The sequence below is a fragment of the Bos taurus genome, chromosome 23, assembly GCF_002263795.3.
Source record: "Bos taurus isolate L1 Dominette 01449 registration number 42190680 breed Hereford chromosome 23, ARS-UCD2.0, whole genome shotgun sequence".
Lineage (NCBI taxonomy): Eukaryota > Metazoa > Chordata > Mammalia > Artiodactyla > Bovidae > Bos > Bos taurus.
In genome coordinates, this window is record NC_037350.1 from 25,373,124 (window position 1) to 25,517,302 (window position 144,179).

A 144,179-nucleotide genomic window follows, 5' to 3' on the forward strand; every position below is an offset into this window, starting at 1 on the left:
CCAACCTTTCTGCAACATCTTCCCTGTTGCCAGAACTCTGATTTTGTTCAAGGGTGGACCAGACCCCAGAGGGCTTAGTGAAGGCCTCCAAAGGTCTCTCAGCCTCAAGCGGAAACCCTTGAGAGCCAATCACTGCCTCTGTCTCCTTCTGTCCTCACTGGTGACTGGTTCAGGCATGGACAAGTACTGCAGCTCTAACCAATGGGGGTGGTCGGTTGAGAGACTTCTGAGAAACACATGTTGTCATGTCTGCATGCAATGCCACGGATGCCATGGCATCTTTTGAAGATGAGAAAGCTGAGCTGATGGGTGGAGTGGCTGTATAGATATTTAGACGAGTCATCTGGGTCCTTGGTGATGTAGCTGAGTTGCTTTATCAACCTCGGAACCCCGATACCTCTTGAATTCTTGGTATGCGAGGTAAAAACTTTTGTCTTATGGTATGAATCGGAGACCAAAAGTATCTTACTGTAGCTCATGCCTGCCCCCAGGAGAAGCAAGGAGGAAAGCCCCAGCTTTAGAGTCACGAGGACTTGGTTTCCACTCTCACTTCCTATAAGTTGTTACTGAGGAACAAATTATTTCAAAACTTAATGACTTAAAACACCAACCACGTATTATCTTTGGCAAATTTGCAAGTGGCTTGGATGGACAGCTCTGGTTTAGATTTCCTCCTCTTGTGAGACCACAAGACACATGGACAGGAGTTTTTATTGTGGTTTCCACAAGAAGGAACAGGCAGCTAAGGTAAGCAGGCTTACCTGTGACATGCCCTACAGACCAGTCCTGATTCAGGGTGAGAGAAGACTACACAAAAGTGTGAACACCCAAGAGGCAAGGATCATCTGGATCGTCCTGGAGGCTGGTTAGTCACCACATGTTTCAGAAGTAGATTAACCTCTGGGTCTCAGTTTCTTCAGCTGAAAAAGATGGTAATAACTGCATTAGTCACACTTCTTGGTTGTAAGTGTTAGAAGATGACTCTGCCTTACTTAGGCAAAAGGGGGAATTTATTGGGTGAATTTGGGGCAACTCACATAGTAGAAAGGAGGCTCACATACTGAGGCTCCTAAAATGTGCAGAAATCAAGAGAGGTCTGGGAACAAGCAGTATCAAGCAAAATTGAAGCCTCAGGATATGTTTGGTTGGGAAACTGGGGTTGACATCACCTCCATTGCACCCTGAGTGTTGCTATCAGAGCTGAATCCTCTGCACCACCCCTGCTGCTCTGGGCTTCCCAGGTGGTGCTAATGATAAAGAACCCTCCTGCCAATCAGGAGACATAAGAGATGCAGCTTGCATCCCTGGGTCAGGAAGAGCCCTCGGAGGAGAGCATGACACCTATATTCTTGCCTGGAGAATCCCCATGGACAGAGGAGCCTGGCGGGCTACAGTCCATGGGGTCATAGTGAGTCAGATGTGACTGAAGTGACTTAGCCTGCTGCTGCTCTGAGTAACTCTCAACTGCTTCTGTGTCCTGAAGGTCCCACAGTACAGGGACTTCCTGTACTGTCAACTTCCTTCCTGTCAACAAATGTCCACGACAAAGACCAGCCTCCTGGGATTCTCATTAAACAAGAGTATGCATCTTTGGGAAACTGAGAGTGATCAGTATTGTTGGTTATTTAACTGAAGGGGGAAAGCAGGCACAGAATGGGTTTAGAGATTTCAAGTTTAGAGTCATCTCATCTTAGACCCTGAAGCATCTTGGCAACATTTCCAGACACACTGATTGTTTCTAATCACACCCTCATCCCACCCCTGCTTTCATGTACATATGCAAATTTTAAATTGCCGAGCTTGATGGTGAAGGACAGAGAAGGCTGGCGTGCTGCAGTCCATGGAGTCGCAAAGAGTCAGACACGACTGAGCGACTAAACAACAGCAATGTGCATCCTATCTGCCCTCTGATCTGGTTGCCCTGTGACCATAGTTGGAGGCAAGAGAACAAACTGTGACCAACTGAGGAAAGTAAGGTGAAGGTTTCCCGTCCAAATTGCAGCTGGGCCCCGCGGGGCCTTGGCATGAACCACGATCAACCTCACTATCAAGTGGTGGTGCTTTCTCTTGTTATTATCTTTGCTTCTATCTCAGTTTGAGTTGTCGGGGCATGACAAGACACCTCTTCCCAGAGAGCTTTGTTAGTTGTTGGCATGGCTCTTACTGTTCAGACTCAATTCTTTTGTTCAGAGTGTTTCCTGCCTTGGGTCTGAAGTCACTGAAGTTATCATATTTAACTTGTCAGGGACTCTCAAGATCAGCACACCTGGGAATCACCAAGTGGCAGTGGTTTAGTCACTCAGTCATGTCTGACTCTTGTGACCCCATGGACCATAGGCCACCAGGCTCCTCTGTCCTGGGATTTCCCAGGCAAGACTACTGAAGTGGGTTGCCATTTCCTTCTCCAGGGGATCTTCTCAACCCAGGGATCATATCTGGGTCTCCTGCATTTCAGGTGGATTCTTTACTGGCTGAACCACCAGGGAATCATCAAGAGGGCTTGCTAAACATAGATTGCTGGGCCCCGTCCCCAGAGTCTCTGACTCAATAGGTCTGGGGTGGGGCCTAAGAATGTGCATTGTTAGTAAGAGGCCAAGTGGGGCTGATGCAACCCATCTGGGGCGCACTTTGAGAACGGCTGACTTGGGTGACTTGACGCTGGTGCTGGACTGCTTTGTAAGCTTCTTATACTCTCCCCAGTAATTAATTGCCTTTCATAAAGAAAGCCAACACAACACTCACAGAGCAAAATTCTATGAGACTCAGAGATAAATATTGAAACCTGATTTCAGTTAGAAAGACATTTGACTACATGGAACAGAAACTTGACCACAGAAGCTTAACCTGGTAACAGTTTCTTATTTTCTCACATTCTCCAGTAGGCCAGAAGCTGTCCAAAGCTGGTGAGATGATTCCACATGATCAGGGGCTCAGGCTCTTGCTAACTTTCTTCTCTGCCACCCTTGGTAAATGGCTATTGACCTCATGGTCACAAGATGGCTGCTGGAACTCCAGGTATTGCCTCTATACTCTAGGCAGGAAGAAGATGAAAGATAAAGAGGATATGCATGTGGGAGATATTCTGGCAGCCTCTCTATAGACTCTGTTCCCATCTCATTGGCTGGAACTGTGTCTATGGTCACACTTAACTTCAAAGGAGCTTGAGAAATCAAATAGTTTTAGTTCAATACTTGTTGACCCAATAAAATGAGGAAAAAATGGTAATCAGCAATCTGTTTCAGCATTCACTTGCTTGACTCCCAAAGGATCCCACACTGTGTATTCAGGCCAATTCCACATACTGAGTTAAACCAACTATGCAATAGCTGAAAGGCCAAAGGGGGGTATCCCTACATGAGAATTTCTCATTGCAGGTAAACAGGTGTGATATGAAAGGGTAAACTGCTTAGATATGAAAGGGTTAGAACTGGTTTCTTTTTACAACACTTTGTGAAGTTTTATTATGCTTATGCATATATTGATTTTCCAAGACAAGGCTAAATATGCTGGGCTTCCCAAGCTATTTGACAGCAGAAGCTTTAAACAATTTTCCTGGAGTATCTCCCTGAGCTAATTTCCATGGGTCTTTTGCCAGGAAACCGTGATCTATACAGTATCAATTGTAGGTTTATTTTTAGAGCCCCCCTATGCAGAAGAAAGTGAAGAGGAACTAAAAAGCCTCTTGATGAAAGTGAAAGAGGAGAGTGAAAAAGTTGGCTTAAAGCTCAACATTCAGAAAACTAAGATCAGGGCATCTGGTCCCATCACTTCATGGGAAATAGACAGGGAAACAGTGGAAACAGTGTCAGACTTTATATTTTTGGGCTCCCAAATCACTGCAGATGGTGATTGAGGCCATGAAATTAAAAGACGCTTACTCCTTGGAAGGAAAGTTATGACCAATCTAGATAGCATCTTCAAAAGCAGAGACATTACTTTGCCAACAAAAGTCCATCTAGTCAAGGCTATGGTTTTTCCAGTAGTCATGTATGGATGTGAGAGTTGGACTATAAAGAATGCTGATCACTGAAGAATTGATGCTTTTGAACTGTGGTGTTGGAGAAGAGTCTTGAGAGTCCCTTGGACTGCAAGGAGATCCACCCAGTCCATCCTAAAGGAGATCAGTTCTGGGTGTTCACTGGAAGGACTGATGCTGAAGCTGAAACTCCAATATTTTGGCCACCTGATGTGAAGAGCTGACTCATTGGAAAAGACCCTGATGCTGGGAAAGATTGAGGGCAGGAGGAGAAGGGGACGACAGAGGATGAGATGGTTGGATGGTATCACCGACTTGATGGACATGGCTTTGGGTGAACTCCAGGAGTTGGTGATGGACAGGGAGGCCTGGCGAGCTGCGATTCATGGGGTCGCAGAGTCAGACACGACTGAGCGACTGAACTGAACTGAATTGAACTGATGCAGAAGAAGCAAGTATGCTCTTCTCGAACCAGTGGAATAGTCTTATTTTTTCAAAGGGGAAGGAATTGAAAGTATGAGCAGTTGGTGAGTCAGGACGTGGGATGTGGTGTTGGTCTGGAAACTGCGTGAACTTGACAAGGGCTTGCCCTCACTGAAGTTCCCGCTCTTATGTGCAGAATGTGAACTGTAGGCTGTCACTAGGATGTATCCCAACAAACTAAAAATCTGCAACTTCACAGCTCTTAGAAACATTAGGGAGGGATGTCTAGATAAATCTTTGCTAATGGGAGATGGAGGCTTAAGAAAGAAAAAGGCTTAAGCCAGAAAAGTCTTTTAAAAATCAAGAATAGTTTTAAGAGAAAAAAATACCTTACTGAGTGTGAAGGATGGCAAATGTTTCCCATGGCTGCCTAAAAATCGCCAGAAACTTCAAGGCCTAAAAACAACAGCAAGGAACTCCCCTTGTGGTCCAGTGGCTAAGACTCTGCACTCCCAGTGCAGGGGGCCTAGGTTTCATCCCTGGTCAGGGAACGAGATCCCACATGCCTAGCTCAGCCAAATAAATTAAAAAATAATAACAAACTTAATTATCTTCTAGTCCTGGAGGTCAAAGCTCTGACATGGGTCTTACAGGACTCAGCAAAGTTGTCAGCAAGATCGTGTCCCTTTCTGGAGGCCCTGGAAGAGAATTCACTTTGTGCATTTTCCAGTTTCTAAAGGCTGCCCACACATTCCTTGGCTTGTGGCCCCCTTCCTCCATTTTCAAAACCAGCAACACTGCATCTCAGTGACTACGCTCTCTGTCACATCTTCCTCTCTGACCACAACTGGGAGAGGGTCTCCCCTTTTAAAGAACTGTGTGATCACTACGTGTGTCTAGGTTGGGCCCAGCTAGACACTCCAGGATTACTCCCCCTCTCAAGGTCCCTAACTTAACCACATCTGCTGAGTCCCCTTTGCCATGTAGGGTAATGCATTACAAGTTCCAGGGATGAGTGTGTGGACATTTTTGGGAGTGGGGGGTGGGCATTATTCTGCCTACCACATGGATGAAATCTATTGTTTAAAGAAGTGTATGGGTTGAGAAACTAAAGGAGGTCACACACAAAAAAATTGAAATTAGGCTTAATTTGTGGGGTACAAAGAGGTAGGGAGAGTTGATGTGAAAAAAAAAACCCAAGAAAGAAGATAAGTTACAACATTAATAAAAATAGGACAGTGCTAGTTAACAGTGTTAGAAGCATTGAGCAGAGGGGAAGCTTAGTGTAAGATTACTTTTCCTCTGTTGTGAATCACCCTTTCACAAAACGGAACTAAATATCTAAAACTCACACCATTTACAAAGCAAGCCTGTATTATTAATAGCATTAAGTTAGTCTTGCAGAGCCTTGCTTGGCTTTTAGGGGTGGAAGGTCACTGAGGAGGGTCTGAAGTCATCACAGAGTCCCAGACAGGATTTGAAAGGATTTTTAGGAAACCAGGGAGATGAGGGCAGCCTTGACTGTGTTTAGTGGCTTCAGGCTGTGGAATGGAAAGGTACATGGCATTTACTTCCAGGTTGAGAGTGGGCTTATGACTAAGGGTAGCTGACATGTCGGTCCATCAGGGATCAGTAAAATGGGAAGCACTGAACTCCAACAGAGGGATCCGAGTGCAGGGTGTACAAGGAGGCTAGCTCAGCCTTGGCACTGTCGGTATTTGGGACTGTGCTGTAGGAAGGTTGGCTGCATCCTTGCATTCTACCCATCTGATGCTAGCAGCACCCTTTCCTCAGGTTGTCGTAGCCAAAAATGTCCCCAGGCATTGCCAAATGTCCCTCAGGGGGGGCAACAATGCCCTAGTGGAGAACCACTGGCGTAGCCTGGGAAAGGGAGAAGTGGTAAGCCAGTAGGTGAAGCCCAAGAGCCTGCATATGTACAATGAAATATTGTTGCTGTTGTTTAGTCACTCAGTCATGTCCCACTCTCTGTGACCCCATGGACTGCGACCCACCAGGTTCCTCTGTCCTTGTAATTTTTCAGGCAAGAATACTGGAGTGGATTGCCTTGTCCTCCTCCAGGGGATCTTCCCAACCCAAGGATCAAATCCACATCCCCTGCATTAGCAGGCAGATTCTTTACCTCTGAGCCACCAGGGAAGCCTACAGTGAAATATTACTCAGCCGTAAAAAAAGAATAAAATAATGCTATTTGTAGCCACATGAATGGACCTAGAGATTATCATATGAACTGAAGGAAGCCAGACAGAGAAAGACAAATATCATATGACGTTACTTACTTGTAGAATCTAAAAGAAAGGGTACAAATGAACTTATCTACTAAACAGAAATAGATTTACAGATATAGAAAATAAACTTATGGTTACCAGAGGGTAATGGGGAGTAATAAATTGGAAGATTGGGATTGACATATATACATTACTATATATAAAAGTGGCTACCTAATAAGGACCTACTGTAGAGCCCAGGGAACTCTACTCAATACCTTGTAAAGGCCTATATGGGAAAATAATCTAAAAAGTGGATATCTACATATGCATAACTTATTCACGTTGCTGTACACCTGAAACTAACACAACATTGGAAATCAACTCTACCCTGAATAGAAGATTAAAAAAAAAAACAACGCGTTTAGAGAACTTGGGCTGCCAGTACACTCTGCGAGGGAGCCTTTCCCAGGACTTCTGGCTGGAGCTCGTGGGCTGGTAGGAGCCTCCAGGAGCGTCCAGCTGGTGTGCATATTGGTCTCTAAGTTGGCCTCCAGGTCAGGAGAGCTCAGGATCATTTGTTCAGGGGTGGCACTCTGGCTGTTGTTCATTTGTTATGGAAGCACAGGCTTCAAAAGGCAACTCACCTGGGCAGGTGACAGGCTTGTTTGCAGTATAAACAGCTTGGGAGCTATTATCTTATTTTACTTCATCTAGGCTAAATGCCAGCCCCTTCTGACCCAAGGTTTGTAGAGGAGGGAGAGAAGGACAGTGGAGGCTCTAGATGGAAGGCTCCAGATGGGCTGCCTCAAGCCAACACAGATGAGTTTGTCAAGATCAAAAAGAATGCATCCTTGGTGGGTGAATTAGAAAAGAGTGTCCCTCTGGGCTGGTCAGGAGCAGGGCTAGGAGACCAGCTGGTATATGATCTGCAGCCCTGACCCCTCTCAGTGGGGGGCCCAGCCAACAGCTGCCCCATCATGGGGAAGCCAAGCTCCACCTTCCACTCTGCATCCCACATGTCCCAGGAGACTGACCTTCACACGTGAAAACCTTGGGACTCAGATGTGACACTGGGGAGCCTCCAACTGGGAGAAATCTTCAACTGTATACCAGCAGAATTAGAATTTCAAACAACACATGGTCAGAAACTAAGGCAATGATTCTGTAGGAATGAGTGAAAGGTAGTTTAGAAATAAGGAAAGAGCTAGAAGAGGCTGTATATGAGCCTGTCCATTTATAACTTTAGGACCTAGGTGTTGAGGAGGCTGCAGAGGTGAGTGAAAGTGGTGCACTTTTAAAAAATTAATTTTTTTAAATTGAAGACGAATTATTTTACAATATGGTGGTGGTTTTTGCCATACATTGACATGAATCAGCCACGGGTGTACATGTGTCCCCCATCCCAATCCTCCCTTTCACCTCCCTCCCTATCCTATCCCTCTGGATTGTCCCAGTGCACTGGCTTTATTGCCCTGTTTCATGCATCAAACTTGGACTGGTCATCTATTTCACATGGTCATATACATGTTTCAATGCTATTCTCTGAAATCATCCCACCATCGCCTTCTCCCACAGAGTCCAAAAGTCTGTTCGTTATGTCTCTTTTGTTGTCTTGCATATAGGGTTGTCGTTACCATCTTTCTAAATTCCATATATATGCGTTAATATACTGTATTGGTGCTTTTCTTTCTGACTTACTACACTCTGTATAATACGCTGCACTTTTATAAGTGAGGGCAGACCACTGAAGGTGCTCCTGATTTTCACTTTCCGATGGTCCGAGTTTAAGAGATGCTGTTCCCCAAAGCTACCCATGGTCTGCTGTGTGCATTCTGTGAATTTCCTTCGATGAGCCTGGAAAACCAGGAGTGCTAATCCTCTTCTTGGATGAGTGAGGTATCATTCTGACAAAGGTCCTGAGAAAGACATTCTAAATCAAAAAACTCTAAGTGCAGAGGCTGCCCCGTGTTATAGATGGAGACTCAGCACAGTCAGGCCAGCTGCCAACACTTGTAGGGCCTGGGGTAAGAGAGGACAAAGGTCCTTATAAGACAAACAGAGGAGACAGAGGGAGGAGGTGGGAAGGCCAGAGGCTAGAGTGATGCAGCCACAAGCCAAGGAAAGCTGGCAGTCATCGGGAGCTGGTCAAGCAAGAAAGAATTCTCCCCTGGAGACATCAGAAGCAGCACTGCCCTGCCCATACCTGACTCCAGGCTTCTGGCCCCAGCACTGGGAGAGGATGCTTTCTAGTGTTTCAAGTCACCACATTTGTAGTAATTTGTCATGACAGCCCCAGGAAATCAGGGCTCGTTACAATAATTACTAATCATGTTGAGCATTTCTTTGGCCTGTTATGTGCCAGGCGCTCTGCTAAAGAGATATTTTTTTAAACCAGTATTATCTCATTTAAGCCTCATAAGATAAGTGCTTTTATTATCCCCATTTTACAGATGAGGAAAGTGAGGTTCAAACAGGCAAAGGAGCTTGCCAAAGGCTGCATGGCTTATAAGCTAGGTTTGGACCCAGTTCTGACTGACTCCTAAGTCGTCCTTTAAGAATTCAGGGAAGCCTCCTTGCCTGGTTCATCCAGCTGTCCTGGAGAAAAGGCCCTCGTCTGGTGGCTTCTGGTTGAGTGTCATATATTCTCCACCCCCCACACCCCGACTCCTTACTTCAAAAGAGGCCCAATTCTTCTAGCGCCCTCTCCCCAAACCCTAAACCTCTCCCAAAGCTCTTTGTCACCACCTCGAAGTGGGGTGTAAATTACAGCCAACTATTATGCTAAATCATGGGAACACCGTTTCCTGTTATAAACAAACATTTCAGGCACACACATAGCTCTTTGTACCTCTTTAACTTCTAGGTCATTGGGGTTTATTCGCAGATGTTGCCAAGATGAATCAGAGATCTGGAGGAACTAGCTGTCCTTGGAGAAGGACAGCCGTCAGGATGGTTTCTTGTTAGTTTCTTTTTGCTGATTTTGAATTCATGCGAAGACTATCTCTATGTCCCAGGAGACATAGTTAGAGAAGTTTATTTTCTTAAGACTTAAAATATATTCTTTGAGCTCGCTACGCTATCAGAACGTCAACACTGGACACTGCTGATGGCGTGATTTAGAAAGTATTTCTTTCCTTTTCTGCTTTTGCCCTATCTTTTGGGAATTAAATAGGGTTTTCCCCTCTATCAGCTGATGACCCCAATAACCGTGTGTATGAGTGTGTATAGGTGAGTGTATGCGTATAATATGCGTGTATGTGTAAGTATGTGTGAGTATGTGTCTTGAGTGTGTATGTATGAGTGTGTATATGTGGTGGTGGTGCTTGGGGGAAGGGGATCTGGATGAAATGGCCGTTTTTATTTTGTTGCCTTTTATTTCTTTTCTTTCACACAAAGCTACCCCATTGTACAGGTGGAAACATTGAATCCTGGTGAACCGAAAGAGTTTTCTCCCAGATGACACCTCCAGACAGACTTCATTACAAACGCTGTGCTTATCCTCACAGGAAGCCTTCCGTTTAGTGGCAATGAGAGCTGTTGTACAATGAGTTTCGAAGTTAATTTTAAAGCAAGTCATGTGCCCCTCCTGGTGCTCTGACCCAAATATGAGGCAGAGACTCTAAGCCGTGCACAGAGGAAAGTGCAATTGATCAGGAGGCCCCACAGGAGCAAGCAGTGCTTGATTACGGGAACGTGAGCCTTGATCGCAACCGCTGCAAGGCTCCATCCTTTGGGATTCCTGTGGTGTCCAGTTAGGGCCCTGCCTGGGGAACAGTTCAGAGGGGACCCCAGTCCAGAGCCAGGCCCAGAGACTGACCCTGGGTCATTTCTGTACCCAGATACCCAGAGCCATAAAGAAATGCTCGCCTAACCTTTTCTGTGCTCACCAACAATGTCTTCTTGATGCATTTGAGGGGCTGAGGGTGAAAGGGCAGGACAGAGCCAGGGCTGCCCACAATCTTTAAGCCGACCAAGAGATGAGATGCGTTAGAGCAGACAGAGGGCTCTGGTTTCGTAAAATGAAAGCTTACCCTTGATCCCACCTTTTTGAACCAATTTTTTTTTTCCCCCTATTTGAGGCTCTTGTACACAATCACCAGCCCAGGACCTTCCGTCCTCTTTTCTTTCTCTAAACCGAAGCCCGCTTCCAGGAAAGCATCTGATAAATTCACTTGCATCAAGCAGGATGTTTTTGTTCAGTTGCTAAGTCAAGTCTGACTGTGACCCCATGAACTGCAGCAGGCCAGGCTTCCCTGTCCTTCACTATCTCCTGGAGTTTGCTCAAACTCATGTCCATTGAGTCAGTGATGCCATCCAACCATCTTATCCTCTGTTGCCCCCTTCTCCTCTTGCCCTAAATCCTTCCCAGCATCAGGGTCAATTCCAATCATCTGGTTCTTCACAGCAGGTGGCCAATGTATTGGAGTTTCAGCTTCAGCATCAGTCTTTGCAATGAATATTCAGGGTTGATTTCCTTTAGGATTGACTGGTTTGATTTTCTTGCAGTCCAAGGGACTCTCAAGAGTCTTCTCCACCGCCACAATTCAAAAACATCAATTCTTCAGCCCTCAGCCATCTTTTATGGTCCAAATCTCACATGCATACATGACTACTGGAAAAACCATAGCTTTGACTTTGTTGGCAAAGTGGTGTCTCTGCTTTTATTTATTTATTTTTTTTTTCAGGTTTTGGGTTGTTGTGTTTTCATTTTCATTCGTTTCTATGCAAATTTTGATTTCTTTTTTGATTTCTTCTGTGATTTGTTGGTTATTCAGCAGCGTGTTGTTCAGCCTCCATATGTTGGAATTTTTAATAGTTTTTCTCCTGTAATTGAGATCTAATCTTACTGCATTGTGGTCAGAAAAGATGCTTGGAATGATTTCTATTTTTTTGAATTTACCAAGACTAGCTTTATGGCCCAGGATGTGATCTATCCTGGAGAAGGTTCCACGTGCGCTTGAGAAAAAGGTGAAATTCATTGTTTTGGGATGAAATGTCCTATAGATATCAATTAGGTCTAACTGGTCTATTGTATCATTTAAAGTTTGTGTTTCCTTGTTAATTTTCTGTTTAGTTGATCTATCCATAGGTGTGAGTGGGGTATTAAAGTCTCCCACTATTATTGTGTTATTGTTAATTTCTCCTTTCATACTTGTTAGCATTTGTCTTACATACTGCGGTGCTCCCATGTTGGGTGCATATATATTTATAATTGTTATATCTTCTTCTTGGATTGATCCTTTGATCATTATGTAGTGACCTTCTTTGTCTCTTTTCACAGCCTTTGTTTTAAAGTCTAATTTATCTGATACGAGTATTGTGACTCCTGCTTTCTTTTGGTCCCTATTTGCATGGAAAATCTTTTTCCAGCCCTTCACTTTCAGTCTGTATGTGTCCCCTGTTTTGAGGTGGGTCTCCTGTAGACAACATATGTAGGGGTCTTGTTTTTGTATCCATTCAGCCAGTCTTTGTCTTTTGGTTGGGACATTCAACCCATTTACGTTTAAGGTAATTACTGATAAGTATGATCCCGTTGCCATTTACTTTATTGTTTTGGGTTCGAGTTTATACACCATTTTTGTGTTTCCTGTCTAGAGAATATCCTTTAGTATTTGTTGGAGAGCTGGTTTGGTGGTGCAGAATTCTCTCAGCTTTTGCTTGTCTGAAAAGCTTTTGATTTCTCTTTCATACTTAAATGAGATCCTTGCTGGGTACAATAATCTGGGCTGTAGGTTATTTTCTTTCATCATTTTAAGTATGTCTTGCCATTCCCTCCTGGCTTGAAGAGTTTCTATTGAAAGATCAGCTGTTATCCTTATGGGAATTCCCTTGTGTGTTATTTGTTGTTTTTCCCTTGCTGCTTTTAATATTTGTTCTTTGTGTTTGATCTTTGTTAATTTGATTAATATGTGTCTTGGGGTGTTTCTCCTTGGGTTTATCCTGTTTGGGACTCTCTGGGTTTCTTGGACTTGGGTGATTATTTCCTTCCCCATTTTAGGGAAGTTTTCCACTATTATCTCCTCAAGTATTTTCTCATGGTCTTTCTTTTTGTCTTCTTCTTCTGGAACCCCTATGATTCGAATGTTGTAGCGTTTAATATTGTCCTGGAGGTCTCTGAGATTGTCCTCATTTCTTTTAATTCGTTTTTCTTTTATCCTCTCTGATTCATTTATTTCTACCATTCTATCTTCTAATTCACTAATCCTATCTTCTACCTCTGTTATTCTACTATTTGTTGCCTCCAGAGTGTTTTTAATTTCATTTATTGCATTATTCATTATATATTGACTCTTTTATTTCTTCTAGGTCCTTGTTAAACCTTTCTTGCATCTTCTCAATCCTTGTCTCCAGGCTATTTATCTGTGATTCCATTTTAATTTCAAGATTTTGGATCAATTTCACTATCATTATTTGGAATTCTTTATCAGGTAGATTCCCTATCTCTTCCTCTTTTGTTTGGTTTGGTGGGCATTTATCCTGTTCCTTTATCTGCTGGGTATTCCTCTGTCTCTTCATCTTGTTTAAATTGCTGAGTTTGGGAGTCCTTTCTGTATTCTGGCAGTTTGTGGAGTTCTCTTTATTGTGGCGTTTCCTCGCTGTGTGTGGGTTTGTACAGGTGGCTTGTCAAGGTTTCCTGGTTAGGGAAGCTTGTGTTGGTGTTCTGGTGGGTGGAGCTGTGTTTCTTCTCTTTGTTCAGTCGCGCTGTGGGGAGGGAGGGAGGGATGCTGCAAACAAATGACACTGGCGTGCGCCCGCAGTGCCTCAGCCACACTGGGTCTGCGCCCGCTCACGGCGTGTGTAGCCTCCCTGCCCACACTGCTCGGGCTCTAGGTTGTTCCGCCGGGAACAATCCGAGGCTGGCCCTGGGCTGCATGCACCTCCCAGGTCCAAGCCGCTCAGGTTCAGGCACTCAGGTAGTCCTCAGAGGCGCACTCAGTTGGGCCTGCGTTTTGTTTTCTTCCCAGGTCCGAGCAGCTCAGGTAATGAGGTGTTTGGCGAGCGCCAATGCTGCGACTTATCGCCTCCCCGCCACTCGGTTATCTGGGTGTAAAACCGGCGCGCCTTCTCAGGCAGATGTTGACCGTCCAGACCCCCAATAAATTTTAGTTAGCAAAGAAGCCAGTTTTATAGATAATGTCTCTCTGGGGCTGCGATTGCCCCCCTCTGGCTCTGGCTGCCTGTCACCGGAGGGGGAAGGTCCGCAGCCGGCTATCTCTGTTCAGTTCTTTGCTCCATGCGCGGGCTGGCGGTGTCCTAGGTTAGGGCCGGCTTTTCGCATGGTAGATATCCCACAGTCTGGTTTGCTACCCCAAATTATTTCGCTCAGATAGTGCTCAGGGTATTCAGGCCAGACTCCCACTCTCAGCAATGCAGCCCACGCCGCGCCTCCCTGCCCAGCCCCCGCTTGCTAATGGCGGATGCAGGCATCTGCGCTGCTTCTCCACTGGGGGAGTTACCGTAGGGCTCGCAATCTGCGAGTTTTAATTGTTTATTTATTTTTTCTCCCTGTTATGTTACCCTCTGTGCTTCCAAAGCTCCGCACGGATTCGGCAGTGAGAAGGTTTCCTGGTGTTTGGAAACTTCTCTCTTTTTAAGACTCCCTTCCCGGGACGGAACTCCGTCCCTCCCTCTTTTGTCTCTTTTATTGTCTTTAATATTTTTTCCTACCTCCTTTCAAAGAGTTGGGTTGCTTTTCTGGGTGCCTGATGTCCCCTGCCGGCATTCAGAAGTTGTTTTGTGGAATTTACTCGACGTTTAAACGCTCTTTTGATGAATTTGTGGGGGAGAAAGTGTTTTCCCCGTCCTACTCCTCCACCATCTTGGCGCCTCCCCTCGTGTCTCTGCTTTTAAATACACTGTCTAGGTTTGTAATAGCCTTTCTTCCAAGGAACAAGTGTCTTTAAATTTTATGGCTACAGTCACCATCTCCAGTAATTTTGGAGCCCAAGAAAATAACATCTGCCACTGTTTCCACTTTTTCCCCATCTATTTGCCATGAAATGATGGGACTAGATGCCATAATCTTAGTTTCTGAATGTTGAACTTTAAGCCAGCTTTTTCACTCTCCTCTTTCACCCTCATAAAGAAGCTCTTTAGTTTCTCTTTGTTTTCTGCCATGAGTGGTATTATCAACGTATCTGAGGTTACTGAAATTTCTCCCAGTAATCTTGATTCCAGCTTGTGATTCATCCAGCCATTTTGCATGATTTACCCTGCATATAAATTAAGTAAGCAGGGTGTCGATATACAGCTTTGACATACTCCTTTCCCAATTTTGCACTAGTCAATTGTTCCATGTAAGATTCTAACTGTTGCTTCCTGACCTGCATACAGGTTTCTCAAGAGGCAGGTAAGGTGGTCTGGTATTCCCATTTCTAAGAATTTTCCACAGTTTATTGTGATCCACACAAAGGATTTAGTGTAAACAATGACGCAGAAGTAGTTTTTTTTTTTTTTTAATTTCCTTGCTTTTTCCATGATCCAACTGATGTTGGCCATTTGATCTCTGATTCCTCTGCCTTTTCTAAATCCAACTTGTACATCTGTAGGTTTTTGGTTCATGTATTGTTGAAACCTAGCTTGAAGGATTTTCAGCATTATCTTGTTAGAAGGTGAAATGAACACAGTTGTATGGTAGTTTGAACATTCTTTGGCATTGATTTCCTTTGGGATTGGAATGAAAACTGACCTTTTCCAGTCCTGTGGCCACTGCTGAGTTTTCCAAATTTGCTGTCATAGAGTGCAGCACCTTAACAGTATCATCTTTAACGATTTGAAATAACTCACTTGGAATTCCATCACCTCTACTAGCGTTGTTCATTGTAATGCTTCCTAAGGCCCATTTGACTTCACCCTCCAGGATATTTGGCTCTAGGTGAGTGATCATACCATTATGATTATCCAGATCACTAAGACTTTTTTGTATAGTTCTTCTGTGTATTATTGCCACCCTCAAGCAGAATGAACAGCTGTTTTCTTCTGGAGAACATTTGCATTGGGAAGACTTCAAGCAAAAGGGATGGGTCTCTGTGCAACTTCAGAGAGAAGTTAGGTAAGAGGGAAGGGACTTGCCTGGGGGCAGCCAGGGCTGGGGGGGAGGAGGGAAGGTAGGCAGGAATGTGGGCAGGAAAGCAGGGCAGACGGAGAAAGCATACAGGTCAAGGGGAGATGGGGAAAGAATAAAGGCAGGAAATTTGACGGTGCCGGTGTCAAGTGATGGTGGCTTGACCAGTTTGCCTATCTGCGACCCTGAAGCTCAGTGTTGGCAAAGCAGTTCACTCCTTATTTGTTGAGATGGCCAAGAATCTCTCAGAAGAGATGTTCAGAACCAGGCTGGCTGAGAACTGATACTGCCAGATGGTGCAGCAGCCAAAATATTTACTGTGAGGCCCACGCTGTTTGGGAAGAGGCTGAATGTACATTCCTGCCGCAGACCTTGGTGGGTCCTGCCTCCTCTGCCATTGGCCTCCGTGACTCACCAGGTGACTCACCGCTTATCTCTGCAGGGATTTATCTCTCTGAACCAGCCTCCCCTCTGGCATTCCAGTGAGAGATTCCCTATGTCGAAAGAAGTCCTGACTGCGTTTCTGGGAGAACGGCCCTGTCTTACTTTCCATGTAATGTGAGGAGTTGAGACTCAAAAACAATCTTGTGAGGTGAACAGAAAAGCAAGCATGCTGTTTATACGTGGGGAAACTGCGAAGGACCGTCCTGTCCCAGGTTTTCAGGGGCCCAGCAGGAACCTGGACCTTGAACTCGGGTCTTTCTAACACAGTAGGGACTGTCAGTTCACCTGGAAATTATCTAATGACTCATGCAAGATCACATAGTTTCTTGCTGCCTCTAAAATCAAAATGTTTTTCTATAAAATCACAATTTAAACATCAAAAGAAGTATCCTCAAGGGGAAAGAGGATTTCTCACCCCTCCCCACCTTTTTTTGTTGTTGTTGTTGCAAAGCACTCATTTTAGTTAGATAATTTGAATCTCTGGGTGATAGACTGATTCTGTCAAAAAAATTTTAATGACTTTCTCATTTTACAAATAATGTTTATTGCAGAAACTCTGGAAATTTTAGAAAAACACCAAGGGGAAGATAAAAATCACCTGCAATTTCCCATTCAGGTATAATTGTTATATAATTGTTATAACAATGATAACAGTATAATTGCTGTTGACATTTTGATATCCCGTCTTTTTTTCAGGCACCTAGAACCTTCTTTTAAGAAACTGAAAAAAATGTGGTATAAACTGATTAATAATTTGCTTTTTCATTTATCATTTCCATGACCATTTTTCTCACATGATTCAGTTTTTTTCAAAGCATGTTTGATCCACTGCATACTATCCTATGAATGACGTACCTAATTCATTTAACCCATTGGAGGGATTTTTAGATTGTTACTTTTTTTTTTTAAACTTCCACAATGGACATCCTTGATTTTATAAAAATCTAGTGATGTTTTCACCCAGTGATTTGTGTGAGTGTTGGTTTGCAAAAAATTTAAAATGGGGGCAGATAGACAGGTATTAGGCATTAGCTTGATTTTTGTCAGTTGGCGAGGGAGAGAAGTGAGGCCTCTGGTTTCAAGTGTCTCCTCTGTAAAGGGCCCCTCCTTCCGATGTGCTCTCAGTTCTGCTCCTCTAACGTGGCCTTCACATTATTCATCATGTCAGACTCCTCTGGAGCCGCCGTTGCTTTCAGCTGTCATCCCCTGCTCCCCCTGGTCCCTGCCTTGTGGGGATGACTCTCATCACAGCCCTCCTGGTCTCGCCGGCTGCTGATGAATGTTTTCTGTGTCTCAACTCAGTGCTTGAAAAGTTATTTCTAAGAGCAGCACGTCCTTGAGGGATCCTTGTCACGGTATCTGAAGTCAGGTGCACAAAACTCTTCGGCAAATCACTATATGGTTGGTTTTCCTGTGGGTGCAGCCCCTGCCCTGCCCAACCCACTCTGGCAAGTGGCGGAAAGCCCAGGGGTAATTAACAACAGGTGACCTTGGGGTTTCCTCTCATTCCCTGGCTGGACCAGGCTAACATCTTCTTCTCATCGGGTACTATTAGTTGGTGAGTTCTAATAACAAGGAGAACAACTGGGTTGATCATTATTTCCAAGTTATAATTCAAGAAACAGATGAGGAGAGGTCATAAAATCAAATAAGGCCTAACTGAGCACCTTTTAAAATTAAAAAAAAAAAAAGAATCTCTTGGGTTGCAGGCTTCTAAAAATAGTTTCCAGCACCGTCCTTCACCTTCACAATTATTTTTGTCTTCGCTTCTAAATCCGAACAGCACAGAGCAGCAGAATTTATACATTAAGTTCATAAGACAACAGACAGCTCATTTATTCTTAACAGTGGTGGGATTTGACTGTTTACCACTTTTGATTCGGAAATACATTTGGGCCCACTTTGCTGAGATGACATAGATAGCTTATTGATAACCACAATGCTTTTTTTTTCCTGAACTTTTTTTTTTTTCATTTGTTTACCTCCCCATTTATTTACTTTTATTTATTTTAAAAATTTATTTTTTAATTGAAGGATAATTGCTTTACAGAATTTTGTGGTTTTCTGTCAAACATCAACAAGAATCAGCCATAGATACACCCAATGTCCCCTCCCTCCCAAATCTCCCTCTCGTCTCCCTCCCCATTCCACCCCTCTAGGTTGTCACAGAGCCCAGTTTGAGTTCCCTGAGTCATACAGCAATTCCCACTGGCTATCTGTTTTACATATGGTATTGTAAGTTTCCATGTTGCTTTCTCCAAACATCTCATCCTCTCCCTCCTCCCCTCCCACCGTGTCCATAGGTTGGTTCTCTATGTCTGTTTCTCCTTGCTGCCCTGCAAATAAATTCATCAGTGCCATCTTTCTAGATTCCATACATACGTGTTAGTGCCTTTTTAAAATTTTTTATTGAAATACAGTTGATTTACTGCCGGGGACCATCCCCGGCTGATCCAGGGAATTCGAAGCGGGGACGGCGTTGGCCAGGATCAGGAAACAACTGCTTAATTAAATGTTAATTAAGGATATAAAGAGTAATAGAATAAGGATAGCTCAGTGAGGAAATTCAGTGGAGAAAAGAGGCTGAATAATTCAGCCAGAAGGTAAGAGAAAGAACGACATGGTGAGACCAAGTTTCGGTGAACAAGGCCCGCACTTTATTTTCCAAAGTAGTTTTTATACCTTAAGTTATGCATAGAGGATAATGGGGGAAGGGGCGGAGTCTTGCAGCAAGCCAGGCTTTCTTCCTGCAAACTTATCATATGCAAAAGCTTAGGTGATTTGCATCATCTTCTGGCCCGGAGGCCTGTTAACATTTTAAGACCTTCTCTTCAGAAAACTTATTTTTCTCTAAAGGTGATTGGTCAGGAGCCACCCTCCAAAAGCATTAGATAAAGTTGCATTCCTACAGAGCAAAGGTATGGTGGGCTATAACAAGAAAAAGAATTAACTCAAGGGTCCCAGGTTACAAACATTAAAGCTACTATTTACACCAATTATATTAATCAATACACTGCCAGGGACACAGCAGGTAAGGGATATAGAGACTTAGCAGCAAACATTGGCCCAACAAGTGAAAATCCCTTCACCAATACAATTTCTAATCAATCTTTTAACTGCTCAAAGGAATCTGTATTTAGACAGTTTAGAACATCTCATGCCTCTCAGTTTGGAGGCTCTGAGCAATCACATGTGGCCGGAAAAACCTATTCAGGCAGGCTAGAGGACTTCCAAGGGAGTTTGTAGGTTGAAACACTGTCACACCCAGGAATTATTAACTGGAGCTGTAAGCTAACTCTTTTTTCAGAGAGAGGTAGTGGGGGACAGCCCCCCGTAAAGTCAGAGGTGTAGGTGAAAGCACAAAGCAGAAAGTAGGCAGACTCTGGTTTTGGGGGTAGATTGCTCGAGAATTTCCAGGGAGACTCCTGAGGCTTGATCCCGCCTTTGCGTATGCCAAGCCTCCTTCCTCATGACCTTTGCCAGGGGCGGAACTCGCTCCCCGCAATTTACAACGTCATGTTAGTTTCAGGTATATAGCATAGTGGTTCAGTTACACATATACATAAACATAGACGTTCTTCTTTTACATTCTCTTCCAGGACGGTGTCCTTCTTGTGAAGGACAAGATGACTGCAGCCCCCCACCCCACTCAGAGACGGTGTGAGCGACCTCCACGCTTATCATCTCCTGTCCATTCATTCACAAAGTCATTTATTCAAACCTCTGAGACTCTCCTATGTGCCAGGCAAGAAAAAAAGCCCTCAGTCTTCTAGGTGGGAGACAAATACATACATAACAATGAAACTCTTACAAGGGAAAATAAAGCCAACTTGAGACAGGCGTGTGTGAGGAGGGTCTGGGGGAGGTATTTTAGATCTGCTACTTAGGAAAGGGGACTTCCCTGGTGGCTTAGTGGTAAAGAATCTGCCTGCCAATGCAGGAGACCTGGGTTTGATCCCTGGGTTGGAAAGATTTTCTGGAGAAGACATGGCTACCTACTCCAGTATTCTTGCTGGGAAATCCCATGGACAGAGAAGCCTGGTGGGCTACAGTCCTTGAGGCCGAAAAAAGTCAGATACGACTGAGCAACTAAACAACGACTACTTAGAGAAGGCCTCCAAGTTTAGGCAAGTGGCATTTAAGGTGGCAAGATCAAGTCACAGAAATAGCTTATCTGGGGATGAAGAAGCAAGGAAGAGGCCTCAAGATGGTAAGGGCTCTGAGAGGGAACCGGTGAAGAGGAGTGTGGCTGAAGCTCTGAGCAAGAGTGTGGCGGGAGGCCTGAGGGAGTTTGGCAGGTCAGGGAGATCCTACAGGCCACTGGAAAGATCTAGATTTTTATTGTTGGCGAGCAATTGTTTGGAGGTGGCCCTGAGGCAGGGGGAGGCTGGTGACCCTGAGGGGACCTTGGTCAGCTCTACCATGCTGTATTCCAAATGCCATTCACTGCACACTCTGGGGTCCCTGGACCCAGTGGTGACCACCTTGAATCCCAACAAGCTGGGGGCATTTAGTGACTTTTTAAAAACTGACCTGTATAGTTGATTTACAATGTTGTTACTTTCTAGTGTACTGCAAAGTGATTCAGTTAAACATATATGTGTATCTATTCTTTTCCAGATTCTTTTCCATTATAGGTTATTACAAGGTATTAAATATAGTATCCTGTGCCATAAAGTCCTTCTTTTCTGTTTTATAGATAGTAATGTGTATCTGCTAATCCCAACCTCCTAATTTACCCTCCCCTACCTCTTTTCCTTCCTGATAAACAAGTATTTCTCACAGTTCTGGAAGCTGGAAGTCTGAGATCAGGTGCCATCATGGTCGGGTTCTGGTGAGACCTTCTTTGGGGCTGCAGACTACCAACTTCTCCTAGCATCCCCATATGATGGAAAGTAGAGAAACAAGCTCTCCTGTGATTCTTAGAAGGGCACTAATCCCATAAATGGGGATTCCACCCTCAGGACCTCATCTTATCTTCATTGCCTCCCAAAGCCCATCTCCTAAAACCATCACATGGGGTAGGAGGAATAGGGTTTCAACATATGCCTTTTTTGGGGTCACATATTCAGTCCATGACACATGATGTAATGTAAACTCAGATCTAATTGGCTTGAGAGCCTGTTTTTCTTACTGTACCTCATGTTGTCTAGTCCTTTCTGAGTCCTCCGTTCATTCATCAAAACACTGAACGTTTGTTGTGTCTGGTGCTATGCTCGGCACACACTAGGGATTAGACACGAGACAATTCCTGCCTTCAAGTGTCTTACAATCAAATGGGCTGTTCAGAAAACATATTGCATCCCCCAGAAAGGAATGAGATTGTAACATAGTCTCTACCACCCATACACGCACCCACACCATTTGAGATTTTCTGAAATGGAGATTTGTTTTATTCTCATTAAAGGATGCTGGCAGCTGCCAGGCAGGACGGGCCACGGCCAGGCATGAAAATCACCCATTGCCAATTCAGTTGGATATCACTTAAATTTGGATCCTTGTCACTTAAAAAAATCTTCCAAGAGCTCACCGTATGGTGCAGGGCTGAAGTATGGTGCAGGGCTGAAACGATAAGGTATCAGTGTGGAAGCCTGCCAGGCACGTGGAGAGCAGCAGGAACCCCGGGTGCTCAAGGAAGTGTCAGAGCCCAGCATGGGGCTCACTCACCCTCCGCTGAGGGCCACAGTTCAGGTGGAGGACAGCTCTATCAAGACCTTCCAGATGGCTTCTCAGAGAATGTGGGAAACTTCCAGTGATATCTTATTCAGCTCAAGAAAATAAGAACCACCGATTTAAACACATAGGCAGACACCCCAATATCCTTCCATATGCCTCAACACCATCTCAAGTATAATAGCACCCGAGATATTCTCAGCGTCAGTACCCCACTTGTGTCATTCAGAACAGTCATGATAATATGTAATTATTCGGTTTGCTTGTTTTCATCTTTCCTCCAAAATGAGGTTATCTTTTCATTGCTGTTTCCCCAGCAACTGGCAAAATGCCTGGAGCAGAGCTGGATCATCAGTAAGGGTGGGGGGAAGGGCATATTTCTGAGATAGCATTTACTTATTATCAGTGACCAAAGCGATTTGGAATGGTCTTCAGTGTCTGAGAAACTGACTCAAAAGTTCTACGGTAATGCTGATGAAATACGTGCTGTATTGATATCTAAGTAAATATATGCTATTGTCAGTTCTTTAAAAAACAGTAATAATGCAAAATGTGATTTTTTTTCTGACAAAAATTTTTATTAAAATTTATAGGTATGATTTGGTATTATCTTTTAGGACTTGGCAGTTTTCTTTACTCAATGGCATCACAGAAGGAAGAAATATACATAATAAGCATAAATCAGATAGTTTGATATTTGGGGATCTTTGTACAATTCTCCCAGAATCTCTAATCCATTAACTGAAACCTCTCACTAGACAATGTGTAGGTTCCGAATAATTTAAAGTCACACCCATGTAGCGTGGAGCTAAATGATCACCCTGGTTGGAAGGGAAGCAGCCAACATGGGAGTAACGTGGCTGTAATCCTGTGCTTTAGGAGCTGGTCTGAGGGGCTGCCTTCTGGTCAGCTCCTTGCAGGGTGAGTGCATCAGCTTGGAACAGGTGGGTCCATTAGAGCTCTGATGTCATGCTTACCTGGGCAGGTCACGGATGCTGGGTCTGAGCTTCCTCATTTGTAAAGTGGGGATGACAGACATCACTACCTGACATGAGGAGGAAAGCACGTGTGTCTCATGCTCAGTGGACGCAAGGTACAGGGCGCAAGTCTCAGCCGGTTGGTGCTGCTGTGACACCACCACAGACCAGCAGGGTTAGGACAGCAAACACTTCTTGCTGGCAGTTCTGTAGGTTGGAAAGGCTGAGACCAAGGTGCAGCCTGGCAGAAGGGATGCTCAAGCTCTCTGGGAAGCTTTTATAAAGCTTTTATAAAGCTTTCCTTTATAAAAGGCGCTCATCCCAATCACAAGGGGTCCACCCTCATGACCTCATTCCCTCCCAATCCCACCGCCTTAGGTTTCAACACAGGAACTTTACAGGGACACAGACATGCAGACCACAGCGGTGCTCCCCACCTGACTCCCTTCTAGAACTCCTGAACCAAGCTGTGTGCCTTCAGCGATTTGAAGCATCAGGGCTGCTCAGCTCAGATGGGAAGAGAAACTGCTGCATCTACAACCGTCCTCCCTTTCTGGTGCTTTTATTCCATCGGTGTGTCTTTTTCTTTTTAATCTGAACTTTGTATTTGCCTCTTCTGCCTCTGCATCTTCAGAAACCTCATCACTGATCCCACTGCAGGTCTTGGGACACAAGACACATGCACTTTGATCTTGGGTCAGTGTGGACACTTGGCAGGTACTTGAATCCTTGACCTCCTTTCATAAAGTGCCACATTTAAACCACTGCCCATCTATTCTTTTCTGTACTGAGATATATTTAAAACATACTGTAAGTTCTTTCTCAAATATATTCTTCAAACATCAGGCCCACAACCTAAGTTTTCAGACTCTAAAGCCCTGTCTTTGGTTTGGAGGAATTCTTCAGAAGGTCCGAGTCCTCTTTGAGTCTGCTCCCTCTTATGATTCCCTTCAGGTTTTTTTTTTTTTTTTAATATTTATTTGGCTGCACTGGATCTTAGTTGTATATATATATGTGTGTGTGTGTGTATATATATATATATATATACACATATATATATATATACACATATATATATATATATATTTTTTTTTTTTTTAAGTTGTGGCATGTGGGATCTAGCTCCCTGACCAGGGATTGAACCTGGGCCCCCTGCATTGAGAGCTCAGAGTCTTAGCCACTGGACACCGGGGAAGTTCCATGTATGACTCCCTTCATTTTATAACATGAGTGCCAATTCTTGTTGTAATCACCCTCTTGTTCCTCCTTAGCTCTGCTCGAAAGGGAGAAGAGGAGGTGGGCATCTGGACAGGAGGCATGGCTACCAATGGTTCTTTTACGGCTAATTACTAGGAAGGAAGGCAGGCGTAATTCCAGAGAAAGAACCCTGGGAACTCTGAGCGACATTCTACACATTTACCAATGGGAACACCCAAATTACACTCTCCTTCCACTTTACCTCTTATTTTAAAAAGAAGCTGTTTCTCCCACACATCCCATAGTTCTGTGAAATGTGTTGTGTCTCTCCATACTTGTTTCCTGAACTTGGAATGCTGTCTCCCTAGCAACCTTCAGCCACCATCTATCGAAATCCAGGTCATCTCTGAAGACTCAGATTGAACGCGCTCTTCTTAGTCACCTTGCTAGAAGGATTCTCTCTCCTGGGTCTCTTATGGTTCCTGTCAACGTCATGCTCCCACCACAAACCATCCTGTGCGGGAGTCATCTGTGTGTATGTCTGATCCCAGTCTAGAAACGGCTCCTCTGGGGACTGGCATTTCTCACACATCCCTGTTTGCCCAATACCCCTCAGTCCTCTGCACTAGGTGCTCTCCCAGCTAACCAGATTGTCAACACAAAACACACTCACGGGAGACACAGGGGATGGTGAGCACTAGGCAGAAGAGTTTGGATTATCTGAGAAAGTGGATGCCCACTGACCACCACGATTGGCTCTCTGTCACCACACCAGTCACGGGGTCCCACTCTGCTTGTTCCTACAACTTCCGTCCCGGAGCCCAGGATGTCTTCATAAGCTGGGTGCAACATCTCACACAAACTATGGCAAAAGTCAGCCTGGGAACTTTCTCGCTTTGAGTAAGTACCATAAATATGTTGGGAAAGAGAGAAAATGAAGCTCATAAAAATGTCAAGGATGACACAGGTAAGTTTTAAATCTATGCCTGGAATGAGAATTAGTGAGAGCAGAGAGCAAACTGAGGCAAGCACTATTCTGCTGCCATCTCCACGGAGGGCACTATTCTCCAAACTGATGCTGAAGAGGAGAAGCTATTAGTATTTGAAATCCTGGACTGACAAGGGGAGAGTGTGAGACATCTGTTTAAAATCAGTTCACGTGAAACATACCCATGTCTGTGGATGGATCACAGAACTACCAGCAGGGCACTGCAGGAATGATGCGACAGACCAGAGACCAATAAACCTGCCATTTTCCCAAGAGGGAATAAAGCAGATTCCAGAAATTCCAAAATAGTAGTGTAATGTAAAACTCGGACAAAATTTGAAATAATACAGTCGTACTCCCAACAATTGCTGGTTTCTTTTCAACTTCAATACGGTATACTAACGCATATATATGGAATTTAGAAAGATGGTAACAATAACCTTGTGTATGAGACAGCAAAAGAGACACTGATGTATAGATCAGTCTTATAGACTCTATGGGAGAGGGAGAGGGTGGGAAGATTTGGGAGAATGGCATTGAAACATGTAAAATATCATGTATGAAACGAGATGTCAGTCCAGGTTCGATGCACGATACTGGATGCTTGGGGCTAGTGTACTGGGACGACCCAGAGGGATGGTATGGGGAGGGAGGAGGGAGGAGGGTTCAGGATGGGGAACACATGTATACCTGTGGTGGATTCATTTTGATATTTGGCAAAACTAATACAATTATGTAAAGTTTAAAAATAAAATAAAATTTAAAAAAAATTGTTTTTATTTGGCTGCATCAGATCTTCATTGTGGGCATGCAGACCTCTTGGAATCTTCCTACAGCAGGGATTGAACCCATGTTCCCTGTGTTGTAAGGCAGATTCTTTACCACTGAGCCACCAGGGAAGTCCACTTTTCAACTCTTTCAATTCAACAAAGTATCCTACCCAAGAACTTCCTCTCCTTTGTGATAGGATTGTTAGAGCAACTAGTCAAGGAACTAACAGTAAAACAACAGCTGATCTTTAGAGAGACCAGTGGTACGGACTAAAGGTAATAGATAACAGAGTTCACGCTTTGCTGGATGTGGCTCCAAGAGCTTTGTATACTTTATTCATCTATTTAACCCTTGTAATGAGCCTGTAAGGTAGGTACTGACTTTATCCCAATTGGGTAGATGGGAACACTGAGGCCAAGATAAAACAATTTGCCTAAAGGTCATACAGATAGGATTCCAGCCAGGCAGTGTGGCCTCCAAGCTGTGCTTCCCTGTAAATGGCAAGGCTGCTCGGAAGGGTAACGGAATCTTCCCTTTTCCATACGGGTGTGTGAACTTGCCCTTCCACTTCCATACAGATCAGAGAAAAGGGTGGAAACCATCTGACCTACTCTGCCCTCTGACTCACTCACTTCTCTAAAGGGAAGAGGGCGACTTTCTGGTCGCCCAAGTTGGAGATACTATTGAGCATCGTAGGCATCAGGACACAACCTGACACAGAAAGGGAGCTTGTAGCTAAAGCTGGGTAAATGCCAGGGCTGATATTCAAAACATCTTAATCATCAGTTCATCACCACACCAACAGACTAGGGCAGCCACAACCATCAGCGAGCTGGAGCTGACCGTGGTATGTCAACAGGGTATTCGGAGAGCCCTATTGCTGTCTTTGTGTCACCAGCCAGCCTCCTCAGTGACAGATAAACTATGCTGATTTCCATCAGTCTGGTTTTGATGTCTTTTCAATTTGTTCTGGACTCAGAGGGGAAGGACAAGGATGTAAGTAATCATTATCACCAAAGCCCAACAGTCCTCTGCACTTTTCAAATGATATTCCCAATACTAAATTCAGTTTCTGATGACATTTTGAAGGTGATATTGACAAATCAGAACACACTCAAAGCCAGGGTCAAGCCTGCACTAGTAACTATGTGGTATGAAGTGGAGGAAGGGACGATAGGCTGTTCATTTCCTCACTTCTATGGGTATGGACGGACTCAGTAAGTCAGACTGGGGAAGGCGTGGGGGGTGGGGGGGGTGTGGCGTGGGGCAGGACCTGGGACGTGCAATGGTCTTTGGCAAAGAAACTGACAAGGTGGGCCCTTGTTACTCTAAACTGGGGGTCACAGAACTACAGCCACAGGTCTTCTGTTTTGCAAATAAAGTTCTACTGGAACATAGCTAGGGCCCACCATTTACATATTAACTGTGTAATTATCTGTGTATTAGGCTGCTTTTGAACTCTACAAAAAGTGGTTGAGCAGTGTGGTCTGCAAAGCCTAAGACAGGTAATAGCTGGCTCTTTCCAGAAAAAATGTGCAGACTTCTGGTCTAGATCTAGGAAAGTAATTGTAACAGCTTGGGGAAAGGAAGGGGGAGGGGAGGGGAGGGAAGAAAAAGGAGTGGGCTCAGAGCTGGGGCCTTTAGTATGGAAACCAGGGAAGGCTTAGAGGAAGGAACTGGGATGCAGCCACCATCATGCCTAACAATGTGGGGATCCCTCCTAATGTGAGCTGAGCCACAGTATAACCTTCCAAACTGAATTATTTACATCATTTTTTTGGGTGACTTCTAGATGGTGAAGAAAAGAAGACTTTTCTCCAGTCTTTCAGAATTAGCAGCATATTAACAATGTAAAACCAAGCACAGGTAATCAAAAACGTTTTAATGATTAATTTTAGACATTATTTAACATTGTGGGTATATCCAGATGAGCTTAAGCACACTTTGACAGCACACTATTGAATGTTATAGTTTCTGTGTTGAAATATGTAAAGACATTCTCAAACTAGTACCTAGGAAGACATACATTTACAAATATACACATTCTAGATTTGATAAGGTAAATGTAAACAGATGCCGTGACTCCTTCCAAACAGAAAACCCACAAGACTAATTAAGAGAACCCAACTGGCTCCCTGTAATATGAATGTGCAAAATTAAAGCATGATAAACTGATATTTACATAAATATCAAACCATTCATTTATACATTGTCAATGACCTTCTCAGATGTGTCACGAGTGGTTCAATGAATGTATTTTTCCTCCTGTGGAGAAGGTATTCAGAGGCTAAATTCCAACACTTTAAAATGACACACACACAAAACAGTCTATCTGTTTGACCCCTGCTTCTAGGGTATGAGACATGATTTTATGATAAGCAGTCTTATTTTTAAACAAGCGTTTCTAAACAAATCTTTAGAGTCGGAGCAGGGAAAAAAAAAACCTTACAGGTGCTATTAGATTCACATTAACCAAACCATCTCTACTCAGTTCTCCAGTTTTCTCATGCTGCAGCTATCTGTTTAATTTTACCTTGAATTTTTCTAAAGTCCTTCCCACCCCACCCTTCCCCATTCATTATGGTAAGCTAGGCACATTTTCAAAGGAAGTTTGTGTCAAAACAGATAGATAGCAGTAGAGAAATCAATCCGAATTTGGACCCTGGCAACTGGTCCCCGCACTGCTCATCTATGGGCCTCTGTCAAATGGTTAACTATTCAGTTATGTCTCTTGAAAAGTATATATCTTCTCTAAGTGGAAAGCAAAATGGGCTTTGTTTCCTGTATAAAAACACTTACACTTCTGACATTTAAAACAGCCTACTCATCCTACACACTTCCTGAAATCTTGAAGACAAAGAATATATATTTAAGTTTCATCAAGACTGCTTTAGCTCCTCCCTCCCTTTTTACATTATTAATAGTGGCACTCAAAATAAAAAAATAAGATCTGTTAAAAAGTTAAACTGACTGTTCCACTAGATCTGAACCTGCCTGATTTAAAGCCAACATTACAAAAACTGAAGGTGCCGATTTCACACAGACAAGTCACCTGAAGTTCTGTGTCACACGTTAGGTTTCATAAATCATGGTTGTTGATTTTTCTGAACGGAGCTATAAGAAATGAATAAAAACTTGAAACATACCCTAATTGAACTAATAAGCTTTGGGCCCTGCTTTTTCAATTTTAAGGCATGTGTGTTTCTCTACTGTAACAACATTATACAAATTTACAATCACATGCATGATCTATAGTTAAAAAAAAAAAGTTTGGATTACAGTGTTATTAAATTGTGAATCACAATTCAGCACCTATCATGTTATAACTAATAAGGCAACAGCAGTGTCGTGTACTACAATAACACGCCCTCCACAGTCTAGCGCAGGGGTCGGTGAGAGCCCAGAAATGTTAAAAAATCTTATGCCTACTTGGATAATCTGTCTACATTTTCTAGGGGTTTGGAATTGATGGAAGAGGTCCTACGTGAGTCACACTATTGTAGGCTGACTAGTTACAGCAGCTGTTAACGAGCATCGGGCACAACTCAGATGTGCTTACAATCAGACGATGTGGTTCAGAGGCTGCCAACCCTCGGACCTCAGTCCTTCCGCTGCTTCCTCGGCTTCACATTGTTCTCCAGGGAAGAAAAGCTGCTGATGTGGCCGTTCACGGCGGCCACGGAGCCGTTCTGGTGGTCCTTTTGGTGCTCTCTCCTCCGGGAGACCCCCTTCTTGTTGTAGGTCTGCAACACATAAGGGCAGATGGGAGCCACGGCGGGGGTGGGGGTGGGGCCCGGCCACATCCCTAATGCCAGGGCAAGAGCCTCTGGGGACCGGTGCTACCGTATTAAGAAGGAATGTCTGTGCCCAAGCGACCTGGAAAATGTTTTGGGTTTTTTTTTTTTTTGCCACTGGTTTCAATCATTCTTTCATTTTCTGAGGCTCAGCCTGGGTATGTTCACTGAATCACGGGCAGAGGTATGGATGTTGTTTGACGATTAGACTGAAAATACAATTCACACTTCACTCGGCTCTGCCCTGCTGTCTCCCGCTGTCACTCACATCCTCTGCCTTCAAACTGTCTCGTGGCTGTAGCAACTGTCTTGGCCCTTTACTTACAACAGCACTCTGCCATGAATGGCAGTCAAAACAGGTATGACTTCAGCTCTGTTGGGCCCCATCTTTTCTTTAATAACCTCCCTTGTATCTGTCCTTGCCCTGAAGTGCAGCATGAGCTACCAGCCAGGCAGGAGGAAGATGCAACCCAGAGCTGCCACCCCAGATATGTCTGGGAAAAGGTGTCTGTCTGGAAGGGGCGCAGGGAGGCCAAATGTGCTGGGCACCCCCCACCCTGGCATGGAGGGGGGCTGGTGCTGCTGCATGTGATCTGCCTTTCCTGCCTCTGCTCAGGGACTCTTATTTTGCTCCTGCCCAGCCCCTGTGCCTGCTCGGAGCCAGGCCCAGCTCACGGAGCAGGGACACACGAGACCCAGGGGTAATGGGAAGTAGGAGAGTCAACAGTGACCACACAGGTCAGGCTCCCCCAAAGCATCAGCCCTGAACAAACCCTTCTGTGGGCAGAAACCTACACCACATCATGCACTTGGGAACGATCTGCGCCCCCAAGCCTGAGCAGTGTGGGGAGGAAGTGTAAGAAAACTGGGAAAAAAGGCTGATTTCTTTCTGTAGCTGGGGACTGTAATGGAAAATTCTTCAGATATTTAATTTAGCCCTGGAGTTCAGGGCAGTGGGGCTGAGAGACTGAGATTGAGACTCATCTATGCCATGTCTGCAGCAGCCCCAGGGAAGCAGAACGGGACAGCTCTGCTTTCCCACAGGGACCTGGAACCTCTTGTGCCAAAGCCCCAGAACTCCAAGGTCTGGCCAGACTTCAGCACCTTCCACAGTGGCAGTGACCCCACCTCCACCCTGCTCCTGCCAAGGCAGGGGCTTCTCAATAAAGGAATGAATGAGGGCCTTGGCTGCAAAGACCCCAAATCCCAATCACCACAGAAGAGTGAGATTTACCTGAATGTAGAAGTTTGTGAAGAGGGTGATCAGAGAAATCATGTATCCAATCTGGAAATACAACCAACCGAGAGGGAAGGTACACGGCCAGATGACCCCACAGCTGGTCTGGATGATGGTCAGCACAAACTGAAGCTGGGTGGGGAGGAGACAGAGCTGAATATGCGGCCATGGCCCAAGGTCAAGGCGTCTGCCAAATGGGCGCTGTACCCTGCACCCCCGAGTCTGGGAATGAACACTTACTAACCTTTCTGTAGGTACAGAGGTCATTTCAAAATCATGAAGCATATGCTAAACATATCCCAAACCTCTTATGCATCTGTGTTTGTCTTATGTGTACACTCCTCCCTTTCCAACTGCTGCAGTCACCTTCTCTAAAGCTCGGGGAATAGCCAGCAACGCTTTCATTGTATATTTGGAAGTTCTGGGAGTAGATTTACAACATACACACATCAAAATCCTTATGTTGTACACTGTAAACTAATACAGTATTATATGTGAATTAGCTCTCAATGAAGCTGGAAGGAAGGAAAAAAGAGAAAACATTTTAAAAAACCCAACACACACACACACTTCAGAAATACAGTACAGGAGATGCAACTGTACTTTTTGCTAATTCTTCATAAAGGAAGGATGGGCATGGAGTGTATGTTTAGAGGGACCAGGAACCTCACTGCAGGATGTGCAATCCCATGGGACCCTTTCCCCCTCCTTATCCGTGGACCTTCTGATTTGGTGAAGGCTGGGGTTGGGAGACAGACTTACTTTCTTCCTAGGATATAGTGCTAATTCCATAGATTATTTCTGGCAGGTACATCTTGAGAAGCAGGGAAACGGCGAGAAGGGGTTAAGATAAGGGACAGCTGCTGGACGGGGACCTTTAAGGAGTGAGTGGAGGACGAGGCTCCGCCCACGGGATTTCGGGCCACCTCTCAGTGTTTCTATGTAGGGAACTGTTTTTTTTTTGTTGTTGCTGTTGTTGTTTCCTTTTTTTAAGGTAAGTTTTCTAGACTGAGAAGTAACTGTAAGTGGCGCATAGAATAAATACAGGGAAACTAGGTGCAATCGTCCACCTCAAAGGGCAGAGGCCAACAGGAGACCAGCTCTCCAGCCTGCTCTACATGTGGCTTCAGCAGAACCACACTACGTGCAGCAAGTCAAGCCTGGCATCACTTCTCATGTGTAATGAGGAGGCGGATGAACAGTGAGTCTTCCTCACAAGTGGGTGAGGGGACACAACAAGGATCGTCCGGCAGCCGGCAAAGAGGTGCTAATGAAACACCAAACACAGAAGCAGCTCAGAAGCTCTTCTCAAATTTTTTTTCCCCAGATGGTTATTTTGCAACGTTGAAGAATCACAACTGACACAGAGGGATCTGAATCAGCTTGGTTTCCTTAGAAAAGAATGTGTTAAGAAGGCAAGACCAGGGCTAAGAATTTAGTATCTAATGTCAACGAGTCAGCTAGCCCTAGGCTATCGCCTCCGCATCCTCCTCTATAAAGTGGGGATAACAACATAAAATCAGGCTACTGGAACAATCCCTGTAAAACTGCTCGCTTGACATGAGCACGTGGTAAGCTCAAGGAATGTCAGCATTCGAACAGTAGTGATAGTATTAGTAATCAGTTTATGAAAGAAATCACAAGGGGGGAAGAAAAGGCTATATAGTATACTGACAACCAAGGAAAGCTTTAACAAGGACGGTGGGAAATAACCATCAAGTGCAAACAGCTGCTGGGACGTGGGCCCAGGAAGGGGCTGTCACCTGGGGCACTGCAGTGCCATCCCCGCCACCACACGGGCTGAGCGGTCGCCTGGCACCTGCATCCTTGCTGCCTAGTAACCTACTGGCAAGCTGGGCTCGTCTGGCGGGCTACAGTCCATAGGGGCGCAAAGGGTCGGACATGACTGAAGCGACTTAGCACAGCCTGGACTCGCGCTCCTCCCAGCAAATCCTGGCACTCCTGGAAACATAGGCACACAGACGCACCTTGGATTTGGATTATAATTAGAAAACACGGACACACATGGATGTTCTGTGCACAAACTAAGAAGAAAGGGCTGAACTTAAGAGTCCAAGGATTCTGTTTAGTCTTTGTTCCCCGATTCAACTAGCTGCCTGCCCACTGGCGTGGTGTCTCCATTGACTGAAATGGATGGAATTCTCCGCTCTGCTCACTTCAAGGTGTTTAACTGGATCGAGAGAGAGGAAGGATGGGAAAGGCACCTCTCAGGAGCTAGTCAACAACACCGAAGCCAGGAGGGCAGCAAGGGCGGCCCAGGAAGAGCTCAGTGCCCCCCAGGCGGCAAGTGCTGGCAGAAAGAGGCTGCCTGACTCACCAGCTGGCCCTGCGTGATGTACTTCTTCCACCAGAGGTACGGCCGCATGGACGGGATGGACGACAGCCCGTAGTACGAGTACATGAGGACGTGGATGAAGCTGTTAAGTGTGGCGCCAAAGTAAGCTGTAGGAACAGAGGGAATTGGTGAGGAGGATGCATCAGTGTCCTGTATGTGACAGGTAACAAAACCCAAGATTCTTTTTAAATTCAAAAATGAAAAAAAAAAAAAAAAGTTTTTGAACAGGCAAACACTGCAGCAGCAAGCTGGCACTGCACGGGCGTGTGACCAGAAATCAATTTCCACACGGGCAGGCAGCCGTCAAGAGGCTTCAAGCCCAGGGTCAGCTATCAGGTGGGCATCCAACCAGGAGTCAGGAACCACCCACCTCGCTCTGGAAGCTAAAGGCTTTGCTGCCTGGCCGCCACCCACTCCCAGAGGATGCTGCCCAAGTGCCCCGATACTCCATTGAAGCCTTGGGGAAAGACAGCCGCAAAGAGTGGGAAGCTCAAAGCTGGCCGTCTCTACACATTTGCTGAGTCTGGGGAGGAGGGCTGTGGTGCAGAGGCCGTATATCCTGATCAGTAAGACAGAGTCTAGAGCCCAGTTCCTTAGAGATGAGAGATCCATTATTTACGTCACAATTTGTCATTTCCAGTAGAATCACCCGGTCTTTTCTCAGACTCTCGGTCCTCTGCCCCCATAGCCAGCAACCAAGCAAAGCAACCAGCTTTCCCCTCCCTCTGTGGTCAGGCTGGGCTATGACAGTAACTGGGGGTGTGACCTTGGACGAGTCATATCCATTCTCTGATTGTTTCTCATTTGTCATTCTGCGGGATCTGACATTTAAAGCCTTCTTCCATTGGGGCTTTCCAGGTAGCTCGGACGGTAAAAGAATCTGTCTGAAATGCAGGAGACCCGGGTTCAATCCCTGGGCCAGGAAGATCGCCCTGGGAAAGGGAATGGCTACCTGCTCCAATATTCTTGCCTGGGAAACTCCATGGACAGAGGAACCTGGCAGGCTACAGTCCTTGGGGTTACAAAGAGTTGGATAAAACTGGGTGACTAACACACTTTAAAATGTGGGCAGGTGCCGTTTCTATTAGAAAGTTAAGTCAGATAACCTACAGCCAGGGAGCGCGAGCTCTACCAATCCTTCTACTGTCTCAGGGTTCTCCCAAAGTGGAAGGAGCTGTACTTGGAAAGCTCTTGCTGGTTCTAGATTCCTCTAACTGTGTGCATCCTGGTGGGCCAAGTTAATCAAGGGCGGTGCTATCCTGGGGGAAAACACGTGAGCAGACTGAGAGGATCAAGTTTGTCGGTGATGGATATCAGGAACTCTGACCGGGACATATTAGCCCTCCTGGGCTGAACCCGACGGGGACAACCTCATCGTAGGGAACTACGGGACACTTCCAGACCACAAGCTTTCCATATCCTTCTTAGAGAATTTACTTCAAATGTTGGTGCTTGTCCCAGAAGCTGCCCAGCTAAACATGCTCCAGGAATGTGAGGGTCACTATGTCAGAGGATGTGCAGACGCCTTGAGGTACTGCAGCGAAAGCTTGTTCCCTGAAGCCCACTCCTTGGCACGTTTCCATCTTCCTGGTCTGTCCCTGCCAGTCAAACACCTTCCAAATGTGTATAGAAACAAGGATAAACAACCTGGAACAGAGAATTCTGCCCAGATTTGTTCAAGTGCCCCAGACTGGAATCTGGTCTTTCCCTCATCCTGCCGCATTAGCACAGGGTGTGCCCCAAACCAGAGAAAGGATCTGTCGGCTTGCTGAGTGCACAGGCCACGCAGACCGTCATTAAAGGCAATCTGGACACCACGGTCAAAGGCCTGACCCAGAAACCTGCAGAAACGGCACCTTTCCCCTCAGAGCCTTAGTTTCAACTCAGCCTCTCTGCTCACACCTGTCCCCAAAGACGTTCAGACTCACAGTGGCCGCAGGGGACCCAGTTCATCACGAACCACCAGATGTTGAGCATGCTGGCGTGGTGATACACATGCAGGACCGTGATCTGGTGGTTGTTCTTGCGGAGGATGAAGAAGAAGGTGTCCATGAACTCGATGAGCTTGGAGAAGTAGTACCACCACAGGACGCGGATGATCTAGGACGAAGGGGCTGTCAGCGTCTCCCGCAGGGTTGTGCGCCCACCCCGGGACCTCACCGCCCCACTAGCCCCGCTGAAGCTAGTCTCTCTGCAGGGCCTTTGACCAGAACACCTGGGGGTGGGTGGGGGGTTGTGAACGCAGGGCAAGCTCTACAAGGGCTTCACGCCCTTCACAACTCTTTAACAAATCCCTGTAGGCTGCCTGTTCCCTCTGGAGCCATCGGAGGAGGAAAACCACGAGAAAGGCACTTCCGATTTCAGGGGCTGGCGTGGAGCAGGTGACAGGACACATGGCAGAGCGAGAAAGAAACCTGGATGTCCAGTGCTGTGCTGTGCCTGGTGAAATGCCGTACAGGGGGCTCTTCATGGGGGCTCTGAGGAAATGACTGCCAGGCTGAGGGTAGACTGCAGCCTTTTATTTAAAACAAAACCCTGAAAAATACTCCAGTATGGAAGCTGGACTCTATAGATCACACCCAGAGGTGATGATTAAAGACATCACCTGATGAACCTGTTTATGTAAACAGAGAGCAAATACTGGTAAGCGCATGCACGCTGTCTTCCCTGGAAGATGTTAACAGGACTCACTTTTGCAGACAGGGAGATTTTAGTTCCCCTCCTATACGTTCCAGGCTGCTTAATTTCCCTTACCATGGGCACACACCGCTTTTAAAATTCTTTTTAAACAATGTCCACAGGGATTACCTGGATGGCCATCTTGTCTCTGGTACAATTTCTTTATTAAGAAAACAAAGAGCCAGTACCTTCATGTCCGCTTCTCCTCCACTGCGTGTGCCCTGACAGAAGAAGTTGTACTGGCCTTCCCATACTCCCGTCACTAACTGGGGAAAAAAGGAAAAGAGAGAAAAACCCAGTCACCAACAAAATCAGAATCAGGAAATGCCCTATTCAATTAGACTTCATAGTTTGAGAATCCGTGTAGACTGTGGGCTGTGCGGGGTCAAGGGTGCTCTGGGCAAGAAAACCATGATGACAGGGGAGGGTGAATTGGGGGAGTTCAAAAGCCTAGGGACTCAGTTTCCTGAAGGGTGGGCCCAGAGCCACTGCAGCCGCCTCTACAGGCCCTGCTTGGCCACGCTGCCTTTCTTCAGAACCCTCTGTCACAAGCACCTCCCCAATCCTGAGGCCCAAGGGATCCAAACATGTGTGGGCTCCTAATCTGATCCGATCAGGGTCCTGCCCTGCCACGGCCTTGGGGGAAACCACTGGCTTTCTCAAACCTGAATGCGTAGGCCCAGAATGAAGTTAAGGACACGTTGAAAGGCAGATGGATGGGCATCCAGCAGGTCTGGGGTGGGGCCCAAGAATTCCTATTTCTCGTAGGTTCCCAGGTGAACCTGAGGCTGGTCTAGAGCCCTCACTTAGAGAACCACTGCTGCCAGCTTCGGGCAACTGAGTCCAGCCTCAGCCTCTTCACTGTTTTCTGCATCACCTGCAGATCCATGGCTCAGATCTCTGAGAACTGAGCTGTGCCCACAATGCAGAATTCATCTGTGGCAGGGTGGGCACTGCAGTGCCACAGAGAGGACCCTGACGTGAGGGGCAGAGTGCAGGGTCGCCAGCTCCCCCTGGGGGCCTCAGCTGCCATACCAGGTCAACACCTGCTGGGGGGGACCTAAGGACCTGTTCCAGAGGGAAGGTGTAATCTGAGCCCCTGTGCATGTCCACTGTCTACCCACTGCATCCCAGCCAGCCAGACACCCATGAGATGGGCCTCTTTCTCCATGTAGACTGCAGCTCACCACCTCCTTCTGAAGCTTTGGCGTCCTCAAGTGTTCCTGGTGGCCCTCCCTCTGGTGGTCAACGGGGCAGGGGAGGAGAAATCAGAGGTGGTCTACTTCATGCCTGAGCTCATCGTGGATCCCAAATGAGGAACCGGCCCCCAGGCCTCAGTGTGTGGTTCTTGGCATGTTCCCCAGTCCAGATGCATGAGCATCACAAGGCAACTCAAGTGACATGCAAATGCCAGGGCCCCAGCTGGACTGTCAGAACCAAAACCCCAGAGAATCTAACACTGTGCTTTTTAACGTGTGGTTCCCACCCAACAGCAGCCTCTCCCAGGAGCACCCAGGAATTTGCTAGAAATACAGAATCTGGGGCCCAACCCTAGACCCACCAAATCAGACATTGCTGGGTGTGAAATTCCGTGGTGTAAGAACAGGCTGTTTAGGTGATTTTCGAGGCAACTGATGTTTCAGAACCACTGGCTTTAAACAGTGGTTCCCATCCCAGCTGTATGACAGGCTTACCGGGGGAACTTTTAAAAATGACGAATGGCTGGCCTCCTCCAGGCCACTGTGGGGCCTTTCACAACACACTCAGGCAAGTGGGATGTGCAACTAGGAGTGGGAGCCACTGGTTTCATGCTATCTGATTCCAGCAAGAAACAGTTCACCTACCAGTGTTGTGAGAAAGATGTAACTGACACACAACAGAACCTCAAGGTTCTCCCACAGAGCATGACTAGGGCCGGGGGCTGCATGCAGGGAACGTCAGCTGATCACAAGGGTCTGAAGACAAACAGGTCAACTTCCATCCAGTCTGACCTCAGAGATAGAAGCCAGCAGTGGGTGTAGCCACTGTGCTCACACTCAACACCCTGCTTCAATCTGACTTTCCTTCTACTAACTTCCCTTGTTATTTTTGCTTTGCATTGTCATCTTGTGCACCTGAAAAAAGCACGAGTTATGTGGCCAAAGACAAGCACAATGATTCAGAGCACATCATTTTCTAACGAAAATAATCCAGGAGTAGGGAGCAGAATTTACCAAGTCACCTAAATTCCCCTAGCCCTTGATCATGTTTTACTCTAAGAGGAGAAGGCTGGATTAAATTATTTCCAAAGGTTCTGTTTTAATTTTTTACAGTACTACATTAATCTTTTTTGAAGACAGGTCACATGTAAACTATACTATCTTCAAAAAACCAGACCCACAGAGAATTTATTGGAAGGTGTATTATCTTTCTGGTCTTTCCCTTTCTAAAGTCATGCCCGTTAAGCATACTGCATACAGACCTATTAGAAGTCCCAGCAATCAAGAAATAAAGCCTGAGTCTAAAGCAGAGACAGAGAGAGAGAAAGTGTGTGTGTGTAGGACTTGTGCTAGGGTGGAAACCTGAGGGGAGAGAGGTGTCATCTCAACTCAGTGTTCTTTGCTGCCCTTCCTTCTATCCTATGAGGAAACTGATAAATTATCTACTGCAGCTGGAGGGTACGGAAAAAGAACTTTTTGGAACTCTACTGGATTAAAGGATGGAGACAAAGAAGCCCAGATTACAGGTGTGATCCTCTCCCAGGTGGGATACACTCTCCAAGGGAAAAATCTGTTTCTTCTTCTATAAAGTGCACACCGCTCCCCTCCCCACTCTGCACCTTGAGCCCAGTGGGCTGTTTCCTGAATTGATGTTTCTGATCACAGGTGCAGCGAGTAGAGACAGCGTAGAAAGTTCAAAGCAAACTCAACACCACTTCTGGGCATCTGCTCTAAGTATGCGTACTTTTTCCCCTTGACAGTAAGAAGGGGCAAATGTTTTCAAATACACCAGAAGAGAATGTAAAGTCTTTGTTCACAGAGGCCTTCTCTTAAAAATAGAAACTTGAAGGACTTCCCTGGTGGTCTAGTGGTTAAGACTCCTCCTTCCAAAGCTGGGGACGTGGTTCAATCCCTGGTCCAGGAATTAAGATCCCGCATGCTGTGGGGCAACTAAGCCCCCAAGCCACAATGAAGAGCTCTCCCAGCCAAAGAAATTTAAAAAAACAACAATATTAAAGGTTAGTTAGTGCTTGTGCTCAGTAGTGTCCGACTCTCTGCAACCCCAAGGTCTGTAGCTTGCTAGGCTCCTCTGTCCAGGGAATTTTCCAGGCAAGAATACTGGAGTGGGTTGCCATTTCCTCCTCCAGGGGATCTTCCTGACCCATGGATCAAACTTGAGTCTCCTGAATTGGCAGATTCTTTCACTGCAGCACCTGGGAAGCCCCCAAAATAAAGGTAGACTTAAAAAAAAAAAAGAAACTTGTAGTTCTTTCATATCATATCACCAATGGCGGGGGTGGGGGGGGGAGGGGGAGGAGTGCACTTAAATACCATAAAACAGGAAACCAATAAAACTTTATTTACAAAAACAGACAGCAGCTCTTTAGATCTTAGTTTCCTCACTCCTCAAATAGGATAAAGACTGTCTCCTGTTCAGGTTGCCATGGGAAGTTAATGAGATGAAGTATGGAAGGCTTATCTCACCCAGCCTGGTAGAAAAGGTAAGCACAGTAACTGCTGGAAACAACCATTACTTTATCCTTTTCAACTGCAATGCTCTCAAAATTTTCTCTATCCTTCAAAGGTCAGCTAAAATTCTATTTCTTCATGACTGCTCTCTTGAGCACTCCAGGTCAAGCCTGGTCTCCTGCCTCTGGGCCAACCCTACCATGACTTACACCTATCTGCTCACGTGATCTTTAAGCCCTGTGTCACTGGCTCTGTCTTAAGCTCTGCTGTCTAAGTTCTTGGCGGCACTGGCTGCAGCTCCCTCATCCACAAAATCCAACAGAGGGAGGACTAATACACAAGAGATGCTGAACAAATATCTGCTCAACTAACCACAGAGTTCAAGGTGCTGCTTCTTGTCCCTTAAATCTAGACCTGCTGTTTTATTTGCAGGAAAAAAGTCTTCTGTTCACAAGATGAAAACCAGTCCTCATCAAATGTCCTACTGGGGACATGTTAAGTTTTAATTCTTGAATATCCTTGGCTTCAAAAGGGATAGGATAAAAAAAGGAGGTGGGGAGCAGGGGGCAGGATAATTTAACACATGAGGATTGAGCATTGGAGTTCAAGTTGATTTATCTAAGCCTCTCTGCACCTTTTGTAAAGGTGGCCGGTATCAGGACCCTGGTCTCTCTGTTCCCATCAGAAGAAAACAGTGTGTCTGAGTAACAGCCCAGAAGCTCTCAGAGCCAAGGCCTGGCCTCCCCTCCAGCCTGTGAGGAGTGCTTCAGAGGAGACAAAGCTCTCGACAGGCCTGGCTTCCTCCCAAGAGCAGCTCTGGTCCATCCCTGAACGTTCAGCACCCTGCAGCCTGGGGGAGGACCCAGGGGGCGGGGCCAGCGGCGAGGTACCGGAAGTGAGGGCAGCAGGGTTCAACCTTGACTTCTGAGCATCACCTCGAGAGGGCAGGACCGTGCTCCAGTGGAAAAGCAGGCATTGGCGAGCAGCTGGCCACCACCCTCCCCAGTCCTTGATCCCTCCAGCGACCGAGGCAGCACCAGGTACCCTACATCTGGCTTTTCCCAAGTAACCAAGACATAAACAGCACCACAGCAAAGCATTGCTCCCCTTCTTTGGAGTAAAGCAAACTTAGTTAGGCCAGGAGCATGTGCAGAGCTATAATTAAAGCCCAGCTAGAAGCTTTCTTCTCTCCTTATGAGACAAATTCAATAAGCAAAGGGGGTTTCATGCATCTTTTCAAAGAAGAAAACTGAGGAGAACATCACTGCTGGGTCTGGATGATGCAGTTCATGGAGAGAAGCATTTCAAGTTGATTTTCTGGGTAAGAGATGACTTTTCTCATCTAATACCACAATTTAACCACAAATAGGGCACATACCCTGTAGTACGATAACCACTTCCATGGCACTTACTGAAACGCTACTGCAGCATCTCAAGAAAACAAAGTCACCTGAAACACTAAGAAGACAAACGTCCTCCTGTGTGGCCCTTATCAGTCACTCACCCGACATCCCAAGATCTCAGAGCAACACGATGATCCCTTTTGAAAAGGGGCTAATGGTTTTAGTGATGAGAGTTTGATGAGCTGTGTGGTTATATCCATCTAAGCAGAAATGGAATGAAAGGTAACGAGAACAGACACGAGAACAGACACTAACCATGGTAAAATTCAACCATCTTAGGACCCGAGGGACTTTGCTAAAATGAGCAACCCCACCAACAGTGTGTGAGGCTGACGTCTTCACAGATTTGACTGTCCCTGTGGGTGTGTACAAGTGTGTACTTTTTTAGACCTGGATCAAGTTCATGTTTTTACTAAGGAAACGTGAGTAGCGACGTGTGTGGTCCAGAGTCACACAGCTTCTACATGGCACTGGTGGGACCAGCACCTGAGAAAATCTGACTCTGGGTTCAAATGTAATCTCCAACAGAACTTCCAAGCTCCTCTGACCTTCTTTGTCTGTTCTGAGTCCTTAATAAGAACACAACGGAGACACTCTAACCATGAAGAATTTTATGGAAAATCAGACCTTTCACTGGATCTTTACCTTCAGCAGATGTTTGGTTTAAAATGAACCATAAGACCTAGAGAAACCTATGCAGGTCAGGAAGCAACAGTTAGAACTGGACAGTTAGAACAGTCTGGAACAACAGACTGGTTCCAAATAGGAAAAGGAGTATGTCAAGGCTGTGTATTGTCACCCTGCTTATTTAACTTATATGCAGAGTACATCATGAGAAACACTGGGCTGGAAGAAGCACAAGCTGGAATCAAGATTGCCGGGAGAAACATCAGTAACCTCAGATATGCAGATGACACCACCCTCATGGCACAAAGTGAAGAGGAACTAAAAAGCCTCTTGATGAAAGTGAAAGAGGAGAGTGAAAAAGTTGGCTTAAAGCTCAACATTCAGAAAATGAAGATCATGGCATCTGGTCTCGTCACTTCATGGGAAATAGATGGGGAAACAGTGGAAACAGTGTCAGACTTTATTTTTTTGGGCTCCAAAATCACTGCAGATGGTGACTGCAGCCATGAAATTAAAAGATGTTTACTCCTTGGAAGGAAAGTTATGACCAACCTAGATAGCATATTCAAAAGCAGAGACATTGCTTTGCCAACAAAGGTCCATCTAGTCAAGGCTATGGTTTTTCCTGTGGTCATGTATGGATGTGAGAGTTGGACTGTGAAGAAGGCTGAGTGCCAAAGAATTGATGCTTTTGAACGGTGGTGTTGGAGAAGACTCTTCAGAGTCCCTTGGACTGCGAGGAGATCCAACCAGTCCATTGTGAAGATCAGCCCTGGGATTTCTTTGGAAGGAATGATGCTAAAGCTGAAACTCCAGTACTTTGGCCACCTCATGCGAAGAGTTGAAAAGACTCATTGGAAAAGACTCTGATGCTGGGAGGGATTGGGGGCAGGAGGAGAAGGGGACGACAGAGGATGAGATGGCTGGATGGCATCACCGACTCAATGAATGTAAGTCTGAGTGAACTCCGGGAGTTGGTGATGGACAGGGAGGCCTGGCATGCTGCGATTCATGGGGTCGCAAAGAGTCGGACACGGCTGAGTGACTGAACTGAACTGAACTGAAGACCTAGAGACTGTCATACTGAGTAAAGTCAGTCAGACAGAAGGAGAAATATCGTATGACATCCCTTACATGTGGAATCTAAAATGAAATGATACAAATCAACTTAGAATGCAGAAAGAGACTCACAGACTTAAAGAATGAACTTATGGTTGCCGGAGGAGGCAAGGATGAGGGGGAAAAGAGATAGTCAGGGAGTTTGGGATGGACATGTACACACCGCTATATTTAAAATGGATGACCACAAAGACCTCCTGTATAGCACATGGAACTCTGCTCAAAGTTATGTGGCAGCCCAGATGGAAGGGGAGTTCGGGGAAGAATGGATGCATGTATATGGATGGCTGAGCCCCTTCACTGTTCACCTGAAACTATCACAGCATTGTCAATCAACTATCAGATCAGATCAGTTGCTCAGTCGTGTCCGACTCTTTGCGACCCCATGAATCGCAGCTCTATAGCCCAAAACAAAAAGTCTAAAAAAATTTAAAAAATAAAATGAACCATGAATGCTCCCAAATGAAAAGTACCTTTTCTCTAGGGTTTAGCTGATCAATCTTAGCAGTGCTATTATGGAACAGGGTCAAGTCAAAGCATGTGGGTTTGAATTTCACATCTCTCCTGTCCAGAGCAGAAGGATGCCCATTAAGATAATTTCATACCCGTGACCTCCAAATGTGCTTTTTTCCACTTAGGACCAGGAACACCCCTGGGTTACAGCTGACTGCAATATTCTTGGTTACGTCATAAGGACAGGCTCTGTGCACTAGAGGAGGCTTCAGAACAAAGCAGAAACAAACAGCTTGTCCTCAGAGCAGCCTGACACAGGCATGTCTGGCATTCTCCCCCAGCCTCGGGCCCTATTCTCTTACGCTGCAGTTTGTTTCTCTCACTGTTCAGTGTCCTGAGTGGTGGTTTCCGGTAGGCTGCTTCCACACGTCCCACAAAGAACACTCATTTTGTATTTTATGGGGCTGCAGGTGGCTGGGAGAGAAAACCCAAGCTGAGATAGTGTTCTGAGAAGGTGATGCACAATGGCCTGAATCTCAGACTCGAATCCCAGGTCCAACCAGGACTTTGCCTCTGCAGGATGGAGTCAGTAACCATGTGACGAACACTGAGTGAGCGGGACCAGTACCAGGCACAGGCAGGTACTGTATATGTCTTTGCTGTGATTCCAGACAAGTGCCTGCTCTTCTTGCCCAAATACTTGAAGGCTCGTGACTAGGTCTGTCTTGCTGTATACAGAAGCCCCAGGAGAGCATTCTCTGAGATTTCCAGCTTACCTACTGACTCCTGCTTTGCAAACTGAGTCTGCTTTAGCTGAGCATTTGTAGACTGGTACCTTGTTATACCGGGCTTCCCTGGTGGGTCAGCAGTAAAGAATCTGCCTGCAATGCAGGAGATGAGGGTTCAATCCCTGGGTCAGGAATTGGAGAAGGAAATGACAACCCACTCCAGGATTCATGGAAATCCCATGGACAGAGGAGCCTGCCAGGCTACAGTTCATGGGGTCGCGGAGAGTTGGACAACCCAAATGACGACTGAACAACCCACCACCAGCTTGTTAACAGCCGCTGCAAGGCCAGGTTAACAAGGTCTGCAGGTCAGTTAAGAAGAGTCTAGCCTGGCTCTGGACCAACGTCAAAGCTTTGTCTCTACTGAAAGGCCTTCCCTCCCCGTCCCCTGTGTATGCAGCTCAGGCAGAAGCTGTCTGGGCTGCATCCTTCTCTCTGAGTGCCCACTGCAGGCATTCTCTAGGGCAGTGCCAGGTGAATGGATGGGCAAGTAACTGAGGCAATGCTTCCCCTCGAGAGAGGTTTCTTTCTGAGCAAGGAATTTCAGCTGTCAGGGAACTGTGAGTAAGAAGTGTCTGAGGCAACAGTCAGGTCTTTCTTGTAAGTATTAACCTCACCAACATTTTAGCCTCTCTACACCTCTGTTCAATAGGCAAAAGCAGAAGAGTACTAAATGTCTTTTTCAAAATATTTTTGTAAACAAAATCATTTTTAAATAAAATGCAATAATTACTTGCCAGGTCTTTCAAGTGTTTTTCCAAATCTGGTTTTTCCCACAATAACCTATCTATTTTAGGAAAGCCTGAAGGGAAAGAAAAACAAGGCTGTTTAGAATATAATGTTACCAGAGCAACTGCTCTGTAGCTCTATTGAGGACCTTCAAAGCCAGAGGCGGGGAGGCAGTGCTGCAGGTGCCTGGGGAGACGTGTCGACAGCACTGACTCCACAATTACAGAGAGGCTGGAAAATAAAACACCTGTCCCATCAAATGCTCGATGTCTTTCATCTTCCCTATAAAGAAGTCCCGGATGTTTTGATGAGAAGATTCAAATGAAAAAATGACTTCTGTTCTCGCAGTGCAGGCAACCGGACTAAGCACAACCATCACCCCCGCTGTTAGCACAGTGCACAGATGCTACAGGGACCAGCCAAAGGGCTCCAGCACCACTGATGCCTAACTGTGAGGCGAGTGTCGTGTTAACTGCTCAGTCGTGTCTGACTCTGCGACCCCATGGACTACAGCCCACCAGGCTCCTCTGTCCATGGAATTCTCCAGTCAAGAATACTGGAGTGAGTAGCCATTCTCTTCTCCAGGGGATCTTGCCAATTCAAGGATCGAACCTGCGTCTCCCACATTGCAGGCAGATTCTTTACCATCTGAGCCACCAGGGAAGCCCTGATATAAGGTGCTGCTTCCCTGAGAAAGAACTCAGAAAAGAGGAAGTGAGCTTATATTCAAGTCCTTAAAAAAAAAAATCTCTCTTCTTTAGTTCAGTTGCTCAGTCGTGTCCGACTCTTGAATCGCAGCACGCCAGGCCTCCCTGTCCATCACCAACTCCCGGAGTTCACCCAGACTCATGTCCATCGAGTCAGTGATGCCATCCAGCCATCTCATTCACGGTCGTCCCCTTCTCCTCCTGCCCCCAATCCCTCCCAGCATCAGAGTCTTTTCCAATGAGTCAACTCTTCGCATGAGGTGGCCAAAGTACTGGAGTTTCAGCTTTAGCATCATTCCTTCCAAAGAAATCCCAGGGCTGATCTCCTTCAGAATGGACTGGTTGGATCTCCTTGCAGTCCAAGGGACTCTCAAGAGTCTTCCCCAACACCACAGTTCAAAAGCAGCAATTCTTTGGCGCTCAGCCTTCTTCACAGTCCAACTCTCAGATCCATACATGACCACAGGAAAAACCATAGCCTTGACTAAACAAAACTTTGTTGGCAAAGCAATGTCTCTGCTTTTGAATATGCTATCTAGGTTGGTCATAACTTTCCTTCCAAGGAGTAAGCGTCTTTTAATTTCATGGCTGCAGTCACCATCTGCAATGATTTTGGAGCCCAAAAAAATAAAATCTGACACTGTTTCCACTGTTTCCCCATCTATTTCCCATGAAGTGATGGGACCGGATGCCATGATCTTCATTTTCTGAATGTTGAGCTTTAAGCAAACTTTTTCACTCTCCTCGTTCACTTTCATCAAGAGGCTTTTTAGTTCCTCTTCACTTTCTGCCGTAAGGGTGGTGTCATCTGCAAATCTGAGGTTATTGATATTTCTCCCAGCAATCTTGATTCCAGCTTGTGCTTCTTCCAGCCCAGCGTTTCTCATGATGTACTCTGCATGTAAGTTAAATAAGCAGGGTGACAATATACAGCCTTAACTTACTCCTGTTCCTATTTGGAACCAGTCTGCTGTTCCATGTCCAGTTCTAACTGTTGATTCCTGACCTGCATACAAATTTCTCAAGAGGCAGATCAGGTGGTGTGGTATTCACATCTCTTTCAGAATTTTCCACAGTTTATTGTGATCCACACAGTCAAAGGCTTTGGCATAGTCAATAAAGCAGAAATAGATGTTTTTCTGGAACTCTCTTGCTTTTTCGATGATCCAGATGTTCGCAATTTGATCTCTGGTTCCTCTGCCTTTTCTAAAACCAGCTTGAACATCAGGAAGTTCACGGTTCACGTATTGCTGAAGCCTGGCTTGGAGAATTTTGAGCATTTCTTTACTAGCGTGTGAGATGAGTGCAATTGTGCAGTAGTCTGAGCATTCTTTGGCATTGCCTTTCTTTGGGATTGGAATGAAAACTGACCTTTTCCAGTTCTGTGGCCACTGCTGAGTTTTCCAAATTTGCTGGCATATTGAGTGTAGCACTTTCACGGCATCATCTTTCAGGATTTGAAATAGTTCAACTGGAATTCCACCACCTCCACTAGCTTTGTTCGTAGTGATGCTTCCTAAGGCCCACTTGACTTCACATTCCAGGATGTCTGGCTCTAGGTCAGTGATCACACCATTGTGATTATCTGGGTCGTGAACATCTTTTTTGTACAGTTCTTCTGTGTATTCTTGCCACCTCTTCTTAATATCTTCTGCTTCTGTTAGGTCCATACCATTTCTGTCCTTTATCGAGCTCATTTTTGCATGAAATGTTCCCTTAGTATCTCTAATTTTCTTGAAGAGATCTCTAGTCTTTCCCATTCTGTTGTTTTCCTCTATTTCTTTGCATTGATTTTTGAAGAAGGCTTTCTTATCTCTTCTTGCTATTCTTTGGAACTCTGCATTCAGATGCTTGTATCTTTCCTTTTCTCCTTTGCTTTTTGCTTCTCTTCTTTTCACAGCTATTTGTAAGGCCTCCCCAGACAGCCATTTTGCTTTTTTGCATTTCTTTTCCATGGGGATGGTCTTGATCCCTGTCTCCTGTACAATGTCACGAACCTCCATCCATAGTTCATCAGGTACTCTATCTATCAGATCTAGACCCTTAAATCTATTTCTCACTTCCACTGTATAATCATAAGGGATTTGATTTAGGTCATACCTGAATGATCTAGTGGTTTTCCCTACTTTCTTCAATTTAAGTCTGAATTTGGCAATAAGGACTTCATGGTCTGAGGCACAGTCAGCTCCTGGTCTTGTTTTTGCTGACTGTATAGAGCTTCTCCATCTTTGGCTGCAAAGAATATAATCAATCTGATTTTGGTGTTGACCATCTGCTGATGTCCATGTATAGAGTCTTCTCTTGTGTTGTTGGAAGAGGGTGTTTGTTATGACCAGTGCATTTTCTTGGCAAAACTCTGTTAGACTTTGCCCTGCTTCATTCCGTATTCCAAGGCCAAATTTGCCTGTTACTCTAGGAGTTTCTTGACTTCCTACTTTTGCATTCCAGTCCCCTATAATGAAAAGGACATCTTTTTTGGGTGTTAGTTCTAAAAGTTCTTGTAGGTCTTCATAGAACCGCTCCACTTCAGCTTCTTCAGCGTTACTGGTTGGGACATAGACTTGGATTACTGTGATAGTGAATTGTTTGCCTTGGAAACGAACAAAGATCTTTCTGTCGTTTTTGAGATTGCATCCAAGTACTGCATTTCGTACTCTTTTGTTGACCATGATGGCTACTCCATTTCTTCTGAGGGATTCCTGCCCGCCGTAGTAGATATAATGGTCACCTGAATTAAATTCAGCCATTCCAGTCCATTTTAGTTCGCTGATTCCTAGAATGTCGACATTCACTCTTGCCATCTCTTGTTTGACCACTTCCAATTTGCCTTGATTCATGGACCTGACATTCCAGGTTCCTATGCAATATTGCTCTTTACAGCATCGAACCTTACTTCTATCACCAGTCACATCCACAGCTGGGTATTGTTTTTGCTTTAGCTCCACCCCTTCATTCTTTCTGGAGTTATTTCTCCACTGATCTCCAGTAGCATACTGGGCACCTACTGACCTGGGGAGTTCCTCTTTCAGTATCCTATCATTTTGTCTTTTCATACTGTTCATGGGGTTCTCAAGGCAAGAATACTGAAGTGGTTTGCCATTCCCTTCTCCAGTGGACCACATTCTGTCAGATGTCTCCACCATGACCTGCCCATCTTGGGTTGCCCCACGGGCATGGCTTAGTTTCATTGAGTTAGACAAGGCTGTGGTCCTAGTGTGATTAGATTGACTAGTTTTCTCTGAGCATGGTTTCAGTGTGTCTGCCCTCTGATGCCCTCTTGCAACACCTACCATCTTACTTGGGTTTCTCTTACCTTGGACGTGGGCTATCTCTTCACGGTTCTCCAGCAAAGTGCAGCCGCTGCTCCTTACCCTGGACGAGGGCTATCTCCTCACCGCCGCCCTTCCTGATCTTAAACGTGGGATAGCTCCTCTAGGCCCTCCTGTGCCCGTGCAGCCACGGCTCCTTTGACGTGGGGTTGGTTCTCCCTGCCGCAGCCCCTAGCCTCGGGTGTGGGGTTGGTCTTCCCCGCTGCAGCCTCTGGCTTCGGGCGTGGAGTAGCTCCTCCCGGCCGCCGCCCCTGGCCTCGGGCGTGGAGGCGTGGGGTAGCTCCTCCCGGCCGCCGCCTCTGGCCTCGGGCGTGGGGGCGTGGGGTAGCTCCTCCCGGCCGCCGCCCCTGGCCTCGAGCGTGGGGGCGTGGGGTAGCTCCTCCCGGCCGCCGCCCCTGGCCTCGGGCGTGGAGGCGTGGGGTAGCTCCTCCCGGCCGCTGCCCCTGGCCTCGAGCGTGGAGGCGTGGGGTAGCTCCTCTCGTTGCAGCCCCTGACCTCGGACGCGGGGTAGCTCCTCTCAGCCTTTCCTGCGCCGTCGCAGCCTGGCACTCTCGGCCGCTGCCCCTGACCTCGGACGTGGGGTAGCTCCTCTTGGCCGCCGCCCTTCGGGCATGGGGTACCTTCTCTTGGCCACGCTTCGCCTGCGCTTAGTGCGCCGGTCGCAGCCGCCACATTTACCTGAGATGACCCTACCGACACCAGCTTCAGATGCTTTACACAGGACACCCAACAAATCGTCCAGTTTTTGTTTTTAAAAAGAAGGTCAACATAGATATAACAATTATCCCAGAGGCATGACCTCACAGATACAGCTGAAAGAACACTTTTTAAAGACTATTTTAAAAAGCAGTACAGCAAATGGTTAAGTTTGAGACCCAGTCATCTCCAACCACGGATGAAAAAAAAAAATTTCAGGTTATGGAGTGGGAAAAAGAACAAGCAGTGAATTTTTGATACGTAGTAACTGAAGCTAGAAATGGATGAAATAGCAGATTAGAGCCAACTGAGAGTACAAGTGAATTAGAGGAATGCAGAAGAAAAAAAAGGTGCAAAAAACTCGAGAGAGAGTACGCAGGTGTGAGAATGTCCACCACACATATAACAGGAGTTCCAGACAGAACTGATGGAGGAGGAGGAAGTATGGAGAAGACAAAGCCTAAGGACTTTCCAAAATTAAGAAATACATGAATCCATGACTTGGATGCATACAATCCTGAGACAAGAGTGAACTACTATTTAGGTACATTTTGTTTTTATTCTTAAACACAAGTTTAGAAACATCTTTAAAGAAAAAGGTTACCTACAAAACAAACAAAAATGGGACTGCAGCAGACTTCTCTGGAATAAATCTGCAACGTGCTGGGGGAAAATAACTGCTAGTTTAGAATTCTATGCCCTGCTAAATTATGTTCAAGCATACACACACACAGATGATACTCAGGGACTAAGAGTTTAGCTTTCACTGAAAAGGAACTACTTCAGAAGAAAACTGAAGCTCAAAGCAAAGAATGGGTTTCACAGATGAACAGTGTACAAAAAAAAAACAAAAACAGTAAGCACGGACTGTAATGATGACTGTTTAGGGTCTCAGAAAGAGGCAGAATGAAGCACTGACAACAATATCATGGATGATGGGGGCCCAAAGCCCAAATCATCTATGATCCTTGCAATGTTCAGGAGTAGAAACAGCAATTCACTTTAGAGTTTATTAAGTCAAAGGTGCACGTTGAAAACTTACAAGTAGCTACTAAATAATAAGTAACTTTCCAATCAGCAAAATGAAAAAAAAGTTCAACAGAAAGCAGGAAAGAAAGCAAAAAAGTAAAGAAAACTTACACACAAAAGGTGATAGAAATCATTCTAAAATAATAATGAGCATACTAAGTGAAAATGGATTAAAATTTCCCCATTAAAAGTGTCAAGATTCAATCATTAACTCCTAACTGTATGCCTGGCAAAAATCACTCACTCACTCACATGGGCACAGGCGACACATCCAAGAACATTCAATGCAGCATTGTTTTTTGTTTTGGGGGAGGTTTCTGATCAGAGAGAAAAAAAGTACTTTTTAATTCCTTCTTAACTGCAAAAGCCCTTTATCTCAAATGCCAACATATACATTTATTTCTAGCTAGTAAAGCATATGAGAACCGCAGCCTAGGAGAATAAATAGGAAAATAACGAAACTGTGCTTATGTACTATATCAGAAAAATACAAAATGCAAAACAAGAATGAAGTTTCTGTGACAGAGAAAGATAGTGTTGGGAGATAATTCTTCAAGGATCTCCACACTGTTAAATTGGAAACAATGTACATGTCCACCCAAAGAAAAATGGACCAAATGACTGATCCAACAGTTAAGTAATAAAGAGAAGTTAAAACTAATGAATGAAATCCCTAAGATTCAAAGTATCTTCTCAAAACATAATGCTGACTGAAAAAAGCTACTTGAAAAAGAGTATATATAAGACATACACCACTCATGTAAGTTTAAAAAAAAAACAACTCTCCAAATAGCCTATAAGTTGTCACATATATACATACATATGTGGAAAATGTATAGAAACATAGCCAGGAAAGAAACATGCACTTCAGAAGAACATTACATCTGTGAAGGGGCTACACCTCTGATGCCTTTTTGTCATGTTTTCTTTTTAAACAAAAAACAAACCAGTAATGTCAATATTTGTTAGGTACCTAGAGAACTATTTGTGATTTTATTTTCCATATTCTGAAGTAGTTTCAAACTTACAATTCTAAGTAAAAATTGAAAAAGGAAAGAAAAAAGAATAAGTTCTGAATCTATGCCAATTCAGATCACCGATCCAGTTGGCAACCAATCATTTTCTAAAATTATATTTAAATGTTCTGAATCTTTGTTGCATGTTACTGAATTTTCTCACACTACTTTACCAACACACAGTTCTCACTGCAAGGGAATAAACAAACTAACACTCAAAAAACAATCGTGTTTTTAGTCTGTGATTTATCTTTGTTAAAGTATTGATAAAACATGGTTCCAACATTTGCTTTTTTCTGTCTCAATGCTGGAGCCATGCTAACAACAGGACAAAAAAGATGTGCAAGGAACACCGTAACCACAGCCAGTGAGGTGCCTGTGAGGGACAGGCTGGAGGGCACATCCCCAGGACACCGTGATGGGGGAGAAGGCATCAGGCTCCGTGGGACCATGAGGAGGCAGGAGAGGCTGGGATCACTGCTTCAGAGCCAAGCCCTCAAGAGGACACAGAGGAACTGACCTTGAGACAGGTCCTCAGAAATGAGACAGGGACTGTCAAACTGAGGCAGGTTTGGGTCTGAAGAAATCGGGAGTTTCTAGGGGGCAGAGACCCAAAGAAAGGAAGAACCTGGTCTTGGGGGTTTGAGTGGATGGGGTACAGGAAGGCAGCCAGCAGTTCTCTTCATTCAAGTTCAAGGTCTACGTGCTGACTGCTTCCTGCTGCTACTGCTGAGTCCTAGATTTCTGCACAGGATGCTCCCCTCTGGACTGTGACACAACAAGCAGTTAGATCCTCCTTGCTTTGGTGACAAGAGCCCAGAGGCCAGGAGAGCATGGCAGACACACCAGAAAAGTTCTAGGTCAGGACAGAGCAGCCACCTGAGTGTTTGAGATGTTAACTAAGGAGTTATTCTACTGGCTGAGAACAACAGGGGAAACCCAGTCCAGTGCAGCCCTGAATAAGGAGGGCAAAGTCACAACCTGGCATTGGTGGGTGGGGATTCTCTGATCTTGGGGATGAGGGAAGGGAAAGACATATGGATGATCTGAAAACACAGTAGGGCTTCCATTCAGATGAAACATGCCCTGCCCCTCGGGGGCAGGGTTGGCAGAAAGGCTTGCAAGATTTTTATGTCTACTGTAAGCACACAGTTTTACAAAGCTGAGTAAGTAATACAAAATTAGTTGTTTCTCTTTTATAACTTGACACTTTATTTTCAAGCCTTTACCACTGACTGTGATCTCAGACAACACCTAATCCCAATCTAAAACATACTGTTGTTCAAACATACAAAACTTCTAATTCAGAGATCTGTGACCTTTTCCCTGGAAATAAACATCAAGTTCCTGAGGTAATTAGAAGTAAAGCCATAGGTATACCTATGGCTGATTCATGTTGATGCTTGGCAGAAACAAACAAAATTATCCTTCAATTAAAAATAAATAAATTTAATTATTAAAAAAAGTTAAGCCATGTCTCTCCTTTTGATTTCCTTTCTACCAAGTGCATAAGCTATACCTTAAACTGAATTTCACAGTTTTAAGATAGTCATTTGGTTATTTTCCTTCTTCAGGTCATTTTAAAGCTTCAGTGACTCCCCTTTCATTTTCATCTCCCTCTTTCAAATAAGATTTCTCTTGTCTACTTGCAACAGTTAATTTTATTTATATTAATCCAGAACTTATGGGGAGGGAGGCGGGAGTGGGGTTCAGGATGAGGAACACATATACACCAGTGGGGGATTCATGTCATTGTATGGCAAAACCAATACAATATTGTAAAGTAATTAGCCTCCAATTAAAATAAGTAAATTTATATTAAAAAAAAAACCAGAACTTTGCCAAACAGGTATGAATTCATACCACAGGATTAAACAAACAAAAATATCAATGGTTACATATTTATTTTTAAAATTCTTTACAGACCCAAATACACAGATAAGCAGAATAAATAAAGACTAATGGTCATGACCACACCAATGGTGTGACCACAGGCAATGGATCCAACTCTTGGCATACTTCCCTGAAGTGAGGGGCCCAGCTGGGCTCCAGGATCCCTTTAATTTGTTCCGTTATAAAACCCCATAATTGTCCTATGTTTTAGTATTCACTGGACTATAAATGCTAAGAAAAGAAAAAAGGGAAAAACCAGTAGCTACAATGAAATTTAAAAGTTGACAAAAGATAGGTTATCAGGATATTCCTGAAGGGTTTATGTAAGTACAGGAAAAAAAAAAAAGTCAGACAAAATCCAAAGTAAATATCATCTAATGTGGATACTAGGGTTAATTTTCAACTCAAGAATATCTGCTCTGGCTCTATTTTTATAAACTTGATTTAAGGATTATTGTCTCCATATCCATTACTTCTCTACGTATTCTAAGTTGTGAGTTAAACATATTTAACCTCCTTTGTATATTTCCTCCATCTCTATATTCAGGGCTTAGATACTGCTCAACGTTTTCTAATGTTCCCACCAAGCTGTCTTGGAGGAAAAATTGGTACTTCCTATTACAACGCTCTTATTAATAGATCCCCCAAATCCAGTCACATGCACTTGGCAGCGATTTACCCAGCACTTTCTTCCCCTCTTTACCAGTGAATTAGCTGTTTGAGAGGTTCAATTATGAAGTTGTGATTATATCTCTACGGCTTGAGAAATATATTCGGCAGATAACTTAAGTTCTATAAGATTTAACAGTCTTAAATATTTTTTCTCTAGAATATTGCTATGTGTAATAATTAACTCTATAAGAGCCTTCATAAGGAAATGGCTCTCTTATCTATCAAGTATGGGAAAGTATGCGGTTCACTCTGAGACCTGACAGCTCACTGCGGCTTTGTCCCTGGAACACAGAGATGAGCACAGGGCTGGGCCCAGGCCTGTCACTGCCCCTGCCTCCAGGCCTGCAATCTCCATCTTGGAGGCTAATTAAACTGCTTTCGCTCTAGAACAGGACAGAAAAGAAGCAAAAAAAGGAGTTGTAAGCATTTCACAGACTGTTGGCATAAAAGCAATGAGAATAGCATCTATAAATTCTTAATCATAAAACCTTTACCTCGCTTTATGAAATTTACGTTGGGGAACCTAACCCAGGCCTCCCTCTGCAGCAGTGTCTCTGACCATCAGACACAGTGGTTCCCACCAGCTCCTGCATCACAGACCCCCGCACATACCCACACAGTCAGGCAGACCCCCATCACAGCTCGAGGCTGGTGGGGAAATCACTGTAAGATTCATATTAGTTTCTCTCCTTTTCCTCTCCTTGGAGAATCAAAGTCACAATGAAAGGTTAAAAATCTAAGCAGGAGTACTTGAAAGTGTTTGTTTTATGTATGGCGTCATTCTCCGCCCCAGAGATTTAGGAGTCGTTTTGTGCTGTAAACCTGAACAGTGTAGTTCTGCTCCTAAAATGCATATAAATCGTGCTTATCCCAGAGAGAGCTTTCCTCTCCTTCTACTTTAAAGCCTGACTGTACTGTCTAAACAGGAGGCTTAAGTGCTGATCTGATGTTATCGTTCACTCTTACTTAAGCCTTTCAGATCATCAAATTTGGTTTTCAACATCTTTGTTTTATAGAATAAACAATCTGGCCTGAACTTACACAGACCATTCAAACCCTAAACACCAACCTCACTATCTACTCTTCTCAGCTTTTTATTAAAAATAACTTGTCCAATCTCCAAGCTGTTGACAGTGATCAGATCAAGGTGGAGAGAGGCTGGCTGACCACAAACACACCAGACCCAGACTCTGCCCACTTCCTCCCCCCACCGCCTCCCAGTAAGAATCAGGCATTTATTAAACACTTCCTAATAAGATGCTCACAGATCTGTTTTTTTGCGTTTTGTTCAATTTCTACTCTGTACTTTGCTTGCATGAGCACGTTTCTGAAAATGTTTAATTCTGAGCGTAACACAAAACATACATAACAAAAGAATAGCAAAGGCTTCTATTTTAGATATTCCAGAAGGCACATTTGTACAAATAACTCCAGTGTTTTGAAAAATCGATTTTAGAACATCCTCAAAATGCATTCCTGTACCTGTCCTCCCCTCCCCCACCCCACCACTGGCCTTTTCCACTTAGGCCTGGGATCCAGGACAGTGACACAAGTACCCTGAAGCAAGGGGAAGCGTGTCAGCCTCTGACTTACCTCACAGAACATATAGAGAGACAGCAGAGTGAGTCCGAGGTTGTACACCACTAAAATCCCCCGGCAGGAGAACGGTTGCCTAGTCTTCATATATTTTGGTCCCAGCCACACGATTAGCAAGTACAGGATGGAACAGACCAAAGTGGGGACGTAATTGTCCAGAAGAAACCATCCTTCTACTCGAGTATCTGGAAAATTGTAAAAGAAAAAACATTCAGTGATAATAAAGTAGATATAAAAATAATACCAATGTGCTTCGAACATGAAAAAATTTTCTCTAACCACAATGTTCCCAAGCCAAAAAAGCAACTCAAAGAGGAACTGTGAGTCTTCAATACATAGGCTCAAGGTGAGGCTCTCATTCATGTTCTAAACAGTAATGTGCATATTACCAGGGGCTTTGCTAAATGACTTTTATAAAATCTGTTCTTAAGAATCTTAAAGAAAACAAGGAGAAAGCTCAATTTTTCACTAACTGGATTGATTAACCAGGCTTGCTGAATTATGCATGGGTCAAGGAAACCCTAGAGGTGGCAATCTTTGAGCGCCGAAGCTCTCCATGTCAGCCCAGTGTCAGCCAGTTTGTCTGGCACGCAGACTCAGAAAACATGCCGCTTGGCCAGCTCAGAGATCATCTCTGATTCAACAGGCCTCGTCTGCGGAGTGCCATGGTTAACAGAAGCAGGGGCGATAACTTTTTAAAAAGTGAGAGTGAAGCAGCAAACGACCGGATAAGAGAAGAGCAGAAGCATGAGAGAGAAGACCTACATTATCGATTCAAGGACATTGCTGATGCAGGAAGGACCTCCTGCCTCCCCTTCCCTCCCCTCGGCAGGAAGGAGGAGGAAAAGGACAGTGGACCAGCCCCTTCTTTGACTTCCTGGCTCAGCCATCTTGCTACTCTCTCTCCAGGGCTCTCTCCCTTGACCTTGCAGGACAAGCACAGCTTTAGTAGAACACACGTTCACTTGGGGAACCACTGTCAGTCTCCTTTCTTGCAGACACACCCTAAATTCTCCCAGCGTCTCTTTTTCTTGGCTTCAGAAGGAGACTCCATCCACCCTCTGCCCATTGATGCTAGGGTGGTGGTGATGGTGGTTTCACTGATCTGTGCTTCTCAGAAGCCCTTTAGGGAAGTGGCTGCCCCAGCAAACTTATTAGTAACAAGAGGATTCTTAACACCTTTTGTTCTCAGCGGTGGGCCTGAGTCAATTCTGAGAACCCAAGTTCCTACTTAGCAAGTAACATCAGACCTTTATGTATGTTTATGTGTTGGTGATGGACAGGGAGGCCTGGCATGCTGCAATTCACGGGGTCACAAAGAGTAGGACACGACTGAGTGACTGAACTGAACTGATGTGTACATAACAACACAAACACAATGAATGCCCCTATGAAAACCTCCCATTTCCTTTTATTTAAAGCTGTTTTGCATCTTGCAAACTTATTTTAATTAAATTAAATTTTCTAACAGATCTTCACTTTCCTACATCACCAAGTAACCAAGTATTTCCTGGGTGGCTGGCCCTAACCCCAGGTGGTAAATCCTTAGGGAGCTAGTCAATCATGAAGCCCTAACGCACCCCCAGGAAACTGGTTCAGATAAGAGCATGTGGAGCAACTGCAGCCACTGAGCTCTGAGGAGACGACAGTCTGTAAAGTGCTCTGGGGAAGAGTTTTCTGGTTCTTAAAACCATGCAAAAGATCAGACTTTTTTCTCCTCCTCTGGAGGTGCAGCCTGGAGCTTCAGCAGCCAATCTGCAACCACAAAAGCTGGCGGGGGGCCTGACCTGAGCACAGAGCTGCTGACACACTCAGGAGCCAAGGTAGGAAATGACAAGCACAGGGTCCTTGGGCAACATCACAGAGCCCCTAGAATAACTCAGATCTCACAATGTTCCCATTGCTGTTGTTCGGTTGCTAAGTTGTGTCTGACTCTCTGCGACCCCATGGACTGCAGTGTGCCAGGCTTCCCTGTCCTTACAACAGCTCAAACTCATGTCCACTGAGTCAGTGATGTCATCCAACCATCTCATCTTGTCATCCCCTTCTCCTCCTGCCCTCAATCATTCTCAGCATCAGGGTCTTTTCCAATGAGTTGACTCTGCATCAGGTGGTCCAAGTATTGGAGCTTCAGTCCTTCCAATGAAAGCTAATAATTTTTATTACTGTTTCAGCCATTTAAAATTAGAATTTTGATCCTACAACACTGAAAGAAGGCATCATCCCAACATGAGCACAGACAGATGGATCTGGCTTGTTCTTTTCCAGGGGCCACACAGTAATTTAGCTTGTTCCCCATGGAACAAGTCTTGACAAGCAGTACCACTAAGCAGCCTCCTTATACACATCTCTGCTGAGTCAAAGGGCACATGCATTTTAATTTCAACAGAAAACACAACTGCCCTCCAGAGAGGTTACCCCGGTAGACTTTCTCCACTTCCTCACTATTATCACAGATGGCATAAGCCTTACTGCATCCCTGCCTTACTAACAGATGAAGTTCCTTTTATTGCTTTCTTTATATTTTAAAAACCATGAGTCAAATGGAGATTCTATCTGTTTAAAAGCCTCTGGGAGCTTTCCTATGAATTGTTCTGTGAACCTCCCAAGTTCCCTCTTTACAGGTGACATGTTAGAGATGAGATTAGAAGAAGGTATACTATCTGGAGCTGACTTACTTGTCCTGAAGGACAATGAAAGATGAGGGTAAGAAGTGAGCTCAGGCACATATACTTATCCAGTGATGTGACACATCACAAAAAAGGGCTTTAGAAAGCCCTTAAAACTGTAAAACCGGAAGGGTTTTAAACCCCTATTGCAGCAGTGTATTTTGAAAATCGGATTCAGCTGGAGACTCACAAGAACTGAGCAACCCATGCCACCAACAGTGGTGAAATCTGTGGCACGCTCAGGCTGTAAGCTTGCAACATAATCCCATCTCCACTGAAGTCAGCAGAGGTTCCCAGCACCTGTGTCTCTGCCCCAGCAGTCAGGGGACCTTGCGCCTGTTCATGACTTCAGGACTCCAAGCCCCTGGTATCTAATCACTGGAAAATGAGCATGGTTTCTAGACTGTCTTCATGCAATATTCACAAGTTGCCTATAACAAGGAGTGGGAGGAAGGATGGGAGAGCAAGACTCAAAACCACCTTACCTCGGGGGCCAAGCCATGCCCGGAAATAGGTGCTAAGCGATGCATCAAAGTGCTCCATTTTAAAACCTATTAAGAAAAAGAGACATTGATTAATCTCTACTCAAAATGCTTTCTGTAGTTTTTTTTTTTTTTTTCCATAAAACAAGAACAAATTCTTTTCAGAGAAGACACTCTGGACAAGGTTAAGTTCCTCATGTTCAAACAACTTCTTTTTTAAACTCACAAAAGTAACTTACGTGCTAAGTTCTCATTTGAAAAGCAAAAGGAAAGACACAATCCCGTGAATTCACTTTATAAATAAGTGAAGCGCCAGTTTTCTGTGCTTTTCTCAGCTCCATAAAAATTCTCTCTGTGAAGCTGAAATCTCAGAGGGGAGAAGGACAGAACCGGATAGAAAGTGGGCAGAAGGGGGAAAGTCCATCAGGGCAAACAGGACTGCCATGGGGAGAAAATGGTTCCTCTGCTGGGTGTTTTTATTAATTACTGTCCTAACATACTTCACGTCCAAAGCAAAAAATTCAAACATTTAAAATGAAAAGAGGCAGTAAGAAAAATCTCATCATTCTGATCCAACACAATCCCTCAGACCCACTGTCAGAAGGAGCTTACTGGTACCATTTCTTGGGTACACTTCTGGAGGGTTCTCTCCTCTAAGCACAAAAGATGACACATGCTGAATGAGAGTTTCTGTAACTGTTGATCGCAACCCATTAATACTGATACATGATCAAGTCAACTTCGCATTAAATAGAACAAACTAATCACCATAATCAGAGTGCTGTGTCCTTAGGTAGAATGAATAAATACTGCCATGAACCTTCAATGTTTGTACCATTATTTATGAGTGCGATGTAAACTACATTCTTACTGAGGTAAGCACAAAAGAATAAAGTTGGGAAAACACGTACACTGAGTACTGTATGTATTATGACATCTTGGAGATTGTCTCATAACAGTGGTTAGAGACCCACCTCCATCTTCAAAGATTTTACAACTCCCTACTTTCCCCCCATTTGAAATTTACAAGTTAGCGAAGCATCTTTTCATCTGTGCATTTATTTACTATATGTTCTATATGAAAGTCAGGAGGCACATTTTTAACTGTCGTGGTCGTTACTATTATAGAAATAACCACAAGTATTTTTCCTTCCAAGGGCAAAGGAAAAATTGGTTTCATCAACTAGCAGTTTAATGCAATGGCTCTCCCTTAGCTGGCCACGCGGAAGCCTACGTCTTATCCTTTGTCTAATTTCATGGATAACTACCTTAAAGTAGTTTGGAATTCCCTAATGGATTCTAGTAGTTAAAACAACTGAGTCAACCCAGCCTGGCTGTGGGAGGCACAGGCGTAGCCATCAATGACATCTTGAAAGCCACAGCTACTAGGGTTCTGTCCCAACATCTGTCCCTCCCTGGGGATGACTCAGGAGGTCACCTGGCGGACTCCTTTCAGCCAAGAAGCCACCAGCTCCCCACACACCCAAATGCCAACAATGAGACACACCACCTTTGCCCCTCAGCAGTTACCCAACCAGAGAAGCACAACAGGCTGGCAGGGGGTTAAGTGGTTCCATGTGGGCTCTTTCTCAGACAATCTGGGTTTGAAACCCATTTTCTCCGCTTACTAGTAATATGACCTTGGACCATAGGAGTTATTTAACCTCCTACCTGCTGTTGTTGCTGTTTAGTTGCTCAGTTGTGTCTAACTTGCTTGCAACCCCACAGACTGTAGCCCTCCAGGCTTCTCTGTCCATGGAATTCTCCAGGCAAGAATACTGGAGTGGGTTGCCATTTCCTTCTCCAGGGGATCTTCGTGACCCAAAGACTGAACTTGCATCTCCTACACTGGCAGGAGGATTCTTTACTGCTGGGCCACCACAGAAGTGCCTCCCATGTTCCTACCCGCAACATGTGGAAAATAATTGCCCCTTGGGGGCAAAAATTCCAGCTGGGGAAGGAACACACACGCGTAAAATATGTAAAGTAAATGTTGGCATGAAAAATAAAGCACGGTAAAGGGGATGGGATCGTGGAGCAAAAATTTTCTTTGGAAAATGAAGTTGCCACTCGCAGAAGGTAACCACAGAGCAAAGAGAAAGGGCACTCCAGTTCAAGGGCCGGCTGGGGGCAGTGGCCCGGAGACATCTGTGCCCCACCTCCCCGCCCACCAGGGTTCACAGAAATCAACCCCAAGGCGTGGGGAGCATGTGGCCACAGGCTGGCAGGAGAGGCGGCACCTTAGCTGTGCTCACAGCCTGTCCCCACATCCCCTTCACAGCTAGCTCCCCAGCTGCCCAGCCACTGCAGAACAGGACAAAAGGTCCCAGCGAGTGAACTCCTCCCGCCGGGTGGCCCGCCCCGCTGGGTGAACTGGGCACTCACTGAGCGGCCTGTGGGCTGAGCTGTACTCTTTTGTACTGTTCTAAAAGAACAGGAGAGGCACGGGGCCCTGCCAAGCCCTTGACACTCTGCCTGGTGATCGGGGATCACGGGAACAGCATGACCCACTTTGCACAACATCCAAGTGCTCGGCCAGGTCTGCGGCCTGACCACCCATGGCAGATTCCCATCTTCTGAGCCACCCGTGGGCCGGGAACGTCACTTCACCACCAGAGTCATCCTACTGGCGGCTCCAGGCGAGCTGGGCCACGCAGGCACACAGCTGCTCTGGACAATTGTACTGGCAGGGACCAAGCCCAGGCACTGGGCCCATGCTAGAGGAGCTCTGGTCCTGAGCTCAGCAAAGAATAAGCCATTCTTTGATGTGACTGGTTCCCCACACTGAGACGGGAAAAGGGGATGTCAGTCCTCCCAGGAGGCTGACCATGCTGACACCAAGCCAAGCATCACCTCCCTACCCTCTTTACCCAGGAGTCTCCGGCACCCACCCAACCTACGGGGGCTTCCAGAACCACAGGTCATGACAGGGAGGGGTCGGATCCATTAAAGAAAAAAAAAAATCTAACCACGACAGTATCCAAAAGTTCTTCATCAGGTCAAGGGCCACACACACAAAATGATGATAAGGAAAACATGCTAAGGGTCAAAAACAGAGGCAGGTACATTAGAACAGATTTTGAAGAATCCCTCTTTTATGCACATTTTCCAAAAAGACACTATCTGTTGAACATTACTTCCCACTATCAAATTCTAGAGTGTTTCTGGTAACCACGTGGCTGTATTACAATTGTGTCTCTGGGGACGACAGAGGATGAGATGGCTGGATGGCATCACCAACCCTATGGACGTGAGTTTGAGTGAACTCCGGGAGATGGTGGTGGACAGGGAGGCCTGGCATGCTGCAATTCATGGGGTTGCAAGGAGTCGGACACGACTGAGCGACTGAACTGAACTGTACTAAGAAAACAAATTACTAACTGGGGCTAGGAATTACTCTGTATTAAAAACAGGATGCAACACAGTTCAGTGTACCTTCACCTAAATCAAAGGAGAAAAGGAAAGATAAAAACATCTGAATGCAGAGTTCCAAAGAATAGCAAGGAGAGATAAGAAAGCCTTCTTCAGCGATCAATGCAAAGAAGTAGAGAAAAACAACAGAATGGGAAAGACTAGAGATCTCTTCAAGAAAATTAGAGATACCAAGGGAACATTTCATGCAAAGATGGGCTCGATAAAGGACAGAAATGGTATGGACCTAACAGAAGCAGAAGATATTAAGAAGAGGTGGCAAGAATACACAGAAGAACTGTACAAAAAATATGTTCACGACCCAGATAATCACGATGGTGTGATCACTCACCTAGACCCAGACATCCTGGAATGTGAAGTCAAGTGAGCCTTAGGAAGTGTCACTATGAACAAAGCCAGTGGAGGTCATGGAATTCCAGTTGAGCTATTTCAAATCCTGAAGGATGATGCTGTGAAAGTGCTACACTCAATATGCCAGCAAATTTGGAAAACTCAGCAGTGGCCACAGGACTGGAAAAGGTCAGTTTTCATTCCAATCCCAAAGAAAGGCAATGCCAAAGAATGCTCAAACTACCGCACAACTGCACTCATCTCACACGCTAGTAAAGTAATGCTCAAAATTCTCCAAGCCAGGCTTCAACAATACGTGAACCGTGAACTCCCTGATGTTCAAGCTGGTTTTAGAAAAGGCAGAGGAACCAGAGATCAAATTGCCAACATCTGCTGCATCATGGAAAAAGCAAGAGAGTTCCAGAAAAACATCTATTTCTGCTTTATTGACTATGCCAAAGCCTTTGACTGTGTGGATCACAATAAACTGTGGAAAATTCTGAAAGAGATGTGAATACCACACCACCTGATCTGCCTCTTGAGAAATCTGTATGCAGGTCAGGAAGCAACAGTTAGAACTGGACATGGAACAACAGACTGGTTCCAAATAGGAAAAGGAGTACGTCAAGGCTGTATATTGTCACCCTGCTTATTTAACTTATATGCAGAGTACATCATGAGAAACACTGGGCTGGAAGAAGCACAAGCTGGAATCAATATTGCCGGGAGAAATATCAATAACCTCAGATATGCAGATGACACCACCCTTATGGCAGAAAGTGAAGAGGAACTAAAAGCCTCTTGATGAAAGTGAAAGAGGAGAGTGAAAAAGTTGGCTTAAAGCTCAACATTCAGAAAACGAAGATCATGGCATCCGGTCCCATCACTTCATGGGAAATAGATGGGGAAACAGTGGAAACAGTGTCAGACTTTATTTTTTGGGGCTCCAAAATCACTGCAGATGGTGACTGCAGCCATGAAATTAAAAGACGTTTACTCCTTGGAAGGAAAGTTATGACCAACCTAGATAGCATATTCAAAAGCAGAGACATTCCTTTGCCAACAAAGGTTCGTCTAGTCAAGGCTGTGGTTTTTCCTGTGGTCATGTATGGATCTGAGAGTTGCACTGTGAAGAAGGCTGAGTGCCGAAGAATTGATGCTTTTGAACTGTGGTGTTGGGGAAGACTCTTGAGAGTCCCTTGGACTGCAAGGAGATCCAACCAGTCCATTCTGAAGGAGATCAGCCCTGGGATTTCTTTGGAAGGAATGATGCTAAAGCTGAAACTCCAGTACTTTGGCCACCTCATGCGAAGAATTGACTCATTGGAAAAGACTCTGATGCTGGGAGGGATTGGGGGCAGGAGGAGAAGGGGACGACAGAGGATGAGATGGCTGGATGGCATCACTGACTCGATGGACGTGAGTCTGGGTGAACTCCGGGAGTTGGTGATGGACAGGGAGGCCTGGCGTGCTGCGATTCATGGGGTTGCAAAGAGTCGGACTGAGGGACTGAACTGAACTGACTCACCTAAATCAAGGATTAGTCCTGTGACCCCGGCCAAGTTCCTGGCACACCTGCTAAGTATTTCAGGATTGAGGTTAGCCTCAGGCCTAACTTCAAGAGAAGTGTTGAAACTGCCAGAGCTCAGAATATAAAAAACCTGGAAACAGACAGCAGAGTACAAAAGGCCAAAATCCGAACCGCCTAAGAGAGCCGGGCTCCTGTGGACGATCCATCTGTCCAGGAGTCAGCTCTGCCCAGGAGAAGTGCCAGGTGAGTCACCTGCGTGAGGCTGAACAAGCATTCTTTTTTCACTATGATCCAGAATCACACAGAATTGGTGGAGGCTTGAAATAAGATACTACAACAAGTTTCCCAGCAAACCAGTCCCCCCTCTCGCTTTCCACTTGGCCCTGGAGAGGGACAACAAGCTGTGAGCAAACAAGGCGGAGGGGGTGGCCACAGGGGAAGGTGGCTGGGACTAAAGAGAGCTGCTCCCGTCACAGTTCTTGAGATGCAGTTATGAGTCTCAGTTAGAGTGCAAATACTAATCATGTTGGCCATTTACACCTGGAGCAGGAGAAAGCGAGAAAGCTGCTGAGCACATGAAAAGTACCAGGATCTTAAGGCAAATCTGCTTTAAAAGATAACCGAGATTTTTAAAAATTACTATAATAAAGGAGGTTAATTTTCATAAACCCACAACTAGGCTTCTTGGTGACTCTAAAGCTTAGCAGTGAAGACTTGTTTTCAGGGTCAAGCCTTGGTTTCTCTTGCTGCCAAGGCAGTTGTAGCAGGGAGCAGCTAGTCTGCTTTGAAAGCCCCCTTTCCTGTAAAAATCAGTCAAGTCACACTGCTCCTGGTTTAAAAATGTGTTTACAGCAGACACTTAACTACTGTTAACTTCCTCAACATGCCCTGTTCTACTTGTTTATTCATTTAGAATCTCACGGTCCGGCTAAAAATGAGTCAGCTAAGCCAAGCTTCCAGCTCCCAGGGGTCAGGAGGAGGTCTCCCTCAGCTTTCTGTTCTCCGACCCATTTACCCCCTTAAGAGTCCACTCCTGTTAAGCAGGCAGGGGAATCCTGTTCAGGTCGCTGCCAACAACACAAAACATTAAATGGTGCTTTAATTTGGTCATCACAACACTGTTTCTTGAATTGACAAAGGTTTTTCTCAGCTGGAGAAAATCAGCTCAGGAGTGAGAGGAGGAAGCCAACCCCACCTGCTCAGAAATGTTCAAATATAAAACGATCCTAAAGACCCTCAGGGGGAAAAACATCCAAGTACTTCCAGACAGGAAAGCAAATTGATGAGAGAATCCCTTCAGAAAGCCGGCACTTAAATAGATGTTAACTCCAGATTACATCTTGGCTTGGAAGAAATTATCTGCCACATCGACAGTAGGCTCCTCACTCTGACAACTCAGGAATCTATGCCTTTTCTCCTTCCCCCACAGGCTTCTCATACTTTCTTACCCTCGTTCTAAGGGCATGTCCAACTCCTGTTAATGTTCTGATGGAGTCATTTTCTCTGGCTGTGCACTGAGAAAGGACATGGCTCTGTCTGGGCTTCAGACAAGTCACTGCAAAGCTGGGGCACTGCCAATTCGGGCTGCCGCACCGTGGTTGAAGGCTGAGGCCGTTGTTCTGGTGCAACGGACAATCGAGGGGAAGCTAAGTGCTGCCACACTCAAGTATTCTGCCTTCCAATGCCAGGGCCACGGGTTCGAGTCCTGGTCAGGGAACTAAAATCCCACATGCCATGGGGCAGCTAGAGAAGTCTGCACGCCACAAAGAAAAATCCCGACTGCGGCAACTAAGACCCATCTAAATCAGATAAGTAACTATAAAAACTTTTTTTTTAATTAAAAAAAAAATTAGGTTAAAAGGGAAGCCCCCTCCATTGTCTCCAGCTCCTTGACTGCCCCCCAGTTAACTGAAAAGCACTATTCTAACCATTGCCAGAGAAGGACATTCCATTCTTTTAAAGCGGTGGAGGATCACGAAGGGGCTCTGTTCTTAAATGAATCATCTGTGGTCCTTCCTCTCCATTCTGACTTTATGCTCTTTCCAAGGCCCAGGTAGATGTCAAATGACTCCCCCTTGGCCTCTGGTAGCTTCTAGGGGTATTCTTATTCACAACTAAAGAATACAACATATCATCAAAGTTCTTCTCCTACTAGAGACCCCACACACCAACCCGCTTACCCCACAAGCATCTGGAGAAGGGTTCACTGTAGAAAATTACTCTTGGATGACTTAATTTTTATTTGAAATCAGGAGAATAAGACAGGTGACATTTGGCTTGGGTTGAAGCACACTGTCATTTAGAAGAAGACAAAGCAAATCTAGACACAGGAAACCCCTTGCCAGATACAGACTGGACTGCTGCGGACGGATGGAGAGCTCTGCTCCCCCAAAGAGCTTAGATAACAGAAATTCATCAATCCGCACAAGGCTTTGGGAAGACAGGCAAAAGGTCAAGTGTCGGGATCAGGTCGTCTGGTGACTGGTTTTATTTCCGTGTTCCCAGTGATGCTGAGAACGACTGCCCTTCATGCCACCAGTCCCTGGAAAGGCAGCTGACTCGCTAAGTTAACAAATACTTAACAAGCACTTACTGTGTGCTAAGCAGTGTATGCTTGCTAGGAAAACGGCAGAGATGGACATCCGTCTGCCCTCCTGAAACAGAGTGGTAAGCAGAGTCTTCACCCATGATGCTTGGATAAGAGAGCCTAGAAATTTCTGGTGGCTCAGACGATAAAGAATCTGCCGCCAATGCAAGAGACCTGGGTTTGATCCCTAGGCTGGGAAGATACCCCGGAGAAGGGACTAGCAACCCACTCCAGTATTCTTGCCTGGAGAATTCCATGGACAGAGGAGCCTAGAGGGCTAGTCCATGGGGTTGCAAAGAGTGAGACACAACTGAGCGACTAAGATACAAGACCTATTTGGGAAGTCAGTGGGAAAATGGTGGCAATTCACCTTGGCCTCATTTTCAAATGCCCATCGTTACTTTCACTATCTTAATCAGTGATAAAATTACAGGTTTATGTTTAAAGTGCTGTGACTGTCAGTCATGCTGTAATTATGTGCTCATTTGTTCACAATCCCCATTAAACTCCAAGCTCTTCAAGGGCAGAACCTCTGGCCTTCTCATTTTTATCTTCAAATGAGAAGCTATGCCTGACAGACTGCTAATTCCTGGCTGAAAACATGAATGAATAAACCCACATCTCAGAATCACCTAGAAGCTTTAAAAAACAAATTTTTAGAGGACCCACTTCTAGAAAATGATTTAGTAGTCAAGGGACTGAGAAATTTTTTTTTTTTTTAAAGTTCCTTAGGTAATTTTGATGAGTAACCTTCTTTGGGAACCACTTCTGTGTATATAAACTGGGCTTTTGGACACTAATGAAATCTGCGGCAGACAGTATCCACATTATGTATTACAATGACAGTCTAGACTAGGATAGTAGTCAAGGACAAAATGCTTTTGATTACTACAAATTAAGTTACAACTCCCTGTTTGTTCTAGCTCTACCAGCAGAAGCAGGGGATGGGGTGGGGAGGTCATCTCTAAGCCCATTAAGTTAGAGATCAGTTATATTTTTAAAACACAGTATCACACAGTATACATACCATGTAGTCAGCACGTATTAAGTAGTGTAAAATCCTTGTCCACTCTGGAATGCTGTTATAAAGAATACTCCCCAGCAGTAGCTGGTGGTTGTGGTTGTTCAGTGGCTAAGTCACCTCCGACTCTCTGCGACCCCATGGACTGTAGCCCATCAGGCTCCTCTGTCCATGGGATTTCCCAGGCAAGAACACTGGAGTGGGTTGTCATTTCGTCCTTCAGGGGATCGTCCTGATCCAGGGACTGAACCCAACTCTCCTGAACTGGCAGGCGGATTCTTTACCACTGAGCCTCCAGGGAAGCCCTTAACCAGCACTTCCCAGGCTGACAGCTGTCAATGGTGGCTAGGTCTGCAAGGCTCAGCCAGGGAGCATCTGCCTTGCTGCCTGTGACCCCCAGCAGCTGTTCTTGGCACAGGATGGATTCAGTAACCATATGCCTAGTCACACTGATTTCGGTAATACAGAGGTGCCACGGAGTGGCTGCTAATGCCAGAACTCACAGCACATACCTGCCCACAGCCAACTAGACATACTGCCCGGAAGGACGCAAGATGGACAATGGGAAGAATCTGGACCCTGGCCAAGTAGTGGGCTCAGGCTTCGTTATTGTCAGTCCTATACTCAGACACTTCCGATTGGTTTCATTTCCTGGATTAGAGGACTGAGGTGTCTTCACATGAACTTGGCATCTTCGGAAGGCAGCCCCTAAGATGGTCCCCAGCGATCCTCTCCTGCACTGGACCGGGGCCGTGGGTGTGACCAGTCAAAACACAGCAAAAGGGATGGCGTGTTACTTCTGGGATGAGGTTATAAGAGCCACTGTGACTGGCATCGTGGTCAGTGTGCTTCTCAGATGACTAGCTGCTCCGGGGGGCACCAGCTGCTCTGTTGTGAGCCATTCTACTCGGTGGGGGGGCATGCACAAAGTAACCCAGGCCTCTGCCAATGACTGCCCCGTGAGTAAGGAAGTGGACCCTCTGGCCTGGGCCTGCTGGTGACTGCGGCGCCACAGCCAACTCATCACAGAGCCTGAGCCAGAAGCACCCAGTTCAGCCTCTCTGGGCCTCCTGACCCTCAGAGACTGTGTGGGATAATAAATGTCTGCTGTTTTAAGCTGCTGAATTCTGCAGTAACCTGTTACTTAGCAATAGAGTAAACTGACAGGTCAGTGGGGGTTAGAGGGGGTGTTTCAAAGCCAACTCCCCTTTCCCTCGCTGATTTTCCTTCTGGTTACCACACTCAACTGAGGCACCAATTAGAAACATGGCCCTAAAACACACACACACACCCCTTGATTTAACTAGAACTGGGAAGGAAATGAAAAGGCCTGTATACTCTAAAGCATAGAATTTGGTTATGAAAAGAGTATATAAAACTTTCATTGTTAGTCTGAAGCTTGACAGACAAGGGATCTAACATTTATTATCTATTACACACCCAGATTACAAAGACTCAGTGGAGATTTATCCCCATTTTCTACATGAGGAAATTAAAGTTCAGAAACTTTGAGTAACCTGGCCAAACAACAAACAGATCCATTTAGTTATCTGCAGGTTTATATGACTTAAAGCAGCCAAGTGTCCCGGTTTATTGGAACTTGGTTTCCTGGGAGTCAATATGAGGGGGAAAAAAAAGGCACATTAGGATAAGAGTCAGTTACTCTACTATGCATGAATCTTGTGCTCTCTGCAAACCACCACACAGATGATTTTTTTTAAAAGTACTTCTTAAAAGCTATCATTTTGACAGCTTGTGATCTGCAATGAATTTTGAAATGTCACCAGTGAAAAAGAAAACCACAAGCCTTTCTTTCTAGCCTTTAATCTCACAGGATCCAAGAAAGACTTTTTTCCTGCAAAAAAGTAAAACAATTGCTGTTATGATAAAATCCAGCAAGGAAAATTTTCAGCCTGAGTTTCTGCAATTGGGTCCACAGAGGATGAGTAGGCAACTGCTTGCCTCATCCAGACTCCTGGGCCCTTGCAGATATGCACCCAAGTCAGGTGCTCTGGCATGAGGTGTAGGCAGGGCCACAGTCTCCTCTTCCTCTACACAAGCCCAGAGAGAGCCTGCTGACACCACTGGCAAGTCCTGTGTTAGCAGTGCCCAAGGGATCTCCCTACGTGGTAGGTCAGGAGGCCACCTATCAGCAAGGTAGTACCATCCCAATAGCTCTGGCCCTTTCACTTTTGAAAAGATCCACGTAACACCCACCAGAATGCTGTAATCATAAAGACAATTGTCGATGAGGACATGGAGAAACTGGAACACTCATACATCATTTGGGACTGTCAAATCATACATGTGCTGTGGAAAATAGCTTATGCTATGCTATGCTAAGTCGCTTCAGTAGTGTCCGACTCTGTGTGACCCCATAGACGGCAGCCCACCAGGCTCCGCCATCCCTGGGATTCTCTAGGCAAGAACAGTGGAGTGGGTTGCCATTTCCTTCTCCAATGCATGAAAGAGAAGAGTGAAAGTGAAGTCGCTCAGTCGTGTCTGACTCTTAGCGACCCCATGGACTGCAGCCTACCAGGCTCCTCTGTCTGTGGATTTTCCAGGCAAGAGTACTGGAGTGCGGTGCCATTAACAGCTTGGTAGGCCCTAAAAAAGTGAAACACATGGCTACCATAGGACCCAGTAATTCTACTCCTAGGTATAAGCGCAGAAGAAATGAAGACAGATGTTCACATAAAAACCTGCACACAAATATTCACAGCAGCGATATTTATCATAGCCTCCCCAAAAAGGTGAAACCCCAATTTCTACCAACTGATGAATAAATAAAAGGCAGTACTGTATGTTTTTCAGCCGTAAAAAGGAATGAAGTACTGATACATGCTGCAACACAGATGAACCTTGAAAACATTATGCTAAATTACACAAGTTGGACACAAAAGGTCACATATTATATGATTCCGTTTTGTAGGCAATGTCCAGAATAGGCAAATCCATACAGACACAAAGTACATTAGTGGTTGCCAGGGCCTGGGGAGGGGAGGATGGGAAATAATTGCCATGTGTATGGGGTTTTTGAGGTAATGACTATGCTCTGGAATTAAATGCACTTAAAATTAAAAATAAACATTAAAAAAACCAGAAATACTTAAAAAAAAAAAAGCCTTAAAATTCTGCATTCTCAAGCTCACTTGTAGAAATCCTTATGCTAATAAAATAAAAGCAGAAGTGCATTAGGATTTACTTATACGATTGTCATCAGTGATATTAGCAGCAGAAAAATGGGGGGGATCTTTAAATATCCTTACTTATACGATTGTCATCAGTGATATTAGCAGCAGAAAAATGGGGGGGGGGACTTTTAAATATCAATCTAAAAGAAATTTGCTAAATTATGGGACAGGCACACAATTAAACAGTATGTTGTTATTAAAATGAAGCTCCCGGGCATTTATCCCAGAGAAAAGACTGATGCTCCCACAAAAGCCTGTGCATGAATGCTCAGAGCAGCTTTATCTGTAACAGCACCAAATCAGAAACACCCAAGGTGGTCCTCAAAAGGTAATTAAACAAACCCTGGGTACATCCACATCACTGAATACTTCTCAGCAACAAAAAGAACACATTTCTGATACATGTAACAACCCAGATGAATCCCCAGAGAGTTAATGTGAGTGGAAGAAAGCAAACCCCCTTATATAACATTTTGAAATGACAAAATTACAGAGATGGAAAAGAGATAAGTGGTTGCCAGGGGTTAGAGATGGAGTGAAGGCAGGAAAGAAGCGGATGTGGCTATAAAAGGGCAACATGTGCGGATGAAAACATTCTTCTACTTTTCTCTAACAATGTCAGCAACCGGTTGTGGTACCAAACTACAGTTCTGCACCATGCTACCAGGGAGGAGGAATTAAGTAAAGGGTACTTGGGATCTAGAATCTCTGTGTTATTTCTTACAACTGCTTATCAACCTGAAATTACCTAAAAATAACAAATTACATTTTTTTAAAAGATCCACAAAAGTGAGCAAAAACAACCACCAACACCCAATAAACAACAGTAAGCAACCGACCGGTTTAAAAAATTCAAACACCTCCCTCGCACCTCCCACTGACACAGAGCTGTGACCTTCTGGCATCCTAAAAGAGTTTCTGCCAGAAGGGAACACTGTGAACTATGACCTCATTCATGAAAACTTAACCTTTCACCTAAATGTTGGAGTTCCCACTATTTTAATTTTCATATCTGTCTAATTTAGCTTTCCAATATGATTTACCGAGACTACGCAGGTGATGGGAGTACTATTTGAGCAGTTTAATGTTTTAATTTTTTTTGGCAGTGCCTCTAGGCGTATGGGATCTTAGTTCCCTGACCAGGGACTGAACCTATGCCCCCTGCCGTGGAAGCATGGAGTCTTAACTACCGGACTGCCAGGGAAGTCCCCAGTCTAATGTTTTGACTAACTTCAAGGGACCATACCTCTCACACAGGCTTGTTTTCAGAGAGTAAGAAAATCATTAAGCATACCAAATAAAATCTTCCCAAATAAAATCAAAGCTTTGATGATTCGGGGGCATTCTGTGATCCTGAAGGGTTCCAGAGTCAGAATTCTGAACGCCCCATCCCATCTAACAGAACCATGGATGAGCAGGCACAGATAACTGGGATACATCTGTAAATCTATTATGCTTGTCTGGTTTAAATAAGAACTTCATGTCCTCCGTTATTTCTGTGCCATTTTCTATTCTCCTACACAGAACATAGAAAACTTCAGGTATCAATATAGTTTCGAGTTGTCACATTCTAGATGTTTTTTGATTAAAATATCAAGAAAAGCTTATTCCATTATGAAAAATAAAAACTGCTTTCTTCCATCTCTGGGGCCATTTTCTTGTCAATCCAATGAAAAGCACAAAGCGGTGAAGAAGCACTTTTATCAAGCGAAGGAGTCCTACCGTTCTGGGATCCCAGTTTCCTGGGTGTGTGCGGTGTAGGTGGCAAGTCCTGTCCTGCAGGGGGCCCTGGTGCCCCTGGATGGGAAGGAGGCTTCTACACCCACAGCTGCCCAGAGCACAGACACTGGCCAGCAAGGGCTGTGGGGACTTCTGTAACCCTCTCTGGAAATTCTCCAGCAAGATTAGATCTCTTCCGAGCAAAGCTTTTCTCCTTTTCACCAAGTGTTACTTTCAATGACTGTGCCACTGTGTTTAAACCCCCTTGATGACCATTAAAGGTGAAATACAGAGAATGAGGCCCTAAGGTGATTCCATTTTAGTGGAACTCCAAGTATTTCAGCAAGTCACACGAGTGTAACTGAATATTCTGACTGGCCAAGAACGAGATTTTCCCTTTATTTCAATTCTCCCCAAGTAACAGCACTCAACTCCAAGCTGTCATAAAAGCCATTTTGCTGTAACAAAAGATTCAGAAGCCAGTGATTGAATTAGCATCAAGTCAATTAGGTGCCCACCTATAGCCAGAACATGGAAAGAGAGGCACTAACAGGTCTGAAAGTGAAAATGAAGGACACAGTTAAGGAGGAGAAAAACTATTTATGTATAGAATTTGCAAGACATCTTTCCAGGAGAGCTCAATCAGGGAATTTCAAGAAAAGAATTTAGGCGGTAAAATGGCACACATTACTATTTAGCAACAGGCCTTTCATGGGCATCAAATGTGTTTAAGGAATCATGGTAAAGGCAGAGATAGGCAATGTGGTCCGTTGATCAGAAATCGAGCTACTGTCTAGCTGGAACTCAACATTCTTAGCTCATTTAAAAACACAAATGTTCCAAGACAAGACATTTAACTGGGGGGCGGGGGAAGGGACAGATAGAATACATGATATCCTACTTTGATCTGGGAAAATTATCACATGTTCCTAGAAAGAACCAAATAAATGCACTTGAAGAAAATTAATAGGACTACAGAAGCAGTGACATGTTGAAAATGTATTATGGCTTTCTCCAATGATGATCTTCATATACATGAAGAATTTAATATATACCCTCAGGTTGGAGAAGGGAAGGGAGCGTGTCTTGATCAGCTCAGACTGCTATAACAAAAATACTATCGACAGATGGTTTGAACAACAGACCTTTAATTCTCACAGTTTGAGGGGCTGGCAAGACCAAGGTCAAAGTTCACTGAAACCTTTCCCAAAGGCCTCACCTCCAAATATCATCACACTGAGAGTTAGGGTTTCAACATATGAACCATGGAAGGGAGGGCGGGGGTGGAACGGAGGCACACAAACATTCTGTCTATAATAACAAAGAGGTGGTTTTAAGAGATAAAGGGAATAACTGTTTACAGAGTCTAAAGAAAATTGCTACTTTTAAAAAACCTAGCCTCTAAAGCGAATCATTTTCATTCATTCACTCCCTCAAGTTACCAAAACACATAATCTCTACTTTACAAAAGGGCTGCGTTCCAGAGAGCTTATGTTCTTCCGTGCATCCTCAGTCGTGTCCAACTCTCTGAGACCCCATGGACTGTAGCCTGCCAGGCTCCACTGTTCATGGAACTTTCCAGGCAAGAAAACTGAAGTGGGTTGCCATTTCCTTCTCCAGGGGATCTTCCCAGTCCAGGGCTCAGTCTGTCTTTTTTACGTCCTCTGAATAGGCAGGCGGATTCCTTACCACTGTGCCACGATGGGAAGCCCTGTGTTCCAGATGTTAATTTATAAACTAGTCATCTGGAAAATTCTATTTCCTGTATTCTATTTTCCATAGAAATTGTGATATTTGTAGCTCAAGACCTTTTGGGGATTTCACCCCAATTGTAAAAATACGATTAAAGCAAAAGTTAAAAAAAAAAAAGAAAAAGGTGACCTCCTCTCTATCCCCAGATGACAGAGAGTTTGGGTAAAACTGACAGAGTCTCCCACATACTAGGAACCCTCAATTCCCAAATTAGGAACCCTAGCTGTAAATGGCTAACAGGTCTCCAGATGAGCCCTAAACTAATGCTGAGCTCATAATGAAGTGCCCAACTAGCCCTACAAGAAAATAATCTCGCGTAACATGTGTGCCATGTGAGTTACTACCTTCCGGGTTCTGACACTTTCACACTATAGTACAATCTTTGGTACGCTGTACAGACTTAAGTTTCTTGATCCATAAACATGTGTAATAATGCCTTCATCCCACAGGATTCTTGTGAGATTATATGAGCCATATGGGGACAATGCATGGGCACCTCAATTCAACTCCAAGTTGTCAAGACACACGTGGCAGCTGTTTTTTATGATCATCAAACATACACTCACGGCATTGTGGGAGGCACTGGGACACGGACCATAGGACAGTACAGCCGCCTCCAGAGAAGTCAGAGTCTCACGGGAGAGAGGAGAGGTTAACTAACAAGCTGAAGGAGATGCCCTGACATAGGATGTGCAGATTCTACACAGGGACCAGTGGGTTGCGGGGGCACGAGAGGCTTGCCAGTGGGACATGGGATGGGAGGAGGAGAGAGGAAAGTGAAAACCTATGTTGGAGAAGCAGGTAAGAGCGCTAGTGTTTGCTTTTAAACTGGGGGCGGGTGGAAGGCTGGAAAGAGGGTGATTATCAAGGCTGTCAGAAGACTGCCACATAGTTCATGCAGGAGATGGAGGCACTGTGAGGCCACAGCAGGGGAGGGAATCAGGCAGGGGCCACAGGAGAGATGGCAGGAAGGCGAGGTGAGGGAGAGGAGGAACCCACGGGTTCTGACTCTGCACCCGACAGACAGGATAGTCAATGAGTCAGGGAGCACAGAGTCATAGAGGAGGGGGAAGGGAAATAGGGAAAGTTCTGAGGATCTTAGAAATGTGCTGCCAGCTACTAATTTTATTCATCACAGACCCATCGTGCCTGCTGAGTCAGGAGGCAGGCCTTGCACTGAGAGGTACCGAGGGCAAACTAGTGAACGTTCTCTGTAATGACATGTTCTCTTATAAGAAAAATCTGCAAGATGAACTGGGCACTGAGTCTGTCATGTTAAGTATAAGAAGTTCAAGGCTAAATAAGCTAGGACCTAAGCCACACATGTGTTTAGGGATTTGTGCTCTTGCTAAGAAAACACTAAGCCAGCTACGCTCTAACCTGAATTACACACTTCAGGGAGGTTTAATTATTTAGCAAATTGCTATTTCGCTCCACTAAATGGTGTGCTAATGACTGCTACGAAAAAGTTTTCCAAAGTTACCCCCCCATCCCATCTCTCCAGAAGAATCTGAAAGCCACTTAGGATAGCCCAGCCCACCTTTTCAAACGATTTTTCTTATTTTCAAGTCCTTTTCTCTGAAGAGCAGCATGATGATACTAATGGCAACTAACAGTCCTTACTATGTGCCAGTCGTTCTGCTATAATTGTACAAGGATGGCCTCACTTGACCCCCACCAGCCCTTTCCACATCCCCTTCTCACAGGGGAGTACACTGAGGCAGAGGGCAGTTAAGTCCTTTATCCAAGGTCACGTCCATAGCAGGCAGACTGACTCCAGAGGCTGCTCTTTTAACCATCACTCTAGTTCCTATGTTATAGTAAAAATAAAAAAGGGATGCTTATTGCAGAAACTTGAAAAAATCGAAGAGTGCTTTTTTGGGGGGGAAGGGGTTCATTTTAAAGTAGAAACAAAAAGCCTCTGAGAGTGTGGCAAAATCTACGTCCCTCTTTCTGCCATTTACAAACAGAGTGACCTTGGGCAAGTCAACCTCTGAAAGCTTCAATCGCCTCACCTGAAGTATTCCCTTCAAATGGAAGTACAAATAATACCTAATTGGAGGAAACGGTTAGTGTATAGCATTTGGCACAGAGCTATGGTGTTGGAGAAGACTCTTGAGAGTCCCTTGGACTACAAGGGGATCAAACCAGTTGATCCTAAAGGAAATCAGTCCTGAATATTCATTGGAAGGACTGATGCTGAAGCTGAAACTCCAATACTTTGGCCTCCTGATGCGAAGAACTGACTCATTTCAAAAGACCCTGATGCTGGGAAAGACTGAAGGAGGGATGAGAAGGGGATGACAGAGGATAAGATGGTTGGATGGCATCACTGACTTGATGGACGTGAGTTTGAGTAAGCTCTGGGAGTTGGTGATGGCCAGGGAAGCCTGACGTGCTGCGATCCATGGGGTCACAAAGAGTCTGACATGACTGAGCAACTGAACTAACACTATATAGTAAATATAGAAATGAAATATAAATATATTTCACTTTTTTCTGGGCCTTAACAAAGCATATATCTGTATAATCTTGCATTTCAACACTGCAGCAATTACTTTCTTCATAAATCTAATCTGAGCTTTGGAGTAATATTTATATAAATGCTTTCATTATTCCATTATTAATCATTTAGTCTGTTTCCAAATCTTTAGCATTCTTAAATAACATTGTGATGAACATCTTTGCACATAAAACTTTAATTGTGTATTATTTTCTTGAATGAGATTCCCAGAAGTTGGCCAATTATGTCAGAGTCTTCATATAATATATCTTACAAAATTTCTTTCCAAAACACTTTCACCTGTTAATGTTCCCACCTGCAGGAAATTTGTGAGTAGTCTATAAAACTGCATCCTGGCCAGGACGGGATAATGTTATGAAGGAAAAAGAGGTGTTTTTTTTAGTCTGATACAACATGTTCTATGTTATTAAAAATATTAATCATACAGAAAGCCCAATAGCTGAATAAACATCAAATATATGTATGTAGTCATTTCTGGCTAATGGTTGTAAAAGAAAAATGAATAATAAATTCTATATATCATCTATTTCCTGAAAGATTGATTTGTGAATGTAAGCTGGTATTTAATTGGTCGCTTAAGTTTTTCTGGGCTTCCCTGGTAGCTCAGCTGGTAAAGAATCTGCCTGCAGTGCAAGGGACCCAGGTTCGATCCCTGGGTCAGGAAGATTCCCTGGAGAAGGAAATGGCAACCCACTCCAGTATTCTTGCCTGGAAAATCCCATGGACAGAGGAGCCTCGTCGGCTGCAATCCATGGGGTTGCTAAGAGTTGCACATGACTGAGTGACTCACACAGGTTATTAGTAAATGGAACTGTCTGCATTCCACAAAGATCCCCCCTTAAGGCCAGGAATTTAGTCTAGCTAATAATTTTTAAACCAGGGAAGCATGCATCTTACACACACAATAGTGATCTTGCATTTAACAAAGTACACATCAAGTGTTTAATTATCTATTTTGCCCAGGGACATGGGCTGTTTCTTAAAAAACAATCTACAAACCCAGTCACAAAGGAGCCCCACAGAACACCAGTAAACCCAGTAACAGAGGCTCACAAAACTAGCTTTTAAAAAGCCAAATGTTTTCTGTGTTTAAGAACTTTTAAGTAAGATGATGCTTCCAGGTGGTTTTAACTGTGTACATAACATTCTGGAGAGGACAGGCCATTGTCTGCTCATTAGTAGCCAAGCCAGCCAATTCCGTTTATGTCATTAGTATTATTGTCAGTAAAAAGCATCATAATACAGCTTTTCTTTTTTCAAACCCCATGTGGAGGCACTGAGTCAGCAGTCAGAAAAACAGCTTGACTTGCTCACAGAAAACGTCCCCATGCATTTCACAGGATACAAATGAGAAGCCCCAAGGAGTCCTTCCTCTCACCCACACCCAGAACAAAAAAGTTGAAACCAAAGCTTCAACTGAGAATCAACCAACTGCTACTTGCATCATAAAAATCCTCCTGACGATAAGTGCCACCCGTGGGGAGAAGGAAGCCCCAGGGAAAGAAAACTTCGATCCACAAAATGTCAGGCGGGCATTGGGATAAGCCACCCCAGGTCTAATAGGATGAAACAGCATTAACTCTGGCCTGATTTGTTCCAGGATCAAACAAACCTTGGATCGTCACAGACTGTAATGCCTCACTAATGAGTTAAGAGGATTTTGTTACAAAAATCATAATACTCTTCCTTTAGAGAATCCGCGCCATCAGGGTGGTAAGATCATTAAAAATAAAAAACACAATGATGATCATGAGAATAGTAACTAACACTGAACACTCAGTGTGTTTAAGTGTCACTCCAGGCACCCTGACATGCACCACTTATTTCAAATCTTTGTAACCTTGGAAAGGGTCTTTTGCCCATTTTACAGAGGAGGAAACGGAGGTCACACACTGGAAGGTTCTATACATGATGACAGAGCCTGTCCTTGCTTCAGAGGATACATACTAAGTTCTTAACTACTTCTCAAACTAAAATCAGACTAAGTTTAACTTTGCAAGGAAAATACAAAAGTGCATCCAAAAGCCACCTGCAAATACGTATAACACACTGCTGGGTTCTAAGCAACAAACTAAGGTTTTGTAAGGAATGACTTATGCCCAGGGCATCCTAACCACCAAGACAGAGGTGTGCAAAGCAGAATGTCACTGGGCCCATGGTTACCACACACCTGATTTTGTTTTCCTTCCCTATTCAAATGAACCAGAAAGAAGTCTGGTGTCCTGCACACAGCATCAGTGTGGCCCTATCAAATCTCATGTAGCAAGCCTGCTTAGAAATGATAGAAAAGCAAATAAAGGTGATAAAGTAATTTCAGTGAGGCTATGACTGAAAAAAACCTCACATGGAAACTTCTGGTTTGAGTGCCCTGAGGGATAACATAATATGGAATGAGAAATGTGTCTACCATGTGCAGCCCTGGTCAGTTTCTAGAGCCAAGATGAGTAATAAATCCTCAAATTTCTTTAAAATATTTTTCCAGTAGTCATGTACATATGTGAGCTGGACCATAAAGAAGGCTGAGCAACGAAGAATTGATGCTTTTGAATTGTGGTGTTGGAGAAGACTCTTGAGAGTCCCTTGGACTGCAAGGAGATCCAACCAGTCCATCCTAAAGGACATCAGTCCTGAATATTCATTGGAAGGACTGATGCTGAAGCTCCCTTACTTTGCCACCTGATGTGAAGAGCTGACTCAATGGAAAAGACCCTGATGCTGCGAAAGGTTGAGGGCAGGAGGAGAAGGGGACGACACTGGATGAGATGGCTGGATGGCATCACCGACTCAATGGACATGAATTTGAGCAAACTCCGGGAGACAGTGAAGGACAGGGAAGCCTGGCACGCTGCAGTTCATGGGGTTGCAAAGAATTGGACACAAACTTAGTGACTGTGTGTGCTTAGTCGCTCAGTCATGTCTGACTCTTGGGACCCCACAGACTGTAACTGCCAGGCTCCTGTGTCCATGGGATTTTCCAGACAAGAATACTGGAGTGAGTTTCCATTTCCTTCTCCAGGGGATCTCCCTGACTCAGGAATCGAACCCAGGTCTCCTGCATTGCAGGCATATTCTATACTGACTGAGCTACAAGGGAAGCCCGACTTAGTGACTGGAGAACAACAACAACAACGGCACATATAATCAGTTATGGATCTATCTCTAGATATTACATCAACTGATGCAATTAAAAATATACATTTTTTTTAGAATCCACAACTATCCAGTCTATTAAAACAAGGATATACAGGTAGAAGATATAAAAAATAAAGACACCTACAGCAATGAGTTTGGGATAATGATCTAGTCTTACACCAAGAGAAAAAGTTGAGGAATGCTCTATTATCAGATTAGCATGTTTCCACCTACGAAGAGGATCAAGAAACAGTAGAAATAGCTTGAGGTGTAACACAGAACTTTCAGAGATGTGCAAACAGCAGAGATGGCCTGTGGGATATTGCATAAATAAGCACTCTCCCTCAAAGGCTGGGAGTACAGATTAACCTGAGGCCAAGGACTATGTTTTGGACACCAACAACCCCACTCCCTTGAAAAAGGCAGAAAGGCACTATGCTAAAGGTTGCCAGGTCTCCTGACTGTTCTGCCCCCAGGCCCAGATTCCAAGGGAAAGATCCCAGCGGGGGGTTGATTTCTGTCAGGAAGGTTGGTGCCCAGCTGGTCCTTCAGGATGCCATGTGTGTCACACTCTACTCCTGACCAACCTCTCAGGGGTTTAGGGTCCTGTCTAAGAACAAAACCATGCATGGAGAAAAACTACAGCACTGAAGAATCATTCGGGTATTACTCTTCAGAACAAATTCTAGATTAAGACAGCCAATACTGAGTCACAAACCAGGCACATGATACTTACATCCAAGTGTCAAACCTTATCTATTCCAGTGCCCACATCTATCACAGGAATTGAGGATAGGAGCCCCCTGTGGATTGCATAAGCGTCCCAACCATTTACATACACTCTTCTTGATGGAGTGGACTGGGAGAAACCCACAACTGTCCAGTCTATCTGGAATCACATACATGTAGAAAATTAAGACCACAAGGAACCTGGTAAAAGAGAAGCAGCACCAAAGGGACGAGCACAGAGGGGAGGAGGGAGAGATCTGGGCTGGGGCATCCAGGGAGACCTCCCCAGGGGAGTGGAGCTGGGATCCATCCTTAAAAGAGCAGTGGGAGTGGTTAGGCCAAGGGATTTAGGAAAAGGGCTTCCCTGGTAGCTCAGATGGTAATCTGCCTGCAATGCAGGAGACCCGGGTTTGATCCCTGAGTCAGGAAGATCCCCGGGAAAAGGGATATGGCAACCCACTCTAGTATTCTTGCCTGGAAAATTCCACAGACAGACCATGGGGTCGCAAAGAGTCAGACACAACTGAGTGACTAATGCTTCACCTCACTTCATGCCAAAGGAAAGACACGATCCAAGAGCAGAAGGGAAAGGAGGGCTGCCATGGACTGAGAAGGATGAAGCGGTCACATGGGCTATGATTCTGCCTTCACCTGAAAGCTGACAGCAATGATTTAAAGCATACTGAAACATGTGAACGCTCTGTAAATGTTAAAGGAATTGATTTCGGCAGAATCAGGGCAGACTTCATACAAGTGGCAAGGGGCCAGGTTACTAAGGGCTAACAAGTCAAAGACCTAGGAGGCCAAATGTGGATGGCTGTTTCAAGCTGAAGCACAGCATGCAAGGAGGTGTGGAAGGATACAGGGGTGAGCAGCGGTGCGCCTGGGCACCACCACCATCTCCGCGTGCGCTGATGCTTCCCCCTGCGCCTCACACACACCCGCCTCTCCCAGCCGCACCACCACCCCAGGCCGTGTTCTTCCATTGGCTCTCCCAGATGGCCAGTCTCAGCTATCCACCCTGTTCCCGCTGCCCCCTGCCCCCCATCTCCGCAGTGCACTAGAGCCACCAAAACCCACAGGCCCACTACTGCCTGAAGCCTTTCGGCGACTGTGCGCCTTGTTCTCTGCAGACAACCCACAACCCCTCATTTGCTTAGGGCCCCTGCATCACTGGCTCACCCCGGCTTCCAGCCCAAGGCTGCCCTCCCTGCCCTGCCCAGCCCATGGCCCGACCACACCCACCTCCCACCACCTTCTCCTTTCTGCAGGCAAGCCCTGTGCAGGGAAATTTCCCTCTGCCTCCTGCCCCTCGTCCCCCTACCCTCACCTCTGCATAAAGGTCCTCACTCAGAGAAATCCCCCCTGACTCCTCTCCCCCAAAGCCCCAGGCTTGGTGAAGTTTCTCTGTTTACACTTGAATCACAGCCCAGATACTATCAGCCCTCGAGGGCAAGGTTCACATGGACACAGCTTGGCGCTGAGCCCATCACAGGTGGGATGGATGAGTGGTGCATGGTTGCTGGGCTGGAGAGCAGACTGGGGACAAGATGGGAAGATTTGAAAGTCCTCTGACCTTTATGTCATTGGGCAAAGACAGCCTGGTCCTGCGTGGCCTCGCTGGCAACACCGCGGTCTCCATCACTGCTCCCAGCACCAACCAGGGCAGCTGACTCAGCTTTAAGACCTTCATCAAAGGGCAGCAGCAAAAAAGGCTGGATCTGCTTTCCAATCCCCTGCTTTGGGGTGTGTGAGAAGCCCCCAAGCCAGCAGAACTGCTTCGTCACCCAGCTCGGCAGGGTGACATGGCTTCCACCTCACCGGCTCAGAAGCACGGTCTGTCCACTGGTTCACGAAGCAGGCGGGACGGTGCCCCTGGTCTGTATGTGAAAGACCGTCCCCTGCTACAGATGGGCTCTGACTCAGGGCCCCAAATTTATCCCAGTTAGAAACAGGACACTCCTGCCCCTCTTAAGGGAGGTTCCTCCCCACCCACTCTTCCCCCTGTACCCCCCTGGCAGCCAATTTGCTGGTGGCGATTACCATCACCAGATCCAGAACTTAGATGCCTGCCCCCTCCATCCCAGCGCTGCCTCCTGGGGTGTGTCTTCAGTCAGCCGTCCCACAGATACTCTTGCCGCCACATCTGCCCCTGTGGAGCCTTAATCCTGGACAATCTAACTAGCTGAACTGACATGTTCTGCTGAGATTCAGGCTTGTCAGTATGAATTCCCTGAAACTCTCTCTCTCCTTCAAATGTCAAGGTGCTTGCTACCTGCTACAGGAAGATGAAACTCCAAACATTATGCCAAGTGAAAGAAAACAGACATCAAAGGCTACATATTGTATGATTCGCTTTATATGAAATATGCAGACTTTGTTGTTCAGTTGCACAACTGTGTCCAACTCTTTGCAACCCCATGGACTGTAGCACGCCAGGCTTCCCTGTCCTTACATCAGCTCAAACTCATGTCCATCGAGTCAGTGATGCCATCCAACCAACTCATCCTCTGTTGCCCTCTTCTCCTCCTGCCTTCAATCTGTCCCAGTATCAGGGTCTAAAGAAAGATCAGTGTTGCCCAAAGGCTGGGGGTGGGGAAGGGCAGGCTGAGAATGGCTGATGGGCACAGGGTCTCCTCTGGGGGGTGAAAATGATTTGGGATTAGACAGAGGTGGCTGGGGTACCACAGTCTGGGTGAACTACATGCCACTGAATTGTCCACTTTAAAATGGTTAATTTCAGGGGCTTTCCTGGCTGTCCAGTAGTTAAGACTGTGCGCTTCCACTGCAGGGGGCACAATGCAGGCTTGATCCCTGATCGGGAACTGGAACTAAGATCCCACATGCCATGCATGTCAAAAATTTTTTTCAAAAAAGTTAACGTCCTATTATATGACTTTTGCTTCAAAAAAAAAAATTCAAATACTTAAAAAAAAAAAAAGCTACTCTTTCCCTCCCAATCCATAAAAGGAGGCTCAGCATCTCCTACTTGCCTGCCTCCTTCAAGAACTGACTGCTCAACTCTGCTTCCCCCTTTATCTTCAATTTTTTAGTAGTTGATAAGCCTGTTCAAGTCTCCCCAACCTAAAATTCTTCTCTTAACTCTATTCTACCCTTGAACGTCACCTAGAACCGTCTCAAGATTTCATAAAAAGCAACAAAACACTTCTAAAAGTGACAGGTAAGATATACACAAAACTCCTATAAAAATGAATGGGCCAACTTGCAAGAAACTCTTGAGATCAAGATGGAGGCAGGCATGAGTCAGTGAAAAGGAAGCTCTCAGATTCCCTGGGAGTTGTACCCTCTGGAGAGACGGGAGCCACACAGGGCTATTTAAAGGTAAATTAAAAGTAAGTGGAAAACCTCTGTTGCATTAGCCATATTTCAAGTGCTGTAGTTACTACCTGTGACTGGTGACTACTATACCGGACAATGCAAAACATACCCCATAGAAACACCTGAGCACGTGGAAGCGAGCAGCTCACTGTGCAGTGGCACCTGAATCAAGACATCACAGAAACCGAGGGTATAAACAGCCTCAAAGAAGTCCCCAGGGTAAAGGACAGGGCAGGCGGATGTGTGTCCACAGCTCCCCAAAGCAGAACGCTGCATGGTCAGACATACAAAAAGGCCAGAAGGACCTTCTGGTAACACAAGAAAACGATAAAGGTTAAATGGTTAAAAAGAACAAGGTGGAGATGTGAGGATGTGATGCTTGGCCTCCCTGATGGCTCAGAGGGTAAGCAAAATCGTTGTCAAAATCAATAGTATTAAAAAAAAAAAAGTTAAGAAGTATCTATTAAACAGACATGAACAGAAAAGAAACTAGCTATTTTTAAAACTATTCCAAAAGACAGCCAATCTGAAGGTCCAAAAACAATAATGTACAGATGGGAAAGAGAATGAGATTTAAAAAATAAATAAAGTGAACATCGAAAAAGGTATTTACACCACACTGAGACCTTAAGTTACTCCTTTCTGCTCTGGATTTTTATTTTAAAAACTGACAGTCCTCCAGTACGGCATCTATGCAAGCAACCAGCATTGTCAGAGGATATAAATTTACTTTGAAATATTACCCTACCTAAGGATGGTACTTACAGACCTTCAATTGACCAAAAACAGTATACTCGATGAAGTTCACATATGAAGGTGACCTTCAGAGATCCAAAGTGATTTTAAAATCGATGTCTAATAGGATGAATGTCAACAGGTAAAACCCATATAAACAAAAGCTCTCTGAGTTTCTCAACTTTTAAAAGTACAAGTCCTAAGAACAAGAAGTCTGAGAGCTGCTGTATTAAAAACCGCATACAGAATTTCTCTTCCTCTGTAAAGTTTCATCTCTAAACTGGCATTAAAATTTGGCTTCTCAACTTAAAAGCAAAATTCCTAAATATACCTCAAAAAGCACAAGCTAGCAATAACGAATAAAACGTACAATACATATGATTTAAAGCACTCTGTGAAGTAAGTTCTTACCAATTTCCCAGTAAATCAGACTGTATATAGCAGGCTGGGCTGATTTTCATATTATCATGTGGGTGAAAAACACTGAATGTTTCTTTAGCACAATACTAACTTTCCTTTCAAAAGAAGATACTCTTCATGGAAACTCATTCACCCAAACCTAAAATTTTAAGTAATAAATAAGACCTAAGCATTCTGTGGTGAAAAGTCACATTAGGTAGTACTGCAAATAGAATGTATTAACTCGTCAGCCAGTATACAGATGCTAAAGTGCTTAAGTACTTACATATGTATCATATATATATGAGAGAAAGAGAGAGCTCAGAATCAGCATTTTTCTGCCACAACAAAATACCTTTTAAAAAACCACACTTGCCATTTGCCTATCACCTCAGGTGTCCAGTTGTCACTGGGTCTTCAGTTCTCTGATTCATGATGCTAATGGGCTCAAGGGAGCTTCATGCAGGAGGTTTCCCAGCCTACTCAAGGGAGCCTGTCTTTCCTGTCTGTGGTTCACTTTCTTCTTCCTCTAAACGGTGTGTCAGTGGCAGGTACGCCCCTGACATCACCTGGGGAATGTAATTACCAACAGGAAAGCAAGGTCCCCACTGAATGGAGAAAAGCAAGTCAGCAGAGACAGACAGAATGAATATGAGTAAGAGGGAGAAATTTACAGGACGCGCCCTTCTCTCCAAAATAAGACTCTAAGGGTGACATTTCAGAGCTCCAAGCATGACTGCCATTGTTATTCCTTTGACAGAGAGCAGTGCTAACAAGAGAACGAAATCCATGTGCCGCTGAACACCCAGTTGCTATAAAGGTGCATCACGCCCTCCCATCTGTCTATGAAGAAACCCAGGGCTTTCAGACTAAAGCTCAGGGCATTCACCTCAGGTCATGGCCACAGAACAGCTATTTGCAGGTTTCTCTATAAAATGTTTTTTCTGTTTGCTTTCTGAGATTGGAATACATCAGAGAAAATGACTGCACGCCAAGCTGACCGTCTCATTAAGGGAAACAATTTGATTTCAAGAGAAAAGAAACATCATGACTGTTTTGAGGGGACAGTAGCTGAAATGTCAAGAAGGGGCACTGGGGTTGGGACCAACACGTCCTCTCCCACCTCCTGATCAACGTGGCTTAACTCTGCTGTACTTGGTTACACTTCCCGGATACTGTGGGGACTCTGTCTTAGAGGCGTACCAACTGATGTGAAAGACAATGCACGAGATAGCACCCACGAGTCTTATTTAACCAAATCAACGGGCAAAGGGAAGAAAGAAGAGAAAGTTTAGTTGGTTAACTTAGAATGAATGGGATCTTCATTCTAAGAATAAGAAGGAAATGATCTTATTTCCTTTTCTGGAGAATGAAATGGAACTCCTGGAAATTAAACTGACTTTCTTCACATGTGGTATATGGACATTGTGCATGGTAACTCACTTCAGTCGTGTCTGACTCTCTGTGACCCCGTGAACTGTAGCCCGCCGGGCTCCTCTGTCCATGGGATTCTCCAGGCAAGAATACTGGAGTAGGTTGCCATGCCCTTCTCCAGGGCATCTTCCCGACCCAGGGATCGGAGCCAGGGATCAAACCTGCGTCTCTTATGTCTCCTGCACTGGCAGGCGGATTCTTTACCACTAGCACCACCGTTATTGGTCAATTCATCTTATAGGCTAAGTTAAATTTAGCACCATCTTGACTGAAAACTTGTAAATGCAAATTACATGGTGCAACTCCCACCAAGTAGAAGGTCAGTGATCAGAGAGGGAAGACGGCAGCAATTGACAGGTAAGAAGGCAATGAGTGTGGTGCTACAGGAAGACACCTCTAACGTCAATACACCTGTAACTTCAATCACTATAACCAAGTTCATTATAAAGAACAAAGGAATTCAGAAATCAAGGACTTTCAGGACGTAACCAAGTCTAAAACAAGTGTATATATAGTTCATTGGCAAATTGATATTAAAAAAGGAAAAGATGTGGAAATGTTCTAGCAAGTACCATCCATTTTCCTTGTGCTAGGACAAGCCAAGTTTCGTTTAGGCTCCATCCTCCCCAGCTCAGTAGGTGAGATCTGACAGGGTCAGGACCCGGGGTATGTGCGTGGGGGCGGGGGAAGTAACCCCGTGACCACTAATGACAGACCAACAGGAGCCACAGAGGCTTCTGGGAAAGAGACATGTGACACAAGGTGAACGATGCAAGGGTGGTAAGATTATGTTATTTCTAGTTTTTTAAAACAATAATTTAGTATTAACTTATTTTTATCTACTAAAATTTTTTAAAGGTTCATAGAATTCAGGTGGCAGAAAAAAAAATGTAGGCAAAAAACACTAGGAAAAACTTGTTAACGTTAAGGAATGTGACCTATTAAATCCTTCAAAAGAGCTGCTGAGTTTCTTCCCCATAAAAAACTTTAGAGAAAGGGAACAGATAAGTCATGACCAATGACACCAGTCCTGGATCCCCAACTCCACACTCAAGCGCTGTTTCCACGTGCTCGTGCCACCGACATATACATGGTACGTCTGCACCTCAGTCCCAACAAGCCAAGCCTCCCTGCCTCCTGACTCCATCCAGGTGATTCTGCTCTTGCCGTCACCTTCCAGGAACCCAGTCCTGAAAGCACGCTCCCCGCTGCATGGATCCCAGGCCAGCCCTGTGACTCCAGTCACCCTACCCCCACCCTGTCCTGTCCTATCACCTCTTTGCCAGAACCATCTCCTATGAACTCCTTGGCCTCCAGAACCTCCCCGCATCCAATCCATCCAATACATACAGCTTTCACACTGATCTCTTAAAGCACAACTCATTCACTCAGCACACACTTACTGACTGCTGTGTCAGGTAACCAACCACCACAAACTTAGTGGCTTATTGTTGTATTAGTCGCTCAGTCATGTCCAATTGTGTGACACCATGGACTGCAGCCCACCAGGCTCCTCTGTCCATGGAATTCTTCCAGGCAAGAATACTGCAGCAGGTTGCCATTCCTTTCTCCAGGGGATCTTCATGACCCAAGGATCGAACCTGGGTCTCCCGCACTGCAGGCAGATTCTTTACCGTCTGAGCCACCAAGGAAGCCCTAGAAGTTCTTTTAATAACACAAGTGTATCTTATAAGTCAGAAGTCCAAAACGGGTCTCGCTAGACTAAAATCCAGGCATGCGCATGGCTACTTTTGGAGGCTTTATGGGAGGACCCTTCTCCTGGCCTTTCCCAGCTTCTACAGGCTGCCTTCTGTCGGTCCATTCACAGTTACCTCCTCCGTCTTGAAGGCCAGCAACACTGGGCCCAGTCTCCTCACACCCCACCCTTCTCATTCTTTCCCACGTGCCTCTTCCACATTAAGGACCCTTGAGAAGTGAAAGTCGCTCAGTCATGTCCTACTCTTTGCGACCCCATGGACTATACAGTCCATGGAATTCTCTAGGCCAGAATACCAGAGTGGGTAACCTTTCTCTTCTCCAGGGGATCTTTCCAACCCAGGGATCGAACCCAGGTCTCCTGCCTTGCAGGTGGATTCTTTACCAGCTGAGCCAGGAGGGAAGCCCCTTAAGGACCCTTGGGGGTTGGTTACACTGAGCCCATGTGGATAACCTAGGACACTCTACTTCAGCTGACTGGCAGCCTTAATTCCATCTGTAGCCTTAATTCTCCACATAGTCACAAGTGATGGGAAACTGGGGCACATCTTTGAGGGACTTTATTCTGCTGACCACAAGCACCTTATACGAGGCCCTGGGCATGGCCAACATTAAACACAGGCTGCCGTCAAGCTCAAGTCAGTCCTTCAATACCAAATGTTAATTGGCTCCCAGTGCTTAAAGAGTTAAGCCTAAACCACTTAATCTTACAGGGAAGCCTTCCTTGATTTCGAAACACTCCTGAGCGACTTACTTTACCTGACCTCCCTGAAGTCCCCTAGCACTGATCTCAACCTGCAGAACTGGGAGCACCCAGCTCACCCACTTCTGCTCCACACCCACTCCAGTGCCACTCTCAGTGCCTGCACCATGTTCGCCCCATCAGACACTTCCCACGCTCCAGCTCACACTCCACCTACCCTCTCCGACGCCCAACAAAGCCCTGTGGCCCCAGCTGGCCATTCGGCAGGGATGCAAAGAGTTCAGGCAGACGGGTGACCCAGCACTACCATCAGCTGACTGTGCGGCCCGGGCCCGCCATCTGACCTCTCCGCCTTGCTTTCATCAGCTGTCAGGTGAAGAGCAGCCCAAACTATTTCTAAATCTGCGCCCAGTTCTAGGAAATCCTCGATCCCGAAACCCACTATCTAATCAAGGTCAGCATCATGTCAGCTGAGCTATTGCACTCCCTTCTGATGGAGGGTCCCTGCCTCTGGTCTTAGCGTTGCTTCCCACTTCCCAAAAAACATCTTTCTAGATTACTCCTCTCAAAACCAGTTAAAGGCTCTTAGGACAATGCTCAGATCCCTCAATGCGGCCTCAATTCCTCCTTTGCTTCTCCTTACAATCAGTTCCTCATGTGCTACCTGCCTCCTCCCTCACAGCCTCTGCCTGAATGCCTGCTTCCTCTCTCCAGCAGGCAGATGTCTGCTCAGTCTCCAGGCACCCTTCCCCGGACCCCTGGGTCTAATTTAGGGGGTCCCTTCCTGTCTGCGCACAGCACCCCACACTGTGCTCTCGGTGCTCATCACTATGGTATCAGTATCTGTTCCCTGGCAGTCTCTTCCACAGACTCCAACTTCCACATGGGCAGCACAGTCACTCTCATCCACCCTAGTACAGGCCGGGGGGCGGTCACCAGGATTCCGCCCAGGTCAGCAGGACTCTGAGCTGCCCACAGCCACTCAGAATCAAGATGAGATTTCTCAGTCTGTCTGCAGATTCGTGTGGCTGTATGTTTAAAGTCCTGGCTAAGGGAGACATAAGCGACACTGAAGGGGGTTGGTTTCTGGGAACGTGCCTTAAGAGAAAACAGAACTGAATCCTCGGCCCCGTCTACTCTGTCTCCTTCTCCATCCTGCTGCCTCCGAGCCCGACACACAGTGAGCTAGGAGCCTGCAGCTGGTCACCCCGTACCCTTTCCCCAGCCCTTTTGTGCAAAATACAAGTAACACCTTGTTTTGAGATGCCATTAGTGGCACCATGATTATTCTGGGATCTCTGTCACCTGCACTCAAACCTAATGCCCTACCCACAGCACCAACAGCGATCTACTGCATCAAGTTCACACCTCACCTCTCGAGCTGGGTTACAATCTGTCTGTAGGTGTACTGTCATATGTCCCTGCAGGATCCACGCACTGGAGCAGAGGGCAGCAGAGAACACAATGGGGAGTAAGTGGGTATGGTCAGTGAATCAATGACCACGTGGCAACTGAAGCAGACAGGCTCCGTCCAACCTACATGGGCTGCCTTAACCTTGGCTCAGTGTTGCTGCTGCTGCTGCTAAGTCCCTTCAGTCGTGCCCCACTCTGTGCGACCCCATAGACGGCATCCCATCAGGCTCTTCCGTCCACGGGATTCTCCAGGCAAGAATACTGGAGTGGATTGCCATTTCCTTCTCCGTGGCTCAGTGTTGAGGCCAACCAAAATTAGGTTAAAAAGAGAGTGTCAGTTTCGACCATTATTTGACCAGGAAATAGATGAGTGCATAGTCACCAGCGTGCGTTCTCTTCCTTCCTTGGGCACAGTGCCACAATAAATCCCTGGCTTATTCCACCTAAAAGCTCTACAAGGTAACATGCAAATAAGCAAGGCCCTTTAACACAGCACACTGAAACAGCATCCTCTGCTCCTGGCAGACGGCGGGGGGACGTTTTGCAATTTGCTCTACTCCCTCAGCCTGGGTGGGGGAACAGCAACCCTAAGCAGGGAATCCAGCCCCCTAAGGCTGCTATCTCTAGAGCTGGCTTCCCCGCGAGGGCTCATCTGTGCAGTGTTACAAACTCTCAAGCTTCTCAGGCTATTGAGGCATACTCACCTTCACAAAGCCATAAGCACAGATTACAGAACTGATTATACCCAAAAGGTACAGAGAGAGAAACATTCATGCAAATAATTGCCAGATACCTACCACATGCCAGACAGCACACAGGTACCAAGGATACACAGGGAACCTGGAGCAGACAGGGGAGGAAAGCCCTAGTTGTCCTCCTGATGAGAAGGAGGCTGACGCACACAGAGGTCAGCTGGCTATAACCAAGGTTACAAGAGCCGGAAGGGGTAGGAACAGCTAATTGAGTAAATAGCATCAGAGGTTCCAGGGTGTGTGAGTCTGACTTACAAGAAACAGGGCCTTTTCTGTTTAGTTGGGTTTGCTTTCGTGTGTTTTTGTCAGTGGGAAGCAATCGAGGAAGCGTCCGGACACAGATGGTGCAGAGCAGAGATGGAGCTGACGGGGCATGGGTGGGGAGATGTGGGGTGTTCAGAGTGAGAGGTGCAGGAAGGAAGTCAAGCGGGATCAAGGATGGCCCTAAGTGAAAGTAAACGAAGCTTTTCGTATGAAGTGCATGGATCCCACTGACGGGTCAGAAGATCTCCGCAGGAAGGAGCCGGGGGAAACCAGGCACCCTGCAAGGGCTGGCGTGCTATGAAAGGAGGGCGGCAGCAGACACAGCAGAACCCGAATGGACGACACTTGGCGACTGACGGATGGAGGGAAGGAGGAAGGATGTGGTTGACGGGAGAAGGACCCTGGCACTGATGGCCTGGGCAAACTGGTGACGGGGATGCGCCAGGTCATGCTGGCAGACAGGAGACAGGTTTGGAGGGCGACCAAGTGAATCAGCTGATGAGAAGTTGGAGCTTCTGATGAATCTGGAGCTCACAAGACAGAAGTGGATAAGAAACAAATGTCTGAGATGGACAGCAGGTGGGCAGGTGGATACGTGAATCCGTGGGCAAGGCAATCACCCACTGAGATTGGGTTTCCAACAGTACTTTGCAACGATTCATCTATATTTTGAATTTTGGAAGTCCTTTATAACATGCCAGTCCCATTTGCAAAACGATGGTACACTCAAGCATGGAGCTCCGTACCAGGGCCCGATGTAGGGCACCTACCATCACTCTGCATTCAGAGCCACCTTCCTCTGGGGTTCCTGCTGCTGCTGCTAAGTCGCTTCAGTCATGTCTGACTCTGTGCGACCCCACAGACGGCAGCCCACCAGGCCCCACCGTCCCTGGGATTCTCCAGGCAAGAACACTGGAGTGGGTTCCTGAGCTTCTTCCAAACCTACTATGTCTTGCGAAGCAAACAGAAAGGAGCTGCCATAACAAGCACAGTACATAAAGCATTCTCCGGGACGTGAAGTCCTGAAACACTGTACTTAAGGGGCTATTTGGAGAAGCTCTGACCTGTTTTAAGGCAACCACCTTCTTGGATGAAGCAGACTTGCAGACAATCAACGGCTGCACTGATGAGGACAGGCGATTCTCTGCAAGTCTCTAACTGGTCCCTTGAAGCCCGGCTTCAGGAGAGTGAGCTCTACTGCAACCCCATTTCTAATATACAAATCAGACTGCAATTGCAAGTGGCCGGGAGACAAACATTTAAGAGGCTTTTAAGCAACATCAGCTGCTGTGAGCAGCTGCTTGTAATTCTAAATCTGACTGCAGTCTCTTAACTGATGTGATTACTTGAATATTCAAAATAAATTATCAGGATCTCCAAGATAATTCATACAAAATATACAAACGCAGTGTTACAGCCTCAGCTGAAATGAAGAGAGAATGGAGGAACATAATTAACAAAGATAAGTTATGCACCCCCTCGAGAGAAAAGGTCTTAGATTTTAATTCAAACAGTGTAACATAAATATAGATATGACAGGAAAACACATTTCTTTTTTATATTAAAAAAATTCAATCTAAACCCCCACATTTTATAATTGTTTGGGTGTGGGGTGCGAGGGGGATGAAAAGAATAACAGGCAGAGTTAAAATGTATTTAAAAAAGAAAAAAGCCTACAATGTGGCATATTTAAAAGCAAACACAACCCAGTAATTATCTATCATCTCCTCTACAGCCAACGGTTATTTCACCACCTGGTTACATTCCATGCTAATACATAAACCACTCTGAATTTTGTGATCCTCATATTTTAGGGATTATGGTACTTAGAGCCATCATAATATTGTCAGGCCTAGTGACCCACACCCAGAAAGAAAACTAAGAAGTCCTAAAAGAGAAAGAATCCCAAGAGAACTAAAGGGGTGGGGAAGGTGTTAGTCTCAACAACCTGAACAAGCAGCCTTTAATCAGGCCTGTGTCAGAATGACCTACATGTTTCAAAACACACACGATGTACATCTCTACCCAAGGGGAAGCAGACAATCTGGAGGTTCCCTAGAGGATGAGGGTGCCCTTCCCTCCCAGCCCACAGCCCTCAGGTTTTACATATCTTGTAGATCAAACCCAGGTGGGCCTGGGGCCAAACAAGGAAACTGATGCTGGACGCCTTCGACCAGGCTGGATGCGAACCCTGCCTCTGCCACCTGCTAGCTGGGAAGCCTTGAACAAGTCACCTAACCTTTCTGTGCCTTAGTTTCCTCATCTGTAAAACTGGGGGTACCGATTTCATGGGGGAGCCTTGGTGGTGAAGCACCTTAGAAAAGTACCTAACATGTAGTATATGTAGCACCCACAGAGAGGCCTCATCCTCTTCATAAGTCCCGAAGTATTACACTGCCCAACTGCAGCATCATTTATTCTTCTGAAGAACATTACTCAGCTGACTCAATCTTCTATTATAAACAATGCTTCAGTGAACATTCTAGTCAATAGAGAGATTTTTTTTTTAATGATGCTCATCAAATTCAGTCAGTCCCCTACTTAACTTTTAGGTATAATACTGATAGTCTCAACAGCCCCTCCACCCCAAACTAGGCACAGAAGTCTCAAAGAGGTGGAGTGATTGGCCCACCAATGCCTGTCCAGCTCTCAGGGCAGAGCTGGACCCCTGGTTCCCTGCAGCTGCTAACCTGAAAGGCCTCTTCTCCAGTCCCCTTCCTACTGGTTTGCTAACTTTTAAAAGCATGTAGTAGATACTTTTTGGAGAAGGCAATGGCAACCCACTCCAGTACTCTTGCCTGGAAGATCCCATGGATGGAGGAGCCTGGTAGGCTGCAGACCATGGGGTCGCTAAGAGTCGGACATGACTGAGCGACTTCACTTTCACTTTTCACTTTCATGCATTGGAGAAGGAAATGGCAACCCACTCCAGTGTTCTGCCTGGAGCTGCCGTCTATGGGGTTGCACAGAGTCGAACATGACTGAAGCGACTTAGCAGCAGCAGCAGCAGCAGTAGATACTTTTAATAAATGCACTTTAGATCCATAGTAAACATTTGGAAGTTTTGTAACAGGTAAACTCAAACTTTCACAGAGGTACATATCAGCTCAAAAACAGGGTAGATACAAGTGTCAACAGCCCCTATAAATATTCAGGTAATGTACTTTTTCTGCCAAAGCCTGAAGCAGAGGTACCCTAAATACTATCCCCAAGGGACATCAGCACATGGCGAAACTTCCCATCGAAGCAAATGAATAATTATTGAATTCGGTGTCATGAGAACTATTCTTTGGGGAAGGAGAAATTGACAACAATTACTTTGTAGGAGCATGTGCTGTGCCAAGACAAAAGGAACGGGTACTTCAGGGTTCAGGATAACTCAGATAAGATAAGAACCGGAGTGGCCAACTCTGCAGTGTGGCTCCAATTAGGTCTGTTTAGTATGCACGCCGGAGAAGGCAATGGCAACCCATTCCAGTACTCTTGCCTGGAAAATCCCTTGGACGGAGGGGCCTGGTAGGCTGCAGTCCATGGGGTCGCTAGGAGTCAGATACGACTGAGCGACTTCACTTTCACTTTTCACTTTCATGCATTGGAGAAGGAAATGGCAACCCACTCCAGTGTTCTTGCCTGGAGAATCCCAGGGACGGGGAGCCTGATGGGCTGCCATCTATGGGGTTGCACAGAGTCAGATACGACTGAAGCGACTTAGCAGCAGCAGCAGTATGCACGTATCAGAGGTTAGCTCTGACAGGGTGAAACTGTTGACAACGGGGGAAGAACTGTAACATAGAGATGGAACCTGTAACCAGCATGTGCTCACAAGAGGGCGTGAATTAGTATCAGGATTGTCATTTGAAGCTGCAGTTGTTTCAAGAAAATGGTTATTCTAATCAGAGAAAGCATGCGAGTCCCAGCACTAGAAATCTTAAGTGAAAAACTATTCTCTAAACCCCAGTCATTAAGAAGACATCAAACAAAAGGTACTGAAGTCTAACAAGATACAAGGAACACTGGGATTATCACACATCACTGTGCTCAACTGGGACCAGAAGGGGAGCAGGCAGGGAGGACAGGATTCAGTCTTCCTAAAAGCTCAGCAAGTACGACTATTTTCAATCCAGGGGCCACACAATTTTAAAAGCAAATGTATTTGAGTCAAATAAAAGTATCCTCATGGAGGAAACATGTCAGAAGGAACCAAGCGGCTTGGTAATGGTAACGTTTATGGGTTGAAATCAGGGTGGGGTGGGAAGGCGATTCTATGACACAAACCCCAATATGAGGAGGGTCTACCTTTCTGAACAACTAACTCTGCTAGGCCGGAGTAATTCCAGCGGTTATGTTTAACTTCTTAAAGAGAAAACTGTAATTTCCATCCCTGATTTCTGACATCTACCTTTCAAAGACCTAAAGGATTTCAACTTTGATTCTCTATCCCTGATCAAACAGAAGCAAAGGATTTGCTCTCTGCAAAAGCGAACATAAAAAATTTTCGTTCTGAAAGGATCCTGAAATTCACCTTGGTATAACTGTTTAGTTTTAAAGGACCAACGCCCAGAGTTGATTTAAGGTTGAAGGCAGGTTTAGGATAACAAACCAGGGCAGCCGGGTTCCATACAAGGACAAGGCACCCTACCCAAACCACTGTACCTTCCAAACCTCTCAGATTACTTCCGTTTCAATAAACAAAGGAATATGCATGTGCTTTACTATAATCCCGTATTACAAGGCAATGTTTATTTTATGTGAGTTTAGGTAATTCAGTGGATGAGAGGACCCAGAGGCCTTGGTTCTTACTCTGCCAGCAACTGACTCCACGAGCTCACCAGTACTGAGACTTTCCTTTTCTCATCCACAAGCACCCTGATTTCAGTAATATTAAAACAGGAAAGAGGGCTCGTGTGATTTTACCATGCCACTGATTACAAGATGCATCACTACCCAGGTATGTTAAAATGTGAAAAACTGCCTGAAAATGGATGAAATGTGGTGGAAACACATCTTTCTAATGTGGCAAACAAACACTGGCTGCAAAGAGGAATGGGGACCAGAGCGGGAGAAAGAGCCTGTCTGGATGGATCATGGGCCCTTGAGATGTTTCCAATGGAGAACAAAGCCTCCTCTCCCTCCCTCTATGACGCTGCAGTTCTTCTAACCCCCACGCCCGAGAGCACCCTTCCTCTTGCTGGCCCTCAATCCGGCTGGTCTTCAAGTTGCGTAGATCTCCTAGAGACATTCTCAAATGATTAGCTCGCTCCAGTGTGTGCTCGTGGCCATGGCTCCAGGTGAGGCCTCACCACTGCCTGGCCTACTCCAACAGCCTCCCAGTCCACCCTCATATCCCCCATGTCCATCCTCACCAATCCACCCCACGCACTCTGACAATACTCATGTCCTTGGAGCACAACATTCAGGATACACTCCTTCCAGTCCAAAAGCCTCAGTGGTCTTGTGACAACATCTCAGGAAAGACAATAGGCTAGGAGGTCAAGACCACCCAGGCTAGAATGCTTTGTGACCTTGGGCAAGCGTCTAAACTTCTGAGCCTCCATTTCCTCACTTGTAAAGTGGGAATGCTTAGAGTACCAACTAATAGTACTTGAGAAAAATCCATGTAAGAGCTCAATGCAGAGTCTGACACGTAGTAATAGTTTAATAAAAGTTAGCCCTTATTATCAACAACTTGTCTTACTAACCTTTCTTCCCACTTCTGCCTGTCAGCTTCATGCATCTGGGCTACTTGCTTTAATGCCCAATGATGCACTTGTCGGCTCTCTAAACTTTCTCTCCAAGAATGCCTGTTCTCTGTGCACCTGTAAGATTCCTCTATGATGGGTAAGGTGAAATTCAAATGTGGATTCCGTTCTGTTTCATTTAATTCAATCCTCTCTTTGATGGGGCCTGACGTCCTTGGTGGCCCTTATAGCCAATACTGGCACACCCCTATATCCACAGAGACTTACCCTGAAGGTGTAGTTTAGCAGCCAGGTAGGTGTGGTGAAACTTAAATGCACTTCCTCAGTTTGGGATAGGTCCCAGGATATCAGATTTCCACTCTTCTAGTTATTACTTCAAGTAACCAAGGCCTAAATCAAGGCCAAGGACCCTCTCTGGAAGGTGGCCGCAGTTCCCGTATGTGAATATGGTAATAGGGGGTCTAGACTGGAACTGGCAGTCATCTTGCAAGATCAGCCTATGGACCTAACAAACATCTGGGAAGACTTCAGAGAAACAGAACATAAGTTCTGCCTTTGGGACTTTTCAGGTCAGGTGGTCATTTAAGTCCATCTGGCACTGGGTTCTCTGTCTCTTGCACAGAAAGCATCCTAACCAGCTGGGCAATGTGAGGCGCTGATGACCTGGCAAGCTCTGCCATAAAGCTTTCCCAGATACAGTGAGAAAAGCCCCCTCTCAGAAATCTGCTTCTGATCCCCTTCTAGTATAAGGTGCAGATTAAGTACAGGTGTAAAAGGATTAAAGTATAAGCTACTTCAGAAACTGTGTTGTTCAGCTTTGTATACAACCCCAAGACACACACACAGCACACACTCAGTAGCTGACAAGCCAATAAACTGATAGAAAGAGTGAATCAAATGTGGGCTAAAAGGAAGGAACAGACTTTACAGATGTGAAAGATGGCGAACTGTTAATCTTGGATGGCTTGAAGATAGACCTTTATTCAGAGGTTAGATTTTTAAGTTACAGAGTAACAGAGTTACATAAAGGGCAGAGCCCACTGAACAAATCCGAGCAGCACAAGGACAGAGGACGGGGCAGGTAAGTTGCAGGAGACAGATCTACATGATTTGGACAAGTCACCTGGCATCTCTAGGCCTCAGTTCTCAATTCTTTATAAAAGAGGTAGGGGATATAACTTCCCACAGGGTGGATGTAAGAATTATCTATGGAAAGCAACTATTAACAGGAAGGTGCCCACATCAGTAATACCTGAAACTGAATGTATGCAAAGACAAACCCACTGGGTAACTAATGGAAACAGTAACTGTTCCCATCAGTAACAGAAGAGTTGGTAGGCACAGAGGAGGGCTTAAAAATAATTAGAAGTTTTCTTAGGGGAGAGGGACAGGATGTGGCCGAGTAAGGGGCTGAGTAAAAAGTAAAACCATCATTCATACTCTCTACTATCTACTTAGGCATCAAAGTCACCCTAAAAGATGGTAAACAGCTTTGCCGTGATTTCTGTAATTCAAGTTGGAAATAAGACACCCAAGGACTGATACTCACTTCTACAAACAGGAGGACAATCAACAGTTATGCTGAGAGAAAACGAGGAGGTAGTGGCAAAGAGATCCTTGCAAACACCCCCAAATTAAGAATTCTGACACCACTCCCCCCAAAGAAAAAGCTCAGTAGATCCCAGGCAAAGAGATAACTCACCTCATTTTCAAAAACAGCTTTGTTGGAATACTGGAATTAGTGTCTGTGAAAACCTAATTTTAAATATTTTCCCAGTTATTTGAGATTCTCCAGCTTTATTCCTGGCCACATCCCCTAAACCTCACTTCCCTTCCCCAAGAAGAAAAATAAGTGAAGAAGAAACATTTATCAAACCACTATTTGGCAAGCCCCCATGCTGGGCACTTTCAGCTGTATCATCTCATGGAATCCCTAGCAATTCTGGAACATGAAACCCTGAACAGAAATGATTTCGAAATTGAGTCAAGAAGCTGAGGACAGAGTCTGAAGTAATGTACTTCTCTTGAAAAAAAATCTGACCGTCAAAATTTTAATACACTTTCTACTTTCACTTTCAGCTAAGTTCTATTCTATATTCTGTAAAACTAGCCATCAGTAACCATCAATAACATTTCTCCTTTTGTCTGCAGTTAGAAACAAAAAAGAAATGCGAAAAAGAGAATCTGTCCAGAAAAACTTCCTGTCAATGAGAAGTTATAATCTAGGGTAAGAATGCAAAAGGGACATGAATGACTTTTCTCTTCCAAGTACTGAGCTTTCCCTGGAGAATCCCAGGCAGCATCCAAGCGGACTGAAACAGTGATGCGCTTGTCCCCTCACCGCGGATGCAAAGTTCAACTGTTCATCCACAGCCACCGAACGCCAAACCGGTTGTGTCCGTATCTCTAGATTCTGCCCCAGTGTTGTTGGCTGAGAGGTGCAAGCAAAACAAGCGCACCCAACAGGTTATCTACTGAGTGGTTAGGGAAACAAGTTACAAAACCTAACAAGGAACACGAGCTCTTCCGTGCCACCCTATAAAGAAAGCACTTCCTGCCACCGGTCCCGCTATTAAAGAATTAAGGCTCCCCACCACTCTCCCGTCGCAACCCTAGGTTCCGCAGCCCAGTTCGTAGGTCATGCACTGGATTCTTCCATTCGGGACTCCCCACCCCCACCCCAAAGTGGGCCAAGTGCATTATCCACATTTGCAATCAAGAAGCCAAGAGCTGAGCTCAACTACAGTCGTGAGCAGGGGAAACCATCACCCTAAAAGTGCAAGGGCACGGAACGGTTGGTGGCAAGACACAGTTCTGAAGAACAAGTCTTGCTCCAGGCACGACTCCCACCACCCCGAGGCGGGCTTGCGAACGCTGGGGTAGGGTGGGGGGCGAGTCTTATCTGCGTTTAAACTGTAAAAGAGGACTTTTCCTTGCTACTCACAGCAGACACGACCCGGCTGCGAGCCGCTCCAGCCCGCGACCCCACCGCCCTTGCGCCCCGATTCCCTCAAGAGTAGCCCAGGTGGTTCCCGAGTCTCCGCCCCCGCGCTTCCCCACCGGCCTCATCCTCTCCGAGGACCCCTGGCTACAGTTATCTGGTTTTAATAAAAACCGAAGTGTTCCCAGGCTAGCGGGCTCGCCTCCGGGGCGGGGGCAGAGGCGGGAGGGCAAGAGAAAAAACGAAAGGCCCGAGGGGACCGACCCGCGCTGCGACCTCCTGGCCCCGCCGTGGTCCTCCCGGCTCACGCGGGTTTTGTTCTCCGAGGAAGCGCGATCGCTCTCGGGCTCTTCCCTGAATCTCCGGCCGCGCGTTCATCTAACCCGGGCGGGTGAACTCGAGCTCAGAGCCCACCCGCCCTGCCTCCCGTAGGCGAGCCGGGTGCGTTCCCGCCGCGCCAGTCAGTGGGCACACTGTCTACCGGCGGCTTCCACCGCTAAACAGGTGAGACAGCATCTCGCAGAAACGGCCGGGGCGCCTGCCGTCGCGCCCTGAGACCCGGGTCCGGCGGGCTCCTTCGCCACGCGGGCGCAGCGCGGGCCGGGCCGGCAGTCGCTCGTGCGCTCCGGGTTAAGAACCCAACAGCGGGGTCGCATCCCTGGGTCCCGGCTGCGCGCCGGCGCGGGTGTCATGGCCGAGCGGCGGCCAGCCAAAGTTTTCCGGAGCCGCCCGCTTACCTCTTAGGCCGAGCGCAGCGGCGGCTCGGAGAAGCGGCTAGGCGGAGGTGGCGGCGGAGCCCCGGGACCAGCCGAGCCAGGAGGAGGCTGGAGGGAGGTACCGGCCAGCAGGAGCAGCCGCGATGAGAAGAGGAAGGCGGCGGGTATCTACAATCAGAACGTGGGCTGACCGTGACGTCACAATGGCGCGGCCAGCCAATCGCCGTCCGGAGGCCGAATCTAGCGCTATGATGTCATGCGACCCGGGAGCCAATCGTGAAACAATAGAACTTTCGTGATTGTAAATTCCAGAATCCGATGCAGTGGAGAGCAGTGGTCCGGGTTGGTCCCCTCTGGTTCACGTGTCTCTGGACAATTTTATCCGCTTTCTTCCTAATAAGCCTGCGTGGAACGCAGAGCCTGCGCAATAGCACCGGTGAAGTTCCCGATGCCCTGAACTCTGTTTCTCTCAGTGCCAGGCCTGGCAGGGTTGTGTGGCTGCGTTTGGACGGCAGACGCCCACTGTGGTGCTGTCTCCTCGCGGGCTCTGGAAGGGAGCCAGTTCTTGGTTTTAGATGAAAGGGTTAAATGCCTACGGACGTACTAGAGCTAACGAAATAGGGCAGCAACAACAACAAAAAAAGCGCTGGAAACTGGTGCTGCAGCTTAACTCCCTGTTGGTAGATTTACCGTGATTTTTCTTAGGGATTCTGATTTTCCCTTAGTGATCACTGCCAACTCCATTTCTCCTCAAGACTTTTTGTAGGAAATAAGGTGAGGGAGTAAGTGACATCTTTTCAACTAGACAAATACAAGCACATAAGACAAAGTGCTTTGTGTTTGGGGCATGAGTAGATCCTTGCTGTTTTTAATTGATATTTGGATAATTTAAGGCCTTCATCATCCTAGTATCCTATACTTTCTTCATGTCAGGTCTCAGAAATTAAACCTTTCTCCCAGTGCACTCTAATTGTATTTCTGTTACCCAAAGCCCATGGATCCGACATAGCCAACTATTTAATGCAGGCAAATTTATCTTACATACTTTTTATCACGTGCCAGGTGTGTTCCAGGCACTGAGCCATTGCCCATTGCCTTAAGAATTAAGATGTTGAAACTATACACAAATTAGATAATGTAAACATACACAAATAACTAAGATTTTTTAATATCTGATTGCCATCCTACTCCACAAACACTGACTGCAGTTTGCAATATTATGCTTGGTGTAAAAAACTGCAAGAATTCCCTCCCCAAGTAAAATGATACAGTCAGGAGACAGCTACTGTACAGAACGGTAAACTGCTTTGACAGAAGCCAAGATACATAAATTGATGAATCACTTTCTGTCAAGGGGCATGTGAAAAAGCATCTGTCAGAGGCATAGAAGAGTTGAGCAAAGATGAATCCCTTACTCTTCATTCTTCTGCTGGAAGTTCAAGGCCAGAGCTGGTTCAACTCTCTGTCACCCTATCCAAATCTATCTTTCCAGGTTTTAAAATTTTCAAATGTAACTTGCTATTCCAAAAATCCAAGTTTTATACCACACAGAATTGTTTTTATTGTGTTTACCTATCAATAAAATGTTTTAAACCCATACTATCAAAATATCTGTTGTTGATTAGTCGTTCAGTGTCCAACTCTTTGAGACCTCATGAACTGTAGCCTGCGCAGCTCCTCTGTCCATGGAATTCTCCAGGCAAGAATACTGGAGTGGGTTGCCATTTCCTTCTCCAGGGGATCTTCCTGACCTAGGAATCGAACCCAGGACTCCTGTATTGCAGGCAGACACTTTATTATCTGAGCCACCAAATCTGTATTTATTTTTAATTATGGACTTATATGGGCTTCCCAGGTGGTGCTAGTGGTAAAGAATCCACCTGCCAATGCAGGAGACATAAGAGGCCTGAGTTTGATCTGTGAGTTGGAAAGATTCCCTTGGAGGAGGGCATGGCAACCCATTCCAGTATTATTGCCTGGAGAATCCCATGGACAGAGGAGCCTGATGTGCTTACAGTCCATAGGGTCACACCGAGTCAGACACGGCTGGAGAGACTTAGCACGCATGCACATGAACTTATATAACCATTGTCATACATTAAATATTAAATATTTTTTCTCATTTTAAGACAAAAGTAAATATAAAGTTTATTTTATTCCTATCTCCCAAAGGATGTCTTTTCACATGCTCTTGACAGACATGCCTTAGTTACTATCTGTGTATCTTGGTTTCCATTAGGGCATTTTTCACTCTGCATTGTAGCTTCCTGATTGTCACATCTTGTTCAGTCTGTGGGGTGCTTGTTCCTCCACTTTCAAGACCCCTACTTTAGACTGTAAAGTCTATTGGAAGGGAGTTTCCTATGTGTTGAATTTTGATCATTATTTATTCTTAGATATTACTACAGTCCTGATATATAATAAGAGCTTAGTAAATATGTTTTTAATAAGTATGTGAGCTCTTATCCCTGCCTCACCATCATCACACTGGTACTTACTTCCATTTCCTGCTCCTGAACTCCAAAACTCTGTCAGACAGATATGTCCCAAGACTGTTGACTCCTCTCAAACTTAAGCTAGTAAGGTCGTGTTCTCATTCTCTCCCCATCCAAAGACTTAGGGCTCCCAATACATATATAATTCAGGGAGGAACTTCTGCCCTCACCTAACTCATCTTATGCCGTGCAGTGTAAACTGGCTACCATGACTTCAGTATGAGTTACTCCCTCTGGTTGCACCATCACATTCATGGATAAAGTTGTAAGAAATGGCTCTCCAACTTAACTGTGGCTATATTTTTTTTCCCCCAAAATCACAAGAATGGCTAGGACTCCATGCCAGGGTTCAAGAAAAGTATGTTAGTGAGTGTCAGAATCAACTTCCTGGCCAGGTTGGGTCCTACACCCTTTGGTGAAGTCATTCCAAACTTGACAACCAACCCTTCAAAAATGAACCTAAGTAGGTGCCATACAAAGCCCTGTAACTCTTGCTTGGTTCCATAAAGCATCCATGGAGTACCCCCAAAAGGGATTGTTGAATTACCTTCATGTAATAGTTGACTATTTTACTCCTTCTCCTCTTCCTCCTCCTGCTTTTCTCTATTTTTAAAATTCTGGCAACATTTTTCCTTCAGTGATCCCAGACCTCCTCCAACCATACACTTCCATTTGTATCAGAAGGTTGCTTCAGTATTGAGAAATATTGGAAATTTTTTTCTATTATTATAACATCTGAAGTTGAATTAAGAAATATGATTGAAAGTTTCATCAGCATACCATTCTAAGGAGTGTTGTTTGATTTAAAGATGAAATACTATATATGCTGAGAAGGTATTTGCACAACTCAGTGAAACCTGTCCTTTGTAATAAAATATAAGCCCCTGTTTGCCTCTAGACATTTGAATTCTGGTTAAAATATAGGCCACTAAGCTAGTTAACCGGTAGCTCATATGGTAAAGAATCTGCCTGTAATGCAGGAGACCTGGGTTCGATTCCTGGGTTGGGAAGATCCCCCGAAGGAGGACATGGAAACCAACTCCAGTATTCTTGCCTGAAGAATTTCATAAACAGAGGAACTTGGCAGGGACAATCCATGGCATCCCAAACAGTCAGACATGACTGAGTGACTAATATTTTCACTTTCATAAGCTAGTTTATAGCTAAGGTTGACGCTATTCAATCTCTGCCTTTTGTTTTTCTTCCCTGTGATCCTACTTTTTTCTTCTTTTCTAATTTGTGTTTTCTGTTATCTTGTTTGTGGGGTTCCCATTGGCCTGCTTTGTCTTTGCTGGAGAGAGAGATTAAAAGGCAGTTTCCTTTCCTTCTCAGACCTTGGAATTAGTTCCGTGCTTCCACTGTTACTTTGCTGCCACTCCTCTTTATTGCTAGTCAACATGTACCCAGATTTATCTCTATTCCTGTCATCTTGATGGATGTGAGCTACTGGAAGGCACTGCCCATGCCTGGCTACCATGTTGCTACCCAACAACTAGCAGAACCTCTGGCAAATAGCAGATGCTCATAAATATCTGCCGAATGTAAACAATTTGAACCATTTCTGGATTCTCTGGTCTTGTCTTCTCCACTTCATTTTAGAGTATTTAGTACTCTATCTAGGAGCAACTGGATAATGAAAGAAAGGATCTGTGTCCTCATCTCTATCTTTACTTCCCAGGTGATGTTATCACTCACTCCCCCTTTAATGGCTTTGCTGCTACTAACTCTAAAATGTATTTTCTCCAGCCTGGACCTTTCCCCTGAATTCCAGACTTATATTCTTAACTGCCTATTAGTGACTCCTTCTCTTGGTGTCTGTCTAAAAGTTATCTCAAACGGAGAATAATAAAAAAAATGAGCTCTTGATTTTTCCCCAGACTTGCTCCCTCTGGGGTGTTTTCAAAACAAACACCTTAGAATTATGTTTAACTCCTCTCTCTCTTTCACATCTTATCTCCATGCATCAGCAAAATCCTGCCCAGAATAATCTAACCCAGAAATCTCCAAGGCTTGCACCCTGGCTTCACTCTGATCTCTTTAAATGTCCTCTTTTTAGAGAGTTCTCCTTGATCACTCTCTAAATTTGTAACATCTCCCTCTTTGCCTCTCCCGTTCTGGAAGCTTTTACTCTGTTTTTTTTTTTTTTTTTTTTTTCTCCCTAGCACTTATTATCAGACATAGCATAGGTTCACTTTTAATATTTATTTATCCTCATCCCCCCATTAACTTACTGAGAGCACAGACTGTTCTCTTCACCACTGCTTGAAACCTCAGCACTTGGAACACTGCTGGGCACCTGCTAGGACCTCAGGCAACACTTACACTTATTCAGTGAATAAATTGAGAAACAAATGAATAGAAAACTGAAACGCAGATCAGTAAGATATGTTTGTACTAGGTTACCACTTGGCCAAAAATGAAGTCTAAGAGAAAAAAAAATACCAAGTACAATAATTTTTAAAATGACTATTGATGGGTATTATTTTTCTGTTCCCCATTATGAAATTTTTTCCTGCCACCTTTATGAAATGTTAAAAGCTGAAAAGTTAGGGATTTCCCTGGTGGTCCAGTGGTTAAGAATCTGCTTGCCAATGCAGGGGACATGGGTTCAATCCCTGGTCCTGGAAGGTCCCACATGCCGTGGAGCAACTAAGCCTGTGCATGCACCCCAACTATTTAGCCTGTGCTCTAGAGCCCATGAGCCGCAGCTACTGAGGCCCACATGTCAACAGCCAGTGCTCCACAGTAAGAGAAGCCACCGTAATGAGAAGCCTGAGCACCACACCTAGAGAGTAGCCCCTGGGGCTCGCCACGACTAGAGAAAGCGTGCACTCACCAATGAAAACCCAGCGCAGCCATAAATAAGCAAATAAATAAAATTTTTAAAAATCTGAAAAGTTAACACATTCTATGAGAATACCTAACCTTTTAAAAGAGGACAAAGACTATAACTCTGGTTATGATGAAAAAGGCATACCATTGTCTTAAATTGGTATGAATTTGAGATGTCTTAACTGTGGTGTTGGAGATTCTTGAGAGTCCCTTGGACTGCAAGGAGATCAAACCAGTCAATCCTAAAGGTAATCAGTCCTGAATATTCGTTGGAAGGACTGATGCTGAAGCTGAAGCTCTAATACTTTGTCCACCTGATGCGAAGAACTGACTCATTGGAAAAGAGCCTGATGCTAGGAAAGATTGAAGCCAGGAGAAGAAGGAGACAGTAGAGGATGAGATGGTTGGATGGCATCACTGACTCAATGGACATGAGTTTGAGCAAGCTCTGGGAGTTGGTGATGGACAGGGAAGTCTGGCATGCTGCAGTCCATGGGGTCACAGAGTCAGACATGACTGAGTGACTAAACTGACTGATTGACTGATTCTTCTATAAATGTATCAGTTATCTTGAATATCAAGTATTTTCTCTTGAAATAGAGACTGTTATGATAATCATTTAGCTGATAAGTCAAATTTGGTACCAGTTCTTTTTCTTTTTACTACTCATAAATTTCTAAAACCTTTTCCATTTACACTCTCCTTTTACTCTTTTTTTAAAATATTTTATTTTATTTTTAAACTTTACAATATTGTATTAGTTTTGCCAAACATCGAAACGAATCCTCCACAGGTATATCCGTGCTCCCCATCCTGAGCCCTCCTCCCTCCTCCCTCCCCATACCATCCCTCTGGGTCATCCCAGTGCACCAGCCCCAAGCATCCAGTATCGTGCATCGAACCTGGACTGGCGACTCGTTTCATACATGATATTATACATGTTTCAATGCCATTCTCCCAAATCTCCCCACCCTCTCCCTCTCCCACAGAGTCCATAAGACTGATCTATACATCAGTGTCTCTTTTGCTGTCTCGTACACAGGGTTATTGTTACCATCTTTCTAAATTCCATATATATGTGTTAGTATACTGTATTGGTGTTTTTCTTTCTGGCTTACTTCACTCTGTATAATAGGCTCCAGTTTCATCCACCTCATTAGAACTGATTCAAATGTATTCTTTTTAATGGCTGAGTAATACTCCATTGTGTATATGTACTAGGGATGCAAGGATTCTTCAATATCCGCAAATCAATCAATGTAATACACCACATTAACAAATTGAAAAATAAAAGCCATATTATTATCTCAATAGATGCAGAGAAAGCCTTTGACAAAATTTAACATCCATTTATGATAAAAACTCTCCAGAAAGCAGGAAAAGAAGGAACATACCTCAACATAATAAAAGCTATATATGACAAACCCATGGCAAACATTATCCTCAATGGTGAAAAATTGAAAGCATTTCCTCTAAAGTCAGGAACAAGACAAGGGTGCCCACATTCACCATTACTATTCAACATAGTTTTGTAAGTTTTGGCCACAGCAATCAGAGCAGAAAAAGAAATAAAAGGAATCCAAATTGGAAAAGAAGAAGTAAAACTCTCACTATTTGCAGATGACATGATCCTCTACATAGAAAGCCCTGAAGACTCCTTTTACCCTTTCAGCACCATAATGAGATGAGAAAATTGGGCCACAGAAGAGTTAAGTGACATACCCAAGATTGCAAAGTCAGTTAGTGCAGAATTAAGATTGAATTCAGGTCTCAGTCCTCAACATCTTTACAAGCTGAGCTATGCTAAAGACACGATCTTGTATCAGGAAAGCTTCTCAAAAGCTTCTCTTTTACTTTTCTGGTTATCGAAAGAGAAATTTCTTAATTGATATATTTCATTCTACAACATATGAAAGAGCTAAAGAATTCTAGAAAGTAGACAAAAGCAGATGATAACCACACTTCTAGCTAAAAACCATGTGCAACTGGCAAAGAGCAGTGATGTGGTTTTGTTGTTAAGAGCGTGTTTGTGTGGACTATGTCCTACTTGAGCAGTGGGTTCTAGAAGTGTTTTAGATGGCTTGGGTGCTGGTGATATAGTATAGTATATGCTTCGGTCTAATTCTGACATTTATAAAACAAGTTTCCCAAACATTAGCTATAATTGGTTTAATTGTTCTAGGTTATGCAATGTATTAGTTTTATGCATAACATGTCATAAAATTTATTCCTTTGTGTACCTGCAGAGCTAGATGTGTTCTTAACATGTCAAAAACTGGCAATGCCATTTCATTTCACAATCTCGAATTTTCTTGAGAGTGAATGTGGCATCTTAAGTATATGTTGCTGTGCAGTTATGTCTGCAAACTATTGCTTGGCATCTGGTGTTGAAGCATATTTTTTAAAAAAATTTCATATATTCCTTAATGTCAGATTTACTCAGTCAATTCTCTTTCAGGTTTAATGGTTTTGTAGTATTGTCTTCTGATCTGAATGTTTAAAAGATCCATTGACTTGCATCAGATGTATTTCAGTAGAATGAATACATTCTATTGTCAGATTGATACCCTATAGACTTAAAGTTATTTAAAGTCTAGAAAATTAGAAGTGCAATAATATTTTGTTATTTATGTATTTTGCTGATCAGTAAGATTAATTTCTACATAGTCTTAATCTGTATCTAATCTTTTCATTTTTCTCTGCACCTTCCTGCACCCTTTTTACTTTCTGATGTGACCTAGAACAAAATGTTTCTTTCCTATTCTCCCTGTAATCAGAACATTCTGTACAGGCCTTTGTTTTATCACTTATAATGTTAATATTGTAATCATTTGCTTATACTTCTCTTCCTTAACTTAAGGCCATAAGATGTGTCATTTATCTTTGTTCCTCTAGCATTATGCTATGCCAGATACATAGTAGATATTCAATGTTTACTGAACAAGATTTCCAAAGACTGTTTACTTTCTTCATGATAAAGACGTCAAATAAAACATAGTAGGCTGTTTCAGGCTATGCATGAGAGACTTTGGGAGGCCCAAGTTTATTTCAGCAGTTTAATATTCTGTCATAATGTAGTAGGCAGCTTCTGAAAGTGCCTCCAGTAATCTCTGGCACCTGCTATTCATGTCTATGGGCTAGATCTAGTAACTTGCTCCTAACAGAAAGACCTAGTAACTTGCTCTTAACAGAAAGAACATGGCAAAAATGATGGAATGACATTTCCAAGATTAGATAGGAAAAAAGTGACCTCTGGGATTTCCACAGCTGTCTGGTGGCTAAGACTCCAAGCTCCCAGTGCAGGGGGTCAGGGTTTGATCCCTGGTCAGGGAACTAAATCCCACATGCCACAACTAAGACCTTGCATGCCAAAACCAAATGATTCCATATGCTGCAAGGAAGATCGAAGCTCCTGTGGGCCGAAACTTTGATCCAGCACGGCCAAATAAATAAATATAACTTCCTGACTTGCAGGCTTTGTTGAAACAAGTACCATGCTGGAAATGCTCACATAACAAGAAACTAAGGGTCGCCTCTAGCCAACAGACAACTAGGAACTCAAATCCTCGATGTGACAGTCTACAAGGAACAGAATCCTGACACCAACCACTTGGGTGAGCTTGAAAGTGGATCCTTACCCACTGAAGCCTTGAGATGATTACAGGCCCTGAGGGCATCTTTTATCCTGATTGTGGGCATCTTGGGTATAGTCTGTGAAAAGCCCTGGAGCACAGAACCCACCTAAGTAAGCAACACACTGATTTCTTAAAAATGTTAAAATGTGAGACCACTGGCAGTCCAGTGGTTGGGACTTGGCACTTTCACTGCCATATTGTTGTTTTTATTCAAATGCTAAGTCATGTCCAACTCTTTGTGACCCCATGAACTGCAGTACGCCAGGCTTCCCTGTCCTTCTCTATTGTCCAGAGTTTGCTCAAACTTATATCCACTGAATGGGTGATGCTATCCAGCAATTGCATCCTCTGTCACCCCCTTTTCCTCTTTTCCTCACTGCTCTGGTCTGGGTTCAATCCCTGGTTGGGGAACTAAGATCCCTCAAGCCAAGTGGCTTGACAGAAAAGAAAAAAGAAAAAAGAAAAAAAAAACTGTTGTTTCAAACCACTGTTTTGAGATAATTGTTACAAAGCAGTAGGTATGCAGCCTATGGTGGTGCTAGTTGTAAAGAGTCTGCCTGCCAATGCAGCAGACATGAGACGCAGGTAGGGAAGATCCCCTGGAGGAGGGTATGGCAACCCACCCCACTATTCATGCCTGGAGAATCCCCATGGAGAGAGAAGTCTGGTGGGCTACAGTCCATGGGCTTGCAAAAGAGTCAGACACGACTGAAGCAACTGAGCACGTACATGTGAAGATAACATCAGTAGTTTGCTTTTAAAAACAGAAATCAGAGACAGAAGAATTGAAATAAAATCTATTTACTTTACTTGTCAGAACAATCTAGGTATGCCTAGTATTTTAATAACTAGGTCAATATTCCAGCTGCAAAAGCTTGCCTTTCCCATTATGGTTTTCTGTTATTACACAAAACAATTTTACACATATGGGGAGAGGCTGCCACATTTGAAAAGGAGGAGATAGTGATCAAGACAGGTCATCCTGGAACCAAATTAAACTGCTACTGCATTGAACGAGGGCTTACTGGAAAGAGACCCTCATTTTCATTCTGACATCAATAAACATTTTTTCAAATCAGGGGGTTAGTCAAGTGCCTCCAATTTTTATTTATTACTTTGAATTAGTTTTTATTCCAATACCAAAGAAAGGCAATGCCAAGGAATGTTCAAACTACAGTGCAATTGCACTCATTTCACATGCTAGCAAGATAATGTTCAAAATCCATCAAGTTAGGGTTCAACTGTACCTGAACTGAGAACTTCTAGATGTACTAGTTGGATTTACAAAAGGCAGAGGAACAAGAGGTCAAATTGCCAACATCTGTTGGATCATAGAAAAAGCAAGGGAATTCCCAAAAAACCCCAACTACTTCTGCCTCATTGACTCCGCTAAAGCCTTTGACTGTGTGGATCACAACAAATCATGGAAAATTCTTATGGGATGGGAATACTAGACCACCATACAAGATCAAGAAGCAACAGTTAGAACCAGACATGGAACAAGGGACTGGTTCAAAATTGGGAAAGGAATATGTCAAGGCTGTATATTGTCACCCTGCTTATTTAACTTATATGCAGAGTACATCATGTGACATGCTGGGCTGGATGACTCACAAGATGGAATCAAGATTGCTGGGAGAAATAGCAACAACCTCAGATATGCAGAGGATACCACTCTAATGACAGAAAGCAAAGAGAAACAAAAGAATCTATTGATGAAAGTGAAACAGGAGAGTGAAAAAGCTGGCTTAAAACTCAGCATTAAAAAAACTAAGATCATGGCATCCAGTCCCATCACTTCGTGGCAAATAGTTGGGGAAAATGTGGAAATATTGACAGGTTTTATTTTCTTGAGCTCCAAAATCACTGCAGATGGGGACTGCAGCCATGAAATTAAAAGACACTTGCTCCTTGGAAGAAAAACTATGAGAAACCTAGACAGCGTATTAAAAAGCAGAGACATCATCTTGCTGACAAAGGTCCTTATAGTCAAAGCTATGGTTTTTCCAGCAGTCATGCACAGATGTGAGAGCTGGACCATAAAGAAAGCTGAGTGCCAAAGAATTGGTGCATTCAAATTGTGGTGCTGGAGAAGACTCTTGAGAGTCCCTTGGACAGCAAGGATATCAAACCAGTCAATCCTAAAGGAATCAATCCTGAATATCCACTGGAAGGACTGATGCTGAAGCTGAAATTCCAATACTTTGGCCACCAGATGCGAAGAGTCAACTCACTGGGAAAGACCTTGATGCTGGGAAAGACTGAGGACAAGAGGAGAAGGGATCGGCAGAGGAGGAGATGCTTGGATGGCATCACCGACTCAGTGGACATGAGTTTGAGCAAATTCCAGGAGACAGTGAAGGATAGGGAAGCCTGGTGTGGTGCAGTTCATGGGGTTGCAGAGTCAGATATGACTTGGCCATTGAGCAACAAAAACTTTGAATTGAGGCATTACAGGTTACTATTAAAACACAAAAACAAACACAAACATTATATGGTAAGAATAATGCATTGAAGTCATGTGTATGGGGTAATGGAGCAGCTGACAACATGGGATTCTGTCAGTGTGTTTCTGAAGAGTCGGCAGTGCACAGCAGACCAGTATCCAACAAAACCAGCTACACAAGGGCTTGACGAGCGGCAGCCGCGGGTTTGATGGTGTATGATCTCAAGTTTTCAATCTGAGACCTCCCCCCCCCCAAAAAAAGAATAATGCATTGTACTTTCATTCACTAATGAGTGTACCCATTTAGTTTACTGGATAAGTCAATTAAGAAGTAACTAAGCTCTGAAAGCTGAAAGCCTGGAAAGTTGGGTTGTGGTTAAATAAATCAGGAAAAATTCCCATAGACTAGGGATTAGGGGGTGCTATAATGAATGTATAGCACAAGTAGGAAAGAACAAAATGAATATTCAAGGTACATTCATGAATAGCCTGTTCACTTTTTAAATTAACTGGGGCATTTATCAGGGTATCTGAAAGTCAGTGGATACTAAGTTGATATTTACTGATTGTTTTTAGGGGACATGGTGTGTGCCAAAAATTGAGATAATAAAACTACAATACTTGGTTAAAAATAAAAGGTGATGTACCTTAAGAAGTGCATAAAAAGGTGCCACAGAAATTCAGATTTGGAGAGAATGAGAAAAGGGTCTTGAGGCAGCAGAGCCTTTGCAAAGGCTGTAGTTAAGAGACTGCCCATCTCCCCTTTCCCCGTCTCAACTTATAAGTCCCTTTTTCAGATAGATCTCTCCTATTACCCCGGCTAAAATCAGTCCCGCCTCAGGAGTCGCTGTTCCCTCGGCCACTAGTTTACACTCAGTTCACAGCACTTCACACAACCTGCGATTGTTTTGCTTGCTAATTTTATCCCTACCTTCCCAATTAGCCTTTAAACCTCGGGATGGCAGAAACAAGTCCGCCTTGTTCACTGGGGTGTGCCGGGCATAAAGTATGTGCTCATTAGACACTTGCTGGATGACCCAGTGTAAAATGTGAAGTCAAAACAGGGTGCTGGTGGAGGGATGGAAAAACGCTGCGTGTCAGGACGTGGACTCCTAACGTAGCTCTTACTCCGAAGAGCTCCGTCCGAGCCATCTTTACACAACGTGCTCCGAGCCTCCAGGAGGGATCCTCGGGGGTGGACAGGCGCTGTGTAGCCAAAGAGGGCGGGCGCGGCTTTTCCTCCGCTACTCCAATATCCCGCCCCCCAGTCTGGACCGCACCCCCTCCCGATCCTCCATCACTTCCGGGCCCCCACACCCTCTCCGGGCCCGGGGACCAGAGCACGTCCCGGACCCCTCCTCCACTCGCAGGGCGTGGGGACTGTTAACTGCCCGCAACGGCGCAGGGCGGTGCCGCCCCCGCCCGGCGCCCTCCGCCCTCCGCATCCCCCGCCCAGCTCCGCCGCCACGGTCACCCCATTCATCCAGCGGCCGTGCCCGCCAATCACCGCGCACCCATGGCGCCACATCTGGCGATGGGGCGGGGCCGCGCCCAGCGCGCGCTCTCGTCCTCTCCCTGCCGGGGCTAGTGCAGGCCGGGGTCATTCCCCGGCAGTGACCAGCCTCCGCCCCTCGGTGACCCTGCGGGGACTTGGGTGGGGGTGAGGAGGCGGAGAGCTGCGCTGCTTGGAAGGCGGGGTCTTGGGTTCTGAGGGTAGTTAGGGCCTCGGAGGAAGAATGGAAAGTGGTCCTGATCTCGCAGCAGCCAGCCCCTCAAGAGAAACCCTAGATCCCTTCTTAGGAGTTGAACATGGACATCCTGGATGAAAGCCAGGAATCCTAGCCTGTGGACCGCCAGGGCTGGAGGCTAGAAACAGTGGTTCTGGCTCTCTCCTGGCCTCCTCGTCCCCCCACCCGCACCCCCCACAAAGCAAAAAATGTTTCAAAGAGGCAAACACTGTAGACACAGGTACAAAGTTTATTATTAGGGACACAGTGCAACATATGGGAGAGCACACAGACAAGCAGTTTATTTATTTAAGTCAGAAGCAAGACAGAAATACATACTCCGAGAAAAAGGGAATGGGCATCCTCTCTGGTGAGGAGGAGCATAGTAAAGAGATGATTTTCTTTCTTTTTTTTTTTTTTTTAAAGGATTTCATTTTCCCAGTTAGACATTGGAAATTTTTTTTTTTTTTTAATGAGACACATGGTTTGCAAGATCTTAGTCCCTGTCCAGGGATGGAACACATGCCCCGTGCAGTGGGAGCTCAGAGTCTTAACTAGTGGATCTTTAGGGTAGTCCCATAAAGAGGTCGGAGAAGGCAATGGCACCCCACTCCAGTACTCTTGCCTGGAAGATCCCATGGATGGAGGAGCCTGGTGGGCTGCAGTCCATGGGGTCGCTAAGATTCAGATACGACTGAGCGTCTTCACTTTCACTTTTCACTTTCATGCATTGGAGAAGGAAATGGCAACCCACTCCAGTGTTCTTGCCTGGAGAATCCCAGGGATGGAGGAGCCTGGTGGGCTGCCACCTATGGGGTCACACAGAGTCGGACATGACTGAAGCGACTTAGCAGCAGCAGCAGCAGCAGCAGCAGCTTAAAGAGGTGGTTTAAATTCCTTATATAGTATAATCCTTCTGGGTCTTAGTTTATCTTTGACCAATTATTTCTTTTTCACACATGACCAGTCCTAGGACACTTGCCAACATGAGTGTGAATCTTTTTGCTAAGATGGATCCCACTACAGAAGCCTGGGAAGGTATGTCCACCATTATTATGGGGTGGTGTCCTCTCCCATTTTGATCCCCAAGGAGCTTTCCTGTGGATGTATGCATAAGCAAGTTTTCCTTGACCTCAGGAGTGGTAATCTTATCTCTTTACTTCAGCAGAGCTCGGCTTCTGCCACTCTCTTTGTTCTTGGAGTATCTGGGTGAGAACAAAGTTTGTTTTACTCCACTTGACTGAATACCAGCTGTCCGACCCAGGATCCCATTTGTTTCCTACTTCAGTCCTGACTGCAGTGGTCCCATGCCCCTTGGACACAGAGAACCCTGAGGAGCATCCAGACTAGCACAGAGGATGCTCCCAGTCCTGAGACGGGCCATTGGGTGGAATTGCGTGGAGCGGAAGAAAACGGGAAGATGAATGAACAATAAAACGTGTTTTTGGGCAGCTCATCCCAAGTGTGATGCTAGGGAAGGGGTGGAGGAGAAGCCTGAAGTTCTTAGGCATCTTTCACAGTCATCTTTTATAACCCAGGAATTAGCCTGCATCGTAGACTTTGCTAATGCTTGTCCAGGCTGCTGAAAGTGGGGGTAAAACAAAAGGCTGCTTCTGTTCAGGTAAAGTTACATTTATTTTTGTATCTTCAAAAACTGATGATGTTGACAATATCTCTCCTAGTATGTTTCATAAATGGGCTTTTGTTTTTCTTCTGAACTATCTACCGTAATGTCTTATTCACCATTAGGTGAAGAATTAGGAAGAAACGCAGTGGCTTTTCTGTTGGTGGCAAAGTCACTCTCTCCTCCCTCCCCCTCTCTCCTCCCTCTCACCCAAAACCTTAAGGCACAGAAAGCAGTTTGACCACGAATGCCACTAGATATTTTCACTTCTCACCTAATGCCCCTAACCAGTCTGTTGTGATAGATATTATCACCTATTTAGACATCAGAACAGGCTCAGATATTAATCTGGCTAAAGTCAGTTTGTACGTCACAAAGTCTGGCCCTTTTCCACTCTTCTTCACCCCCAGATGATGGAATCCATAATAAATGGAGGGTAGAAAGGAATCTAATGCTTTTGGCATTCTTAGCTAAGGTTGGCACATCTAGCCCAGTGCCAGCGCTTCTTAGAGTTGGGTTTTCATTGCTTGCAAACTCTGTGAAGTACAGTTTCTGTGTCAGAACTTTGAAAGGTAGAAGGAGAGTTCCTTGAAGCTCTGAAATACTAGGTCACATGTGAGCTGATGCCTTTTATGATCCTAGCCTGACGTGAAACAAAATCCCTTTTCGTAATTAGGTATTGCCAGGCTGGATATGGGAGGACTGCCCAGACCTTGCTCAGGAACTTCAGTCTTTGTGGCAACCAGAGTACAGAAAAGTTGGATCAAAGAGTTAATTAGGTCACAGAATGCTTTTTGGAGAAAGTAGCAAACTATGATTCGATTTTAACTTAACACACACACAAAGTATATTTAGAACAATGTGGGTATGTGAATCTTACTTTTTCAGCTATAAATTTTATGAAATCTAAACAGAGATCAATTTTTTGTTGAAAATTTTGTCTTCTGAATTGGGAAGTACGATAAATACCCTGGATTTTGAAAACCCCCACACACAAAAATACTGTAAAGTATCTCCTTTTTTCCTATTGATTACATTTTGAAATTGTAACATTTTGGATATAGTAGGTTAAGTAAAATATATTTTAAAAATTGGTTTCACTAATTCTAGAATATGCCTAAAGAATTGAAAATGGGACCCAGACAGATACTTGTATATCAATGTTCCTAGCAGCATTATTCATAATAACCAAAAGATGGTCACACCCAAATTTCCATCAACAGATGACTCAATAACCAAAATATGATGTATGTAATGAAGTATTGTTCAGCCTCAAAGAGGCATAACGTTCTGACACGTGGTACTATAGAGATGAACCTTGAAAACATGCTAAGTGAAACAAGCCAGCCACAAAGGGAAAAATATTATATGATTTCATTCACATAAGTAGTCAAATTTATAGAGACATAAAGTAGAATAGAGATTATAGGGGTCTAGGGAAGAGGGAGATGGGAGTTAGTATTTAATGAGTACAGAATTTCTGTTTGGGATGATGAAAATGTTCTGGAAATGGATAGCGATGATGGTTGCACAACATTGTGTACTTTAATGCCACTGAACTGTACATTTAAAAGTGGTCAAAATGTGAATTTTGTGTATACTTTACCACAATGCAGTTTGAAAAATTGATTTTACTTTTTCCTTTGAAAAAATGTGGCTTCCAAAACAATTATCTGCCAATTACAATTTAATTTGAAAACACACACACGCACAGAATATGACTTCTAGAAAATTTAAAATTATATAAGTGGCTTTCTCCTTATGTTCTATTAGATGGCAGTAGGTGAAACAATTGGGAACCCTGGAGGAGGATGAGTAAATTTCTGCGATGAGGGGTTCACTAATGTCCATGACACCAGGAAGTCTGTTTTACAAGGAGGGCGGGAGGGTAGCAGATAGTGATGAACCCAAGAAATTAGAATTTGGTGGAATATGCTATGTATAAAAAGGCATATGAGGAAAAGCCTGGGTCGAAGGAGAGCATGCACAGTAAGATTTAATGTAGGTGGGGCTTCCTCTGTGGCTGCAGTGAGAACCTTCTACAGATAGTATTTCCTTTACTGTAACAGGATAAGTTGACAGTAAGCCCAGTGTAATGTTCCTTAATTGTTATGGGATCAAATGAGTACCTAGGGTGAAAGAGCTTTCTAATCTGAGGCAAGAGGCTCAAGTGAGGTGAGAGGTATAGGTGAGGCACAATTAATGTTAATCACAAGCATGAGCTTCTTTTTCACTGTGATCATAGCGATGCTTTCTATCTGTTCTGGCTTCTGAAGAGAAGCTTAAGCTTTGGGGCTATTTATACCAGTGCCACATGTTTGATCTTTTATACAAAACTGAGAAGGTTCACTTGTTATGACTCCTTGGTACTTCAACTATAGAAACCCACTTTTCCAAACTTCTCTGGTGGTCCAGTGGTTCAGCCTACATGATTCCCCTGCAGGAGTCACAGATTCGATCCCTGGTTGGTGAATTAACATCAAGCTTTCTGAGTGGCATGGTCAAAATAAAAAGAGAAAAGAAACCCACTCTTCAAAACATTGCACTGTTTTAAGTTTAAGAATGTTCTTGGAGAATGACTGTCTTCATGTGTCCAACATTGTCCTATTTGTGAGGTTTTCAACCACCCAGAAGCTGGGCAAGTAAGGACCCAAACACAGAATGTGCACTAGGCCTGAGGACAAATGGTATGGGAGAAGATGGAAAGACACCAGTTAAGACAAATTCCACTGTTGGGCATTGCTGACACTCGGAAGCCAGTGTGAGAGCCAAGACCCAGAACTGATGCGGGGCTGATCTTGTGGGTTCTCAGGGATTTAAGCCTGACCCCAGCACGTGCTTTTGAACTGTGGTGTTGGATAGGGCTCCCGAAAGTCCCTTGGACTGCAAGGAGATCCAACCAGTCCATCCTGAAGGAAATCAGTCCTGATATTCACTGGAAGGACTGATGCTGAAGGTGAAGCTCCAATATTTTGCCACCTGATTCGAAGAGCCAACTCATTGGAAAAGACCCTGATGCTGGGAAAGATTGAAGGCAGGAGGAGAAGGGGATGACAGAGGATGTGATGGTTGGATGGCATCACTGACTCATTGGACATGAGTTTGAGCAAGCTTTGGGAGATGGTGAAGAACAGGGAAGCCTGGTGTTCTGTAGTCCATGGGGTCGCAGACAGTCGGACAGGACTGAGCGACTGAACAACAACAACCAGCACATCCTTACAGCCTTCCACACACTTTAGGAAACAGTCCAAGTCTTTGAGCTTGCCCCAGATTAAGGATGGCCATCACTTGGGCTGGACACCAAGTCCAGCCTGTGCAGAATGATGTAGGCATCTACAGAAGTAAAATTTCATCTGAGTTGGGCTGAAACTGACTCTAACCCTGGGAATATAGGGGGGAAAACCCAAGTTCACAGAAGAAAAATCTCTACATCTAGAATATGAATTCAATACTCTACAAAAAAAATGCAGGGATATTCTCTGTGCAAATGAAATCAGATGCATAGTATATGCTAAACTGTACCAAATAAGTTTTTATCCTCTCAATTTATATTTATTGCTGTTTTTATTTTTTAATATAAATTTATTTAATTGGAGGCTAATTACTTTACAATATTGTATTGGTTTTGCCATACATTAACGTGAATCCGCCACTATTGCTGTTTTTAGATTAGTGTAGCTTAGTTCTTTTTAAAGATCTCTGTACGGTCTAAGATTTTATCCTTACCTGACTATTTTAGTAATTATCAAAATTCAGTACCTGGACCAACATTTACAGCGTTGTTTTGTTGCTGGTATGGAGGGGGTGGGTAAGGAGTATATTTTTAATACTACCCAAATTCTCACATCCTAATCTCAATGAAAATCGTGTCTTTGATGGGACTTTACCCTTAACTTCTATTGTAATGGCCAGATCATGGCTAGGACTTTGCATTATGTTTTTAGATATCACAAGTCCTTGAGTTACTAATGTGAATTATTCCTGTTTGTTAGTTTTGAAAAGAAAGCTATTTCTGTCCATTATTTAAGACATTCCATGGCTGGTGACTCAGACGGTAAAGAATCTGCTTGCAACGCAGGAGACGGGGTTTCAATCCCTGGGTGAGGAAGATCCCCTGGAGAAGGGAGTGGCTACCCACTCCACTATTCTTGCCTGGACAGAGGATTCCGTGGACAGAGGAGCCTGGTGAGCTGCAGTCCATGGGATCAGAAAGAGTCAAACACACTGAGCGACTAACCCTTTTACTTCCATGGCTATGTTTGCTCTTGACCATGTGGGAATTAGAGGTAGTTATCTGAAAATAGAGAAGCGTCAACTTTGGCTGGAGTCTCTTAAGTAACAATTGGTTTAATTTAACTTGATAATGATTCTAGCATCCATCACCTCCCACTTCAATGGAAGATGTGAGCATTACAGGGAAACGATGAGGCATGGGGAACAAGCATTCCTATTAAATGCTTCTATTGTCTGAGATTAACTTTACAGATATGGCGCCAAACAGGAGACTATGAAAAATCACTATTATATAAATCAGCAAGTTTCTTGACTCATTTCTTCTTATCTGTAATGCCAGAGAAGACATTTCAACAAGAGATGCTAAGGGACTATGGAATAATCTAAACCTTTTATTCTAGTAATAACTACGTCATATAAATGTCAAGGTTCCTTAGCTTTTTAAGTGGCTCTGGGAAAGCTCTAGTGATATTATATGTAATGTGATTACAGTGTCTTCACACTAAACTGTCCTGGTGTGAACATTTCTGGGTTCTAAACTTGTGGTAGTAGTTACTGTAGTGATTGATTTTTATGAGCAAAATTAATGGTTATAGTTTTGTATTGTTTCTTGTGTCTTTGTCTCTTGATAAGAAGCCATCTTCCTAAAATCATGTGAATATTTACATAACAGTGTTAATTAGAACTTTAATAGGAAGGGCAGAAACCATTGTTTGTGGCTGTTTCTGTTTCCTAAAGTGTTCATAAATTCCCAAATCCACATCTGTTTTAATGAATACAGATTTTAAAATCAGCTAAGCAGGGCTTCCCTGGTGGCTTAGTGGTAAAGAATCCACGGGCCAAAGCAGGAGACACGGGTTTGATCCCTGATCTAGGAAGATCCCACAAACCTCGAAGCAACTAAACCTGGGCACCACAATGAAGAGTAGCCCACACAGCAATGAAGACACAGCCAAAAATGGATAAATGAATAAATAAATAAAATTATTAAAAACGTCTAAAAAATCAGCTAAGCAACATTATAGCCCTCAATATAAAAGGAAGACAATGATTCGCTCTCAATATTATAGATTAACAAATCAAACTGTCCTTTTATATTGATCTTGTACCTTTTTTGTCATCCTGCTTATTCAACTTATATGCAGAGTACATCATGTGACATACTGGGCTGGATGAAGCATAAGCTGGAATCAAGACTGCTGGGAGAAATATCAATAACCTCAGGTATGAAGATGACACCACCCTTATGGCAGAAAGCAAAGAAGAACTAAAGAGCCTCTTGATGAAAGTGAAAGAGGACAGTGAAAAAGTTGGCTTAAAATTCAACATTCAGAAAACCAAGATCATAGTCTCCGGTCCAATCACTTTATGGCAAATAGATGGGGAAACAATGGAAACAGTGACAGACTTTATTTTCTTGGGGTCCAAAATCACTGCAGATGGTGACTGTAGCCATGAAAGTAAAAGGCGCTTTCTCCTTGGAAGAAAAGTCATGACCAACCTAGACAGCATATTAAAAAGCAGAGACATTACTTTGCCAACAAAGGTCCATCTAGTCAAGGCTATGGCTTTTCCAGTGGTCATGTATGGATGTGAAAATGGGACTGTGAAGAAAGCTGAGAGCCGAAGAATTGATGCTTTTGAGCTGTAGTGTTGGAGAAGACTCTTGAGAGTCCCTTGGACTGCAAGGAGATCCAACCAGTCTACCCTAAAGGAAATCAGTCCTGTATATTCATTGGAAGGAATGATGCTAAAGCTGAAACTCCAATACTTTGGCCACTTGATGTGAAGAACTGAGTCACTAGAAAAAGACCCTGATGCTGGGAAAGATTGAAGGCAGGAGGAGAAGGGGCTGACAGAGGATGAGATGGTTGGATGGCATCACTACCTCAATGGATATGAGTTTGAGTAAGCTCTGGGAGTTGGTGATGGACAGGGAAGCCTGACATGCTGCAGTCCAGGGGCTTGCACAGAGTCAGACACAACCGAGCGACTGAACTAACTGAATGTTTCTTTTCAATTTGAACATGCATCTTTTACACAGTTGTGCAATTTTAGTTCCACCTTTTTGTTTTTTTGGCCTTACCACGTGGCATGTGGGATCCTAGTTCCCTGACTAAGGAGTGAACTTGTGCCCCCTGCAGTAGAAGCTCTGAGGCCTAACCACTAGACCGCCAGGGATTTCCCTGGCTCTACTTTTTTTAAACCTTCTAGTTAACAGTAATGTTTTTCCATTGCTACATTATCTTTTTATAAAATGTCTGTTAAATGACTGCACCACAGCCATTGCCTAGCCATTGGTGCTCAGTGCAAATGTCCAGGCATTGAACCAAACCTATTGAATTCAAAATACAGCTGACCCTTGAACAGGAAGGGAGTCAGGCATACCGATGCCCCAAAGTCCAAAATCCAAACCTAACTTTACAGTGGGCCCTCTGTAACCCAGCTTCTTCTGCATCCTTGGATTCAATCAACCTCAGATCAGTAGTACTGTGGTATTGACTATTGAAAAAAATCTGCCTTTAAGTGGACCCAGTTTGAACTGCCTTTAGCAGTTCAAACCTGTGTTGTTTGAGGGCCAACTGCCCTGGGAGTTGAGAACCCAGTTTTGCTTTACCAAAGGCACTCACGGAGTTTGGGGATCAGGGAAGGAAATAGACACAAAGGCCTGCCCTTCCAGAGTCAAAATGCATCCGCACCTTTTCTCTTTCTAGGAGTTTGACACCCCTATGGAGTATGCCCCAGGCCTGATGTTAAGTGTCTTTGTAGCTTTAGTCCTGTCCCCTTACTGTGAAAGAAATGTGTGACCTCTAATAGCTAAAGAAGTTTGATATGGCCCTTCTACCTCTTTCTGTTAAACTTGAATCTGCAGAAATCTGAGCTTCAGAAGAAGTTTTGGAATTTTAGGGAACTAATTCGGCAACAAAGAGTGAAAAAAAGTGTGCAAAATTTTGACAGCAGGTCACGGAGTCATGTGGCCAGAATGAGGCTCGTGGAGCTGAAAGCTGCACATTTAGGCCTGGTTTGAGATCAGAGCAGAGGGTTTCCGGAGAGGCCATTTAAGTTTTGGGTAACTGAGAGTTTTTTGAGGTTTTTGAGGAGGAAAAATAAGATTCTACCCGGATTAAGAAGTTACTTTGGCAGTGGTGAGAGGGAATCACCAGACGGGAAGAAGATGAATCAGAGGGTGTTTACACAGAATTTGTAATGAAATTATGGACCCATAGCTAGTGGGTCCATTCACCCAGAATGACGTGGCTGCAGAAGGACAGAACTCATGAAAGTGATGTGCATCTGGGAAATGTCTGGTAGCATTCATTATCTAAAATTCAGGGCGGGGACTTCCCTGGTGGTCTAGTGGTGAAGACTCTGTGCTCCCGATGCAGGGGACACATGTTTGATTTCTGGCTGGGGGACTAAGATCTTGCATGCTGCTTGGCGCAGCCAAAAAAAAAAAAATTCAGGGCAATAAGCAGGCTTTTGACAGATGTGAAGAACATAATGAATGCAATTTTGGATATTTTGTACCAGTTATCTAGGACAGCACAACTCATCATTTATGCCAAGTAATTATATTCAATTCAGCTCAACATGTATTTCCAGAGGTCCTACCACTTGTTACGTGTTAGAGATCATACAAAGATGAATAAGACAAATCTTGTCTTTAATAGCTTTCACGCTGATGAAGAGAATAAATACAAGCAATGATAAAAGGTGAAATACAATATTTTGTAACAGAGGTACAGGAGCCATCCAGACCTGAAGAAGGAAAAGACTGTAGTCCTTTGGGGGTGAGACCAAATGGTTAGAATAGGATAGGCTAGGAAAATATTTTTTTTAATTAAAAAATGTTTGTTTCTTAAATACCAAAAATATCTATTGAAATCATCAAATTCAGAGACATCTAGTAAGTGTTAACTCAATGTGCACCCAAGTATAATGAATATACTACCAAAATCTTAGTGAATTTATTCCTAGGGAATGACATGAGATGTGTAGGTGAAAATACATGCCTAAAAACAGTGAAGAAAAAGATTGGCAAAGATTATTTGGAATATTTGGACATACTGTAGACTATATATGAAATTCCTAGGTGGTTCAATGGTAAAGAACCTGCCTGACAATGCAGGAGATGTGGGAGACTCAGATTTGATCCCTGGGTCAGAAAGATCCCCTGGGAGGAGGGCATGGCAACCCACTCTAGTATTCTTGTCTGGAGAATCCCAGGGACAGAGGAGCCTGGTGGGGTGCCGTCTATGGGGTCCCACAGAGTCGGACACGTCTGACGCAACTTAGCAGCAGCAGCATTTCTGCTTCTGAATGATCTAAAATAACCAAGTCAGTAGGTTTTATCTGGCGCAATCAGTTCCCAGGCAACTTGCCAGTTGAGGTCAGCTTCCCTCTCTCTCTTTTCGCCTTGACTTTACTGCTGGGCATATGGGGTCTTAGTTCCTGGATCAGGGATCACACCCAAAACATGGAGTCTTAACCACTGAACCTCCAGGAAGTCCCAAGGGCAGCTTCTGTGAATGCTACAGTGAATAATGGGAGCACTTTCACAAATGTCTTTTGCAACTCCTTGATTTTTTAGTACTGTCTTTTTTAGTTTATTGATAAAAACGAATATGCATTTTATTCCAAACTGTCAGCCGTAAGTTCTCTGGTAAGTGGAACATGAGAGCCAGGCTGTGCAGCAAACTGGTCAGTGTCCATCTCCTCCCATGCGCAAATCTTCCTTTCTTTCCCCCTGGAAAGAAGTTCATGCCTGGTGGACTCTGGTGCAATTACAACTAGTGCGTGTTTGTAATTGTAAATGAAAAATTTTTCATTTTTCCTTAGAATATCCAATCATTGCCCCAGAGGAGGAAAATACTCCCCCAGCATCAAGTATTACACCAGCTCCTGCTCATTCTGACCACAAACGTATGTTTTCAACCACACGCCTTCTTCTCTCCTCATTCTTTTTTGCAGTTTCCCCTTTTCTTTGCATAGTAACTAGCTGCTTCCTGTCTCCCAGCTGGGCAGTATATATATATTTTTTTCATAAGAGTTTTCATAAGAGTTTTTTGTCATAAGAGTTAGGACTATGGCCCATGATTCTATTGGCTCTTTTTCTTTGTGGTCGATGATAAGCTTTGTCTTGTTTTCATTGTCTTTGCTTTATTTAATAATTGTGAGGTTGGCTTCTAACAGCACATCATTAATTGCAGAGTGAGACAGCTTAGGAAGTGTGACTCAGTGTCCCTTCAAGAGAAGTGATGCGTCATCATTTTCAACATGAGCGTTCTCTGACTCAACAGGAACACCTGTATTCTCCAGCTTTTTGTCTCAGGACTAGGAGGGTAACTGGAACCACAAGCCAAAGCAGACTTCCCAGCATCTCTCAGCCAAAGCCGCTGCCGTGTCCCAGAGAGGATGCTCAAGATGACCTAGGATCAGGATGGGATCTGCTCAACACAGAGTGTTGATATTGTCTGCTCTTATCTTTAAATTTTTTTATTACAGTCACAATGGCTTATAACATTGGTTTATGACTCAAGTTTCATGTCTACAACATTATATTCTACTTCTGTATGCCCTATAACATGTTTTCCACCCCAAATTTATTGACAGTTCCGTCTGTCACCCACTGTTGGTAGCCTTCCCACTTGGCTCTCCCTCCCCTCCTCCCCTCTGTGTCCCTTCCTACATTGTAACCACTCTCTATTCTATGTATCTACATGTTTGTTTTTGTTTGGTTTGTTCGTTTATTTATTTAAATATTGATTTTGATGTGGCCCATTTTTAAAGTCAGCTTCCCAGGTGGTGCAGTGATAAAGAAACTGCCTGCCAAGTCAGGAGATGCAAGAGACTTGGGTTCCATCCCCTGGTTGGAAAGATACCTTGGAGTAGGAAATGGCAATCTACTGCAGTATTCTTGCCTGGAAAATTCCATGGACAGAGGAGCCTGGTGGGCTACAGTCCATGGGTTCATGAAGAGTCAGATACTGAGCAGCTGAACACACACACACATTTTGAAGTCTTTATTGAATTAATAACAATATTGTTTCTGTTTTATGTTTTGTTTTTTGGGCCACAAGGTATGTGGGATCTTAGCTTACCCACCAGGGACTGAAGCACCAACCCCTGGATTAGAAGGCAAAGTCTTAACCCCTGGACTACTGAGGAACCCCCCTATTATTTTTTTTTCATTTTTATGTTTATATTCCACATAAGGGTGAAATCATACAGTATCTGTCTTTATCTGTCTGACTTATTTCACTTAGCATGACATCATGTAGTTTCATCCATGTTGTGTGCAAATGGCAAGATTTCATTCATTTCAGTAATATTCCATTGTACGTATGTACTACGGTTTCTTCTTCTCTTTCAGAGTTGATTTACAATGTTGTGTTTATTTATTTTTTGGCTGCACCTGAGGCATGTGGGATCTTAGTTTCCCAAACAGGGATCAAACCTGCATCTCCTGCATTGGAAGGTGAAGTTTTAACTACTGGACCCTCAGGGAGGTCCTTATACCACAGCTTATTTTTTGTTGCTATTGTTGTTGTTTTTGGACTTTTATTTATTTTTAACTAAAGGATCATTGCTTTACAATATTGTGTTGGTTTCTGCCATATATCAACATGAGTCAGCCGTGGTATACATATGTCCCCTCCCTCTTGAACCGCCTCTACCTCCCACCCCATCCCACCCCTCTAGGATGTCACAGAGCACAGCTTTACCACTCACTCAGCTTCTTTATCCACTCATCTGTCGATGAACATTCCATATCTTAGCTATTGCAAACAGTGCTGCTGTGAACATAGGGGTGATATATCTTTTCAAATTAGTGTTTGTGTATTCTTTGGATAAATACCCAGAAGTGGGGTTGCTAGATCATATGCTAGTTCTATTTTTAACTTTTTGAGGACACTCCCTACTGTCTTCCATAGTGGCTGCACCAATTTATACTCCCATCAACAGTGTATAAGAGTTTTCTTTTAAATGTATGCTAGTTCCAACTGTTTGGCTTAAGAATCTAAGTTAAAAAAAAATTTCTACTTTCTTTTTGTATGTTTCTGTTTATAAAAAAGTAATACAGATTCATTGTAGAAAACTAGAATTGTAGAATGTTAAATTTTGAAGAAAATAACCCAACCTGCCCATCCTATCACAATTCACTATTAATGTTTTATTTTATTGCCTTCCTGTCTTTTTTCTTTTGTTTATAAAAACATAATTTATACACATTTACTTTAGTATGTATATATACATATACACACATATATGTACATATATATGTGTGTATATATATATTTATGCATGCTCAGTTGCTTCAGTCATGTCTAAGTTTTTGCAAGTCCATGGACTGTAGCCCTCCAGACTCCTCTGTCCATGGGATTTCCCAAACAAGAACACTGGAATGCGTTTCCATGCCCTTCTCCAGGGGATCTTCCCAACCCAGGGATCAAACTCAGGTCTCCTGCATTGCAGGCAGATTCTTTATTGCTGAGCCACTGGGGAAGCCCATGTATGTATGTTTATAAATATAAAACATACTAAATTTTCACTGTAATTTTGTAATTTTGCTTAGCAAATTTTGTGTATTTTTAATGTTTAAACAATAAATGCCTTGTACTTTGGAGTTGCTTGTGTTTCCCTCTGTTACACATTTACTTGATACAAGAATCCTAGTGTCTGGTTAGCATGGACCTTTGGCCGCATTTCATTAAGTACAGCAGATGCCTAGGAGGGAGAATTATGCCACTTTTCCAATTCATTTCAATAGTCTAGTGTATAGTTTGATTATTCTAATGTAAGACTGGATAGAAATGAGCAATTCTAAGTTGTGCCAGAAGCTGTTTCATAAAAGTCTTGGACCCACCTGCGGCCCTCCCATTAAATATATCCATGCAGTGGTCTATGCAGGCCTTAAAAATTACTTTCACAGAATTTATCCTCATTTGGTCAAATGCTCAGAATCTCCAGTTGCTGCAGGCATATTCATATAAACCCAGATGTTTCTAGGGTTCAAGATTGGCTGCAGCTAGGATTAAAGACTAGTGCATTTAGGGAGTAGGAAATTAAAAGAGTAAATCACCCACCATCTCTCACCTTCTTTCTTTTTTGAAACATTGCTTATGTCCACGTCAGTGGAACCCAGACCTACAACTTCAACTGTGTTTCTAGAAAACCATATATAAGTGGCCACTCTGATAGGTTCTTATCAGAGTCAGCTGGGAAGAGAGAAAAATCATTTCTAAACTTTGCTGACATCTGTGGAATTCAGTAAGTAAGATGGGTCAATAATTAAAGACAAATGTCTGAAAATTCAGAACACTTTTTTTTTTTTGTCCTGTAAAGAACAGCCTGATTAGCTGAAATTAACTCTGATGTCAACTACCACCATCGCCAAATCCATAGCCGGCCCCCAACCCCATGTCAATTCAATTGTCAGTTGTAGACATTAAATACTCTTATAGCTAATTTAGGCAGAAAAGCTTGGGTATGTGTTTTAAACATTTCTTGTTTCAATCACTGTTTTGCTGTGTAGTGTTTTCTCAAAAGTTTTTCAGTTTCTGCCAGAAAAATATTGTAGAGCATAGCAAATATTCTCTAAAATTTGAAACTTCTGAATCTGAATGCCTTAGTGCTGAATCTGTGACCTGCTTCTTGAGATATGTTTAGCCAAGGTGAGTCAGAAGATGAGGGCATAAGCACTTTGGGGGTAGGGGTAACTACAGCTTGTGGATTTCAGAGTTCTTTACCCTTACTTTAGATGATTGTGAAGAAGAGTAGCAATAGCTGTCTATTAATCAATAATAATAGCTAAATTAATCAAATATGTCAACATGCAGGGTACCTTGTTAACCACTGTAATGTTCTTTATCGTGTTTCATCTTCATCACAGTCTTGTAAGGTGGCTAGAGTGATAATCCCCATTTTGTAGAACAAGAAAGGTTAAGGGCTTTTCCAAGGTCATGGAGCCCATAATGGCAAAGCCAAGACTTGAGCCCAGGTCTTCTTGATTACAAACACAGGCTGTCAAGCTTTATGCTGTGTGCATCACTTCTTGGTGATTAGCTCTTGTTTAGTTGTGTCCCAACTCTTTGCCATCCCATGGATGGTAGCCCACCAGACTCCTCTGTCCATGGGATTCCCCAGGCAAGAATTCTGGGGTAGGTTGCTATTTCCTTCTCCAGGGGATCTTCCAAACCCAGGGATTGAACCTGTGTCCCCTGCACTGGCAAGCAGATTCTTAGCCACTGAGTCACCAAGGAAGTCCTCAGCATCTATTTGTGATAGAAGTTCTCATATTCTTGTTGTTCAGTCGCTCTGTTGTGTCTGACTCTGTAACTGCATGGACTGCAGCACGCCAGGCTTCCCTGTCCCTCACCATCTCTTGAAGTTTGCCTAAGTTCATGTCCATTGAATCAGTGATGCCATCCAATCATTTTATCCTCTGCCACATTCTTCTCTTTCTGCATAATTTGGTGCATGTTTTGAAATACTCGGTGAGTGAAGTGAAAGTCAGTCGTGTCTGACTCTTTGTGACCCCATGGACTACACAGTCCATGGAATTCTCCAAGCCAGAATACTGGAGTGGGTAGCCATTCCCTTCTCCAGGGGATCTTCTCAACCCAGGGATTGAACCCAGGTCTTCTGCATTGCAGGTGGATTCTTTATCAGCTGAGTTACCAGGAAATACCCAGAGGATAAATAAATACTGGGCCAAGAGATATATGCATGTTTTTATTGTAACACTTATCTAACATTCATTATCTCTTGACCCAATATTTTCACTATTAATATCCTCTGGATATTTCATGCACCAAATTACGTATATAATTACATATATGTCTGCAGAAGGAAAGGTGTCTCTATGTTTGTACAAGGGTTTTTGTTTTTAAGCCTTGATTCTTTTATTGCTTAAACAATTATAACCAGCATTTATTATTTTTTAATGAAAAAGAGGAATTAAAGTTGGTGTTACACTCATGTGTTGTAAGCATGGATACACATACATGTACACACACACGCACACACACACACACACACACACACAGGACCTTATCTATTTCTGAGAATTCTTCCTAAAACCACCTTACAGGGCAATTGTTTATTTTTTTTTAAAAAGGCTTGTTTTTTGTTTTAAGATATATTTTAGCCCAGATCCTCTAGAAAGCAGTCAGAGGCAAAAAAAAAAAAAAAGTGCTGGCTTTTTATTTGGAATTGCAGTTTCCAGGACTTGAGGGTGAGGAGTAAAGGGTAGGTAAGGCCAGGAAAATTGTGAAGCAACAGCCATTCTCACTGGCTGATCTTTCGCAATAAAGTGCAAAGGGATGCAGCTGGTGGTTGGGCTGGCATTGAGGCTGGAGGAGGAGGAGGGAAGGGAAGGGAGAGGGAGGGAGGAGCTGGGCCTCTGAGTCGTCTGCAGGAGAGACAAAGCTGGGGGAGTTTTCTTTCCAGTCCCTGGGGGCTTCCCAGATGGCGCTAGTGGTAAACTTGCATGCACATCTCTCGCTTCTTAGTGGTTATGATTCATCCTGTGCCCCTGAAGTGCAAGCACAGTGTCCTAACCTCTGGACAGTCAGGGAATTCCCTCCACTGACCTTCTTGGCTGCTCTCCCTTTATTAGACACACAATCTCGTCTGCCCCGTCCTTGGCCATGCTCTGAGCTCTAACTATACATACTGTAGAGTCTTCCTCTTAAGACAGTGGTGAGGATGGTCTTGGGTACCCCCAGCGGTGTTTCCTGCACACATTAACAATCCCTTGGAGAGGACCCTCTGATTGTCATTCCTAAATATCACTATCTTTCATCACCCTGTAGCTCCTTAACCAGCTTTATATCATCGCTGTTATTGTTAAGAGTGGGGCTGTGTTACTTTGGTTCTTAGCATCACTGCCACTTGATGGTACCATATACATCTTTGTTTTCTGTCTCCTCCCTTGACTGCAGGCTCCACAGAAGGCAGGCCTTTGTGTGGCTCTGTTTTCTGTTGTATCCCTGGTGCCTAGCTCAGTGTTGGGCACTCCTGGCCATCGGTAACCAGGAGCATGCAGGAGGAGGATCTTCACTGATTCTATGCCCCTTTCCTGCTTAAAAAGGGTAATTACTATTCAATTCCTAAGTATTAATGGAGTATAATTAAGAAATGGAGTAGCCATCATGGTCAACAAAAGAGTCCAAAATGCAGTACTTGGATGCAATCTCAAAAACGACAGAATGATCTCTGTTCATTTCCGAGGCAAACCATTCAATATCACAGTAATCCAAGTCTATCCCCCAACCAGTAACGCTGAAGAAGCTGAAGTTGAAATGTTCTATGAAGACTTACAAGACCTTTTAGAACTAACACCCAAAAAAGATGTCCCTTTTCATTATAGGGGACTGGAATGCAAAAGTAGGAAGTCAAGAAACTCCTGGAGTAACAGGCAAATTTGGCCTTGGAATACAGAATGAAGCAGGGCAAAGACTAATAGAGTTTTGCCAAGAAAATGCACTGATCATAAAAAAACACCCTCTTCCAACAACACAAGAGAAGACTCTACACATGGACATCACCAGATGGTCAACACCAAAATCAGATTGATTATATTCTTTGCAGCCAAAGATGGAGAAGCTCTATACAGTCAGCAAAAACAAGACCAGGAGCTGACTGTGCCTCAGATCATGAAGTCCTTATTGCCAAATTCAGACTTAAATTGAAGAAAGTAGGGAAAACCACTAGACCATTCAGGTATGACCTAAATCAAATCCCTTATGATTATACAGTGGAAGTGAGAAATAGATTTAAGGGCCTAGATCTGATAGACAGAGTGCCTGATGAACTATGGACTGAGGTTTGTGACATTGTACAGGAGACAGGGATCAAGACCATTCCCATGGAAAAGAAATGCAAAAAAGCCAAATGGCTGTCTGGGGAGGCCTTACAAATAGCTGTGAAAAGAAGAGAAGCGAAAAGCAAAGGAACAAAGGAAAGATATAAGCATCTGAATGCAGAGTTCCAAAGAATAGCAAGAAGAGATAAGAAAGCCTTCTTCAGCGATCAATGCAAAGAAATAGAGGAAAACAACAGAATGGGAAAGACTAGAGATCTCTTCAAGAAAATTAGAGATACCAAGGGAATATTTCGTGCAAAGATGGGCTCGATAAAGGACAGAAATGGTATGGACCTAACAGAAGCAGAAGAGATTAAGAAGAGGTGGCAAGAATACACAGAAGAACTGTACAAAAAAAGATCTTCATGACCCAGATAATCACGATGGTGTGATCACTGACCTAGAGCCAGACATCCTGGAATGTGAAGTCAAGTGGGCCTTAGGAAGCATCACTATGAACAAAGCTAGTGGAGGTGATGGAATTCCAGTTGAGCTCTTTCAAATCCTGGAAGATGATGCTGTGAAAGTGCTGCACTCAATATGCCAGCAAATTTGGAAAACTCAGCAGTGGCCACAGGACTGGAAAAGGTCAGTTTTCATTCCAATCCCAAAGAAAGGCAATGCCAAAGAATGCTCAAACTACTGCACAATTGCACTCATCTCACACGCTAGTAAAGAAATGCTCAAAATTCTCCAAGCCAGGATTCAGCAATATGTGAACCGTGAACTTCCTGATGTTCAAGCTGGTTTTAGAAAAGGCAAAGGAACCAGAGATCAAATTGCCAACATCTGCTGGATCATTGAAAAAGCAAGAGAGTTCCAGAAAAACATCTATTTCTGCTTTATTGACTATGACAAAGCCTTTGACTGTGTGGATCACAATAAACTGTGGAAAATTCTGAAAAAGATGTGAATACCAGACCACCTGACCTGCCTCTTGAGAAATTTGTATGCAGGTCAGGAAGCAACAGTTAGAACTGGACATGGAACAACAGACTGGTTCCAAATAGGAAAAGGAGTACGTCAAGGCTGTATATTGTCACCCTGCTTATTTAACTGCTATGCAGAGTACATCATGAGAAACGCTGGACTGGAAGAAACACAAGCTGGAATCAAGACTGCTGGGAGAAATATCAATAACCTCAGATATGCAGATGACACCACCCTTATGGCAGAAAGTGAAGAGGAATTAAAAAACCTCTTGATGAAAGTGAAAGAGGAGAGTGAAAAAGTTGGCTTAAAGCTCAACATTCAGAAAACGAAGATCATGGCATCTGGTCCCATCACTTCATGGGAAATAGATGGGGAAACAGTGGAAACAGTGTCAGACTCTATTTTGGGGGGCTCCAAAATCACTGCAGATGGTGACTGCAGCCATGTAATTAAAAGACGCTTACTCCTTGGAAGGAAAGTTATGACCAACCTAGATAGCATATTCAAAAGCAGAGACATTACTTTGCCAACAAAGGTCCATCTAGTCAAGGCTATGGTTTTTCCTGTGGTCATGTATGGATGTGAGAGTTGGACTGTGAAGAAGGCTGAGTGCAGAAGAATTGATGCTTTTGAACTGTGGTGTTGGAGAAGACTCTTGAGAGTCCCTTGGACTGCAAGGATATCCAACCAGTCCATTGTGAAGGAGATCAGCCCTGGGATTTCTTTGGAAGGAATGATGCTAATGCTGAAACTCCAGTACTTTGGCCACCTCATGCGAAGAGTTGACTCATTGGAAAAGACTCTGATGCTGGGAGGGATTGGGGGCAGGAGGAGAAGGGGACGACAGAGGATGAGATGGCTGGATGGCATCACTGACTCGATGGACGTGAGTCTGGGTGAACTCTGGGAGTTGGTGATGGACAGGGAGGCCTGGCGTGCTGTGATTCATGGGGTCGCAAAGAGTAGGACACAACTGAGAGACTGAACTGAAGTATTAATACCACCTAAACAGCCCTTGTAGAATCAGTATAATGTACTTCTTGGGTTCCTCCTGTTTGTTTTTAGAATGACCAAATGTTATATCAAGATACAGGACCCATTAGGTGATCTAATCAATCCTTTACAGATAAAAGGTAAACTTAGGTCATCACAAGAGCTGCAAAAGTTAAGGAGGAATAGAAGGATTTGATTCCTTAAAGTTACAATCTAAGATGAAAGGAGAAGATATAAGAAAAAGGGAAATAGTTTGAGGCAGTACATTATTATGTGTTGAATTATATGTGTAACTTCATTATTAGGATTTTATAATCTCATAAAGGGCATCCCTGGTAGCTTAGATGGTAAAGAATCTGCCTGTAATGCAGGAGACCTGGGTATGATCCCTGGGTTGGGAAGATCCTCTGGAGAAGGGAAAGGCTACCCACTCCAGTATTCTCACCTGGAGAATTCTATGGACAGATGACTATTTAAGCAAATGATATCTTTACAGTGTTCAATAAAGACCAAAGCAATGAGAATTATGGTAGGGGGATGGGCCTGGGGAGCAGACTGGAGGGAAGGATTTATTTGGTCTCGAAAAGTTGCGGTGGTTCCTGGAGGAAGGGGCAGTTAAGCTCAAGTTGAAAGTATGCAAAGAGTGCTGGTCAGACATGGAGATGTAAGGATTGAAGGCATAATTGCATAACCATACAAATAACGATGTGGAGAAACAAAGATGCTGAGCATAATTGAAACATGGAAACTCTCTGGCATCTCAAAGGCAGGACAGGGACTTGGGCCAGAGAGAGGAGGAGGCTGAATAAGGTCTTGGGGCAGACTGTGCCTCTGTGCTGAGGGTTTGGACTACTTTATCAGTTAAAAAATGGGGAGACTCTGAGGGATTTTCACTGGGAATGTGAAAAGATCAGATCTTGTCTTAGGTGATTCTGATAGAAGGTCAATGACACATTGGATGGAGGTGGAGGGGAGAGCTAGAAACAAGGAAGAAACTTTTGAGGTTGATGGCTATGGTGTGTGTTGCTGGAGATCTGAATTAGGAAATCTCTGAAAATGAAGTAACACTTTTAAGGCATTTAGAGATATTTCAGAAGTAAATTGATTGGAAGGACTCAGGGATTTGGGAAAGTGCTCAGAGGAGTGTTTATAGATAACTACAGATTGTATTGTCAGGTCAGTGGGACTGTCAAGACCACAATTTTCAGCTTGTGGTCTTAGCCAGGCAAACTAGGGGCGGAACAACAAAAAAACACACGCACAACGCACCCCCCCCAAAGATAACAAAAAACCCGGAAAAGTAAAACAAAAACAAATTGCATCTCTACCTCCACCCTCATTCTCAAAGTGACTCAAGTCCTTTGTGTTCCAAGGATCTCACACAGAAGCGGTGTGTGGATGAGCCCGGTTATGCTAATTCAGTGTTTTTAAACTCCCCTCTTCCTGATGCAGAAAAGCCTTTTGGGGTTTGCACACAGTCACCTTGTTTCACTGGAGAGAGCCTTTCCTTGGCCAAGTTGGAGAAGAGGCCATTACAACTAAGAATGGCAACTTAACCATCTGTGACTCAACGCAGAGTAGGTGATTCCCTGGGTTGCATGCATGCGTGTGTAGTCATTTCAGTTGCATTTGACTCTTTGTGATCTTATGGACTGTAATCCACCAGGCTTCTCTGTCCATGTGATTCTCCAGGCAAGAATACTGGAGTGGGTTGCCTTGCCCTCCTCCAGGGGATCTTCCCAACCCTGGGATCAAACCCACATCCCCTGAAACTCCTGCATTGCAGGTGGATTCTTTACCTACTGAGCCACCCAGGAAGCCTGATTCCCTGGGTTACTGACTCTCTAACCATGTGGACTAGTCTCAGTGCTCCCTTTGTTTCTTTGTGATCCTCACCCCTCCACTCTCACTAAACTTGTCACTAAAATGATGTCGGTGCCCATCACTGATTTCCAACCCTGACAAGACTGCTTCAGGCTGAATGTCAACTTCCACAAGAGCCTGAACCTCAGTATATGCTCACTGTAACACATTAGCAAGCTAAGTGACACACCCACAGGTGCCATGACAGTTCCAAGACATGGACCATGGTTTCATCAGATTCTCAAAGGGATCTATTGTCCCAAATAGATTAAGTGGAAAGAATGTGGGATCTGGAAGCAAAAGAAAAGCACCCAAATCTTTCCTGGCTGTGTGATGGGGTTGAGGGAGACTTGGTGCCTGACTGCTGCCCAGATCCTCAGCAGAGTGGACTGAGTTGGTCCGGCTGATCTGGTTTTCCCTCCTCTTAAGGATGGGAAAGGTATGACCTACACCAGGCTCAGTCATGTCTGACTCCTTGTGACCCCATGAACTCTAGACCACCAGGCTCCTCTGTCCGTGGAATTCTCCAGGCCAAGGAATTGATGCTTTCAAATTATGGTGCTGGAGAAGACTCTTGAGAATCCTTGGCTTGTGAGGAGATCAAACCAGTCAATCCTAAAGGAAATCAGCCATGAATATTCATTGGGAGGACTGATGCTGAAGCTGAAACTCCAATACTTTGGTCACTTGATGCAAAGAGCTGACTCATTGGAAAAGACCCTGGTGCTGGGAAAGACTGAAGGCAAGAGGAGAAGGGGACAACAGAGGATGAGAGGGTTGGATGCATCACCTACTCAATGGACATGAGTTTGAGCAAACTTTGGGAGATAGCGAAGGACAGGGAAGCCTGGCATGCTGTGGTCCATGGGTTCGAAAAGAGCTGGACATGACTTAGCAACTGAACAGCAAAAACACCAGGCTGGCCCAGGGAGAAGATAACTCAGCCACTCCCTTGGTGTCCATCATAGTGTCTCACAGTTTGAGTTGGAATGGTTGTGGTGCACACACTTTCTCCTTCTGTCTACACTCCTTCACTCCCTGTTGTTACAGATTCGCACCTGGACTTCACCAGCTTCTCCTGTGGAGACTCCTCTCTCAGATCTTACAGCTGCCTCCTCCTCACAGAGGTCTTGGCTCAAGTGTTGCTGCTTCCCTTGGTTCCTCTAGTCAGCACCATTCAAAGATCTACGATGGGAGCCACAAATGTAATTCTAAGTTTTTCTATTGCCATATAAACAACAAGTCAAAAGAAACAGGTGAAATTGATTTTAATAACCTATTTTATTTCACCCAGTATGTCTAAAATATCCCTTCAACTTTATCTTGTAATCAAGATAAAAATTATGATCAGGATACCTTACATTCTCTTTTGGTAATAAGTCTTCAAAATCCAGTGTGTATCTTGACTTATGACTTATCTCAGTGTGTCTGAGCCACATTTCAAATGCTCAATAGACACATACAAGCTAGTGACTACTATATTGGAACACCCTAGGCAAAGCCTCCCCCACTTCCCCACTCAAAAGCCCTGTTTAATAGCTTTCGTAGCACTTACCACAGTCTAAAATGAGCCTATTAATTGTTCTTTATTGCTTACTGTTAGTTTTCACTCCTAAAATGTAAGCTTCATGAGGGCAGAGATTTTAAACAGTTCACTGCTGTGTGCCTGGTCATCAGTACTTTGCAAGTACTTTTTAAATGGTTGAATGAGTGAATGTTTCCTTGCTACAGAGATGAATAAATAACCAATAATTTAAAAACAGGATGGAACTGCCTGGTCTCTAGAGGCATTTGAATATGTGACCCCTGCTTTAGCCAATCACTTGACTTTTCTGAGCCTCTATAAAATGTGAATAATTTTATGAATTTCATAGGGTTGCAAGTATTAAATAATAATGGGTGTGAAATTGTTTCATGAAATACAACGCTCGCTGTAAATGGCTGTTCTTCTTATTAAGTGACTTGCCCAAATGTAGATAGTAATTGGGCAAGTGATAGACTTTTTTATCTATCCAGTTATTATCTATGATAGTAGACATCTATGATAGACCAGAGGACGAGATGGTTGGATGGCATCACCAACTCAGTGGATGTGAGTTTGAGCAAGCTCCAGGAGATGGTGAAGGACATGGAAGCCTGGCATGTTGCAGTCCACGGGGCCACAAAGAGTCAGACACCCTGAGGGACTGAACAACAACAAGTGATAGGCTAGTACACACAGATAGTAAGAGCGTGTAAGAGTGGGGGTTTGGAATCACGGCATCTTGGCCCTGCCACTCACCAGTCACGTGACCTGGACATGCTGCTCACACTTTCTGACCTACTAAAACAGAATCTCCAAGGCAGGGGCCTGGCAAGCTGGATTTTTAACAAATGTCCCAAGTGATTCTCATTATCAAGCAAGTTTGGGAAACACAGGATATGAAATTACTGCTCTGCCAGGGTTATCTGTGATTCCAGCTAAGACACAGTTACCCTGCTAACCCCTTGCATCTAAGTTCATGCCCAGCTTTGGGCAGATTCGTGAGCAGCCTTGAGAAAAACGATAGCATCGTATGAGCTAGATCGGCAGTATCAGCCTTGTGGTCCTGGGGTGACAGAAGCTGCTGCCAACCACTCCCCTCCTCTCACTCGAAGGCTGATGGCATCGATTACCTGGTCATGGTGTGCTTTTCAGATCAGAAACCAAAGTCATGACAGAAGGCTTTAGGAAGGAGCAGCACACTCTTTCTCCCTTAGAAAGGTCAGATATCTAAAAGAGGGATCCCTGGTGGGGGCTACCCAGAAGGCACTTGCCACTGTTGACAGGCCCCCAAGTAGAATGTTAGGCACCAGTGTGAAAGCCTTGTGGGTTGTGCCAGTCCTTTTGGGTTGGAGTATAGAACAATCAGAAGCCTGCAAATGGAGCATATAAAATCTTTACTCTCTAAGGTGAATTTTTAAAATATTTATTGCCCTCTTCTAATTTCCTTCAGGCATTATTTAATATTTAGTAAATATTTAGTACTTGAAAGTTCCTCCCACTGCCCACCTAAAATGTACCATCCTCAACTTCACTGATAATAAGAGACTTCTAATGCCATCTTTTTATCTTTTCTTTTTCTTTCCTCTATCCACTTAACAAGTATCCAAAAGTCAACACACTGTGTTGGCAAGAATATGGGAATTAGATACTCTTTCACATTGCTGATGAGAGTATAAACTGGTCCAAATTTTTCAGTGGGTTGTGGGGGAGGGTGTAATTCAGCAATAAACATAAAAATTACGATTGTATATATCCTTGGATCCAGTCATTTCATTTCTATCATTTGTCTGTTAACATATGCAAAATATCACATATTCATATACAATGAAATGCTGTTCAGCCTTAAAAAGAAATGAAGTTCTGATATATGCTACAACATGGATGAACCCTGGCTCAATAGAGTAAGTTACATTAGCCATAAGTAGTTTATAAATGGGCTTCCCTGGTAGCTCAGCTGGTAAAGATTCTTCCTGCAATGTGGGAGACCTGGGATCAATCCCTGGGTTGGGAAGATCCCCTGGAGGAGGGCATGGCAACCCACTCCAGTATTCTTGCCCGGAGAATCCCATGGACAGAGGAGCCTGGTGGGCTACAGTCCATGGGGTTGCAAAGAGTCGGACACCCTGAGTGACTAAGTGCACGCACACACAGAGCTTATAAATAAATGGCTAAGTAAAATGACATGGTTCAAAAGGACAAGGAGAAGGCAATAGCACCCCACTCCAGTACTCTTGCCTGGAAAATCCCATGGACGGAGGGGCCTGGTGGGCTGCAGTCCATGGGGTCGCTGGGAGTCGGACATGACTGAGCGACTTCACTTTATTTTTTCACTTTCATGCATTGGAGAAGGAAATGGCAACCCACTCCAGTGTTCTTGCCTGGAGAATCCCAGGGACTGGGGACCCTGGTGGGCTGCCGTCTCAGGGGTCGCACAGAGTCAGACACGACTGAAGCGACTTTAGCAGCAGCAGCAGCAGTAGCAGCAAAAGGACAAACATTATATGCCCCCACTTATATAAAGTACCTAGAGTAGTCAAGTACACAGAGACAGAAAGTAGAATAATGGTTACTGGGGCCTGTTGGGGAGAAGGAATGAGGAGTTATTGTTTAATGAGTATAGGGTTTCAGTTTGGGATAATGAAACAGTCTGGAGATGGGTGTGGTAATGGTTGTGCAATAATGTCAGTGTACTCAATGTCACTGAATCGTACACTTAAAATGTAATTTTATGTTGGGTATATTCTACCACAATAAAAAAATCCTATGTGCAAGGTTACTCATGATATTATCCACTATTTATATTACATCACATTACAGTAAGGTATCCATAACAGTATTGTTTATAATAACAAGATTGGAAACAACCTAATAACCATCAGCAGAGGACTGGTCACATGTAGCTCACTGGTATATTCTTACAGTGAAATTCTATGCATCTGTTAAAAAGGAAGTTCTTTGTACATTGACATATGTACTGAATATTGTCTATTTTCCTCTCCAGATTCACTATTCACCCTCTCTGCCTTGTTTTGGTCCCTGGAAGGCTGCCTTTTTTGGAATGGATCTACTGGGCTCCGTTGCCCTTTCCCTGCATTGTCGAGGCCCAGGGGAATTACCAGCAGGAGTTGGTTCCTTGGCTCTCTCTCCCCTGAAGCTCTGGTTGCCAGTGGCAGTGTTCCTTTCCAAAAACCATAGCTCCTACTGGGTAGGGTTCTGGCAACATTGCCCCCCCCACCCAGGTCCAGTTGTAGAGGAAGCTTCTCACTGTCGCCGGCATTCTGCAGCATCTCTTGTTGGTGTGTGGTGATGATTTATTGAAGCCAGGACTCATCAACAACATGCAGTCACTGAGAATGATACGTTGTAACTTCTGTGAAGTACTGTACAGAGAGCCCAGAGGCTTACGGAGAGAGAAATGTTTCCACAGATTGTTTATGTGCAACCCACAAAGCCACCTGTTGATGATGTGTGTGTCCTCAGTTGCTTCACCTGGGGACTATAGCTTGCCAGGGTGTTCAGTCCTTGGAATTCTCCAGGAATACTGGAGTGGGTTGCCATGCCCTTCTCCGGGGGATCTTCCCAACCCAGGGACTGAACCAGCGTCTCCTGCATTACAGGTGGATTCTTTACTGATGAGCCAATGGGGAATCTCCCTGTTAATCATATACCCCAGGACATTTACAGCTTCCTCTACGACTGGACCTGGGTGGGGGGCAATGTTGCCAGAACACTACCCAGTAGGAGCTATGGTCTTTGGGTGAGGAACACAGCCACTGGCAACCAGAGCTCCAGGAGGCTTGTTTCCTAAGACATTAGGAAGTACATTCTTAGTGAAAGAAGCACCGGCATCTTTGAAAAGTCCCGAGGTGGCCGTTCTCTGTGGACTGGAAATGAGGGTAGAAGATGTTGCAGTGGGGAGAATGGAATCTGGGAACATGGAGGGCAAGGGGGCAACAACAGACGAGGAGGGTACATTACTACAACAAGCCAGGAGGGCTCTTTACAGGAAACAAGGACCTCTAGGGATCTGTGATGGTGGCCAATTGTGGTATCCTTAGGAGTGAAATAGATGGACAGACGTCTAAGGTACTGCTTGACCTGATGTACAGAAAAAAAAATTCTTGAAAATGTAGGCAGACATCTGCCCTGGTCTCTTGTTCAGTTTCCATATCTAAGACAATCCACAGGCTTTGGAACCCCTTGATTGAGAAGGACCTAAAACCTATTACAGAAGGACTCAGAAATGTGGCCACAAACTTTCCATGGAAAAACCTGCAGTCATTTATTGGGTGATGATGCAACAGAAAAAGTTTATGCCCAGACCTTCCTGGAGTTACTAAATACTGGCTCTAACATGAGGCTAATTTTTGGAGACTGAAAAGGTCATTGTGGTCCCCCTGTTGAGAAGAGACTTACAGAGTCTTGGTGATCAATGAAATCTTGTTCCAAACATATTGCAAAATGGGTCCCGTGGCATCCTGGACCCATCCTGTGCTCATTTCCTTTGTCCCAAGTAGTAGAGTGGTTACAGATATACTTGGCAAAATTGATGGACTCTCATATTGGCTCCCTGACCCACAGAGTGAAGGCCATTAGGTAGAAAGGGGTCAAATAAAATCCCCTAAAACTTCCCCATCCTGACCTGCAACCCATGCATGCGTGCATGCTAAGTTGCTTCAGTCGTGTCCGACTCTGTGCGACCCCATGAACAGCAACCCACCAGGCTCCTCTGTCCACAGGATTCTCCAGGCAAGAATACTGGAGTGGGTTGCCATTTTCTTCTCCAGACCTCCAACCCAAGACAGCAACTGAAAAGCAGTACCACATCCCTGGGGGAGGGATGAGTAACTCAATCAAAATCTTGAAAAAACACAGAATGGGTAATTCCTACCATCTCACCATGTAACTCATCTGTTTGAGCAATACAAAAGCCAGAGAGTCTGGGAGAATGTAGGTTATTTATTCAGGTGTAGTGCCAATCTCAGTTGAGGTTCTCGATATGGCATCTTTCCTGGCACAGGTGAGCACCTTACCACCCAGTACCATTATCCTGCTATGGATTCATCATATATGTTTGCACATTGCTGTCACCAAAGATAATCGAGTACAGTTTGTCTTCTTGGAGCAGAGAGGTTAGTGCCTTAACTGTTTTACCCAAGGGACTGTGTCCATTCTGTTTCTGTCATGACACAGTCCAGGCAGAACTTGATCATCTTATTAGTCAGCTATATTGATAAAGTTATTTTAATTGGACATGGTGAGCTGAGCAGTAGCCAGGACCCTAGATAAAGAACACGCATGTCAAAGGATGGGAATTAAATGCAGCAAGGGGCTTGATGCTCCTGTGGACATCCAGGGGAACGGTGCATGTTCAGATAACCCCCTTAAAGAGAGAGAAAAGTTGCTTCACTTTGAACTTCACACCATGCTTTGAGGGCCTCTTGATTCTGGAGGCAACATCTATCACCTTTGGGGGTGATGGTCTGACCCAGACGCTGGGTCAGTTTTGTGTGGAGCTCAGCTCTTGAGCTCTTGCTCAAGAGAAGACTTGAGCAAGTCGAGACTATGGTATACAATGCCCTGCCACTTGAGCCTTATAACCCAGCAGATGTGGTGGCTGTGGAAGTGTCTGTGGCAGACGGGGACACTACAATGAGCCTCTGGTAGGACCAGGGAAAGTATCACAACTCATGTCCCTAGAGTGACACGGTTGGGCTGTGGTCCCTTTGGACAACTGTTCCCTCTTTAAGAAGCAGATCCTGGATTATTCCTGGGTCTTAGTAAAGGTTGGATGACTATCTGATTGTGGTAGGTAACTCTGTGTCCCAGATTACCTACCATGGATTGCATGTTGTCAGAGCCACAAAATCATGAAAGTGGACGTGTGCAGCAGCCTTCCAATGTTAAATGGGAGTGGAATAGGGAAGACCAGGTGGAGGAAGTCTGGAAGGCAGCTCAGAGTCCCACGATGCCTGGGCTAGTGCGTTGCTACCTACCACTCAGCTTATACCCTGGGCCACCTGGGGATTCCCTAGGAACAGTGAACAGAGGAGGAAAGGCTGGCTTCACATCTGGGCCTGCGTGTTGTGCTGACATCGGCAGATTCAGACACTGCTCTTTCAGCCTCGGTTAGAGGTAGCCCTGAAAGTGTGCTCAGGGCAAATTTTCCCAGTGGACAGGAACATCAGGTGGATGTTTGGTCATCCACTTGGCGCGGGAGGAGAAATGATCTGAGGTTTGTATCAATCCTAATTTACAGGCAATGGTTAATGTATGGGTCTGCTTGTCAGGGAAAGAACAAGACTGAAAGATTGGGGACAAAGAAATCCAGGGGAAGAGTTATCTGGGGTGAGTGGACACAGAATGTGAAATTATTTTTGACCCGAGTGAAAGCTCTACAAAGGTCATGCATTGCAGAGGAGTTTCTCAATAATCCGGGGGACGAGATGCTCATTGCTGTGCAGGTCAGTCATCCCTCCTCCCCAGTCACTCCTGCGCTTGCTCAAGAGGGCAGTATACAACACCACGGTGGCAGCGGGGACTTTGCACACCCAGGTGACGTGGTCACTATGGCTTGAGTGCTCAGCCTATTGGTAGTGGACACCAAGGTGAGCTCCTCACATGGTCCATTCCCGAGGGGTCAGCTAGGTGCTAGGTGCCTGGTACAGGCTGATTACATGAGACTCCTTTCATCACAGAGAGGGCAGCAATCTGTTCCTAATGAACAGACACATATTCAGGCTATGTATTTACTTTCCCTTTTCACAATCCTTCTCCCAGCATTTTTTGGCTGAAAGGAAATTTTATCAGTTATCACAGTACTGATTTAGCATTGACCTTGACTGGAGTCACATCTTAGAACAAAGATGTGCCACACTGGGCTCACGCTCTCAGAATGAGCTGATCTTATGTGGTTTATCACTCAGAGCAGCTAGCTTGAAAGAATGGTAGGAGTTCTACTGAAAGTTGAGGTGCTGTATGTAGTACATGCCTTGACCCTCCACTGTGGTGTCTGCCTTACAGTCAGAAACCAGGGCTCAAAGAACCAAAGGGTAGACATAGAAATGGCCTCTCTCATTCTTTAGAACTCACTTTCAAAATTTTCTCTATCTCTGTAACCTTAGATTCAGGGTTTTGGAGGCCAATGGATCCAAGGAAGAAATGCTTTTCCAGGTCACAGAGTCGGGCAGTCTTGTTAAACTGAAAATTGAGATCTCCTCTCTCTGGCCCATTTTTGGCTCCTGTTTTTTGTTTTTTAA

At 44.6% G+C, this 144,179-nt stretch overlaps 1 protein-coding gene across 1 annotated transcript; it reads right to left on the reverse strand.

Annotated features, from left to right (window-relative positions):
• Positions 1-27,608: 27,608 nt before the first annotated feature.
• Positions 27,609-100,897, reverse strand: ELOVL5 (ELOVL fatty acid elongase 5). Its single transcript, NM_001046597.1, is given in 8 exon segments — positions 27,609-29,484; positions 30,770-30,904; positions 33,111-33,235; positions 35,057-35,228; positions 35,996-36,073; positions 55,530-55,717; positions 58,687-58,752; positions 100,767-100,897. Coding segments are annotated over 7 exon segments (900 nt in total). The 5' UTR covers positions 58,745-58,752; positions 100,767-100,897; the 3' UTR covers positions 27,609-29,340.
• Positions 100,898-144,179: the final 43,282 nt, after the last annotated feature.